At 38.8% G+C, this 137,234-nt stretch overlaps 1 protein-coding gene across 1 annotated transcript; it reads right to left on the bottom strand.

Annotated features, from left to right (window-relative positions):
- Positions 1-63,809: 63,809 nt before the first annotated feature.
- On the bottom strand, positions 63,810-135,355 carry FERMT2 (FERM domain containing kindlin 2). The gene is made up of 15 exons (XM_060004551.1): positions 135,196-135,355; positions 134,626-134,791; positions 113,878-114,111; positions 94,441-94,575; positions 84,623-84,848; positions 84,021-84,123; positions 82,552-82,659; positions 78,814-78,948; positions 78,054-78,103; positions 76,742-76,866; positions 70,243-70,349; positions 69,884-70,105; positions 66,541-66,665; positions 66,070-66,211; positions 63,810-65,095 (listed from the first exon to the last, which is right to left on the bottom strand). Exons 2-15 carry the CDS (start codon positions 134,780-134,782, stop codon positions 64,922-64,924), a joined length of 2,043 nt encoding a protein of 680 aa, XP_059860534.1. The 5' UTR covers positions 134,783-134,791; positions 135,196-135,355; the 3' UTR covers positions 63,810-64,921.
- Between the last annotated feature and the right edge of the window lie 1,879 nt (positions 135,356-137,234).

Below are 137,234 nucleotides of genomic sequence, written 5' to 3'. Positions count from 1 at the left end.
GTTGTGTATCAAGTTGATTGACTTGTAGATTTTGAACCATCCTTGCATCCTGAAATAAATCCCACTGGATCATGGTGTATGATCCTTTTAATGTATTGTTGAATTCAGTTTATTAATATTTTGTTGAGGATTTTTGTGTCTATATTTATCAAGGATATTGGCCTATAATTTTCTTTTTTTGTGGTGTCCTTTGTCTGGTTTTGGTATCATGGTAATGCTGGCCTTGTAAAATTTGTTTGGAAGCATTCCATCTTCTTCAATTTTTTGGAAGCATTTGAGAAGTATAGGTATTAAATTGTTGAATTTGGAAAAATTCACCAGTGAAGCCATCTTGGTCCTGGACTTTCGTTGTTGGGAGGTTTTTGATTACTGATTCAATCTCCTTACTAGTAATTGGTCTAGTCAGGTTTTCTGTTTCTTCATGATTCAATCTTGATAGATTGTATGTTTCTAGGAATTTGTCCATTTCTTCTAGGTTGTCCAATTTGTTGGCATATAATTGTTCATCATATTCTCCTATAGACCTTTGTATTTCTGTGGTATCAGTTGTAATTTCTCCTCTTTCATTTCTGACCTTATTTGAGCCCTCTCCCCTTTTTTTCTTGGTTAGTCTAGCTAAAGCTGTTGATTTAGTTTATCCTCTCAAAGAACCAGCTTAGTTTCATCAATCTTTTCTGTTGTCTTTTTAGTCTCTATTTCATTCATTTCCACTCTGATCTTTATTATTTCCTTCCTTCTACTAACTAAGGGCTTAGTTTGTTCTTCTTTATGTAGTTCCTTAAGATGTAAATTTAGGTTGTTTATTTGAGATCATTCTTTTTTCTTGACGTAGGCATTTATCACTAAGAACTTCCCTCTTAGAACTGCTTTTGCTATAGCCCATAAATTTTTGTATGTTGTATATCCATTTTCATTTGTCTCAAGATATTTTTTGAGTTCTCTTTTTATTTCTTCTTTGGCACATTGATTGTTTGGTAGCATGTTGTTTAATCTGCATGTATTTGTGGATTTTCCAGTTTTCTTCTTGTAATTGACTTCTAGTTTCATACCATGGTTGAGAAAAATGCTCGGTATGATTTCAGTCTTCTTAGATCTATTGAAACTTGTTTTGTGACCCAACATATGATCTATCCTGGAGAATGTTTTAGGTGTGCTTGAGAAAAATGTGTATTCTGCTACTTTTGGATGGAATGTTCTATAAATGTGTGTTAAGTTCATCTGGTCTAATGTGTTGTTGAAATCCAATGTTTCCGTATTGATTTTCTGTCTAGTTGATCTATCCATTGATGAAAGTGAGTATTGAAGTGCCCTACTATTATTGTATTACTATCTGTTTCTCCCTTTAAGTCTATTAATATTTGCTTTATATATTTAGGTGTTCTTATGTTGGGTGCATGTAAATCTACAAATGCTATATCCTCTTGCTGGATTGACCCCTTTATCATTATATAAAGAACTTCTTCATCTCCTATTACAGGTTTGTATTTAAGTCTGTTTTGTCTGATGTAAGTATAGCTACCACAGCTTTCTCTTGGTTTCTGTTTGCATAGACTATTTTTTTCCCATATCTTCACATTCTGTCTGTGTGTGTCCTTAAAGCTGATGGGAGTCTCTTGTAGGCAGCATATATTTGGGTCTTATTTTTCATTGTTGTTGTTTTTAATCCATCAGCCATTCTATATCTTTCAATTGGAGAATTTTCTGAAGTCCATTTACATATAAAGTAATTATCAATAGGTATGAACTTATTACCATTTTGTTGATTGTTTTCTGGATGTTCTGTAATTCCTTTGTTCCTTTCTTCTTCTCTTGCTCTCTTCTGTGTGAGTGGATGATTTTCTATAGTGGTAACCTTAAATGTCTTTATCTTTTGTGTATCTACTATAGGTTTTTGTTTTGTGATTATCATGAGGCTTACATGAAATATCTTTTAAGTCTATTTTAAGTTGATAATAACTTAAGTTTGAACACATTGTAAAGCTCTACATTTTTACCCCCCACCCACATTTTATATTTTTGATTTCACAATTTACATCTTTTTATCTTGTGTACACATTAACAAATTATAGTAGCTGTAGTTATTCTCTAGGTTTATAAGTGATTAACCTACCACCATTACAACATTAGATTATTCTGAATTTAACTGCATTTCATTAAGGTCTTTTTCTGGGAGTTTATCTTGTTCCTTCGTTTGGAACGTATTTCTCTGTGTCTTCCATTTTCTTTGACTCTCTATGTTGGCTCTAATGCCACCTCTCTCAGTCTTGAAGGAGTGGTCTCATTTAGGAGATGCACCTTAGCATTCAGCCCTGCCCTAGCTCATGCTTTTCTCTTAAACCTTTGTGGTTATCCAGGCAGCCTTCCGTGTTCTTATAGGCTCCCGGTAGCTGAGCGTGTGCCAAGCTCTGTCAGTGTCCCAAAGGGGAGGATCTCAGTCAGCACCTGGATGCAGACTGAATGGAAGCCAGACCCTGAGGCAGCACCTTTTAAAGGTGTAAATATACCTCTTCGGGGAAAGTCTAGGAGATGTATCTGTCTGCGCCCTCTGCGCTGAGCCCTGGGAGGGATATCCCGTTTAAAACTGTTTCTTTATTTGCTATCATCCCATTGAACCCATGAACACAAGGCCCGCTGGTCACCAGTGCCAGGCTAGCAGGAGGTGTGTCCTCTCCGCGGCAGTCCCAGAACCCCGGGTGGCAGACGTGTGCATAAGCTCCTTTCTCACAGGCACCAGCAGTCTGGAGCGGGGCAGAGAGAGAGCATGAAGGTGGCCCCCATGGGCCTCCCTGGTCTCTGGAGAGGAGTGCAGCCAGCCCCTCAGTCCGCACCTATTAACAAGCTGATATTCCTCTCTCCTGGAGAGACTGGGCGTTTCAGCCTGCTGCCTCTGCACTGGGCCCAAGGAGGGCTAACTGGTGAAGACCTGTTGCTCTATTTGTTACAGTCCTATGGTACCCTTGAACAGAAGCCTCAGTGGCCACCAGAGCCAGGAGATCAAGTGGCATCTTCTGGGTAGCAGCCACTAAAATTGGGGCATCAGCAATGTACATGAGCTCCTTTCTGGGAGATACTGGTGACCTGGAGCGAGGCAGAGGGAGAGCGGAAAGAGGCACCCACCAGCCTCTGTGGTTTCTGGAGAGCGTTACAGTCGCCCCCTAGAAGTGTTTTAAATTAGAAGGCTGTCCCTCAGGCTTTTAAGGTAAGCGACTAGCCTCTTTCATGGAAAGACTGGGTGCATTTCAGTCTGCTGCCTCTGCACTGGGCCCTGGAGGATTAGCCACCGAGAATCCACGCACTCTAAGAACTGTCTATTCGATTAGTTCACTATAGCCTTGTGGGTCTCATGAATGCAAGCTCTGTTGGCTTTCAGAGCTAGATGTTTTGGGGTCCATTTCTGAGGTGGAAGTCTTAAAAGTTGTAGCACCAGTTGTGGGGTCCAAACCCTTCGCTCCTCAGGGAGAAGCTGAGAGTTTTGAGTTCTCTCCCGGTTTTATGTCACTGCATGGGGGTGAGGTTTATGGTGAGATGGCGTCTCACCTACCCATCTTGATGTGGGTTTTTTGGTTCCTCTAATGTGTAAGAGCTGTTCAGCTAGTTTCTGGATATCTTTCAAAGGAAATTGTTCTGTGTGTAAGTGTAGATTCAGTGTGTCTGTGAGAGGTGAGTTCAGGATTCTCCTGTGTTGCCATTTTGAACCAGAAAAACATTGTACAGATTCTTACAAGAAATGCTGCATCGCCAGCATTCTTGATGGAATAGGTATTGATATTATGTGGGAACACATGAATATCAGTGATTGAATTGAGAAATGATTCAGGAATGTTGGACTCAATGAGAAGTTTTAAGACTACCTTAACCAATTTATTTCATTCATATTTTTCGCTCAGTGTGTGCGCAAGAACTAAATATCACAACCTGTGTCTAGTTAAGTATAAAGGGCTCTTTTACTAAGTGGTAATGTTCAAGTGATAAGGAAGTATGTGTTACAGTTTTTAATTGGCCATATTTTTCTTTCTTAGTGGTATATAATAAACTAACAGTGTATCTTACAATAGGTGTATCTTAAGATTTAATGAAATGTGGTTCATATCTTAAAATAATAATTCTCTAAAAATGATCATAAATTGTTTCATTTGATCCTCCTATGAATACTGTGAGATAAGACAAATGAAACTCAGGTAATTTTCATTTTCTTATAGGTGAGGTGGTGTCTTATTTTATACTTTTGAACCTAACCTAAAAAAACAGTTCAGTGATTTGTTTTCTGTAACATTCAACCACAAATTTAAAGCATTTTTACTGTTGAGTAGATCATGATCCATAATGACATCTTTTTGAAACTGGGATATTATAAATGGAAGACGGAAGATGGGAGTTAAGTATCAGGGTTTTATGTGTGGAGCCAGGGAATACTCAGATACGATAGAAATTCCTGGACAGGAAGCAAAAGATTAAGCCTGGGAGAAATGTGGTGATACGAAAGTATCTCAAATCTGGTCAAAGTGCTTTTATGGCGTTTATTATCATATTATAGATTTCTGTCTTGTTCTTGAATCCTTCAAAGGTGGCTCATTTTCTCCTAATACTGTGCCTTCAGATTTTATAGCTGTCAGTAGCTACTGCCTGGTTGGTAGTCAGGTTCTTGCTTCCATGCAAAAGAAACCAATTCTGGAAGAGTTGTTAGTTTACGGATTCGGTGCGAAGGCTGGCGTAAACCAGGCTCAGACAATGATAGAGGCCAAGAGAGTCCAGGTACCCAAGAACCCGGTTAGCTGCCCAGAGTCTGGGAGGACCAGTATTTTGGCCTTTCAGTTTCCTCCTGTCAAAAGTCATATGTTGTTCAATTCTCCAAATGGAGATTCAGAGCCTGGGCAGCCAGCAAAACTACATGTATACTGGATTATTTTATATTATGCCATATATATTTTGTTTAAATACGGCTGAATAGAACATTTAAAATACACACTTCATAAAGCCATGTTTAACTATAAGGAATTATTTTTTTATTATTGCTCTTCTTTTAAAGAGCCCTCTTAAGTACAGTTAGCCCTCCGTATCTACAGGTTCTGCATCCATGGATTCAACCAACTGTGGATCAAAAACTTAAAAAAAAAAATCCAGAAAGTTCCAAGAAAGCCAAACTTGAATTTGCCATACATTGGCAACGGTTTACATAGCATTTGCATTTTATTACTTATTATAAGTAATCTAGAGATCATTTAAAGTATATGGGGAGGATGTGCATAGGTTATATGCAAATAATATACCATTTTATATAAGGGACTTGGGCATCTGCAGATTTTGGTGTCCATAAGGGATGCTCGAACCAATCCCCTGCAGGTACTGAGGGACAGACAGCAATACGGGAAAAACCACACAACGTCCCCAAAACTACAACATTCATCCTGCTATGGGCGTGGCCATTTTATTAATTCCTTCCTTCCCAAAAGTTAAAATATATAGGGGTATTTCTCTCCTGCAAAATGAATCCAATTTTATTGTGAAGTATTATATGATTCACTTTATTTGCTGAAATTCACCTATAAAACCAGGTATGCCTGTAGATGGTAGAGGGCCATTTTTAGACATTTCTTAATTATGCCAAGCTCCAGTGGTCACTTGACTTCCATCTCTGAATTCATAATCTTGAAGTATCTAAACATAATTTATCTATTTGTTTATTGCCTACTGCAAAGGTAATGAATGATTAAAAATTTGCAACATTGCAGAAATGAAGAACAAAGAGTGATAAGTCCCCATAACCCTGCCGTCAGAGATAACTACTGGGTTTTTTTTGTTTGTTTATTTGTTTTTTATTGACGTTAGTTGATTTACAGTGTTGTGCTAATCCCTGCTGTACAGCAGAGTGACTCAGTTATGCACATACACACATTCTTTTTTTCATATTCTTTTCCATTATGGTTTATCCCAGGATCTTGAATGTACTTCCCTGTGCTATAGAGTAGGACCTTGTTGTTTATCTATCTTGGATATAATAGTTTACATCAGCTAATCTCAAACTCCTAGTCCATCCCACCCCCTGCCCCCTCCCTCTTGGCAACCACAAGTCTGTTCTGTATGTCTGTGAGTCTGTTTCTGTTTTGTAAGGGATAGCTACTGTTAACAGCTTGGTAGCTCTTACTCCAAACTGCCTGGGTTCCATTTCCAGCTTTTTCATTTAGCTGGCAGCCTTGGACCAGTTAGTTGTCCTCATGCTGCCTCAATTTCCTCATTGTAATAGTACTGGCTTACAGGGCTTTGTGAGGGGGTTGTGAGGGTTTAATAAGATGATATGTAAGATAATGGTTCCTGCTTAACTATTCATTAAGTGCTCAATGAATACAATTTTTTGTACATGTGTTCATCTCGATAGGCTAGATTATGTTGCAATAACAAACAACCCCCAAAGTCTCAGTGATTTAACACAACAAAAGTTTATTTCCTGCCAATGCTGCATGTCTTACACAGATTGGCAGGGTGGTTTCTCCATGCAGTCACTCAGGGACCCAGGGTAGGGAGATTCCGCCATGTTGTGGTCACACGCTGGAATACAAGGCCCCTTGAGTCACCATAGCAGTAAAAATAGACTGTAAAATCTCACATGGACTTTTTACTGCCTCAGCCCATAATTCTCCACATCCAGTTACAATTTATTGGTCACAGCTGTAAGTAAACTGGGAAATGTGGAGTGTGGAGTGAAGAATATCTGGTGAATGCTACTACCTCTGTCACAATCTACTTCTTTCCCTTCAGCATGGTATAATATTATTCAAACTGTGTTGCAATTTTTCAGTTTCTTTAAACTTATCATGGACATCTCTCCATATCAATACATATTCATTCATTCATTCATTCATTCATTCATTATTAAGCCCTTCCACGTGTCAGACATTGTTCTAGGTACGGGATATACCAATGAAGAAAACATTTGATAATCCCTACTTTCATATAGTTTACTGCATTGCAAACAGATAGGAAATATAATATTTTTAAAGTAAAATATGTTAGAAAGTAATAAATATTATGGTGTGAAATAGGGGAAATGCAGAGGGTGTTCTGAGGATACACTTTTAAATAGAATGATCATGGAAGGCCTCTTTGAGGTGATTTGACTTAAATTCTGAAAGGTATGAAGAAGTCAGCCTTGTGATTATTTCTAGAGGATGAGTGTTTCAAGAATATAAAATGATTAGTGTGGTTTGGTGATGTGTACGTGAAAATGCATTTTTCTATTTTCGTATGTGTTTAAAATTTTCCATGAATAAAAGTTAAAAATGAAAAAGTAGCCCTGGTTGTAAAACCCACATCCAAATTTTATACCTGCATTTTGGAAAAACAAAATCATGACAGAAAATTTAATAGACCTTCTCAATTAAAAAAGAAAGATTTTATCAATTTACTTCCTCAGAAACAATGTTTTAACTTGTTTATTTCTCTGCGTCCTCACTAAATCTGGGTACTAAACAATCTAGCATTTGATTACATATTGCTGTTTACCCCTGCATACTTGTGTATGTTAGACTTATTTTTCTTATTATTTGTTAAACTCTTAATCATTACCTTTTTATCTCCCTTTCTATCATTCCTTTAATGTGATTAGACATATTATACATTCTCTATGAAAATTATAGATTGAGAAATAGAACTTAGTGATGACCTTGTTAAATACAACATCAGTCCCTAATCATTCTTACAGCATGTTGCTGTGTTGAGAATGTAAAAGAAAGAAAAAAGTAAGCTACACAAAATAGTACATCCACAAGCAATTTAAAAGTTTTGAGGATTAGAGAGCTGGCTCAAAAATACTTTAGGTACTTTTTTCAAGTAATTGGCCGATGTGAGGTATAGTTTGAAGAGAGACTTTTCTTAGTCACATCCTTATCATGATTCTTCCACTAAAAATTTTGTTCTTCCAGTGACTTACTTTCCGTTGCCATGGAACTAGGCTACATTGCACAAACATTTTGAGTAAATTCTGTCAGTTTTTCCTTAAAATGACCAAGTGTCTCAACAATTAGATGATGATGATTGACGCAAAAAAAATGAAATCAGCCCAAAGAGTTTACTGGACTCTCTCAAACTTACTTGGCTAGATTGTGAGGCCACACCCAGACCCCAAGGAGGAGTGTCTGAGAGATCACTGAACACCCCTGCATTTAAGGGAACTGATGACAGGCTTGGTCAAGCAGTGAGGAAGACTCTCGTCAGGGCAAATTTGGTCAGTGTTAGTCATCCAACCAGAACATCATGTTTAAAGGAAAATGCATGACGCTGCTAGGAAGCTATTTTGGAAGAGCTGGGCCAAAGAAAAGAGAATTACAAATTTAGAGAGAATTGCACTTCGGTGGCACAGATAACTTGGAAGTCTGATGCATAAAAAGTTTTGTTTTCATTATTCAGTTCACCCTAGTCATGATGTATTTTGTGAGGCAAGATCTCTGTTTTGAGAACAATGTTGTTACCTCAGGAAGGAAGGATTACTGCATTATACTGACATTCAGTTGGAAACATTTTTAGGATTTGGAATGATTAATTTTTCAGTATCAGACTGTCTACTCACAGGCCTTATTTAATAATAAAAACAGTTTTAGAATAATGGCCATACCTCAATGTCAAACGCAGAAAACATATAGCATCATCTTAGTTCAAAGGTCACAAAATTTCTTTGAGACCATGAACAGTAATTTTGATCTCTGAACTTAATTGCCTCATCTGAAAACTAGGGATACAGATTACCTTCCTTCTGCATTTTACTGGTATGGTTTGAGTATACCAAAATCCTGAGCCTGGTTCTTCCAGGCAGAAACCCGAACAAAGGGAAAAATAAAGAATCATAAAAGAACCATTCCTGTGGCCCTTCAAACGATTGTTCCCTATGTTAATTACTAATCCTTCTCTGAAGGGAGAATTTCCTTAGATTTCTACCTGAGGAGTAGAGCTTTGCTTTATACTCCTTCACCATATCACAAATTCTCTATTCAATGATCATTCTTTCTTTCTTTCTTTTCGTGTTTTGATCATTTGCTAAATATTAAGATCCTACCATGTGCCAAGTAATGTTAAGGACTGGTGATCCAAAGAGGAATGAGATAGACAAGGTCCAGCCCTCATGGAACTGTTAAGAGAGCAAGGGACACCAACATTATACAAGTATCTATAAGTGCACTGAGATTGTGCAGTAGCAGAAAGCTCCCTGTGGGAGCTTTCAACAGGGGATTATGTAACCTATTTGGGAGGTCAGAATGGATTTTAGAGATATCAAAGCTAAAACAAGAAAAAATGAGGAGTGGGCTGGGCGAAGAATAGAGGGGAAAGTGGTTTAGGCAGAGGAAACAGCACTGAACTGATTTTGAAGTACTGAAAGGAAAGCCAGCAGGGCTGCAGTGAGAGAGACAGAAACCAGATCTCTGAGGCCTTATTGTAGGTTTGGTCTCTATTCTGAGAGTAATAGGAGGGAAGCCATTGAAGTTTTCTGTTTGTTTATTTTTTTGTTTTATATGTTTAAGCAGGGAAGTGACATAGTCACTTGCATTTTTAAAAGATCATTCTAGGCACTATGTACAGAATGGAGGAGAGGATGCTGTACAAATATATGTGGAGAAACCAGTTAGGAGGCAGTTAGAGGAAATGAGTTAGGAAGTTGGAAGAGAAGAGGAGGAAAAAGTGGACTGATTCAAGAGATACTTAAGAGACAGAATCAATAGGCTTTGATTGCTAGGAAAAGATGAATCAAGGCTACTTCCAGACTTCTGGGTTAACCAAACAGGGGGATGTCATTTATTTAAATAAGGAATACTGGAAGAAGAGAAGGTTTGGGAAGGAGAGTCGTGAATCATAGTTGACCAGCACATAGCATATACAATAAGCCATTTAGAATACAAAAATCTCAGGTGCAGATTACATATAGGTATGCAAATACAGATTCTCATCAAAATTATGCTTATTACTTGATCTCCAAGTCTTGCTTTATAAGTTTTGGATATTTATATCCTTTTAGTGGTCTTTTACAGTCCTGTTCATGGGCATTTCACATCCTTTTAGTCCAGGCATTGGGTGTTGTACTGGCTTTAGCTTGAAATTGCACTATGTAAAGCCTGCCCTTTCTTACGGATTCTAAAACCACAATTGCTTGTTTTCTCTTATCCTTAATTCTCTCGTGTAATGTCTGATTTCATCTGAAGATCACTCCCACAGTTTGAATTTTCTTCATTTATTATACTTTCTTTTCTCCGTGGCATTCTAATATACCCAGTCACTTTCTACCCTCCAGCTGCTCATCTTCCCTATGTTTTACCAATTTCCAAAACTGAACAAAAAATGAGAAAACTATTATGAAGGAAGAAGCATATCTTTATGACAAACTATTATTGCCAAATGTTGCTGGGGGACACCTGTTTCACAGCAATGAAACAGGATTGAACTGAATGTCTACAAATCTTCACAAAAGCTATAGCTAAAAGTAAGAATATGGAAAGGTTGAAAACAAAAGCATGGAAAAGATCTATCAGGCAAATAGAAAAGCTAGTATAAATCTATTAATATCAGAAAAAAGTAAGAATTTAAAGCAAAGAGCATTACTAAAAATAAAGAGGTTGCTAGATATGATAAAAGAATCACCAGGGGCTTCCCTGGTGGCGCAGTGGTTGAGAGTCCGCCTGCTGATGCAGGGGACACGGGTTCGTGCCCCGGTCCGGGAGGAAACCACATGCCGCGGAGCGGCTGGGCCCGTGAGCCATGGCCGCTGAGCCTGCGCGTCCGGAGCCAGTGTTCCGCAACGGGAGAGGCCACGACAGTGGGAGGCCAGCGTAACGCAAAAAAAAAAAAAAAAAAAGAATCACCAGGAACAGTAAGGAATTGGAGACAAATCCCACAATCATAATGAAGGATTTTAACACCCATTTCTTAATGAAAGATCAAGCAGACAAAAAAAAAAATCAACAAGAATATAGAAAATTTGAACAAAACAATGAATATACTTGATTCAATGGACACATATAGAACATTCCACCCCAAAATTGCAGAATACACGTTTTTCAAGCGGAATATTTGTGACCATATATTGGAAGTCTGCACAAATTTCCAGAGAATGGTATCATATATATTGCTTTCTTTGAGCACATCGGGATTAAAAAAGAAATATGCACTGAAAAAATATAAAAAGTTCATGTTTGGAGACTAAGAAACATACTTATGAACCACTAAGAAAATAATGGTAATTTGGAAATCTTTAAACTGAATGATAAAAATATTGCATATTAAAAAATGGGGATTGCTGCTTCTAGACCTGCTAGAGTAACTAATATTGGGCTTAGCTTTGTGCCACAAACAACTATGAAAGTAGCAAAATATACAAAGCAAGTGTTCTCAGGCAGTGGACAGCAGCACAGGGCAATGATCCTTAACATAAGGGAAACATGTGAGGTGACCTGCATGTTTGCCTTGCCTTTCTGAATGGGAGCGCTTTTTTTTTTTTTTTTTTTTTTGCTGTACGCTGGCCTCTCACTGTTGCGGCCTCTCCCGCTGCAGAGCACAGGCTCCGGACGCGCAGGCTCAGCGGCCATGGCTCACGGGCCCAGCCGCTCTGTGGCATGTGGGATCTTCCCGGACCGGGACACGAACCTGTGTCCCCTGCATTGGCAGGTGGACTCTCAACCACTGCGCCACCAGGGAAGCCCTGGGAGTGCTTTTTGATGTGTGGTACAGGGAGGTGGGCCCAAGTGCAGAGCAGCAGCCTTGCTGAGTAGAAGAGGCAGAGGTCAGATTTGGGCTGCTGAGGTGGCTGTAATTTGTGGGTCAGTATACCCAAAATGACAGAGCTGTGAAGAGGGTAATCTCACAGGAGGTCATCTTCAGGACTATGGCTACGTGGTGGGCTGCCCATATGCAAGTCAAGACCATGAGAGGCCTGCCAGTAGTGACTGTTAGGGGACTAAGAACGTTAACAGAAATACCACTGCTGAAAGAGTGTGGAATCCAATCCATTCAGACTGGAGGGATCTTACTGAATACCTTGAACATTCAACTGAAACTCCAGTAAGGTCCATGCCCTATATTAAGGACAAAACCGGCGTAGGATCAAGGTGAATCAGTGTAATCAACAACCTGCCAGAAAAAAAACTCAACACACTTTAAAGAAAGACAGTATCATACTGTTCCTCACAGTGTGGCAGCCAAAATTGTTCCACATACAGGAAGAAGCTCTTAGAAAAGTAACTCAAGAAGCAGGGGAATGTGACCCTTAATCAAGAGACAAGATAGTCAATAGAAACATAAGTGACTCTGGATGATGAAATAAGTAGACATGGATTTTAAAGTGGCTGTTATAAATATGTTCAAGGGTTAAAAGCAAAAGATGAAGTTTTCCTTGAAAAGTGTGAGTGAACAGATGGGGAATCTCAGTAGAGAAATGGAAACTAGAAAAACAGAACTAAGTGGAAATTCTATAAGTGAAAAATGACAGCTAAACAGAGCTTCAGGGGAAATTTATTGTCTTAACTCCTTCTGTTCGAATTGAAGAAAGGCTGGAAATTAACGCTCAAAGCATAAAACTTAGGAAATTAGAAAAGAAACAGCAGAAGAAACAAAATGTATGGAAGGAGACAGTAATATAATAAGAGAGGAAAGTAATAACATAGTAAACAAATTTATACAAGGCCAATGTAAGAGTCATAACAGCAGACTTCTAGCAAGATTCATCAAGAAAAAAAGAGAATGCATAAGTAAACAATAATAGGAATGAAAAAGGAGGCTTAGAAATGCTTCCAACATTAAAAAGATAAGATATTAACAAGTTTATGCTAGCAACTTCGAAAATTAGATGACAATTGATAGTCTTAGAAAATATAACTTCCTCCAGCTATCTCAAGAAGAAAGTGAATCTCTGAAAAGTAGTTCTATAGCCATGAAATACATTGTCAGTCAATTAAAATCTTCCTGCAGAGCAAACTTCAGACCCAGAGTTCTACCAGTCAAGTAACAAACAGTTCCAATATTATATAAACTATATCGGAGAATAGAAAAAGAGATGAACTCCCCAATTCTGTTTATAAAATTGGTATAACTTTGATATCAATATGTCAGTGTAACCTAAGACAGTAAAGGACCTGTTCTGACCAGAGTGAAAACCTTAATAGTGGAAGTCTTAAATAAGTTCAGTTAGGAAATGGAATCTGACGTATGTAAAAGTGATAACACATCATTACCAGGACGGGTATATTTCACAAATCCAGGACTAGTTTAATATTAGAAGCAAAGCATGTATGATAAAATTCAACACACGATTTTTTAAAAATGCTTCTTAACAAACAAGGAATAAAAAGGACCTTTCTAACCAGATAAAAGTTACCTACCAAATACTGCAGCTAACATTATTCTTAATTGGTCATGTTGAAAGCATTCTCTTTAAGCTCAGGAGCAAGGCCGGTAGCATAAAGGAGAGAAGATCTAAATGGATCTCAGGATGAGAGATACCCCTGGAACTTTGCCACACTGTGGCCCAATGTAAGGAAGTAAGGAGATGTATCATGTTTATTGAGTGTAAGACTCAATATTATTTTTAAAATAATTTCTTCCCAAATTGATCTATAGATTCAATGCAATTTCAGTCAAAATCCAAATGAAGTTTGTGTGTGTGTTTTTATGTGTGTAACTTGTCAAGCTGTATCCATAATTGATATGTAAGAGCCAAAAATACACTTGTGAAGAAGAACAAGATGGGGAGAATTGCCCTACAGGTTACCTTATTAAAATATGTAGTAATTAAGGAAAGGTGATGCTGGTTCAGGGGTAGAAAAAATGACCAACGGAACAGAATAGAACACCCAGCCAGAACCCTGCCTAAATGGAAAATTGATTTGTAACAGGCTTGCTTTGCAGATCAGTTGAAGAAAGAATGGACTTTAAAAACAAAGTGTTAATACAATTTAAATTCATGACGCTAGACCCCTACCTCCCACCATGTGCTAAAATAAATTCCGAATAGATAGAAGGTCTAACTGAAAAGGGCAAATAATAAAACTTTTAGAAAAACACATAGAAAAATATTTTATGGCTTTGGAGTCCAAAAGGATTTCTTAAAGAAGAGCCAAAAAGTATAAATCAAAAGGTAAAGATGACAGCCAAGACAATCTTGAAAAAGAAGACCAAAATTGGAGAACTTATACTTCCCAACCTCAAACTTTACTACAAAACTACAGTAATCAAGGCAGTGTGGTATTGGCATAGGATAGACATATAGATTAATGGAAGAAAATGGAGAATCCAGAAATAAACCCTTACATTTGTGGTCAGCTGATTTTCTGCAAGGCTGCCCAGACAATTCAGTGGGGAAAAAATAGTCTTTTCAACAAATGGGGCTGGGACAATTGGATATCCACATGAGAGAATAAAACTGGACCCCCTACCTCAACTATACACAAAATTAACTAAAAATGATCTAGATCTAAGCATAAAGAAACTACAAAACTACTAGAAGAAACACTGAGTAAATTTTAGTGACCTTGAGTTAGGCAATGATTTCTGAGATACCCAAAACACCAAAAGGACAAGTGATAAAAAAATAAATTTGAGGGACTTCCCTGGCTGTCCAGTGGTTAAGACTCCATGCTTCCAGTGGAAGGAGCGCAGGTTTGATAGCTGGGTGGGGAACTAAGATCCCCCATGCCGTGCCGTGCAGCCAAAAAAAAAAAAAAAAAAAAAGATACATTGGACTTCATCAAAAATCTAAACCTTTATAGGGCAAACTATACCATCAAGAAATTTAAAGACACCTCACAGAATGGCAGAAAATATTTGTTGAGGGTGGCAAAGAAAGCCCTCTAGCAGTGCAGGAGATGCAAATACTGGCAGTCAGGAAAGCAAGCCCTATTAATGTTGAGGCCTGAAGGCATATGGGCAAGGCACCAACAGTACCTGCTGCACAGTCCCAGACTCTCTTCAGTAGTATTAGGCAGGCTCCAGTCTTAGCTTGGGTTTCCCCAGCAAGTATACCTAGCCTGAGGCAAAAGGCTTATGTGCTATCACTTTATTAGGGCAAGCCGGTCCAAGAAAAAGAGTGAAGCAAGGAAGGAGGGAGAACCAATGTGAAATTGCCTTATGGAGTTGGCCATTATTCAATGCCACTGCTTGCTTGATCTCTTGGAATAGTCCTTAAGAAGCCTTAAAAAGCCCTTGGACTTTATATCCAAAGACCCAAAAAGCACCTGAATACAATTTTTAAAAGAACGATCAGTTTTCTCCCAAAGGTAGTTAATTGAGATCTGTAAACTAAGACTCTCTTAGACCTCCTTCATACCTCAGGTTCCCTTTAATCCACATCCAACACATAATTGGTAGAAATGAATAGCAGGGATAATTGAAATCCACAGAATAATAGCTACCATTTAGTAAGCACAAGGCAGTTTTATATAATGTCTGATCCTCACAAAGTAACTTTTGTTATACTGATTTTATTAATGCACAAACTGAGATTCAGCTAACTTAAGGAACTTGGCCAAGGTCACAAAACTAGTAAGTAGCAGACCAGGTTTGGGAACCAGATCTGTTTGTTTTTTTTTTTAAACTCCCAAAACAACGCTCTTTCTATTATGCCATGAAACCTCTTAGAAGAAAGGATTGAGATTCCTAAATCTCCTCTTTGCCAATTTTCTTAAAAAAGGTTATTTGTGTTTTAAAAATAGGTCATACAAACACATGGTTCAAAATTCAAGAAATAACAAAAGGGTATCCAGTGAAGACTCTCCTTTTAACCCTGTCCACCCGTCACTCAATTCCGCTTTTCAGGAGCAACTGATGTTACCAGTTTCTTGTGTATCTTTACCAAAGCATTTATACATAAATATAAATAGTCTTTTTCACCCTTTTAACAGAAATGACATAAATACACACTATTCTCACCTTGGGTTTTGTTTTTTGGTTTTTACTTAACAGTATGTCTTGGAATTCATATCTATATCCGTACGCAAAGCTTAGCTAACACTTTGAAATGTTCTCGTCACTATACCTTTTATTATTAAAGAGTACAAGATACAGTATAGTAAGGTTTATTTCCTATTTCCCCTGTCCTACTTATCCACCACTGAAAAAATAAACAAGAAGCAAAATGCTTAAGGATCGGGCAACAAGAAAGGAAAGGAGAAACATGAAATACACATAAGCTCAACGGCTCTTAAAAGACTTTCTTGTCTTCTCTCAGGTTGCTTTGGCCCTAATGCATCTGTAATTTTCAGGTGCGTTTCATAAAGTACTCTTCCCTTCTGTTGTTTATATGTATGAGTGGAATGTGGCTCTATGTTTGTCCTTTTGGCAGCTCAGACCATCTGGCCCCCAGTGTTCCAAGATGAGAAGATAACGTTGTGAAAGTGAACGGGTAGCCTAGCTCTTGTTCTCCAAATTTCATAGTCCTGAAGTCTCCATCACACAATATAGCACTTGATTGCATTTAGTCTCATGCTTTTCACTGGTTGTTTCTTTTACCTAGACTATCACAGCCTTCAGGGCTGAGACCATACCTCACAGCATGGTGGAAGCTGTAGTTGGTGCATATTAGTAAGTACAGGAAGGTAGAAGACAGATTTGGTGGTCCTGATACTTCCTCCTGCATTGAGAAGAGGCTAAGAGAGCTGGTGGGGGTTGTGGAGAGAGTCGAGGATGGAAGTAGATTGGAATCACAAGGAAGATTCCTCAGGATATATGTGTTAGTCCAACCACACTCCTACATCAGCATCTCAGTTGGGGAAGGGAGAGGGAAGGGGGATACATATTTTGAGAAGGCTTCTTAGATGATTCTCATATTCCTCCTTCCTCATACCCCTAATTCATAATTGTGGCTAAAAGAAAGGAGAGGCACGAAGAGCAAATACCAAATACCTGCTTAAGCTGAAAATTATTAAACAATTTATTTTAAAGGGAAGAAGACAGGGCTTTCTTTTTCTCTCCTAATCTTCTTCTTGTCGTCATGGTAACACACAGAAAGGGCAAACGATAATAGTGAAAGCTGCCCATACACATAATCTAAGAGGCTCGGATGGCCTGTTTTTGTTTTTTCCAGGTTATCTAATTTGTTTGGTTAAAGTTGTTCTTTCTTCTTTGTCTTATCTTTCCGAAAGATTCACTCAGAAACATCCTGAATCCATGATGTTAATGTCCACTAACATATACACTAATGTTTTCTAATTTTCTAATTCAGTGGTTCTTAAACTTGAATTAGCATCAGAATCACCTGGAGGGTTTGTTAAAGCACAGACTTCTGGAATCCATTCTCAGATTTTCTGATTCAGTACGTGTAAGGTGGAGTCCAAAAATCTTCATTGCCACCAAATTCCTATGTGATGCTGCTGCTGTTTGGGGATCACACTGTGAGAACTAGTGTTCTGGGTATTATTAATTTCATTCTTTCTGCTGTAGAGGGGTAGGGAATCCTAGGAAGTAGGAAGAGTGATTGGGAATGGCAATCCCAATAAATGTGAATAGGAGAAGATGTTATAATGCACGTTTATGAAGAAGAAATGCTCTTTTGGCATAGTAAAATCCAGAAGTTTCTCTAGCATTTGGATGAGTCTTCTACATAGTCCTAGTGAGAGCTTTTGACCTAAAGTCCATCCTCCCAATGTGAGAATTCTCATTTTAAAAGAAAAGGTGGAAGGAGAAGGTTACAACCCATCTTGATGTTTCTTTTTTTCAATCCAGAAACGTCACCTACTTTTGTTTTGGGAACACCTACTTTTCTCCATTTTTATTGCCGTGATCCAGTCCCTAATCACTGTCATCTCTCACCTGGATACTGCAGGGTCTCCCAGTTACTTAACTTACTACTTAAAGTGTGGCTCATAGACCAACAGCAACAGCCTCGGAGCTAGGAGCTTTATGGAAATGCAGGATCTCAGATGCCCTCCCCCTCCCCCCATGCCAGAAATAGCACTTTAACAAGATCTCCAGGTGATTTGTATGCACATTAATGTTAAAAGGCAATAAATGTGCCTAGCTGTTCTATCAGATATCATTTTTGCCCCCTTCAAATCTGTTCTCCACAGCTGCAAGAGTGATCCTCTCAAAACAAATTAGATCCGGCAGTTCCCCTCCAACAAAACCCCTCTGATGGGGTCCCATGGCTCTTGAAAGTCAGACTCGGTATCTTGGCCTATAAGGCCTGAGGTGAGCTGGTCCCTTCCTCTCTAATTCACCCTCGTCCTGCGTGTTGTTCCTTTCTCTCACTGTGCTCCAGCCAAACCTTACTTCTCAGTTTGTCTCACAGGTGAAGATTTTTCTTGCCTTCAAACGAGTCGTTCCTTCTGCCCGGAACATTCTCCTCCAGCATCCATTGCAAAATCTAGCTCCTTCTCATCTTTCAGCTCCCAGCCCCCTCAGAGAAATTTACCTTGGCCATCCAATTGGTACCCCACTTCCCATTATTATTTATTTCCTTCATGGTACTAATTTATAATTGTTTAATTTGTCTGTCGACCCTGTGGGTCAAACACCACCCTTATAAAGGGAGTAAGCCTCTCTTGGTCACAGTGTCGGGTACCCAGTATGCACTCAGGAAATATCTACTGAAGGAATGACCCCTTGTGTCTTTACTGAGCAAGGGAAAATTGGATTGGAGGAGGGGAATAATCTAGGATTTTAAAGGTCACAGAGGAGATAGGGCCTGTATATTTTGAGGTAAAGGAAGGAAGCGGGGAGTTCGAGAAAAAAATAACAAAAAACAAGGTGGAGGGAGGCAAAGGGAAAATTTTTGTTGGTTGAGGCATTATCCGCATGGGGACACTCCAAAGGGACAGCTGCGCCCACTTCTCCTGTGTGGTAGCGGGGCCGGGTTGGTGAGTGAGTTAGCTAGCTCCTTCGTTTGGTGCAACACCTGGCTTGTGCTGCACTCACCACCTACTCCCAGCCCCTTGTCAGCTGAATGGTTTGATTTCAGTGGTTTGAATTTGAAATCGTTGGCTACCAAGGATAGAGAAGGAGGGAAATATGCTTCCGCTTCAACAGTGGCCACCTAAGAAGCCCTCAGTGCAGGTAACAGGGGTGCTAAGACTCCCACCCTGTGTGGAGCTTGCACTCAAATGGTTAAAAGTATATTTGTAACTAATGCTTCGCTCTCTCTCCAAAGGATATCTCCAGTCTTTCCCCACTCGCCCAGATTTTCTTTTAATACAGTGATATATAATTCTCATTTGCACTACTGCATCCTATTTTGTGGTTGATAGGGTTAATTTAGATTAGAATGCTGATAATCAGATTTCTTAAACATATCTACTTCCTTCTGTTCCTAAACATCTCGAATTTCTAAATTAAGTATTAACCTATAAGACATACGTCATTCACGTGTCAACTTCGAATGTACTCCAAAGGTGGTTGTGAGTAGTACACCGTAAATAAGGTAGTGACGATGAGGTTAGTGTGGGTTTTATTCTGCACTGATCACTTAGATTTTTGTAGAGAAAAACAGACGTGGTTATGAATACCTCAGCCAATTATTCAGAACAGTGTTTTTCAAACTTGAGAAAAGAACAGCCCTCCCATAAATACTCCTTGTAAATCTCTAAGAATATGTCAGCAGAGAAATATTGACTTAATAAGCTAAAAAGGCTTTTTGTATAAAAATACCTTTGAATTGTGAATTCTGATGAAATATAATTTATAAGTGGTAAACGACTGTTTTAAAAACAATCGGGAATTTGGGGACCCCAGTTTAAGAAATCTTGAACTATGTACCAGTTGAGAGAGTGAAGCTGGCATAGTTACTCCTCATCACGGATGAAAGAACAGTTCCATAGGCTTGTCTCCTCGACTAAAATAAATAATCATTAGAACAATGTGGAAAGTTCACTAGAAGAGGTGGGAATAGGAGACACTTAACTCTGAAGATGACAGAAATCTTCCTGGAGGATGTGACATTTGAACTGAGTTTGGAGTTTATGCAAGACTTTGAAAAGCAGATGGAAGAATGAAAAAAATCCATCCCAGGCAGCAAAAAAAACAAACAAAAAAACCCATTAGATGCAAAGATGGGGGTGAAAAAGACCATGACTCATTTCGTAACTGCAAATTGTGCAGGATATTTGAAGGGCAAGACACATGTGGGGGAGTGGTGGGCAATGAAGCTGTAAAGATTGTTAGAAGTTAGATATTTCATCCAGAGGAGCTTAGACTCGATGCCGTAAGTGTTGCGGAACCACTGGAGGAGCTTAAGCAGAGGCACCATGATCAGATTTGCACTGTTAGAAAGTGTACATTGCCAGCAATGTGGAGAATGAATTGGAGGGGGTCAAAACAAGAAGCCTGGAGACAAATTAAGAAGTTATTGTTATAGCTCTATATGAAGGTAAGGAGTATCTGAACTAAATAATTCAAAGAGGAATGAACAAGACATATTGAACAATATTTAGACATATTAATGGAATAGAATTGCTAGGACTTAGTAAAAGTTGGATATGGGTATGAACATGAGCAAAGAGTCATAGGTGAATCCCAGGAGTCTGGCTTGGATAACTGAGTGGTTTACGGTGTGATTAAACAATACGAGGAAATAATGAGGAACTGGTTTGGGAAATGAGCTAATAGTTTAGTGTTGGGCATGTTGTCTTAGTTGCTGCGAGATGTCTGTAGATAGATAGGTGGAACAAGGGTTCAGAGAGGAGGTCAGGACTAGAGAAAAAAGACTGAAAATTCTTGGTGATCCCTACCAGTGTAAGGTTGCTGTCCATGCGCTTTTAACCTTATCACTGGGCCTGGTAGTTCAAGTCCAGATGACGGGTATAGATGAGGTTGTCCAGTGAGAGTTACAAAAGGTGAGAAGAGAGCCAAAAACGAGACCCTAGGAAACACTAATGTTTAAGAGATGGATGAAGGAAAAGAACTTGCAGAAGAAACTGGGAAGTAGAGAGGAAGAACAGGTGAAATCAGCTGCCTTGGGGATGGGAGAGGGTGGTGCAGAGACAAGAAATATAAATGAGTGAACTGGAAGGTTTTAGGTGTCAGAAATTAATAGGGAGTGATGGGCACTTTGGAAATTATGTCTCCTCCAAAGTGAGTAGCTGCGCCTTGTCACAGGAAAGTAGCCCTGACGTTTTCAGATATTTTGATTTTTCAAAAGACAGTGGGAGTTTCGATTTTTATGCCAAGTCTCTTCTTATACAAATGTTGATTCAAATTATAAAGACAACAAAAACTGTGTATGACCGTGCTTGGTAGGATCTTTGAGATAAGAAAACCAGAGAATGGCACCATCGTTGGATATACATTATTAGAGAATATTACGTATCTGTACAAAGCTGCTTAGGTAAACCAAAAATGAAAGAGTTATATTTGATGATGGTATTTCCTGGGATTAGTCTACCAAATGTATACTGCTGTTAGACATCTGAGACTATTAAAAAGAATGGCTATAGATTTTAGGTATTTTGTATATCAGAATGTGTAAAAAGAACTTTTCCAAGATGGCAGGGTTTTTTTGGGTTTTTTTGTTTGTTTGTTTGTTTTTGCGGTACGCGGGCCTCTCACTGTTGTGGCCTCTCCCGTTGCGGAGCACAGGCTCCGGACGCGCAGGCTCAGCGGCCATGGCTCACGGGCCCAGCCGCTCCACGGCATGTGGGATCTTCCCGGACCGGGGCACGAACCCGTGTCCCCTGCATCAGCAGGCGGACTCTCAACCACTGCGCCACTCAGGGAAGCCCCAAGATGGCAGCTTTTGATGAATTCTGTTCAAACTATAATTTATTATTATTTGCCATATCCGACTATTACCTCTGCTCCTTATAGCTTTTGTTTACCCTCTCTTTTCTGGTAAAGAGCCAGATAGTAAGTATTTTAGGCTTTGTGGTCTCTGTCGTGACTACTCAACTCCGCTGTTGTAGCACAAAAGTAGCCATTGACAGTATGTAAGCAAATGGATATGGCTGGGTTCCAATAAAACTTTATTTACAAAAACAGGCCATTGGCCAGATTTGACCTGGAGGCCATAGTTTGCTCACTCTCTAGGGGATACAGTACTTTTTTTTTGGCAGCGCCGCACGGCTTGCGGCCACAGCAGTGAAAGTCTGGAATCCAACCACTATGCCACCATGGAACTCCCTAGGGGATACTTCTTAAACTGAAAAACACACAGTAGTGTACCAGCAGATCAGCATGATGAAATAAAGCCCTGATTTGTACGGTTTGTCAATTTGGGGAGTTTAACGCTGCCAATGAAATAGCTGATTTCAAGCTTCCAACAGTTTAGCAATTGGATTGCGAAATTCCTGAATATTTAACAGTTGGCTCTCAGGAGCTGGTGAGAGCCAGTTCCAGCACACCACTAGTTGCATACCCCTGGGATAAGGACAATGTACTGGGAATAGGTAAAGCCAAAGAAAACATAGGGAGAAAAAAGTTGTGTGTTTTTTTTTTAACTAGTCTTAAAGGGCTTACTTAACACACATAAATAAGCAAAATTAGTTGATTGTCCTTTTCCATACTCACTACTATTTATGTTGTTTTTGTTTGATTGTAAACATGGAGGGAACTAAATTTTATGTACATGAAATGATCACTTTCGCATTATCAGGAAATCTGATGGTATTAGCACTGAAGTTAAGTCAAAGTGAAAAGGGCTGGAACAAAAAAATGTGTTTGTGTGTGTATACAATACATGCATGTATATATTATGTGTATATGAAAATTACATATATAATATTTTATATATATTATTTTCAGGTCTTTTTCTGGTTCAGAACTTGTTGCTTTTTGCTATGTCTAGTGACTTTCTGTTTGATGTCATAGATTATAAATGTAATGCTGTTGAATGTTTGCCTTTTGTTGTCTTTTTTCAAAGAGTTTTGAAGTTTGTTCTGGCGCACAGGCTAATCTTTATGTTAGTTGTGGATCAACCTGATCAACCTGATAATATTTTAAGCTTTGTTGGAGTGTGCCTAGAATAGCCTTTATTCAAGGGCTAGTTTAGCTTTAATACTAAGCCGTGACCCCCTCCAGGGTTTCTGTTGATTGCCCTATGGCTCAGTGAGGTCTCTCTACTCTGGTTGGCTAGAATGTGAACATCATCTAATCTTCTGTGTGCTGAGAAATGTTCAGTTTACAGCCTCTGGTAGTAGTTCTTTGCCCAGCCTTGTGGAGTTTCATTCTGTGCTTGTGCAGATTGGTATTCAGCCAAAGACTCAAGAAGACCCCTGTGCAGATTTTGGAAGCTCTTTCTCTGTATAGCTCCCTCCTCTCTGATACTTTGTCCCACAGATTCCAGCTCCCTCCCCTCCCAAAAATCCAGTCTCTATCTTCACAGTTTAGTGAGACCACTGTGCTTTGTTTGAGTTTTTCTTTGCTGTGCTGTAGGTAGGAAGCTGGAGCATTTTATTTTCCTTCTGTCAGATATCAGTCTTTCCCTGTCATTTGCAAACAGTTGTCTCATATCTTTTGTCCAGGTTTCTGGTTGTTTACTGTGGAAGAGCAAGTTCTGTGCCACTTACTTTGTGATCAGTAGTGGAGCTTAGCATCTTTATGATGCTAAATCTTCCGATTCCTGTATATTTATTCAGGTCTTCTTGAGATTTTAAATAAACTTTAAAAATTTTCTCCATAAATTCTCTGCATAGAATCTAATATTTAGAGTTTGATTTATTCTCTAGCCTTCATACTTTTATGCTATTGCAAATGGTATTTTTTTTTTAACCTATGAGTTGGAAGTATAAAGGAAAAAAATAAATTTTGCATATTGGTTTTTCTACCCAGTAACTTTGTATATTGATTTTCCTATACAATAATTAATTGAAGTATTATTTTGAATTACTTAGATATCATTTTCAAATAATGAATAATGATAGTTTTGGTTTTTTAATTCTAATCCTTATATATATTTTTTTCTTGCTCTACTTCACTGTTTAAGAGCTACAATGCAGTGTCAAATAGTTGTTCCTTTCGATTTCTACTTAGCTAAGATTTTTTTTTTAATTTATTTATTTTTATTTTAGGCTGTGTTGGGTCTTTGCTGCGGTATGCGGGCTTCTCTTGTTGCCGAGCACAGGCTCTAGGCACGTGGGCCTCAGTAGCTGTGGCACTCGGGCTCAGTAGTTGTGGCTCGTGGGCTCTAGAGCGCAGGCTCAGTAGTTGCGGCGCATGGGCTCAGTTGCTCCGCGGCATGTGGGATCCTCCCGGACCAGGGCTCGAACCCACGTCCCCTGCATTGGCAGGCGGACTCTCAACCACTGCGCCACCAGGGAAGCCCTTAGCTAAGATTTTTAAAAGTCACAAATGTTGAATTTATTAAATGCTTTTTTCTTCATCTATTGAGATATTTGTATGATTTTTCACTTTAATCTGTTAACGTAGTAAATTACATTGTTTGTTTGTTTCATTGTTTGGTTTTTATTCTAATGTGAAACCAACTTTGTACTTCTGAAATAAAACCAACTTGGTCATGTTAGATTTTCCTTTTTATACTTTGCTTGATTTGCTTTGCTATTATTTTGCTAAAGATTTTTACATTTGTGTTTATGAATGAGATTGTCCTATAATTGTCCTGTCTCTTACTGTTTCTATAGGTTCTCACTTATATGTTACACTAGCCCTGAAACATTTTGTAGTTACTTATTTCTTTAATATTTAATAGTAAGTCATCTCAGACTGGAGTTTTGTGAAAATTTTAACCTCTTTATCTCTATTAAGGCTTCTTGCCTTAAAGTTTATTTTGTCTCATATTAATATGCCATACTAGCTATCTTTTGGTTGGTATTTGCACAAGGTATATATTTTAACATCTTTTTACTTTAAACTTTTCTATCTGCCTTATGTTTTGGATGACTTACAGAGTGTATCATTGGGTTTTTTATTTTACTTAGTCTGATGATCTAACCTTTTCACTGGAGCATTTAGTCCATTATCATTAAGTATCATTTCTCATATATTTAGGTTTAAATCTGTCATTTCATTTTGTGATTTCTATTTGTACAATTTATTTATTTTTCTCTTCTTTATTGAATTCTTTTGGGTTGATTGAATCCCTCCATGTTTTTCCCTTTATTTGGAAGGTATACTATACTGTTTCTTTTCTTCAGTGGTGACTAGAAATTTCAACATGCATTATTAACTTACCAAAGTCCTAAAAAGCAATACTTCTGCCTTTGGTATAACATAAGAACTTTAGAACACTTTTAACTTCATTTATTGTCCTCCTTATTTATGTTATTGTGATTGGGTATTTTAATTCTCTCTTTTCTTTACTCCATAAGCCATTATTATTATTTTATATCTGTACAGTATTTACCAAGAAATTTGCCACTTCCTTTTGCATCCCAGACCATATAGACAACTCCTTTGGTTAATAACAATCTTCATGAGTTCTCTTCTGCTATCTGTTGTTTCTTACTCATGAGTCTTCGTTTCTTGTGTGCTTGGTTATTTTTCTTACTGTAAGCTGCTCATTTCCCTGAGAATTATTTGTGGTGATTCTGTGAGGCCTTGGATGAGGGTGAATTCCCTCAAAGAGTGTTGTACCCACTTCTACCAGGTTCTTAGAGTTCTCCCAATCCAGGACCACTTTAAAACTGTAGCTTGAGGTGTCAGGAATCATCAGGTGGTGTTTTAAAGAGTATTTTAAATGTTTATTAAGCATTTTTATTTATCTGTGGGAGGGACTGTCTGTATAAATGAGTATGCCATATTGAAATGGAAGACATTGTCTACATTTTCTTCTGAGTTTTTAAAATTGTGGTAAAATATACATAACATAAATTTTACCATTTTCACCATTTTTACATGCATGGTTCAGTGGCTTTACGTACCTTCACATTGGTGTGCAACCATCACCACCATCTATCTCCAGAATTTTTATCATCTTGCAGAATTGCAGCTCTGTACCCATTGAAGTAACTGCCCTTTCCTCTCCACCAGCCCCTGACTATTACGTCTACTTCCTGTCTCTGTGAATTTGACTACTCTAGGTACCTCATATGAGTGGAATAATATGGCATTTTTCCTTTGGGATTGGCTTATTTCAGATATTTTCAAATTTCATCTGTGTTGTAGCAGTTATCTTTCTAAGAGTCTTAAAATGATTTCTTTCATAGTTAGGTCCTTAATTAACCTAGGATTAATTTTTGTTGAGCTGTGAGGTGCAGATCTAAATTTATTCCAATATTGATATCCTGTTGTCTCAATACCATTCGTTGATGATTGCATCCTTTTCACATTGATTTGTAATGTCACTTCTGTCATATATCAAATATTCATATAAATATGAGCCTATTTCTGAGATATATGTTTTGCTCAGTTGGTCTATTTATTCTTATACCAGAAGACAGTATAAGTTACTAAGGCTTGAAAATAATTCTTAATATATGGTAAGGCACATCCCTCCATCTAGTAGGTCTGGGGTTACCAAGCCTCAGCTCAGCTCATAGGGAGCTGCCCACAGGCCTATAGTTGAGGGTTGAGAGAAGAGCAGGAAAGTGGTTCTGTGTGTGGGCCGAGTGTAAACCACTGCATTGTCACTCTGCTTGTGCATTAAGGTCCTGTTGGGTTCAGTTCCGATATATTGCTTCGACCTGACTTCTAGAAATGGCTCAGGTTATAGCTAAGTGGAGCAGAAAACACCCACCTCGTGGCACTGCTTAGACTCAGTGGTCTGCCAGGGCCCACTGTCTTTTCAGAGCCTAATAGCTGCCTGAAGGGTTAAAACATTCAACATATCCATTGAGTAAATATTTATTGAATGCCTACCATATGCTAGCACTGTGGGTGTAGTAACAATCCAAGCAAATGAAGTCTCTGTTCTCATGACATTTATGTAAACTATTCTAGTTTATTAAAAGGGAAGTAGTTATTTTTTTGTTGGGTTCAGTGCTTTACTAAAAGTTGCTAAGGGTCTTCTACATGATTATTAATGAAATTTGGGCCTACTGGTCTTTGTTCTCTATATTTCACATATTTCTGAGGATATGAAGACATGTTGATTTGAAAACTGCTTGATTGCTGGTGACGAAATCTTCAACAAAGAGCAGTGTTTTAAAGAGCATAGCATTCACTGGGCAAAAACTTACATACATTTGCATAATTGAGGCGAAATTTATGACAGCAAAAAAAAAAAACAAACCCTGCAGGAGTGGGCAAGGCTGCCACCAAAACCTCTGCACACTCTGAGCACACCTACCCGCCTGCATCCTTCCTGAAGATACCTCACCCCAGAGAATGTGCCTTTTTACTTTCTCAGTCTGTGAAGTGGGGTGGTTTAAAAACAAAAGTAAATTTCGCATACACTTTTACTAATACTAGCCTTTTAATGCAAACTAGTCAGTCACACAAAGAAATAACTGAAAAATTGCTCTTTTGGATAGATATATGCTGGCTCAGGGGAAAGTACTGGCAGGAATTTCTTTGAACAGGTTTAAGTTATTTCCCTTTATAGAGAACCAAAAAGATATCACATCAAACTGTTAAAATCTAAATAAGATGAATGGGGACTTCCCTGGTGGCTCAGTAGTTAAGAATCTGCCTGCCAGTGCAGGACACATGGGTTCGAGCCCTGATCCAGGAAGATCCGACATGGCACAGAGCAGCTAAGCCTGTGAGCCACAACTCCTGGTCCCACATGCCACAACTACTAAAGCCTGTGCGCCTAGAGCCCGTGCTCCACAAGAGAAGCCACCGCAATGGGAAGCCCGCGCACCTCAATGAAGAGTAGCCCCCATTCGCCGCAACCAGAGGAAGCCCGTGTGCAGCAACGAAGACCCAATGCAGCCAAAAATAAATAAATAAATAAATTTAAAGTAAACAAATAAGATGAATGACTCCATTGTTCATCTTACAAAGTTGGCTTTATTTAGTAGATTCAGCTAACAACTGGAAGGCAGAATTATACATTTCTGTACAAGATTGCTGTAATTAACATTTATCATGGAAACTATGAGTTATTTCAGATTCTTCACTCATGTCATAGAAATTATAGTATTCATGGTAAAAATCATCATCTTTAGTCATCTTTCTTTTCTAAACAGTTCTCTGACAGATACGTCTCTTAGATTCTAAAAGAGGCTGACAAAGTATCAGAGAATATTTTAGCCCAATAAATGACATAAATGTCTTACCTTCTTGCCAGGTAATACTTACCAAAATGTTACCAAAATTAGGCTGCAGTGTTGCATTCTATCACCTCTTTTGCGATGGTCTGTGTATATCTTGTCAGGGATTAGCCTGCCATAACTCACAAAGATTAAAAATTGTTTGCTATTTATATCTCTATGTTTATGTGAATCTAGGTTCTCAAAATCCTGTGACTCAAAAAAAAAGAAATTGCCTGAATGCTAAACTTATATTTGCTATTGGCTTCCTTTTAATTAGTGTCCAAATTTGATATACCCTATAGCCTGACAAAACAAATGGGAAACTCTTCTCCTCCTTGATGCTAAATTAAAAACCATTTTTAATATTAAAACAGAAGATACGGATCTATTGAATAGATGCAAGATTGGCATGAACTGTAATTGTTATCCTGTAGCAGGTCGCTTGAGGCAGCTAATGGTGGACTGCTCAAATATTTCCACCAAAGTGCCTGGAAACGCAGGGGAGTGTGGATGAAGGGCTGCCTCTACCTAGGTGTATTGTCACAACAGATTAGGTACTTTACCATCACGTTTTCTTTATAGTTTTTCCATCAGAATGGACAAGTACACCATGTTTCATTTATTCCACAGCTGTATATTAGTACCTGGTATGTTCGAGGCTCTGTGCGAAATTCTCTGAATATAATGGTGAATAACTAAAATACATCAGAATATTCAGAGGTAAGGACTTTACCGCCATTTGACATAACAAAAAACTATCTCAAATTTTCTTGTGAGGGCTTGCCTGGTGGCGCAGTGGTTGAGAGTCCGCCTGACGATGCAGGGGACACGGGTTCGTGCCCCGGTCTGGGAAGATCCCACGTGCTGCGGAGCGGCTGGGCCCGTGAGCCATGGCCACTGAGCCTGCGCGTCCGGAGCCTGTGCTCCGCAACGGGAGAGGCCACAACAGTAAGAGGCCCGCGGACCGCAGGAAAAAAAAAAAAATTTCTTGTGAAAATTAAATAGGAAGATCTGTGTAACCTGGGACAGAGTAAGCACCCGATAAATGAATGCTTCAAAAACAACATAAACTACATGTAATTTGTAGTCCTTGATTGTTTTTTTAAACAGCTATAAAGGACGTCCTTGGAACAATTAACGGACATTTGGATTTCAACTGGATATTAGATATTAGGGCACTCTTGTCGATTTTCTTGAGTGTGACAGTGACACTGGGGTTATGAAGGAGAATATCCTTGTTGTTAAATGATGCTTGAAGTATTTGGGGGTGAAGTGTCATGATATCCGTAACTCAGTTTCAAAGTTTCAGAAATAAATATAGTTGCATAAAGAAGAACGTTAACAATGGTTAAAGGTAGGAGGTAGGTGTATGGGTGCTTATCATACTATTCTTGCAACTTTTCTGGATGTGTGAAAACTTTCAGAATAAAAAGTTGGGAAAAGCGTTGAGTCCCTTTTTCTCTTCCCTGTTAAGAACAATGCATGATTATGCATTTCCCCAAAGGGAATCTATTCCCCGAAATATGAGTTAGAAATTGGAGATCATACAAGTTTAAGGCAATTTCAGAAAGGATTTTGTTGTTTTTCTTTTAAGTCTAAGTTACATCAGCCAAGGGTAAACTCAGGTCTTAGGCAACACTCTTTCTGAACGTTGTCACAACAGTTACTTAACCTTTATTTGCCCAAGCTCCCTTTTTACCTTGTACATTCACGTTTGCCAGAGGAATTGTGTCTGCATAGCCACTAGCAATGTACTTGTCACTTATTCCACAGAAACGTTCCCATTATGATAGGCCTGGGAGGTGGGGGGCTTGGCCCCAAGGCCATCAGAAGACGCAACTTCACATGGCGAGCTTACAGCTTAGTTGGAAGGTTAAGCATGATGAAGCTGAAGAACACGCTCAGAACAATTTAGAAAGTATAAATGAAAACAGTGCAGTTCCAGAGGGGGTTACAGAAGCTGCTCTTAATATCCGCGTGGAAGCAAAGTGTTGTAATATTCTAGATGTTAACAGCGATTGGACATCCATAGACTTATCTTTCCATAGATTAAAATTTTCCTCAAGTCCAAGTAGATTCAGGGCACCACCACTGGAATTTTTTGATGCTACCTGCGTTTTCAACCCAGGCATTATTTTCTCTGAAGTTGAAGCCAGGGAGTGACATTGTGTTTTAATCATGGAGAAATTGTGTTTTTATTCATTCATTCATTCATTCATTTGGCTGCATCAGGTCTTAGTTGTGGCATGCAGGATCTTTGTTGCAGCATGTGGGATCTTTTGTTGCGGCACACGGGCTCTTTGTTGTGGTATGCGGGCTTCTCTGTAGTTGTGGTGTGCAGGCTCCAGAGTATGTAGGCTCAGTAGTTGCGGCACGCAGGCTCTCTAGTTGTGGCACGTGGGCTCAGTAGTTGTGGCGCACGGGCTTAGTTGGCCCATGGCACGTGGGATCTTAGTTCCCCTACCAGGGATGGAACCTGCGTCGCCTGCATTGGAAGGCAGATTCTTAACCACTGGACCACCAAGGAAGTCCTGAGAAATTGTTTTTTGACCATGGTTTTCATCAAGTCCACAAAGCTTCAAAGGGTAAAGAATACCTTCAGTATACCAAATATCTATTGTACACTACAATACATCGCATTAAGTTATCGTGACATCTATGGTCCTTAGAGTCAGACTTCAGATAGCGTCATGGATTTTCTCAAGCAATGCCAATTTTCTCAAGGTTGATCCCCTTAAAAAGTGATGGTAGGAGGGCTTCCCTGGTGGTGCAGTGGTTAAGCATCCGCCTGCCAATGCAGGGGACACAGGTTCGAGCTCTGGTGGGAAGATCCTACATGCCACGAAGCAGCTAAGCCCGTGCACCACAACTACTGAACCTGTGCTCTAGAGCCCACGAGCCACAACTACTGAGCTCGCCTGCCACAACTACTGAAGCCTGCGTGCCTGCCCGTGCTCCTCAACAAGAGAAGCCACCACAATGAGAAGCCGACGCACCACAATGAGACGCCGACGCACCGCAACGAAGAGTAGCCCCCACTCGCCACAACTAGAGAAGGCCCGCGCGCAGCCACAAAGACCGAACACGGCCAAAAATAAAATAAAATAAAATAAAATAAGTGATGGTAGGGAAAAATGAGCTAGGTTTACACAGGAGCTAAGAACTCTTGCAGATTCTGTGACAGATTCATTTTAAAAGTTTGATCCTGTATTATAGAGACTATTAAAATTCTAATACATTTACTCAGGCAACTTTTGCTAATATAAAATTTATCAACTTGATATTTTGCTGAAGACTAGAGATTGCTTGTTAACCTAGGGAAAATGTATAAAAATATTTATTTTTACCTCTAGGTGGTGCTGTGTATTGTTTTATGTTAGGCACAAGACTGCCTACTTTTGAAATGGAAAGATTCTCAAAGATTATGCATCTTGTTTTACAGATGAACACATGAGACTCATTGAAATTTGGCCTGTTGAAGATAAAAATTCTGGTTTGAGGCAGAGCCAGGACTAAAGCCTCTTTTTTTGCAAAATGTTTAACATATGATTTATTTGAGGAAAAATTAGTCATTCCATAATTATTTCATACAGTATTATGTATACTGTTGTGACAGGTTTAAGAGTTTATTTCACTTTAGTGATTCATGAAGTTTTCTTTAGGAAGTTCTAAAAGAAAATAAGTTGCCCAATTAATGTGAAAATAGATTGTAAGGAAAGATAATGAGATATCATTTTATATATATATATGTCTAAATTACTTTACCAAAGAAGAACTCTCAATGGTTGAAGGACCCAAAGAGGAATATAGATTGCTAGTAATTATGTGAAAATATATTACAACCCACTAACCATCAAATCAAAACTGAAGAGCAGTGTAGTGCCTCAAAAGTTTGTAACGCTCATCCTCAGAGATACGAAGGCAGTGGTAAGACAGGCACCTCATCGCTGGCAGAGGGAGTGTAAATCGGTACAACTTTTCTGGAAGTTAATTTGACAAATGTTAAAAAGAAACTTAAATTGTTCAAACTGACCTAGTAGTTCAGATTCTAGGCTCCTCTCTGTAGGAATAATCAGGAATGTGGACAAGGATTTACATACAAAGATATTGATAACAGCATTATTTGTAGTATATATAAATAAGAAAATCATTATGTAAGTTAGGGTTGGCTTATGATATAAGGCAGCCATTTACAAACTACTTGCAAAATAATTTTAAATGACAAAAGAAAATGTTCATAGTACTTTACTGAATTGAAGAGGCTAAAAATCTATCAACATGGGTTATCTCATATAAAATATTACTGCATTTGGAGAAAAATAATGAAAAACATAGGCAAGCATTAATAGAGGTTACCTGGATGTGCCTGGAGAAGAATGAGTGCTTTGCTTCTTTTTCTTTTCTCTCTGTTTTTCAAGTTTTCTACAAAGTATACTTTCTACAGAAGTATAAGAAGTATGCTTATAGACAGAAAAAATGTTATTTTTTCAAAGAAAGAAGTAGCATTTAAAATGATTTTGAAACCGGTCACTCTGTGGATCGTCTGAGGCCGGCAGCTTTTCTGCCTTCCTATTTTGTCCCCTTGTACTTATTGTCAGAGGGAGGAAACCCTACTGCATTATTTCCCAGAGCCAGAATTACTGCGTCTGACTCGCTTTCCCTTTTATCTCTTTGATTAAGAGTGACAGAATTCTAAACCCCAAAGTCTGAAGTTCATTTTGGACAGTGGTAAACAATCACCACGTCTAAACAAACCTCCCTCAATATATGGTGTCCACGTTTCTTCTTCAAGATTTGCCTTCTCCCTTCTTCATTTTATTCTGTGGTTTTTACTGACTCAATTTTGGGGATCTATTTTTGTGCCTTAAAATGCATGTTAAGTTTTCTAACTAATATAAAGTTCACACGTTTAGATATTTTGCTAGCTGTTCCTTAGTTCATACTTGAACCGATTACTGAAAGGTTCTCAGTTTAATTGAAACTTAAGCTTGGTAAATTCCCAATCCCCAACTTAAAACCCTTCATTCTTGTCATAGGAGGAAAGGTTGGCTCATCTGAACTTTCCTTTTTAAATTCAGATTGTCTCGTAATGATGCAACTCATAAAAAACATATTCAGTGTTATATAGTGAAGAAAGGCTAGAACTAAATTGCAAGAGGCCTTGAGTCTCGTCCTGGGGATTGCTTAGAAGGACAGTGAGGAATGAACAGTCGAGCATTTCCATCTGGCACTAATTACTTGTGTGCTCTTTGGCAAATTATTTATCCTCAGTTTCTTTGCCTATAAAATTAAGGTGGTGGCCCAGATGACCTATGACTCATGATCTGACAGAGGAGCAGAAGATTTGAAATTGTGCTTGCAGTGAAAAATCTGGGTCACAAGTCTCCCATAGGTTTAAGATTCCTTCTGATTCTGAAATGCTTTTCTGGTCACAGTGTCCCTTTGAAACCACCCACACAGCTCAGATTGGGACTTGAACCCACTGGTTGGGACTCAAACCCAGCCAAAACTCAGACAGACTTGAACCCACTGTCTTTTCATTGATTGCACACCTGGCCTCAGGACTTGCTGAAGTCTCAGCGCAGAAGGCATTCAGCGAGAGGCATGGTGATAGGTAAGAAGTAAGTTTTTTGAGGGAGAGACACACTCCATAGACAAAGTGTGGGCCATCTCAGAAGGCAAAAGGCCCTGAAATACGGGGTGGTTAGTTTTTATGGGCTGGGTAATTTCATAGGCTAATGAGTGGGAAGATTATTCCAGCTATTTCGGGGGAAGGGAGGGGGATTTCCAGGAATTGGGCCACTGCCCACTTTTTGGCCTTTTATGGTCAGCCTCTTGGAACTATCCTGGCACCTGTGGATGTGTCATTTAGCATATGCTAATGTATTACAATGTGCGTATAATGAGACTCAGGGTCTACTGCAAGTCGAATCTTCCGCTGTCTTGGACCTAATTGGTTCTAACCAGTTTATGTTGTATTCTCAACAGCTATTCATTCTTTTAAAGGTTGTGCCCTGCCCTCTCCCCTTCTGTTTCACCTTCATAACAGTATCTACAGCAGGAGCCTCCTGGGTCCTTGTCTTTCAAGTTTGCTTCCAGATCCCATAGTTTAGAGGCCACTGCTTCTGTTTTCTTAGTTATCCAGAGAAGGAAGTACTTCAGCATTGGAGCTGGTGGCGTAGGAGCTGCTACTGAACTCCTAAAATCATGTAAAAGCTGCAGCCATGAATACATCTGGAAGGGTACAGCAGCATATGCACGAATGTTCCTTTATTTTTACAGGGATGTGTTAGCAGAAACTCTTCACGTGTAACGATTCCCTAATTCTCTCTATCCAGGGCCTGCCTTAAAGTGGACAGAATACATAGCTGGCATGATTTGAGGGGACACCAGACAGGGTGCTTCATTCAGAAATACTCTACTGCCTGTTAGTCCAACATTATTAAATAGCTTAACTTTGGCTCTTGAAAGCTACCACAAATGCTTTAAAAACACAGCTTTCAAAAAATGGAAAGAAATCTAATCTCAGAAGAACAGGAACATTCATAGAATACAGTAGGTCAAGTTCAGACTAAAACTTTGGTGAGGCTTCCGTGAGACGTTAAGAAAGATATTTCAGTGTATATATCCTTTGACAGGAGGCCAAGGGCATCTACTTCTAACCCCACAAACAAGTACCTCAGCATCTTCACATTTCACATTTCTCGCTCTTCGTCCCTCGGTTATCAAGTGTACCATGCTTTAATGCTAAGTCACAAAGTCTTCTCTCAGGTTGCCTGTTTGTGTGTGAGTTGCTGTTGAAAAACAGATTTCAGGTTAAGACTTACTTTGTGCCTGTTTTTAGAAGTATTTATTTGATCTGAGTCATATTCCGTTTTTGGCCATCAATGTGTTTATAGGCAAACTTCTTACACTTACTTCTGGATGCTTTGTTTTAACTACCTTTAAAGGCATTGATAATGAAATAAAACGTTTAAACAAGAGATTGCGAAAATGTATTGAACATAGGGGAAATTTTTATGCCTTGGCGTTGTAAATTGTAAACAATGAACAGCTTTATTTTCTGTCAGAGTTCTTAGAGTTATTTATAGTTTATAAACATAGTGATGTTATATAAGCTTATAACATAAATTTGTACTTTTAAACTTAGCTTATGTTAATTAGTGATGAAGACAAAAGTAGATTCTGAGAAAACAGAATTGTGAGCATCCCAGGTGAACAGTATAGTGTGACCTTGTTTGGCCAGAGCTTGCCTGTGAGATTTACGATGCGCTTGACCCATTTTGTTGATTTTTCTGTGATTCTTCTTCCTCCTGTACATTAAAAATATTCTCTGAAGCTTTAGACACCTATCCATTGGTTCAACAAATTATCTCTTATTCACCCACTGTGTTCTGGGCACTATGCTTGTGCCTGAAGCTACAAAGATAAGACAGTGTCCCTGTCAGTGTGAGTGGGTGACAAAGACAATGACAACGTGACGATACACAAACAGAAATAGGTTTGAAGTTCCAAGAGGTCTCCTGGGAAGGAGCTCCTGATCCCGCTGGGAATGTCAGGGAACACCTACTGAGGGAACAGCTACCTGAGGAACACACACCCGCCATCACGAGCTAGAGCAGGAGGAGGCAGGTGTATGGGGTGTGCGCTTGGCCGAGGGAGCCCTGGGGGGCTTGCCGCGTGCACCTTGCCCTGCCTGCGAGGTTCTGGGGAGGTGCTTGGAGAAGGACCCACTAAGGGTTGGAGGAAAAATATGGAATAGGGGAGTCTTCCAGTAAGGCAGAGCGGAGGGCCAGGGCATAAAGGTGTTTGCTAACTTATTCAAACAGCTCAGAAAGGCTGGGAGACAGGATTTGTGAGGGGAGTTGATGAGGGAGTGGGTGGTGGCATATAGACCTGGGAAAGATAGCGGTAGTTAGTACTTACTGAGTTCTTACCGTGTGCTGTGCACCATTCTAAACCCTGACATGTCTTAGCTCATTTAATCCTCATGTAACTCGATGAAGTTACTGTTATTATCTCCATTTTGCAGAAGAGGACATTGTGATGGTATTAAAACATGTCCACAAATTCTTTGATCGGCTTCCCTGTAAGTATACCCTAATTCCTTTCCCCTTGGGTATGGGCTGGCTAATGACCTGCTTCCAACTAATAAAATATAGCAGAAGTGATGATTGGTGGCTTCTGAAACTAGGTCATAAAAGGCATTATGGCCTCCTTCTTGCTTTCTCATTCACTCTGGAGGAAGCCAGCTGCCATATGATGAGGCCACTTAAGCAGCCTTACAGAGAGACCCACATGGCAAGAAACAGAGCCCTCCGGCCAAGAGCCTCCTGCCGTCTGCCATGTGAGGGAGCTGTTTTGAAAAGAAGATCTAGCCTCAGTCAAGTCTTCAAATGACTGCAGCCCCAGCCTTGACCACAACCTTATGAGAAAGCCTGAGCCAGAACTGCCTAGCTCAGCTGCTCCCAAACTCCTGACCCCGCCCCCTTCCCCCCGCCCCCCCCCCCCCCCCCGCTGCCGCAAAGCCTCTGGGATAATAAGTGTTTGTTGTTTTAAGCTACTAAGTCTTGAGGTCATTTGTTATGCAGCACTAGCTAACTAATACAGACACTGAGGCATCACATATTAAGTAACTTTTCCAAGGTCACATAACTCATAAATTATGAATTTGAAATTTGAACTCAGGCATTCAAACTCCAGACTCTATTCACCTCAGCTGTACTATTCTGCCTTGAAAAGTAGGTGGGGTCTGTCTCTGGAGAGCCAGTGCTTATATTACACTTACACACACACAGACATACACATACGCTCTCCCTCTCTATTTTTTTAGGACTTAATCTTGATAGTTAAGGGAACCACTGAAAGCAGTTGCATGTTGGAAAGATCCTTTGGCTTAGAGGCTTGATTGTAAGGGGCTCGAACCAGAATTAGGAAGAACTGTGTCAGGTAATGGAAGTAATCCAGACAGGGAATGTGAGGTCCTGAACTAAGGCATGGGATAGAAAGGATTAGACAGGTTCAAGAAGTATTTAGTGGGTAGACTTGAAGGACCCTTACATGGCTGACTAGGTATTTGGAGTGCTGGGCTGTGAGAGGGCGAGAAGAGTCACTGGGTAGATCTGGTGCCATGGTAGGTGGGTGGGTGGGTGGGAAGGGGATGTTGGCAGCTGGTAGAAGAGTAGGGGAGGGTCGTGATGAGCTCTGCCTTGGCCATGGTGCATTTGAGACACTTAAGAGATACCTGAGGGACTTCCCTGGTGGTCCAGTGTTTAAGACTCTGCACTCCCAGTGCAGGGGGCACAGGTACAATCCCTGGTTGGGGAGCTAAAATCTCCGCCTGCTGCACGGTGTGGCCCAAAACTAAATAAATTTAAAAAACCGTGGCTATGTAAATCAACCATACTTCAATAAAATAAAAAGAAAGAGAGAGAGAGAGATACCTGAGTGGGGGTATCTCTGCAGTGGGGTCCCAGCACCACTGGACTGGAGTTGCTGAGGAGAGGTCTGAGCTGAGATGGGGACCTGGAAGTCATCAGCCCGCCTCGAGAGGATGCTGCAGTGATGGCAGGGTGACTGCACCATGGGAGAATGTGTGGAATGAGGGGAGGAGAGTCTCTACAGGGAGGCCTGGCCTAACCTCGACAGGGAGTGGGCAGAGACAGGAGCCAGAGAAAAGAGAACCAGGGAAAATGGCATCAGAAAACGTAAGGAGAGAGAATTTTGGAAAAGAGAGTATTTTACAGTGGCAAATGCAGCCTCAGTATCTGACAGGTGCCACTTTCTGCGTCTGTGACACCTGGCCACTGTGACTTCTAGGCCGACCCCGTGGAAGAGCACCCCGTTGTGGGGATCTTCCCACCCCACCCTCTGAGGCATCCCTGAAGGTTCCCGCGGAGTTTCGTATGCTCACCTGGTCTCAGCGGATCTGCTTACCTCATTTCAGTTCAACAAAGGTTTATGTAAACTTTAGCACCTAGTAGGCACGTAATAGATGATTATTGGATGACTAAATACTTATTAATAATATGTGCAAGGCACTGGGTAGGGCAAGGCTTGACTTTCTTTGCACATGCAAAAGTAATATAAGAAGACTCCTCCATGAGTCCATTGACTTATTAAGTAGCTGCAGATTTTAATGCGGGTGTTTTTTTTTTTTACATCTTTATTGGGGTATAATTGCTTTACAATGGTGTCTTAGTTTCTGCTTTATAACAAAGTGAATCAGTTATACATATACATATGTTCCCATATCTCTTCCCTCTTGCGTCTCCCCCCCTCCCACCCTCCCTATCCTACCCCTCTAGGTGGTCACAAAGCACCAGAGCTGATCTCCCTGTGCTATGCGGCTGCTTCCCACTAGCTAGCTATTTTACGCTTGGTAGTGTATATATGTCCATGCCACTCTCTCGCTTTGTCACAGCTTACCCTTCCCCCGCCCCATATCCTCAAGTCCATTGTCTAGTAGGTCTGTGCTTTATTCCTGTCTTACCCCTAGGTTCTTCATGACATTTTTTTCCCTTAAATTCCATATATGTGTTAGCATACGGTATTTGTCTTTCTCTTTCTGACTTACTTCACTCTGTATGACAGACTCTAGGTCCATCCACCTCACTACAAATAGCTCAATTTCGTTTCTTTTTATGGCTGAGTAAAATATTCAATATTCCATGGTATATATGTGCCACATCTTCTTTATCCATTCATCCAATGATGGGCACTTAGGGTGTTTCCATCTCCGGGCTATTGTAAATAGAGCTGCAATGAACATTTTGGTACATGAGTCTTTTTGAATTATGGTTTTCTCAGGGTATATGCCCAGTAGTGGGATTGCTGGGTCATATGGTAGTTCTATTTGTAGTTTTTTAAGGAACCTCCATACTGTTCTCCACAATGGCTGTATCAATTCACATTCCCACCAGCAGTGCAAGAGTGTTCCCTTTTCTCCACACCCTCTCCAGCATTTATTGTTTCTAGATTTTTTGATGTTGGCCATTTTGACTGGTGTGAGATGATATCTCATTGTAGTTTTGATTTGCATTTCTCTACTGATTAATGATGTTGAGCATTCTTTCATGTGTTTGTTGGCAGTCTGTATATCTTCTTTGGAGAAATGTCTATTTAGGTCTTCTGCCCATTTTTGGATTGGGTTGTTTGTTTTTTTTGTTATTGAGCTGCATGAGCTGCTTATAAATTTTGGAGATGAATCCTCTGTCAGTTGCTTCATTTGCAACTATTTTCTCCCATTCTGAGGGTTGTCTTTTGGTCTTGTTTATGGTTTCCTTTGCTGTGCAAAAGATTTGAAGTTTCATTAGGTCCCATTTGTTTATTTTTGTTTTTATTTCCATTTCTCTAGGAGGTGGGTCAAAAAGGATCTTGCTGTGATTTATGTCATAGAGTGTTCTGCCTATGTTTTCCTCTAAGAGTTTCATAGTTTCTGGCCTTACATTTAGGTCTTTAATCCATTTTGAGCTTATTTTTGTGTATGGTGCCAGGAAGTGTTCTAATTTTATTCTTTTACATGGAGCTGTCCAGTTTTTCCAGCACCACTTATTGAAGAGGCTGTCCTTTCTCCACTGTACATTCCTGCCTCCTTTATCAAAGATAAGGTGATCATATGTGCGTGGGTTTATCTCTGGGCTTTCTATCCTTTTCCATTGATCTATCTTTCTGGTTTTGTGCCAGTACCATACTGTCTTGATTACTGTAGCTTTGTAGTATAATCTGAAGTCAGGGAGCCTGATTCCTCCAGCTCCGTTTTTCATTCTCAAGATTGCTTTGGCTATTCGGAGTCTTTTGTGTTTCCATACAAATTGTGAAATTTTTTGCTCTAGTTCTGTGAAAAATGCCAGTGGTAGTTTGATAGGGATTGCATTGAATCTGTAGATTGCTTTGGGTAGTAGAGCCATTTTCACAATGTTGATTCTTCCAATCCAAGAACATGGTATATCTCTCCATCTATTTGTATCATCTTTAATTTCTTTCATCAGTGTCTTATAATTTTCTGCATACAGGTCTTCTGTCTCCTTAGGTAGGTTTATTCCTAGATATTTTATTCTTTTTGTTGCAATGGTAAATGGGAGTGTTTTCTTGATTTCACTTTCAGATTTTTCATCATTAGTGTATAGGAATGCCAGATATTTCTGTGCATTAATTTTGTATCCTGCTACTTTACCAAATTCATTGATTAGCTCTAGTAGTTTTCTGGTAGCATCTTTAGGATTCTCTATGTATAGTATCATGTCATCTGCAAAGAGTGACAGCTTTACTTCTTCTTTTCCGATTTGGATTCCTTTTATTTCCTTTTCTTCTCTGATTGCTGTGGCTAAAACTTCCAAAACTATGTTGAATAAGAGTGGTGAGAGTGGGCAACCTTGTCTTGTTCCTGATCTTAGTGGAAATGCTTTCAGTTTTTCACCATTGAGGACGACGTTGGCTGTGGGTTTGTCATATATGGCCTTTATTATGTTGAGGAAAGTTCCCTCTATGCCTACGTTCTGCAGGGTTTTTATCATAAATGGATGTTGAATTTTGTCGAAAGCTTTTTCTGCATCTATTGAGATGATCATATGGTTTTTCTCCTTCAATTTGTTAATATGGTGTATCACGTTGATTGATTTGAGTATATTGAAGAATCCTTGCATTCCTGGAATAAACCCCACTTGATCATGGTGTATGATCCTTTTTTTTTTTTGATCCTTTTAATGTGCTGTTGGATTCTGTTTGCTAGTATTTTGTTGAGGATTTTTGCATCTATGTTCATCAGTGATATTGGCCTGTAGTTTTCTTTCTTTGTGACATCCTTGTCTGGTTTTGGTATCAGGGTGATGGTGGCCTCGTGGAAGGAATTTGGGAGTGTTCCTCCGTCTGCTATATTTTGGAAGAGTTTGAGAAGGCTAGGTGTTAGCTCTTCTCTAAATGTTTGATATAATTCGCCTGTGAAGCCATCTGGTCCTGGGCTTTTGTTTGTTGGAAGATTTTTAATCACAATTTCAAATTCAGTGCTTGTGATTGGTCTGTTCATATTTTCTATTTTTTCCTGATTCAGTGTTGGCAGGTTCTCCATTTCTAAGAATTTTAATGAGGGTTTGATGTCTCCTATACAGTCAAAAAATTTTGTTTCTGTTGTGGAAGAGCTATTTGTGTTAATAACAACAGAAAAAGGAGTCAAAGGCCACTCTGAAATTTTTCCTGATATTTAACGACTGCGTTTACGAAGGTATTCTGGAAAGTTAACATGGCTTATTAAGCTGAAATTTTAAAAAGGGTTTCTTTAATGACATAAGCTTCTTTCAACTCCAGCTGTTCTAAATGGCAGCTTCCTGTCCAAGAGTCATTATTTTTAAAAGTCATATTTAAGGTAACTGAAATAAAACTCTTTTAGTAATTAGATATAGTGATTAGATTCTCTTTTAAAATTATGCTTGGATTTTCTATTAGGAAAACCATGGCAAAGTCATAAAATCATAGATCCATAATAAAGTTTCAAAGGTCTGAAAACTTTTATGGGCTAAAAAACACTGAATTTTCAAAATTGAATTCTGTGGCTTTCATATTAAAGGCAAGCAGAAGTTTCCCACATCTTTAGATAATTAAGACAATTAGAAAACTGTAAACCAAACTTTGAATTCTATAGCCCTTCAGAGTATGAAAGCTCAGTTGTAAATCTGCTGGATTTATTAACTGGGGATGCTCATTGAGTAGGGCATAAGCCATATCACAGAATGCTACCTACTGAAGGCTTGTTTTGTTCCTTTGTTGAAACACTTCCCCAAAGTAAAAAGACTGGGAAGAGAAAAGAGTTAATTGAGTTCATCCGAAAGAACCTCCCTTCCCATCCCCAATCAAAAACTTCTCACCCTTAAATCCAGCCTCCTTTGACTCTGAGCCCTGCCCCTTTCCAGGCCCTTCTCACCTGCTTTGAATCCCTGTGCTCTGTACCTTGGCATGGAGCCTTTCATTCTATCATTTTTTAATTATTCTACAGTGATTTCTGGGGTACTTAGTACAGATTTGTTCCTACAGTTTACTCTTCTTGAAGACAGGGTCCACTCTATGCTTTGTCTCCATTTTCCCACAGGAGTTTAACCTATGCTGATCACTGAACTCTCTGTTTCCAGAACTGTGATGGTTAATTTCATGTCAACTTGGCTAGGCTGTGGTGGCCAGTTGTTTGGTCAAACACTGGTCAAGATGTTTCTGTGAAGAAATTTTTTTTAGACGTGATTAACTCTTACATCAGTGGACATTGAGTAAAGCAGATTGCTCTCCACAGTGTGAATGGGCCTCATCTAATTAGTTGAAGGCCTTAAGGGCAAAGACTGAAGCTCCCTGAAATAGAGCGCATTCTCCTCAAGACTGCAGCGTAGAAACCCTGCCTGAATTTCCAGCCCACTGCCCTATGGATCACACTCCAGATGCAATATCCACTCTCCCCTGAATTTCGACTTCAGACTTGCCAGCCCCTGCAGTCACATGAGCCAATTCCTTAAAATCTCATTCTCTCCTAGTGGTTCCGCTTCTCTGGAGAGCCCTGACTGACAGAAGAATTAAAAACCTACATTAAACAATAGATACAATTATAAGAGATTTCACTGGGCTGTATCATTTTTATAGCAATTCTCTGAAGAAAGTACCTTCTGGCTCTCAGTTTACAAAAGTGATACGTCTTGAAGGAGCCTTAAAAACGTAGCCACTCAACATTGTCCCTGTCCCCAAATCACGCTACCCTCATGCCTCATTGATGTTTTTTAACTTTTTATTTGGAAATAATTTCAGATTTACAGAAGTGTTGCAGGAGTAGGAATAGTGCAAAGAAAACTCACATACACTCTCCCTGACTTCATCTAGTTGACCCATTTACTTTATCACTGTGCATACACTGTCTTTCCCCGTATGCGCGTGCATGCACACACATTTGAGTGTAAGTTATATATAACATAACTCTTTACTTCTAAATGCTTCAGTGTGTGTTTCCTAAGAAGAGGGCCACTCTTACTAACTCAGTACAGTTATCAACTAAGAGAAATTTATTACTGATATAATACTTATATCTATTCCATTATCTGTATTCCCGTTGTATCCATTGGTCTGACATTGTCCTTTAAAGCATTTTAAAATTCTTTCCCATTATAGAGTAATTCAAGATATTGAATATAATTCCCTGTGCTATACGGTAGGATCTTGTTGTTTATCTATTTTATATAGAGTAGCTTGCATCTGCCAATCCCAAACTCCTCATTTATCCCTCCTCTCCCCCAACGTTCTGCTTTGGTATCCATAAGTTTGCTTTCTATGTCCATGAGTCTGTTTTCCTGTTGTTAAATAGGTTCATTTGTATCATATTTTAGACTCCACATGTAAGTAATATCGTATGATAGTTGTCTTCCTCTATCTGACTTAACTTCATGTAGTATGATAATCTCTAGGTCCGTCCATGTTGCTGCAAATGGCATTATTTCATTCTTTTTTATGGCTGAGTAATATTCCATTACACACACACACACACACACACACACACACACACACACACACACACACAGCATCTTCTTTATCCATTCATCTGTCGAAGGACACTTAGGTTGCTTCCATGTCTTGGCTATTGTAAATAGCACTGCTGTGAACATTGAGGTGCATGTATCTTTTCAAATAAGAGTTTCGTCCAGATATATGCCCAGGGGTGGGATTGCTAGATCATATCGTAACTCTAGTTTTTTAAGGAACCTCCATACTGTTTTCCATAGTGGCTGCACCAATTTACATTCCCACTAACAGTGTAGGAGGGTTCCCTTTTCTCCACACCCTCTGCAGCATTTATTATTTGTAGACTTTTTAATGATGGCCATTCTGACTGGTGTGAGGTGGTACCTCATTGTAGTTTTGACTTGCATTTCTCTAATAATTAGCAAAGTTGAGCATCTTTTCATGTGCCTGTTGGCCATCTGTATGTCTTCTTTGGAGAATGTCTATTTAGTTCTTCTGCCCATTTTTGATTGGGTTGTTTTTTTGTTTGTTTGATATTGAGTTGTATGAGCTGTTTGTATGTTTTGGAAATTAAGCCCTTGCCAGTTGCATTGTTTGCAAATATTTTCTCCCATTCTGTGGGTTGTCTTTTTGTTTTGTTTATGGTTTCCTTTGCTGTGCAAAAGCTTAAAGCATTTTTTTCCTTTACTATAGGATCAAGTCTCTAATCTGGAACATTTCCACAGCCTTTCTTTGTCTCGTATGACATAGGAGCCATCAATTTTGATGCAAAATTTCCAGGGAAATTGATTGTTTAGCTAATGCTAGTTTTAGCAAAACTCAGAGTCAGAGATAAATGAATTTAAGATGTAATTTTCCTCTTAGGAGTTCATAAGGATCACACAGAATTCTGGATATGAAACACATACCCTAGTAATGCCTGACTAAATCACTTGATGTCCCATTGCTCTCTATTACGCTTTCCTAACCTAGGTTTTCCTCTGCCCTGGGCGCAGTCAGTGGGTAAGGCAGACTTTGTGCCTGAAGTCCTATGACTAAAAGCTTATTCTCAATTAGATCTGGGTTTGGAAATTAGAACCAGATCTGGTTTTCAGTTAATTAATTCATAAGAGAAAACTAAGGGCTTGAGATTAAAAAAAAAAATTAATGAGAAAACATTGAAGTCACCGGGAATAGGCTTTTCCAAAATATGCTCCCTTCAGCTTTATTTAATATATTTTATAAACAAACTAATATAATTAAGCTAGATTTAGCCCATAACAAGCTCTGGCTTCTTTCTTTCTTTCTTTTTAAACAGAGGGGAACATTTGATTAAATTACTATTCATCTGAAAATATTATTCGATGGGAAAAACCCATTAGATGTATAAAGACAGATAACATTAAACAGTTAATTGTGAGATGACTGAGAAAAAAGAGTTCTTGGTTTTGAAATACATTTTTATGCAATGTCCTATAGTTAAAATCACTGTCATGCTACCTTCTGCTCCAAAACTGGAAGCCATACAGTACATCATGTAACATCCTCATTCTGGCTGACTCGCTGTCTTGGCATGGTTTTTGCTGCAGATGAGTATAGAGACGGTCCTTGTCATACTTTAGAGAAATGTCATTGTTTAGTAGAGTAGAAGCACAAGTGAGTAAACTTCTGAATTGTTAGATATTTTAAAATAGAGAATTTAAAGATATATTATGACAAGTGAAAACTATTGTTTTTAAACAGGAAAACTATTAAATTAGAATTTGATGGGGGGGAGTGGGGCAGAGTGGAGAGGGTCGTGCATGTTTTAGGTGGTTAACAGCTAGCTGACTATCAGTCAGAAATCCCCTCCCAGAGTAGATATTACTTTTGTGAAGAAAGCTTTTTTGTTTGTTTTATTTATAGAACTTGATAAATAAGATGATGACCATTAAAAAAAACCAAATACCATTCTCATTTAGAGACCAACTAATTGTGGGACCTATAACCAAGGTCAGGAAGTTAGTAATAAAGTTTAAGACAGATGGCTCAGTTACCTAATTTAGTCAACACCCCTTGCTCTGGAAACCAGAACGGCCTTGGGCCTAAGGAAGATCTTCCCATACTAAGTATAAAGCATCTCTGATGAAGCAAAGGTTTCCAGACGCATTTCTACATTTTCCATTATTTACCACACAGGAGGTTAGGTGTGATGCAAATGAAAGGTAGTTATTTTCTGTTTGTGAGAGCCACCCACACTTCCCTGGGACACCTTGACAAAGGACAAAGACACTGCTTTCTCATCATGTAAAGGGAATAAATTGTTTTGCTCTGAATGGGTCTGTACCCATTTGGCTCAATGCAGAAGCAGTCCTGTGCCCAGGGATGAGTTCTGGCCTTTGCCTTCCAGCTTCTTCAAGTGGTTTTCCACCCCTTAATGTACCTAAATGGAATACAGGGAGGCTGCTCCCTACTCCCTCCCAGAGAGACAGCCCCTCCAGTGAGTCATGCAGACAGACACGCTCCAGCGTCCTGGGCGTTTTCTCTCTAAGCAGACTGGCTTGCGTCGCACCAGCATCCCGTGTTGCCTACAGCGTCAGCTGTTTCCCAGACGACACTGCCGACTCTGCCTAATGCCACCGCCCTGAGAAACCAAGGCCTGGGTCTAAGGATCCTACGGAGTGGGAGGGAAAGGGGGTAACTGATGCCCATTTCACAGGAGCAGCAAGGGCTGAGGTGGACTGGTGGACATAGTAAATGGGTCCAGACTTTGGAGTGCCTGCAACAGTATTTCAAGCCCTAGGCACTGCTTTTTAAATCACCATAATTTTTTTCCATTCTCCCAAGAGAGCTCAGATGTGAGCATTAAATTTTCCTCGCTTTTAGAAGATTATGAACCTCTGGGCTCAACCACTGTTGTGTTTTATTTACCAGAACACAATTAGATGATTGAATAAATTATTGGTTACTTTGCCAGTAACTGTGACCCCCATGGGATTATTGCTTTTGAAATGCTAAAATGTTTTTAAACTTCCAAGATTCCTGCTGATATGTGTTAAAGAAAAAATTATTCTGATACTTGTTAAATCAGTAAGGAAAACTTTTCCAGGACTCTTGTAAGTCAGAGCATTGCAGTAGGGGAGAGAGAAGAGGCTCAACTCCAAACACAATAGACAGCCGGGGATTACAGCCAAACAGCAGAGGGAGCGGGGTCAGTGGATGGAAAACTACTAAGAGGATCAAGGGTAGGGAGATTTGCTAAACCTACTTAACAGGATTCTTGCTGAAGGCAGGTCAAGGACGCCTACGTCAAATGTGAGGGATGAGGAACTTGATCCCAGCAAGGATGAAGGCTGAGGTCGAGGCCTGGTAGACCGGGGTCTGACCCAAGTTTGGTCAAGGAGAGTATGTTTGTGATGTGTACTGAATCAGGGTTTCTACTGCAGAGAGGGGAGGAGGGGCTCTGGTGCAGTTGACCTGAGAGGGGAAAGGCCCTTCTCAGACTTGTGCTTGGCAGGTAATACACACAGGGTTGCTCTGCCCAGGACTTCCCTTCTGGGCCAGCAGGGTCACCAGTTGGGCCGATGGTTCTCCGGGCCAGACAGAGCTTCCAGGCCGCTGCCCCGTATGCCCCATCCCCACCCAGTCCAGCCAAGCAATCTACTGTTAAACTGGGTCCAGGGAGACTTGGAAGTTTTTATTGTGCTATGTTCCAGAGTCAAAATGGAAGAATCAGATCACCTTTTATTAGTTTTATGTATTAAAAATATTGGAAACACACTTTTATTTATTTATTTATTTATTTATTTTTATTTATTTATTTTTGGCTGTGTTGGGTCTTCGTTGCTGCGCACAGGCTTTCTCTAGTTGTGGCGAGCGGGGCTACTCTTTGTGGAGGTGCATGGGCTTCTCATTGCAGTGGCTTCTCTTGTTGCAGAGCATGGGCTCTAGGCACGTGGGCTTCAGTAATTGTGATACACGGTCTCAGTAGTTGTGGCTTGTGGGCTCTAGAGCTCAGGCTCAGTAGTTGTGGCTCGCGGGCTTAGCTGCTCCACAGCATGTGGGATCTTCCCAGACCAGGGCTCGAACCCATGTCCCCTGCATTGGCAGGCGGATTCTTAGCTACTGCGCCACAAGGGAAGCCCTGGAAACACAATTTTAGATTATAAACTTGACCTTGTCAAGTACAGTTTATTCAGTTTTTTAAAGTTGGGGTAAAATAGACATAGAATAAAATTTACCATTTTAACCCTTTTTGAGTGTACAAGTCAGTGGCATTAAAGTATGTTCACATTCATCGCTATCCATTTCCAGAAGTTTTCCATTATCCCAAACTGAAACTCTATCCCCATTAAACACTAATTCCCCGTCCCCTCCCTCCCCTTAGTCCTGGGCAAACATTGTTCTACTTTTTGTGTCTGTGAGTTTCTGTCCTCTGTGAGTGCCTCTAGGTACCTCATGTAAGTGAAATCATACAATATTTGTCCTTTTGTGACTAGCTTATTTCTTATTTCACTTAGCATAATGTCTTCAAGTTTCCTCCATGTTGTAGCATACGTCAGAATTTCCTTCCCTTTTAAGGCTGAATAATATTCCATTGTATGTATATACCACATTTTGTTTATCCATTTATCTGTCAATGGACACTTGGGTTGCTTCCAACTTTTGGCTACTGTGAATAATGCTGTTATGAGCATGGGTGTACAAATATCTGTTTGAGTCCCTGCTTTCAATTCTTTGGGGTGTATACTAGATCATTTGGTAATTCCATTTTTAATTTTTTGAGGAACCATCATACTGTTTTCCACAGCGGCTATACCATTTACATTCCCACCAGCAATGCACAAGAATTCCAAATTCTCCATATCCTCGCCAACATTTATCTTCTGTTTTCTTTTATAGTAGCCTTCCTAACGGGTATGAAGTGGTATTTCATTGTGGTTTTGATTTGCATTTCCCTCATAATTGATGATATAAAGCATCTTTTCATGTGACTGTGGCCATTTGTGTATCTTCTTTGGAGAAATGTGTATTCAAATCCTTTGCCTATTTTTAAATTGGGTCATTTGTTTTTTTGTTGTTGAATTGTTAAGAGTTCCTTATATTTTCTGGATATTAATGGCTTATCAGATATATGATTTGTAAATATTTTCTCCCATTCTGTAGACTACCTTTTCACTCTGTTAATAGCGTCCTTTGATACAGACAAGTTTTGAATTTTGACAAGGTCCAATTTATTTATTTGTCTTTTGTGGTCTGTGTTTTGGTGTCATACCTAAGAATTCATTGCCAAATCCAGTGTCATGAAGCTTTTCTCCTATGTTTTCTTCTAAGAGTTTTATAGTTTTTAGCTCTCACATTTAGGTCTTTGACCCATTTAGAATTAATTTTTATGTATGGTGTGAGGCGTGGGTCCAGTTTCATTCTTTTGCATGTGGTTATTCAGTTTGCAAGCACCATTTATTGAAAAGACTGTCCTTTCCCCATTGAATGGTCTTGGCACCCTCGTTGATCATTCACTTTTATTTTACATTGAGAAGAGGAAACTGTTAGAATTACATTTCATCTTTTAGATTTACATTTCACTTTTTGATAGGTTTTCAAAATCTATCCATCTGCCACATTTTTTTTACCAGCCCTTTGCTCGAGAGTTAATGCGGGTAGTGACTTTACCTCAATTAGGGATGACAAAACTCTGCCAGTCTGATGGTACTTGGATGGTTTGGGGAATCCGGACTGCTCCACATTTTCTCTGTTGGGTATCCTACAGATTGAGCTCTCCTCCTAAGGAACGTATTAACAAACTTCTGGAATGCCAGTGCACATGGGAGGAATAAAGAGTCTTAGTCACTCACATGCAAGTGTGAATTCATTTACATTACTTGCCTCCCAGTTGATTACTGAGAAGAAGGCAATTTTCACTTTAACTTGATTAGAGGGTTGGGGAGAAGTAGGAGAGGGAGAAACACTATTTTAAGGACGAGGCAACATTTCAAGAAGGGCAGGCCCAGGTGTGGTGCTACCCCAGACAAATGAGGCATCGAGCACTGTGGATGGACCCGCAGAGAGGACCATGGCCCAGACAGGCAAGTGGGAGAATCTAAAGATAAATTCTGCATACTCCACAGCTGTGCCAGGGAGGGGCTGTGGGAGTGAGCATGAGTAACCCAGAGATGTGCAGAGCCAAGGCCCGGCTCCTTCATCGTTATTTTAAGGCAGCAGCCCATATTTCTCTAGGCCTGGAGACATTTCTTTTAGGTATTGTCTGTCTAATCCTACTTTTAAGGGAAAAATGAAAAGAGCACAGTGCTGAAGAACATCTTACTGGGGTAGTGGGAGCTCTCAGACAGCTAATGTGTCTGTGACCCTCGCCTCCACCTCCAAAACACACACACACACACACACACACACACACACACACACACACACACACACCCCTCTCTCGGGAATCTGTCCTCATTTTGTAATGATTCTAATTTGAGTTGATTGCACATATTTACATAACAGATATTTAAAATGTAGACAATATTGTTGATGCTGGTGTACCTCTGGTGAGTACTGGGTATTTTATTTAATGAATTAATTTATTTATTTTTAAAAATAAATTTATTTATTTATTTATTTTTGGCTGTGTTGGGTCTTCGTTTCTGTGCGAGAGCTTTTCCAGTTGCAGCGAGCGGGGGGCCACTCTTCATCGCAGTGCGCAGGCCTCTCACTGTTGCGGCCTCTCTTGTTGCAGAGCACAGGCTTCAGACGCGCAGACTCAGTAGTTGTGGCTCACGGGCCTAGTTGCTCCGCAGCGTGTGGGATCTTCCCAGACCAGGGCTCGAACCCGTGTCCCCTGCATTGGCAGGCAGATTCTCAACCACTGCGCCACCAGGGAAGCCCACTGGGTATTTTAAAAGTTCCATTCGTACGTTTCGAGAATTAGGATGATTTGTAAATTATTAAAGGTCCACAGTTTGTCCTGTAAGCTCCTGTTTCTAGCCAAAATCATCCCTGCTACACAGTAGAGAAAAGTAGTTTTACACTTTGGTTCTGTTATCTTTAAAGCATCTTTTGTTCACAAAGGGAAAGATGTATCTAGATCACATTCAAAATTTCACTAATGCCTCATGGACCTAATTAATTTGGCCACATAAGACTTGACCATTGCTGGGAGTTAGTCCCATAGAAAGGTATCACAAAGGTCACAACCTTAGCAGGGAGCTAAGGGTTTTCCCTTTTCTGTTACAGAACTACTTATCTCTCACTTCTTGATCTTTGTACTGTTACAAGAGAGTTGACTTGTGACACTAGAGTGCAGGATATCACAAAGCACTCCAGCCAATGCTTTTTCTCTTTAACAAATCACACTTGACCGTTAAGTTAACAAGAGAGGCTATCTTATGCTATCATTAGGAAGCTGGGGCTTCCACTTTCCATTATCTTTCCATCAGCATCTACTTTCTTTTTTTTTTTTCCACTTATGTTGTCCAACAGTTCAGGCCCTCAAATTGTGTGACTAATTTCCCCTACTTTCAGGTAGACTATGTGACCATCCCCTTAGCTGCAAATATATATATATATGCCAAACAAACAAAAATACATTTTAACACAGTAGTAGATATCTTGCTTGATTAGCTCTTATATATTTCCTTTATTTACATTTTGGGGAACACATTTTTTTCCTATTTGGAATTATTACTATTATTTGAGGTAATCTCTGACTAAAATAGCTAGAAAGTTGTTTTGTTTTGTTTTGTTTTGTTTGCAGTACGCGAGCCTCTCACTGTTGTGGCCTCTCCCGTTGCGGAGCACAGGCTCCAGACGTGCAGGCTCAGTGGCCATGGCTCACGGGCCCAGCTGCTCCGCGGCATGTGGGATCTTCCAGGACCGGGGCACAAACCTGTGTCCCCTGCATCGGCAGGCGGACTCTTAACCACTGCGCCACCAGGGAAGCCCCTAGAAAGCTTTTGAATAGGGTAGAATAGAATAGAAAGCACCTTTAACCTTGGAATAAGATTTTTCTGATAACAATTTTTTCTTTTAACGATTCCAGTGTGGGGACTTCCCTGGTGGCACAGTGGTTAAGAACCCGCCTGCCAATGCAGAGGACACGGGTTCGAGCCCTGGTCTGGGAAGATCCCACATGCCGCGGAGCAACTAAGCCCGTGTGCCACAACTACTGAGCCTGTGCTCTAGAGCCCACGAGCCACAACTACTGAGCCCATGTGCCACAACTACTGAAGCCCGCGTGCCTGGAGCCCGTGCTCCGCAACAAGAGAAGCCGCTGCAATGAGAAGCCCACGCACTGCATTGAAGAGTAGCCCTCGCTTGTTACAACTAGACAAAGCCCACACACAACAACAAAGACCCAGTGCAGCCAAAAATAAATAAATAGATAGATAGATAGATAAATAAATATTTTTAAAAATAAAAAAATAAAGATTCCAGTGTGGTATCATGGGTGTATGCATATGTCCAAACTCATCAAATTGCAACATTAAATATGTACAGGGTTTTTTGTGTATCATTTATGTCTCAATTAAGCTGCTTTAAAAAAAAATAGCTTTGTTTCTGTCAGGTAAATAGAGACTCAGTCTTGCCAAAAAAAAAAAAAAAAAAGATTCCAATAAATGGAAAGAGATACTATATTAATTGATTGGAAGACTCAATATTGTTAAAATGTCAGTTCTCTCCAAAGTAGTGTAAAGATTCAATGTAATCTCAGTAGGCTTTTTAATGTGTTAGAAATTAACAAGATAATTGTAAAACCTATATGGAAATGCAAAGGACCTAGACTTGTCAAAACAGTCTTTAAGAAGAATAAAGCTAGGAAATAAAGAGGAAAGTATGGAGTAAGGACATAACAGAAAGCCCAGAAATAGATCCTCACTTATGTGGTCAGCTGATTTTTGTCAAAGGGTCAAGGTAATTCAATCCAGGAAACAATAGTGTTTTCAACAAATGGTGCAGGAATAACTGGACAACCGCATGTATAAAAATGAACCTCAACCAGTACCTCACAGCATATACAAAACTTAAGATGGATCCTAGACATAAATATAAAAGCTAAAACTATAAAGCGCTAGAAAGAGAACATAAGAGAAAGCATTCATGAAGTGGGGGTAGGCAACTATTCAGACAGGACTCAGAAAGCAATAACCATGAAAGAAAAAATTTATAAATCAGATTTCTTCCAAATTAAGTATTTGTTTATTAGAAACACTATTAAGAAAATAAGCAATCCATGGCCTGGAAGAAGACAGTGGCAAATGTATATCTAATAAAGGAGTTGTATCCAGAAGATATAAGGAACTCCACAATTCAATAATAAAGACAACCCACTTCTTCTTTTAACCTCATCAACATTTATTGAATTGTGAACCGTTGCAAATACTGCTGAAATCTCAGACTCACTCACTCCAATCCCTCTCTCAGTTTCCGCTTGAAAAGGAAGCCTAGAGGAGGCACCCCAAACACCAGAGGGTAGAAGGGAGACATGGGGGAATGCAGGGAGATGGGACATTGGGGGAAGAGGAAGGAAGGAGCAGGACCAGCCTGCATGGTTAGCCTCCTGGGACACACACACACACACACACACACACACACACGCAAAGACCAGGGTTGTCCATCTACGCCCCACCCGGTGGCCGTGAGGACATCAGGGAAGGATCAGGCATCTATGAGACATTTCAGTCCTTCCTGTCATGAAGCGAAAGCCCACCTTTTAAAAGATGGACAGAAATCTTAAACCCACACTTCACAAAGGAAGATACATGAATGGTCAGCAAACACATGGAAAGATGCTCAACATAATTAGTCATCAGAGAAATGCAAATTCAAACCACAATGAACTAGGACTACACACCCATTAAAATGGCTAAAACTAAGAAGACTGACAACATCAAATGTTGGTGAGGCTGTAAGCAACTCCTGTGCAATGCTAGTAGAAATATAAAAGAGTATATCCACTTTGGGAAAAGGTTTAGCAGTTTCAGATAAAAATCAAACATACACTACGCTTTGACTTGGAAATTCCACTCCCAGAGAGAAATGAAACACATGTTCACAAAAAGGCTTGTACAAGAATGTTCATAGGAGCTTTATTCATAATAGCTCGAGAATGGAAACATCCCACATGTGCCTCAGTAGGAGAACGGATAGACAGATTGTGGTGTATTCATACAAAGAATGAAGTACTGATGCATCCAACAACATTGGATAAATCTCAGAAACACACGGAGCAAAGGAAGCCAGACACAAGAGGACGTGCTGTGTGATTCCATTTATGGAAATTCTAGAAGAGGCAAACTAAGGTGGGAAAAACAACAGCAACAAAGCAGTGGTTGCCTCTGAGGGTGGGGAGGAACTGGGAAGACACAGAGGCACTTTCTGGGGAGACGGAATGTTCTGAATCGAATGAGGAGTGTGGATTACAGGTGTGTATCCATTTGTCAAGTTGTACAGCTGAGATTTGTGCATGTCAGTGGATGTAATTTTTACCTCAAAAAAGCTGCAAAAACATAATAACTGAGGGAGGAGTAGGAAGACATAAAGGTGATGCAAGAATGTCAGGATAGGGTTTCCCTGGTGGTGCAGTGGTTGAGAGTCCGCCTGCCGATGCAGGGGACACGGGTTCGTGCCCCGGTCTGGGAAGATCCCACATGCCGCGGAGCGACTGGGCCCGTGAGCCATGGCCACTGAGCCTGCGCGTCCGGAGCCTGTGCTCCGCAACGGGAGAGGCCACAACAGTGAGAGGCCCGCGTACCGCAAAAAAAAAAAAAAGAATGTCAGGATATTGGTAATTGTTAAATGTGTGTGATGGATACGTGGAGGTTCATTATACGGTTCTCTTTATATGTGTTTGAAATTTTCCATAATAAAAAGTTCTGAAAGTGTGTATGAAATTAAAAAGTGAATTGATGGATGGATCTTGGGTTGCTCTGGTTGCCATACTTTTCTGGGCAATGTTCAATTATCCATATTAATGGGGGAGGACAGTGGTTGAAGATTACAAGCTTTGGAACCATTTACTAGCTCCATGGCTTTGAGAAAACTTGATTTCTCCATAGTTCAGGTCTGTCATAGGGCTTTGTGAGGTTTAAATGAGACGAAATATGTGTAAAGTGCTTTGCTAAGTCCTTGCTCAATAAATGTTAGCTATTACGATTAGCGGAGGGAAGATGTGGCAGAGATCACTTTAAAAATTTATTTTTACCTGGCTTTGAAAAAATCCTTTTCTGTGTAATTTGAGTGTGACTGTTTCTGATATTTGAGGAATCGATATGATGGGATCCCACTGGGGAAGGTTTGGCTGAGAAGAAATTAGAAAAGCGCTCCTGCCCTTGCAGTGAACTTGGAAATTAACACCTAAACTTTATCTCCATGAGGTTGTCTTCAAATTCCTAACATGAAACGATGACGTAGACAATCCCAAAATCTTTTTTTCTTATTTGTTCGAATTTGAACTTTTTTTTTCTTTTCTTTTGGTAGCACCTGTCTCTGGGATGGTTTGCTTGGGCCAGTATTTAAATTGGCCGTTTTGTAACTTCAGAACAGCTAGTGGTAGGGAGAGAAGGCTAAGATGTTGGGACCTAAAAATAGCAAAATAAATAATCCCCAGCTGGCTGATAAAAAACCAAGTATATAACCGTATTCACTCTCAGACCTGGAGAGCACTTGATTCAGCGTCTTTTGTTAGCAGCTTCTAACTCCAAGCCTTCACATTGTTATAGGAAATCTTTTCCTTTATAGCTGGAATTCGTAACCTCATTCATTCAGGGAAAACATTTTGAGCACCTTGTTCATCCCGGCCGTCAGGCGCTGGGGAGGCGAGGCCGAGCACGGCCCTTGGCTCTAAGGCTGGGACACACTCAGTAAATAAGGATGATCTCACAGGGACACAGGAAGGGTTGTCAGGGAAGGTGTCTCCGAGACTCATGGGTGCGCGTCCTGTCGGATGAGAAGGGCTCTGTTGGTCTCTTTTTCTTGCTTTACATACTGTTGGGTTTTGGTGTCATTTTTCTTTAAAGGACCTAAATGGAATTTGCCAGACAGAGCTGGCTTTGAAGACTGATTTGTGGTGACACTCTTTCCACGTCACATTAGTTTCTCTGAGTACCTTACATATTTCGTTGTAGAAAAGCAGATTTCAGCCCATCTGCTCAGGGTCAAAGTTCTCCACACACCCTCACGTGTAGCAGAGAGGTTCCCACGCTTGGGCTCTGGGCGCTGGCCTGTGATTCCCTCCTTCCCTCGGCCCCTGAGGATGCTCACACGCTCTGATCTGTTTCCGCCATCTCCCTCCTTATCCTGAAATGGAAGGAGCGTCTTTTCAAATGGAATTTGGCCTTCCCAGGAGTCTTCTCCAGGACATCTTGTTTTGGAAGCTTCAGTGTGCTATCCCCCTTTATCTTGCATTTTTATAAAACCTCTTTTGTTGTTGCTTTTTCATCTTTTTTCCTCCGCTTTTTAAAAATAGAGGCATTTATACTAATTAAGGTTATAGCTGTGGCTTTACGTGTGTGTATTATTTGCCACGTTTCTTCAGGATGATTTTGAAGGGCTTGTCTCCCTCACATTCTGGTTTCCCCAGCTGTACTTCTGAAATAATTGGCTAAATTTAGCTTCGTTTGAATAACTCAAACACATATCACATTACTCCACACGATTTCTCTGAGTATTTTAATCAGTTATTGTTTTTTTTAATCCCTCTTTTAGGTTTTCACAAATATTTATTGAGCACCTACCATTTCCTCATGTCAGGATCGGGATTTTCTCAGTAACCTGGACCCTTGCTTCTCACTCTCCTGCCTTCAGACACCCCCCAACACTCTCACACACACACACACACACACACACACACACACATCTCTCCGTGTCCTTCCGGGCCTCGCCGCTCCGGTGTTCCCGCGGTCAGGCAGTGCTCCTGGGCTGCTCTGGCCCGCGGCCTTCTCTGCCTCGTGAGCGCTTATCACCTCCATCACTGGCTTAGCAGTTAGTCATAAACAGCCATGTGACATGTACCAAACTTCTCCTGTACTGTCTTCCACGATTACTAGAGTCTTTTCATCTCTGGGTCCTACATCACTTAATATAGTCCTCTCTTCCTCCTGAGTGTTCAAAATTTTCGATTTTTTTAAAAAGATGAACAGCTCCTTGCCTTCTCCTCCAACTTTAGCTTCCGGCACCTACTTTGGTTTTCAGATGACCAAGAAAAGTTTCTCCCTTTCTCCAAAGAATAGTCAACCAGGCAGCTTTACCTGCGTCACCGAGGAACTCATCTGAATTTATAGATGTGTTGGAACAAAATGAGCTGACTGGCCTCCAGTGATTTGTGACCTCTTACTTAGAGACAGAACTCAATTAGGTATTACACCACCAGCAACCCCCCTTTAAATAGTTGCCTAACAGATTGCAAAAGACTGTGCCCCGGGCTTTTATGGAGCACAGCTTCTTAGTGCAGTTTCTCAGAATATAAATCAAGGGCAAGGTTTATAATCAAATCTCATAGGTTTAAGAATCATTTTTGCTTAGAAATCAACATAATTTGATCTCAAACAGTTCTTGGGACTAGAGGAAATATTTTAAATTCATTTTGTCTGCCTAAAAAACAAAAATCAAAAGACAGAAACCCTCTAGAATTTCTACATTCCACAGATTTGTCTTAACCAGTGAAGATGAAAGGAAACATCTGTTCAGTTCCCCTCTTTAAAGATCTTCATAGGAGGAATTCTGGGCATGTGAGAGGAGTCAAGGTCACAGTATAGGCTTCCATCTACAGTACAGCCAGGTCTGGCTAGGGCGTTGCAAGGAACTTAGTTCTGGCTTCCTGCTAAGGATAAGTAGAAGGCATTTACTCTTCATTATGTGGCTGCTTTCAACAAAATTTATGAGAAAAGCAAAAGGAAGTTTCTAAACTACTGCCATATGGCAAGTACTTGGAGCACTGAAATGAGACTAAAACCCAATCAGAAAGAAGTATAACCTATTTAGGACAAGACATCCAGGCCTCTTATGAAACTGAAGCATTTCCAGACCTTCTGTAAAGACATATAGGCTGATTATACAAAGTTATTTCTTGAGTATAACATTTAGAAATAAAAGTCAAACCTGAGTGACAAAGATGACCTCAAAACAGTCTATTTGCTGTCTGTTCTTTGCTCTTGTTAAGTAAGTTTCTTCCCTGTTAAAGCTACTTTTGAAGCTTCTTTTTGCCCATCTTCTGTACAGAACAACTGGTATCATCACCCCCTGGTACAAATGATGGCTTTTCAAAATATACCCTTGTAAGAACACTTGATGTGTATCTTGTTTAGTCCATGATTCTATGTGTCTTTTTCCATTCTCACTGAAGCCATGCTGAGCTAGTCTTACTAATCCATTATTTTTAACCTTCTGACAGTTTTACTTACTTGCATCACTCCTTATTCTGGTACTTTCTGTATGAACGGGGACATTTTTAAAACAAACAAATCAAAATAGATTCCAGCTATTTTCAAGATTGCCCTGCCCTGTAAGCAGTGGCTTTTATCTATCGTTCCTATCCTGTTGACTTTCTGTTCATATATTTATAAAGCACTTTCAAATCATGAAAGCCTAATTTCTTGAGAGTCAACATTTTGTTCAGAATTCCTCTCTTATAAAGTCAGCGTCTGTAGAAGACTGGATCTGAAGGACATACTTTAATACTAAGGTGGGCAGCAAGGGAAGGTGTCAAATAAGTTCCCTGACTCCTCTGCTATGACCTGGATGGTTTAATAAGATCTGAGTTGACATCCTCACGAAGGCTTATAAGTAACAATGCTGTGATTTGTATATTGACCAGAGCCTTGAGCTTTTTTTTAAAAATTTTATTTATTTAATTAATTTATTTTTGTCTGCGTTGGGTCTTCGTTGCTGCACGCGGACTTTCTCTAGTTGTGCTGAGCAGGGGCTACTCTTTGTTGCGGTGGTTTCTCTTGTTGCGGAGCACAGACTCTAGGTGTGCGGGCTCAGTAGTTGTGGCGCACAGGCTTAGTTGTCCCGCGGCATGTGGGATCTTCCCGGACCAGGGCTCAAACCCATGTCCTGTGCACTGGCAGGCGGATTCTTACCAACTGTGCCACCAGGGAAGCCCTGAGCCTTGAGCTTTAAGTTGATTTTCTGATTGAGCTGATAGATCTTTTCTTATCCAGTCCTTCATGTGACTAAGCCTGCCTGTTCACAGAATAGTGGTGCCGCCCGTGAGCATGAAACAGAGCAAAACCAACTGGACCGCAAGGGGAATGAACCCCTGACCCTGGGCTCATTAGCTCCATTCGTAAACCAGGGCAGCCCAACAGTCAGCCAATTAGTGATTCACTTGGCAGGATGGGCCAGACCCATGTGCTGATCCAGTCCAGATCCAGGAAAGTCTATCAGAAGAATAGAGTGGCAGCTGTCAAAAGCAAGACTCGCTTACTTCCGTTTTTAATGTTAAAAAAAATCTTGTACATTTTAAAACTTGAATCATACTATGTGTTCTGCAAGCTAGATTGTTGATTCATCATTAGGTTGAGATTCATCTATGTTGTTTTGTATTGGAATTTATTCACTATTTTGATTGCATTTTATGACTGTATTATATTTGGTCCGTTCTACCGTGATGGACATTTGATTTCCGTTTTTTTGCTATTATAAGTAGTTCTGCTGTGCATATTCACGTTTGTGTCTTCTGGATTGCACGTGCAAGAGTTTCTCCAGGTTCTATACATACCCAGGAGTGGAACTGCTGGCCTATAGGATACATCTTTAATTTTACCATTTGATATCAAAGTGTTTGTGCAGGGCTCTGTTCCAGTTTATATTCCCACCACCAAGTATTCCAGTGATTACACATCCTGGCCAATACTTGATATTGTCAGACTTTAAACATTTTTCCAATGTGGCATGTGTGAAGCTGTATTTTAGTTGTATTTAAAATTTGTTTCTTCCTCCATTTTCTAGAATCCTGGCAGAGTTGTACAGTTTTTTGTAGATTCACTGGCCATTCAGCCTTCCTCTTTTGTGAAGTACCCGTTCCAGTCTTCTGTCCATTTTTCTTTTGGCTTCATCAGTGAGCATGTGTACCAGATGGTAATGCTCTGTCAATTATGTGTTGCAAATCTCTCCCCCAGTTTGATTTGCCTTTTTACACTTTATAATATCTTTATAGTTCTCATTTGGACAGAACTGGTTTGTACTTTTTGTCTTATTAATACACAGGCTCTTTCCCCACTGTCATAAATGCTCTCTTACGTTATCTTTTAAAAGTTTTCTTCTTTCCCTATTTAAGTATTTAATCCATCTGGAGTTGACTTGGACTACTACATTCACAGATGAGGTTAGTGGTCTAAATTCCTTCCATAAAGATAAACACCAGCACCGTTTGGTGGGCAGTCCTTGTGTTTCATGCTGATCTGCAAGGCTGGCTTTTGGAAATCAAGTTTCCTTACGTGGGCGTGTTTGCTTCTGGGGTGTGTTTGGGATCTTCGATTATCCTATTTATCTCTGTGCCAACACCACACTTTCCGTCTAGTGTTAAACGACTTCTTGCTGTCTGGTAAGGCCTCACCTGTTGTTCTCTAGGAGCATCTTAGCTATTCTTGGCCCCTTGTGCTCCTGGAATAGAAGAAATGCTGTTTTCTAAATCTTCCTTCTAAGAGCTAACTGAATTTGCAGTTAGACAAGGAAGACAGAAACAAGGTTTAGATGTTCTGAACAGTAAATATCAGAGTAAATGTGTTTACTTGAATGTTACTTGGTCATAAAAATGAAGTTCATGAAATTTAGATTTGAGATGAGAATTTATGCTCAGAAGGTGTTTTTTAAAAAATTGTCCAATATCTACAAACCATATTAATACAGATATGTTAAACCTGTCTGGTTGGTCGTGCTGTTTTTATCACAAATTTAATTAACATTGAACTTGGACTACTTCCCTGAGCAGTAATATAGATAGTGCTTGGCCAATGAAGCCACATGAGACTATAACTAGAGCTCAGGAAATAGTGGTCTCAAATTATTTTAAGTGCTTATAATTTTTAGTAATATGCAGGCCCAGGCCCAGATATCAAAAGGGAAACTCAACTAGGGGTGTGTGTGTGTGTGTGTGTGTGAGCGTGTGAGCGTGCACGCGTGTGTGTGCACACTCTGGTAACTGTTCAGTAAGGGAATAAATAGAGAATTTTAATGTACACATTCAGCCTGGGAAACTTTGTATTGTTTATTAAATAAAGCAGAGAAAGCAAGAGAGGAGTCAGCACAGCGGGAAATAAGGTCACCAGATAAAGGCTTCTTTGCTACCCTGTTTCCTGTTCTGGATGGCTCCGCCGTCCACTCGGAGTTTCATTCCTCTTACCCAGATTGACAATTTCCCATTTCCTGTCACTCTCTCTGTCACCTCCCCCATTCTTGAGCTGCCAAACCAAAGCAGTTCACACAGATGAAGACACAGTTAATTTGTTGAAGAGCTTTCAGTAAACACCTTCTTCCTGCATAGTACTGTGTAGAGATGACAGGAGCTTTATCAGCAGAATGAGAACTGGATCAACTTCGTACTGTAGATGTCTATTAGGTCTACACCCAGATAGCAAGTCAGCTCACCTCTGCCTTTCTTTGCAACTGTATAGCTGCAAAAAGAGGGAATGGCTACAGTAGCCACAAAAATGTTTTGGGAGGGGGTGGCAGGATTTTTTGGAATCAGTGTCTGCATTTTTAGAGTAAAGCAGAGCATAGACGGCAGCTGTGCAGGGTCATGTGTGGAGGAGAGGCATTCAGGAAGTATCAGTGATGATACTCTGTCACAAAGGGATGGATTTCAGAAAGCCCTGTTCTTATTTTCTGAATTATCAAAGTGGTGAAGACATTACCATGTTTTGATTGATGGTCTAAGAACAGCAGCAGCCCTTGTCAAACTTAATTATAGGGGGTAGAAAGAATTATGAAAGGTATAGGATAAGGACGCATTCCAGAGAATCAAAAAAGTTTTGAGTTTAAAACAACCTAACATTTTACTAAGAAACTAGTACATTCAGTGTAGGTACAGTTAACTCTGTGTGGTTTTTCCTACATAAATTAAGGGTCAGGAATCTAGGTTGGTCTGATCCCACTACATCACTGATAACTAAAGCACCTTAATAAGACTTTTAACATTAAAAAACAACTATGGAATACAAAATGAAATACGCACTATCTGCTACAGTGTTGCCTTTTGTCCTGTGTAAGAGCAAGTCAAGAACTGCCAAGTGGCTTTCCTTCTACAAAGTTCACCTCTCTGGGGTTATAGATGTGTTAATTAGCTAGGTGGTGGGAATCCTTTCATAGTGTGTACCTACAGCAAATCACAATGTACACTTTAAATATCTTACAGTTTTGTCAATTATATCTCAGTAATACCGGGGAAAAATAAGTTCACGTCTCTAGGTACCTGACTTGAAGTTCAAGGTTTTGTAAAAAATAATTTGTACAAAGTGAAGATTACTGACTTAACTACATCAGGGGCTTCCAGCTGGTCTCTAACCTCCTGACTGAAGAGTCAGAAGGGAGCTTAGTCTCCCATCCCCGGAGCCTTCACGTCCACTTAAAGCTGAGTCACTGAGCAGAAACCAGAAACTATGTTGCTACAGGCCCTGCCAGTGTTCTTTTCATGGACTGGTATCATCTCTGTAGAGAGATCACCACCAATAGGGTTCCCCAGGATTCATGAAGGCTTTGTTTTTAATACCACTGGACAGGGAGATGGAAACCAGGGTTCCACTTCTAGCTCTGCCTTGGCACTTGTCAGTTATAGCTGTGTGACTTCAAACAGGTCACTTGGCCTCTCTGAGCTTCACCTATAAAATGAGGTTGAATTGCACGAATCTTTAGATAACGCATGTGAAAGCACTTAGCATGCCTCTTAGTGCACAGTTGGTGTGCCAAAAATGTTTGTTTCCTCCGTACTAAACTATGCTGAGGCTGAAAAATTCTAAGATGTAATAATTCCTTGATTTCCAAGATGGCCATCACTATATTCAATAAACGAATGTATGTTAACTGATCCTAGGTAGAAACCATGAGGCTCAGATCCAGTCCTCAAGGAAGTAATCATTTATTAGGGGCAATAGGATATACTCAATAAAGATGATTGCTCTTAAGTTCCAAAAAGGACCAAATTCAACGGCAGTTCAGAGTTAACAGAAAATTTTTGGCTACAAGGAAACTTGGAAGTATTCATGGAAGAAAGAACACTTGAGCTCTTTCTAAAATGCTACAGAATGCTGAGATTTGGACAGGTGGAGACTAGAAGGTTTGGGGATGAAGACATCCCAGGTTTGGGGAATGACATGGAGATGGGCAAGTGCAAAGTGTGTCTGCAGCCGCCCAGTTTGAGTGAAGTATGCAGAAGACTGTTGGGAGATAAGGGTGAAAAAATGTGACCTGGGAAACAGGCCACAGAAGACCTCTGAGCACTTAACTGGGGACTTTTAGCTTTTATGCTGTAAGCAACCAAGAGTTATTAGATCATAACCTGTTGCTGTGCTGGGGCTAAATTAATCTTGATATCACTGGGAGGGCAGTGGGGCAACCAGAGGCAGGGAAGTCAGCACAGAGGCTCCTCGCTCCCTTGTGGGGAGGCCGTGGGACCATCAACGACTCGGGCACGCCATAGACTAAATGTATTTTAGGGCTTTTAGCAAGAGACTGTACAAGTTGGTGATCTGTACTTAAGGGAACATATTATTACTTTTTTTTTTTTTTAATGGGAAGGAGCTCTTAAATTTATGTTATGACCTGGCCTTAGAGTACAAAGAAAAGCCATGGAGAATGTGACACAGACCAAAGACCTGAATTCAGGGGATGGTGAGAGCAATGACAAATGAAAGACACTGGGCCGCATGAGGGAAATATCAACAGGGCTTGGCCTGATTAACTGCACGGGGTAAAGGAGAAAAGTCCAGAACTGAAGTTCTGAGTCTGAATGATGATGCGATAGCAGTAACAATACGGAGTAAATTCATAAAAATTGTAGTTTTTGAAACTGAGTCATTTTGTTGTTTAAAACCAGTTCTGCCCAAGTCAACAGTGCAGTTCATCTGTCATATTTCTGTTTATAGCTACATGTCTAACATATAAATATTTTATAGTTCATTCCTAAGTAGTAGGAAAAATGAGGGGTTTCTATTTAAGTGGAAGACTCCATCTTAGAGATTAAGTATGTCTGTCTGGTGACACTACAGAATACTAAGCAAGCTGTTCTCACAAGATGCAGGTAGAGCACTTCCAAAAGGCAAAAGATCACTTCTACAAAGTTAATGCCATGTAAACAGTAAAAACAAGAAGTACAAAAGAAACATTAAATAAAAGATTTTGCTTTTATTTAAAATAAAATGCATTTATACAGTCTTTAAACCATGGATTATTGAACAATACTGGTAATCTACCCCCTCCCTGGCACCCTTTTGGGCTACGTGAGCTAGGAATTTTCTGACTAGCACCAATGCGGATTGTAACAGCGCAACAGACTAGAACACAGCCAGTCCAGGCATTCGAGTTAAGGACACTGTGGCAAATCATGACTATAATGAAGTCATCCTTAATTTAGCAGATATTAAAACTGCACATTAATTATATTTTAAAGAGCATTTAATTAATTGCAAAGATGCAACATCCAAGCCATTTGCTAGTTGTGAGTAGTTTTTTAAAAAACTGTACAATCTTATAAAATTTGTGTTTGTACATTAGTTACACAAAATGCATACTTCATAGACCTTTACTTCATATTGTAATGCAAAGGTTGCATATTTTAGGCAGACAGTGAATATGCTGGTGAATACTAAAAGTGTTGTAATACAATATGGTGTAAAAATAAAAACACAAGACAATATACATACATGCTTATTCAAGGACAAAAACAAACCAGGCATGACGACTAACAGCTATTTCCTTCAAGATCAAACAACGACAGTATTAAATATCAGGCACCTTCTGCAGGCCTGATTTATTTGGGGGGGGGGGTTGGGAGCAGACAGACGACAAATGGCGACCAGAAGTATAGGCTGTTTGAAAAATACGAGGTCAAATTAAACATACATTAAAACACATGCATTAAACATGATAAATAGACTTCATATAGTTTAAGCCCTGGATAGCTTTAAAGTAGATGGCTTGAGTTTCTTACATACAGTTTGGCTAGCTTGAATCAGTGATGTTTTGTTTCTGACTTGCCCACTACTTGTTGTCAATTCATGGCCCTAAGGAACGTGTGCCATATTCAAGTCCATACATTGTATCATGACAGCGATTAATAGTCGTGCTTGTTAGTGCACAGATTAACTGGTCTGGTAAGGCAAAGATGTTTTCATGATAAAATAATAAATTTCAAGCTTACTTTATTAAGCAGCATATAACAAACAGCTTTTAAACTTAAATAACTGTTATGGCCATGGAGCTTCATTACACAGCGTTTCTGTTCACACCCAACCACTGGTAAGTTTGTAGAACATCTCTTCATCTAAACTCTCATTTTGGTCTTTTGCACGTGTTGAGAGAAATATGTAGCCACCAATGAATTCATGAACCACTTTGCAATCTACTTCAGTACAAATGAAGGACAATCGTACTTCATCTGCAAACTCTACAGTGACCTAGAACAAAGACAGAGAACGATCAGTCCCTGCAAAACTCCAGATGGTTGGGTCCAAGTGAAGCTACTGCGCTTAAGGTCTGTCCTTATCACAAAATACTTGCTGGTCCTCAAATATTTTTTTAATCCTAAACTAATAATGCCTTTAAGTCCAAAAGCATAACTAAAGTTTACTAGCCTCTCCCCTCCTCCTTTTTAGTTTTCTTGTTCTGAAAAGGAAGACTGAATGCAAGGGGGCTTAGGTCATTAGGTTCCCAAATGGTCTCTGGTGATTCAATTAATGAGAATGTCTCTCTTGAAGTCCTGGGAGAAAACCTACTTCCTGTGTTTAATATCTGCTTTAGATATTTAACCTTTAGGTTTCATGTTTGAATATTTCAGAAATACAAGGTTCTATGAAGTAACTGAAATCGATACAACAAACCCAGCGACCCTAAAACAGATGACTTACTAGTAAAAACATCCTGTTTATTTTAAATGATAATCATGTACTCCAAGGCTAGGGGCAGCATGATGTGCCAGGCTTTAGAGCCCTAAGTATCCCAGTTTGAATCCTGATTCTGTTACTAAGTGTGTGGTCATGGACAGTGACGGCCCTCAGTCCTCTAAATTCTAGCGTCCTCATTTGTCAAGTGGGGATAATCCATCAACCTTACAGGGCTGAGGTGAGGTTTAGAATATGGTACAAATATAAAACATCTAGTATCATGCCTGGCACAGGCATTCAATAAAGAGTAGCTGCTACTTATCTAAAGAGAAATATTTACCTATTTATCCGTTATAGAAAGATAACCTTAAAGATGAGGCAATAGTGTAACGTATAATTATGTTCTTAGAATTTAATATCTAGGCTAGTTATGAAATAGGCAAGTTTAAGTAGGAAATGAATAGAATTTATCGGCCTTTTTCTTCTTAATTCATTCATTTTTAGCAGACGGACTACATATGCATTCAAGTAGCATAGTTACAGCTTACCATTTTTATTTCCCAGTTTACATTCCACTGTTTCATGTTGCTGAAACGCCAGGTTTTAATTGCATCTCCTGTGCTGGCGTCCATCCTAATCAGTCTGTTGTATGCAATTCCAATAAGTTCTTCTTTTTTGCCCCCTTGGAATCTACAGCATTAAAAACATAAATAAATGTTTTAAAACATGTTGGGGGTGGGAGGGGGACATGTTGGTCTGTTTTTCTTCAAGACACGTGTGTTTTAATTCTAAAAAAAGTGCTATTCTTGCACAAAACAGAAATGCAATCATTTTGAATTTTTGATGAAACAATTATAAGTATAGAAAATACATTCCAACATTCTTTAAATTTTACTGTGTAACAGGTTAATGGGTCTCAGGAGGTAGCTTTAAATGTTCAATTTCTAATTATATGAAGTAGATTAAGTAAAAAGGCACAGATTATGGTTTACACATAGGTGCTTAGTAGAACCACTGACCTTGCAATAAAGTGTGTGATGCCGAATTCTGGTAATGACTGCCAAGCTTGAATAAATCTCATCTTGGCTTCAATTAGACTCATCTGAGCTACATTCTGATGGGCCTCCAAGATTCTTGCTGTTATCTAAACATGATTAAACATCATCTTTACCATTAGATATTATTCTTTCATGGTAGAATCAAGGCAAAAAAGATTAAAACATTGAATTATGTGCCCCACCCAAAATTATGTATTGCAAGAGTTGGAATTAGAAAATATCTGAAGCTACATTTGGGAATTTTAGTAAAATAATGACTTTCCAAAATAAACCTCAATATATATTTTTTCTTAATTTTAGTTTCCATATGTCAAGAAACAGTGAACTATTAGGACTGCATAACTGCCATTCTTGAGACATATTCAAGTACACATACATATGATACTGCATTATAAAACTATATTTTCTAATCCTCATATACATGAGGGGTTTTAAATTCAGCACCAAGATAATATGATCAGAATGAGTACCTGGCATACAAGTTTCTAGCAGGAATAATATATATTTTTAGCAGCTTTAAAGTACTTGAAATCACTGTAATAACTTTAAAATTTTTCTAAAGGACTCATTAGAAAGGTTAATTTTTTAATTTAAATTATACTCACTTTGGGATGACTATTCCCTCAAAGAGTAGAAGGAAATTAATCCATGAGGGGAGATTGTAGCTAGGGCTTTAAATATTTTTAGTTATTTCTTTTCTTTTTCTTTCTTTCTTTTTTTTGTAAATATGGAGAACTTACCAAATCTCTTATATAGCCTGGCTGTAGATGGCAATGCGAGGAAAAGAAAAAGGAAGCAGAAAGAAAAAAAGGCAATCAGAAAAAATGGCAATGAAGCAAAGAAAAAGTTGCGGTAACCTGCAAACCAAAATTCCAGCCAAAAACCATGCAAAAAATTACTTTAGATGGAAACCAAGCAAAGTAAATGCAAGCATGAAAATGAAAATGAGAAAGCAGCGATTACTTTCCATTTAGAATACTGAGAAACACTTCCCATTATTTTAGATTGTTAAGTGTTACTAAAATTAAGGGTAGAAATTTGTAGGGAGAAAATTAAGAGCAAATAACCTTTCCCCCTTCATGTACCAGTTCTTACTGGTTAGGGTAAAAGCTAATGATTTTAGTAGCAAAATAAAAATTAATATTCAAAAGCCTTTAATGTTGTCTCATATTGAGTCAGATAATATGTCCATGCACCGCTTTTCAGAAATAAGTTGAAGGCATAAAATAAGTGCAGTGACCATACTGTTTTCTTATTTACACAAGAAAAGCAAATCCCTCAATTACCATCTGTTTTTTGCATCCTTTTTCCTGGAAGGGAAAATAAAAATATGCCATACACTACAGTAGGAGTGGTGGCTATAAACATATTGGTCCATTTCAATTTGGATTAACATGGATAAGACGTAGAACAATTCTTTCCTTTAAAATGTTAAAATCCAGTTTGGGAGACATCTATGTAAAAAATATCCATAGCAAATTTAATTAATATATAGTTTTTAGGAATTAAAGTAGATTAACTATAACAAAGGCTATATTGATGGACCCAAAGACTTTATGCCCTGGTAGGGCTGAATGACCCCATGGCCTGCACGTCTTAGACCTACCTGAGCCCGGAGTGCCACTGGATCATACAGTTTAACAAACAATTACTGAGCAATATGTCCAACGACTAGTACACACCTGACACAACTAAACTAAACTCAGCACTTACTAGGTGTCAGGGCAATAATATGACTCAACCTCCAAGGAGAACTCAAAAAGAATGTGCATTTGATAAGATGCCAATGTGGAAGACAGGGCTAGAAAGATCCTTAATCTCAGACCACACACATACTGCCATCCTGCCAGTTAAAGACAGTCACACATTCTCTGTTCGCAAGAGAATTTTCAGCTGACATCTATTCAAGAACTCACCAACAGAAAAGTACCTTTTTAAAGCAAAAACTATCATTTTAAAGGCTTCTGAGAAAACAATACCTGTCTGACAACTAAACCAACATTTGGCAGTCTTCACAATTATACTTTAAGATCTTTTTTTCCTAATACCTGATAGTGAAATGAGATTGCTAAAGATCTGAAACTATTCATTGACTTTGAAGGCAAATGAATCCACTTTTAGAAACAAGTCTCTTTATAAATAATTTTTAAATGAATTAACTAAGAATAAAAAATGAAATTAGAACTCGATTCACTTTCCCTTTTTAACTTACAATCTACATTCCACAAAGCTCCCCAGGGCTGCATTTCCTCCATTCCTCACTACTCCCACTCCATATGACCGTGGGACAGACCATTTCCATGCAGTTTACACAACCTCTGCAACTTAAAGATGAATACTTGGTGATTAAAACTTCTGAACATTTCTAGCTAAGTGATTTCATATCCATATGATAAAGACTGTATTTAAAGTTAAGAATTAGTAAGTGTTCTGGATACATCACTGGGCCTTTCCAGTAATGTTTTAAAATTACTCCTTAACAAAAATAAAAATGAAACTAGATAAAAATGAAGTATTTATTTCAAAGTTCTTCTTCACTCCCCTCCTAAACTGGAACCTTTTCCTTTTATGGCATGATGCTGGGTGTAGAGAATACTGGGGGCTATCCCAAGTGAAACTCCCCTGGCAAAGAACCTTTTACGTTGTACCAAAGAACCTTTTTCCTAAATAGCAATCCTCTTATGGTATTGATTTCCAGTAAAGGAATTCTAGACAGACGGAACAAAAGCAGTAAGTTTCAATGAAAATTTACCAAACTTTGTCACATTACGCAAATGTTGCCTAGGTTTTGCCTGTTAATGTTAAGAAAAGACGATGTTCAACGTGGACTCTATCTACCCTCGTAAAGTTTATTTCCAAAGCTGAAAAAGTCAATTTTGACAGCAAGAAGAGTCATCACAGATTTGGTTGGGAAATGCTGGCTGTGCTTTATATCAGACTTACTTTATATAAGGAATAAAGCTGCATGAATTAAGGAACACAATGCAGTAAGACCATATTCAATTTCCTGAAAGAACATCCTGTTAGCAGAGTGATTTCCTCAGGCTGTTTAGAATAAATATGCTCCCAATATTCCACCTCATTATCTTTCATATTAAAATAATAAGGCTTTTCTTAAACGACCAATTTAAACTGACTGAAAGCTATTTATTTCTTATTTTATGTTTTAACCACCTGATACGAAATTAAGACTACCAATTAAAATGAAAAAGTTGGGTTTAAGAGGGGGAAGCTAAAGTATATGTAGAAAGTTAATAAAACAAATCAGCAGAAAATAGCAGATGAAGTAAAATGAATCAAGTACCTGCTTGTTCTTGTACTTTTTTAGATAGCGAGGGGACACCAAACATTCAGGATTTATATCGGTTGTGATCTGCTCTGGTATTAACTGAGGATCTGGATTTAAATGCTGCATCTTCAGAAAGGAAAGAATATTTTGAACTTCTAAGTTATAGGAACTGTCCGCCATGGTCTTGCCTTTGGAGGCCAACCTGCAGGCTGCCATCCAGTGTGCATACTGTTTTTCCTGTTGAAAAGAAATACTGAGGTTTGAAATCTATCCCATGATGGGGTCCTTTGAGTATAAAATATAAGAATGAATGGTCAACTCACTACGTAAGGAAGCAAAGAACACTGAGTTTTACTTTTAATCAGAAAACTTACATTGTCACAACGAAGCCAGATTTCATTCATGCCCTCTGCAACTGGAATGAGGAGTTTAATGTTAAATTTTTGGCCTGAAATGTTCACATCTGGGGTAACTTCACACCCTGTAGTAAAAAAATTATTAAAATGATCAAATTTACTCTTAAGAAATCCCAAGCCAATATAGGTAGCCCTCATTTTATGCCATCTTAACATGTTGAATTTGCTGTCGTGGAATCTATAAATCAGGGAATAAATTCTTTATGCTCAGTAATTTTGTCCGGGGGTGGAGCAAAGAATCAGATCTATATAATATACAAGAGATTTAACTGCACAGAGTTTGTGGCCCTTGATTGAGAAGAGAAGCAAAGAGTCCTATTAAAAGGATATTTTACCAAAAACACTTGCACTCCATCCCACAAGTTTTATATGTATTGTTTTAGTATCATTCAGTTCTTTGAATCTTAAGTTATTTGGGATTTTTTCCCTAGGTTTCTAAATGTACAGGGATTTTTAAATATCTTTCTATAATTAAATCCTAACTTAATTGTGTTTGGGTCAGAATAAATGACTTTTATGATGCTTTTAAAAAAAGGCATGTTTCGGGTGGATTACCCAGTTTGAGCTAGAGTCCTATCATAAGGGCCTCCTTAGGACCCCACTGCTCCCTAACTCAACTGCTCTCCTCTCCTATTCCTGTGTGGAAGCAAGAAGCTTAATGGCACAGGGGAGGGGAGGCACAGGATCTCCTGATTCAACTGAATGCTCCTGGGCACAGGCCTCCTTCCAAAACTTCAGGGTGTTGGAATACTTAACAAGTAGTTCGATTCAGAGGGTGATCATTTGAACAAAAATAGTTTCTTAAGCATTTCTTTGTACATATGAGAAATTAACTGTAAGCACAATATATTAGAAGTCCATCTGGTATAGAAGGTAACATAAACTTATATACATGGGAAGTCAGTATGAAAATAAGTGGCATGCAGAATTTCACTCTACTGGCAAGTTTTCAGGAATACATACATTTATGGATTATAAAAATCCATGTAATCAACTCTGTTAACCATGAGCTGGTGGCTTTACAGAAGAGAACACAGATTTATTGAATGTATATACCCAGTTAGATAACGGGACAATGGTCAGCATAAATTAGTAACCAGTATAATATAGTGAAGAAGAGCTCTGCAAGCAGACAGATTTGGGTTCCAGACGCTTCTCAACCACTTCATAATCATGTCCAATTTATTTATGCCAAATATCCTGACCTTAAACTCGACCTCACAGGGATGCTGTAGGATCAATAAGATAATGAAGATGTCAAAGCTCCCTAAAGAGTATTCCAAGTGTTAGTACTTAGGTCATGTCACCCTCAAAACGTGTTAAGACCATCCAGTAGGCTCTATGAGGAAGAATGTAAACTGTTAGCAGGGCCTGCTGTTGCCTTTCTCCTTGTACTGGAGCAACTTCTCCCGGCACAGAGAGTACAAGGAACAAGATAATAAACCTCTATGTATCTATCACACAAAAAGAACATATGTTTAAATTGTCATTTTTTTTCCCCATCACATAAATGTTTTAAGTATCATATAAAAGAAACACAACATGTCAGATAAAGGAGAGATCCTCTCCTCTCCAGAATTAACTTCAATCATTAATTTGATGGACTTCTCCCCTCTTTGCTTTCTTTTTAGAATATTTACTCCACATAAACAGCTACCACATTAACTCCTATACAGTCATTAGAAACAATTAGGAAGTTGTGTGGCAATATGTTTAACCTGCAAAGTTAAAACAAAGAGATGTCTGAAGATACACAATCTTTGCCACAAATTTCATTAATCATGCAAGTAGATTTAAAGTACGCAAGCCCATAATAATTAGACCTCTTTTTAAAGTAAAATGCCAAAAAAAACTAAAAAAGGAGAGACCAAGCGAGTGGTAACTCAGGCACTAGTGTAAGCACAGAGGCACTCAGTAGCCACATTTCAGACAGTATTCACCCCATGCCTCCTCCAAGCACAGGCTACCTGCTTCCACGGTAACATGCTGGACCTCACTGTAACCCAATTACTAGTTCTCTGAAGCAGTAAATGCAAACAGCCCACTCTGATCACAATCTTCCATTGAGAGACCCAATCCTGTGACCCCATCACTTTCTCCCCATCATGTTTCCACCTCTTCCTTCTCTGCAGTCCAGCCTGGACCCCGCTGCACCAGCTGTCACCTCCAACTCCCCAGACTCACTGTCTTTCCATTACACACACTCAGCAAACCCTTAACCCTAGCTCAACCCAGCCATCTACCACTTACTTGCCTCTGCTCTGGCTGCTGAGCACTCTATGAGGGAAAAGGGGGAGAAGAAAAAAAATCACAAAACTGAGCAGATCAGTTTCACCAGAAATTCGTAAATTCCCAACCTTAGCCTGCCCCTTGACACTGGCAAGCCTTCTGTGTTAGCAGACATTCTCAACAATGTTTATTTCACATCTTCTCAGGCCTCCTATGCCACTCACTCTCAGGGGACAACCTCACATGTTACTTTCCCAAGAAGACGAAAGCCATCAAAAGTGAGGTGCCCCAACTTCCTGCCACCAAAGCAGATAAACCTGGCTGCCCTTGCTTCCACACAGTGGAAGAGGTGTCTCTCCTCCCAAGGCTCTTACATCCGAGTGGGCTGAATTTTCTACCACCCGTCAGGAGCCTTGCTCCATCACAGAGATCTTCTCCTCCCACCTCCCTTCCTTTCCTTCTACTGTGACATTTCCATCAGCATTTAACTTCCTTGAGTCTCTCATCTTAAACCATAAAACGCCTCTCTCCTCTACCTTATACCTCTCTCTTCTATTACTGCCCTCTTTCCTCCTTCTCTGTCACAGATAAGGTTCATCCAAAAGCTATCTTTGTTTCCTATTTACCTCTCAATGACTGTACTTTGGCTCCCATACTTAAAAGCCCATTGAAATCTGCTGAATCTGTTCTTAATCAAGGTTACTAACCACCTCCATGTAGCTAAATCCTATGGAGGCTTAATCTTACTTTTCTGTAGCATCTGACACTATTCACTACACTGTCCTTTTCGAAACACCTTTTACCTTAACTTCCATCATGCCTCATTTCCATGGTCTTCCTATATATTATTTTTTGTGGTTTATATCCCTTGCAAGTTCCTCCTCCTCTAATCTGCCCTGTCCCTTAAACATGGGTGTCCTGCAAGGTTCTGCTCTTAGCCTTTTCATATTGTAGACAACTATTCCAATGGCTACATCTACCATTAATACTAACTGCTACCACATTGCTATCTGCAGCATGGATCTCGCCCGTGCTCCAAACAGATATCCCACCGGCACCTCAAATTTAAAATAACCCAATTAAATTAAGCTCATCTTCCTCCCCAAACTCATCTCTTCTATATTCTCAATCTCAATACCACCCTATCCACCCAGCTACACAAGCCAGAATCAAGTCCCTCCCCGAGCCTCTCCCAGGTCAATCACCCAGTCTGTTGATCGAACTTCCTCAGAATCTGATGAAGTTGCGCCCTTTTCTCCACCCATATTGATAAACGTAATTTGGATCACTATCACTGCTCTAAAATTACTCCTCTACACTGTAGCCAACATAAGTATGATAGATCCCATCATTTTCATAATAATCTTTCAGTGTCACTTCATTGCTGCCAGTTTAAAAAACTTAACAATTTTATCCTCCAATTCCTGCCAATTTCTTCTGCTATTACCTCTCATAGTTAGCAGGAATGGACTCGACAGCTAATAAGGAAGGGTTCATCCTCCCCGCTTAAACTCCATATTCCGGAAGCACAACCCGCCCTGTGACAGCGGATGCTTCTCTCCCCGCATCTGCACACCAGTCTCTTTTACCAACTCTCCTCCTTCCTTCCACAGATCACAATTTTCTCTTTTGGATCGTAACTGTGACATTATTTCCCCCATGAAGTCTCTCCTAATTCTCTCCAATGTCACTGAAGACTAACTGGTACAGCACCCTTACCTCTTTGCTCCTCTAATCTCTTACTTTTTAAAGTACTATTTACTGCCCGAATTGTAGCTGTTTATCTCCTGACATGCTCTAAAACATCTTGAAGGATGCGACTGTAATCTGTTCTTGCTCCTGTCTCTAGTACCTGGCACAGTTCATGGCAGGAGATCAATCAGCATCTGCTGAACTGCACTTTTTTTTTTTTTTTTTTTTAATTTGCTGTACACGGGCCTCTCACTGCTGTGGCCTCTCCCGTTGCGGAGCACAGGCTCCGGACGCGCAGGCTCAGCGGCCATGGCTCACGGGCCCAGCCGCTCCGCGGCACGTGGGATCCTCCCGGACCGGGGCACGAACCCGCGTCCCCTGCATCGCCAGGCGGACTCTCAACCACTGCGCCACCAGGGAAGCCCTGAACTGCACTTTTTAGAACTGTGCATTTTAGATATCTTAGGGGCCTTAGAGAGCATCCAGTTCAACACTCTTATTACTCAGAGGAAGATACTAAGGTCCAGATAGGCTACTTTTCCAAAATCGCAGAGCAGAACAGAATCTAGGCCATTTGATTTAGTTTACTGGCAGAGCAGAATCTAGGCCATTTGATTCTTAGTCTAGTGTTACCTTCACCAGTGTGATGTGCTAGAAAAGTGCTCCTTGGGAGGACTTGGGAGAAGTGGGATTAGGACACCCTGTAGGCTGTTCTCCATACCGGGACTTAACTTCTCAGTTATAGAAGGAGAAGACTAAGGATGTAATAGGGACAGAGAAGACAGGGGCCAGAAAACAGATTAAGTCTCTAAATCAAGAGTGGACAATTGCAGCTGGTCCTGAGCAGCTACAAAGGGAAGCAAGAGGACAGCTGCAATAGATTTTGAGAGTAAAAAATAATGGTAAAGACTCAAAAGTTAAACTCGTGACTTAGAGAAAAAGACAGTGAGTCTAACTAAAAGTTTTAGGAAAATTACAGAATTTCAACACATGGGCACAGCGATCATCTACCCAGGGCAGAGGTCCTTCTATTTATTAAAATGTGTGTAACTACACAGCAATAGTTCGGATGACTACTGGGCAGAATAGAGATAGGGGAGAGATTTGGACATCATGTTGAAATATACTAAAAATATACTAATGCACAATTTACTAAGAAAAATTAAGAATACAGATCTACAGATGTAACTCCAGAGCCCGGAAGCACCTAACGCCTTTCTTAACTGCCTCTCCAACCCCTTAACTCAGGAATTCAAGTCTCACAAGAATGCATCTGGCTGGAATCTAAATCCCACTGGAAATGAGTCTGGAAGATGTATTTTAGTCTTGCAGCTTTGCTGTAAGGGAAGGCACAGTAGAAGGAGTGTGGAGCAGCGAGGAGCCAACCTGCCGCGTCCCCCACCAAGCATGCTGGGTGCCCGGGGCAGCGAGTGCTGGGGAGCCTGTGGAGAGCAGGCTTCCTGGAGGAAGTGGTATCTACACTGGAAGTGAGCTGGCAGTTTTAAGTAACGTCACCGCGAGTGAGAGGCTCATGAACAATCTGCAAGACCAGATGAAGGCTGCAGAGAATCACAGAAAGAGGCAGCAGGATGTCCTCCAGCCACAGAAGAACGAGACCAACCTGGAGAGGGAACTCTCCTACCACCTGAACCACTGCATCCAACAGATGAGAGTGGTGAAGGAGCAGTGTGAAGGACCAACAGAACTCACTAAAACCAAATGAAGCTGTAACTCCACAGACCTGAACAGAAAAAAAAAAAGACCAAAACCAGCAGCTCTGACCCTTGGCCAGGCTCAGTCTGGGCCACAGGAAGCAAGCCCACCACAGCTGCCACAGGACCGCAGAAACAGGTCCAGCAATGTGTGCCTCAAGTACCAGCCCCTGTTCTGAGACAGCTTTGGATCTGAAGAAATAAGAGGAAACCAATGAGATTCAGGTTGTCAGCTAGGAGGAGCCTCAGAGGGGTATCCTGGGGCTGCCCCAGGGGCCAGGACGAGAGCAGTGTTGATGACGACGAAAATGTGCAGGGAAGAGGTGTTGGGAAAGGGGAAGAACTCAGCTAAACCCTGCAGGTGGCTAACCCACTGGTGAGCCAGAAAACCAAGAGACTGGGGGCCTGAGCTGGACCAGCTTGTTAGCAGTGAAGGTCAGGAGGATGCTGATGAGGAAGGGAGACCCCAGCAAAAACTGGGAGGAGATGTGACTACAGCACAGATGAGAATGAGGCAGACCCTGAAAATTAAGTGGGCAGCTCCTGCAGAATGAGGAAAACCTAAACGTCCTAATACTGAAGAACAGAAAAGAGACATCATACATTTACTTGGGATAAAAGTACAATCACACACTTCAAGTGAGGACTGCACAGAGATTACAACAAAACATTCATGTGAAATTGAATACTAAACAAAAAAGTACCTAAAGCAGCTAAGAAACTAAAAAACTAAACAACTTTATCCCCCAGCAAAACAAAGTTTATTGAATATTAGCTAACAGATATTCCACCATCAATATTGGTCATTCCAAGGCTTTCCTTACCTCTTAGGTTCATCTGATGAGCTGGTGTGCCACTGGATTCTTCTTTGCTCTTATAGCAAGAAATAGATGTGTCTTTAAAGGTGCACCAGTACTGCTTGTAACCTTTTAGAGTCAGCTTTTTTGGCCTATGTGTCAAACAGAATTAGAAGGAAAAAAAAACACTTTTGAAATAACTTTATCAATGCTATGTTTTAGCAGCAAAGTTTCACAATGTTAAAAGTCTGAGACCAAGTTTTACATATGCTGAATTCAGTTCCCTTTTGGCCAGTGTGTTATATTCAATGTTGCTCTTACTGGATTTGCCCCTCCTTTCTCAATCTACTCAGGAAGATCTTACAGTGAGTGGGCAGAGGAAGACAGTAAGGCAAACATTCCAGTATTTCTGTCAGTTGTAGCTGTCCCTATCACTAGCAGGTCACATGGGAAGCATAGGAAAATAAAGGTGAAGTAAATGTCAATGATTGGAAGGTTCCTAGGTCCTGTAATTACCTGCAAGTTCATGATGTCCATAGGGCTGCCTTTGGAGCCTCTCTAAACAAGCAAGTTTACCTGGCAAGACTAAAGTGAGGGAAGTGCTTATCTCTCAGGCATGTATTCAGTGGTGACTTATCTCTCAGGCATGTATTCAGTGGTGACTTTAACTTGTCACTCCAATGTCAAACAGGAAGCATGAGGAAAAGTGCAGGTAGGTAAAAAAGGTGTGTAAAGGGAGAACAAAGTAGGGTAGGGAGCAGCATTTGAAATTGTGCCATTAGCTCAGAAATGTTACATATGTGGAGCTGCTATATGTTCACCTACAGTAAATGGTTTATTCCAAAATGGCTTTATATCTTATATTCCACATCACCTCCTTTCCTCTTTCTGCCTTAATGCCTAGCGCTCTTGATTCTGTGGAGTATGACTAGATCGACAGTTTAAAAGTCTAGATAAGATACACTGGAACCTTGTTATAAAATGTCCCATCACCAAATGAATAGAATTCAATAGATTCTGGGGCTCTAAACAAAGAAACAGCCACTGACAACAGCAGTTCATCATGTACTGCTTTCACCCAGACGGGACGCTTTATACTGATATGCCACTGTATGTTTCAGAATCTGTATGATGCAATCCATCTAGGTTTACACAATCTCCTCCCCCACCTTAAGGAAAATGTTTATCAGATAAAACAACTTAATAAGTACTGCAATTTTAATTTGGTAAAGATGGTTATTTTCCCTCATTTGCCAGAGTAAATTTCAAAAATGTGAACGTGGCTATAAAACTGACATTTATTCATTAATATTTGGAATTCCTCCCCTTTTGTACTTACTTGAAAACTTTAATATAGTCAGCAAGTTCAGGAATGGAAGTGATGTCCCCCTAGGAAAAGAATTAAATCATTTTTTTCTCATGAAAACAAAATCTGAAACTCTACTGTTTAGTATCTGATATCAAGAACCAGCTTATTCAGTAAACAAGGAAAGTTACATAAAATACAGATTATAAAGATTTTAAAGGTACAATCACATTATATGGTCACATAGTACAATACAATGGTATTTTCAAATGGCATAAAAAGCTATTAAAAATTTGATCAAAATAGAAATTTATACAACCCACAAGAATATACTGTTGATTTTAATATAGCTAAAACTGCTTATAGCTGCATAAGCAGTAACTGTAACAGTCCATAAAATAGTGTTTCTTCTGTAATAACTAACACCTAAGCATTTAAAAATTTTCCTGAGATCTATTTTTCTCTTCTTTTTGTCATATTGCAAATTTGGAGATCACTAAATGGATTTTACCATGACTTGAGATTAATTTTTCCTCTGAAGAAATATTCTCCCACTACTTGTAAGAGAATGTGCAGACTGTCAAGATCTATCTTTACTGTGTTGGAAGCACTAGACACTAGAACAATATTAATGTTAAAAATTTCCCTGAAAGTTTCTGGAAAATTGATGTCTGTATTTTCTAAAGCACTAAATATTTCTCTGTATCCCCCAAACACTTCATGAAAACCTAATTCCACAGAAAGGTATAAACATCAGTTCAAACTAAATCAGTAGGTAAAAGATTCACCCTACCAAAATTGTTGATGTTTTACCCCCTTCCAAAGTAATCTCCAGGTCTGAAAGGGCAGCATCAACTTCATCCACTTCTTTGTCACTGTTGTTCAAATGATTCTCTGATGTCATGATCGACAGCTTATTGATATGATACTGAAACCAGAAGTGATATTTTATTTAAATGATTGTTCTAACTATAAATTTTAAAATGAGATATTATCTGTATCTATACTGAATGTCTTTCATCACCTAATCTGAAAAGCTAAACGTCTCTAAGAATTAGAAGGATAGGAAAATAATGGGCATGGCACCTGAAATCAGTGTCCTAAACCTGCTAATAAATGTTTACTCAAAAAAGTAGGGTCCCTGGACAAATACAAATGAATTCAGTTTGGGTGTCCCTAGGATTTAGAGGGTTAACACCTCTCCCACTGAACTCTACATGAGCAGAGACTTTTTTTAAAAAAGAATAAATTTATTAAAAAAAAAAATTTATTTATTTTTGGCCGCACTGGGTCTTCGTTGCTGTGCACGGGCTTTCTCTAGTTGTGGCAAGCGGGGGCTACTCTTCGTTGTGGTGCACAGGCTGCTCATTGCAGTGGCTTTTCTTGTTGCAGAGCACGGGCTCTAGGCACGCGGGCTTAAGTAGTCGTGGCTCGCGGGCTCTAGAGCGCAGGCTCAGTAGTTGTGGCGCACAGGCTTCGTTGCTCTGTGGCATGTGGGATCTTCCCGGACTAGGGCTCAAACCTGTGTCCCCTGCACCGGCAGGTGGATTCATAACCACTGCGCCACCAGGGAAGTCCACGAGCAGAGACTTTTAAGTGTCTTTTTTCCCCCACTGCAGTATTCCACGTCTAAAACGCAGGCTAGAACCAACAAGTATTGGATGAATGAACAGAATATGCATAAAGTCTTCTGTAGAAATGGATTAACATTGGTTACCTTATATTACTACTATTATCCAGCAGAGGAAATTTAGTTATCACTATTATGTTGAAAACTAAAGTTCCACTTTCCCCCATCCTCAATTCAATGCTGAAAACCTGATCAGAGAGAGATGACATTTACCTTCTCATTCATACATTAGAATAAGGTAGACTATGTTTATATGGGAATACATATACCACCGACACACGTGAATACTCCCATATATATATATATATTTGTGTATATATAATGAGTAGTGATAACTCCTCCTATATGTAGATAGAAAGATCTTTGGGTATAGAAGTAGTCATGATTTTAAATACACTTAGGTAAGTGGTTTAGAACAAATATTAATGATTAGATTTTGATGCTAAACTTTAGGAGAGGTTTTATACAAAGTTAAGCAGAACTTTTAAATCACTTAATCAGTTACCTTTCAAAGCACTAAGTAGCAATCCATATTTCTGAAGGACTCATTCACTGAATACAATCTATTCATGGGAACATTTAGTGAACTAATCCTGAGGCCAAATATCAACATTCCTCTGTATTTTAAGATGTAGTGAATTAGTAATGACTACTCTCTGGCTATATCTTCAGTTGTGCTGAAATGAGATCCTTACAGTGGCAGAAATTTTCATATTCACAAATCATGAAGAAAAAGGCAGGGTGAGGCCCCCAGGCAGTGGCCGCAAATATCAGAGCATATTAAGAAGCATATGGAGAGCTGGTTAAAAATATAGATGCTCAGGTTTGTTCACCCCCAGAGATTCTGATTCAGCAAATATGGGGTCCAGCCTGGAATCTGCATTTTTTACTAAGTACCTTAGATGATTCTGATGCAAAAGGTCCTTCTGAGTTATACTGGAGAAATCCTGGATGTGAATGGGACTGGTCGTAAAATCCAGTTTTGATTTCAAAGGGGCATGGAGTATCTGTTAAATGTTACAATACATGATTGGACCTAGATACTTGAAAAACAGTGTTACTAACTTACCTAATTTAATTTTTTTTATCCACAGCTTCTTACTTTGCATTATTTTGTTTCTTTTTACTATTGTAGACTTATTTTACACAAGGAACCAGAAGCTCTAAGGAGAGAATAGTTCAGATTGTAACCTATGTCTAAAATAAAAAACCCTAGGCATCTCCTTGCCATACTTTCAGAGTTTCCCCCTTCTTGTACTGGATGGTTTCCAAGAGGCTTTGGGTCAGTCTCTTGGAAGGCTTCCAACAACTCAGGGGATTTGTAGTCCAAAACTGTCTCAATGAATCTATATTCTAAAATGGTCCAGGAAAGCTATGCTTTGGGGCATTCAGTCTCCATGAATTAAAATCCATGGTTCTGAGGTGTTTTTCACTGAATCGAAATGGAATATCTAATGTTTATTGGGTTGGGGTGGGAGTTGGGCAAAGCTGAAGAATAATCCCATTTCTATGACAGTATGACTGTGTGTATACTCATTCAACAAATAGTTTTGAACACCTATGTGCTGGGATATATCTGTTGGCTTTTTAAAAAAATGCATTATTTTTATAATAAAAAGATAAGAAATACTATATAAGAAAACCTGTGGTTTTCCCCACATACATTTTACATGTATTATTATTCTGTCATTAGCAAAACTTTCACTAGAAAATTATGAGCCCATACTCTAAGTGAGAAAGATGTAGAGAGAACACTATATAAAACCAAGTGAGATAACTCTGAACAAAATTGCTCCAGAATTTAATTAAAGGAATTCTTCAGGTAGTCTGAATCACCCACAAACACAATATGAGAGTCTTAACTGATTAAGCATGTCTCTAGAAAATAACTAAACTAATTCATCTGTCATTACCAATTTTCCCTGTCCGGGCTTCATTTTGATTCCCTTCTTTCAGTGTGTAAAACTAAGGAGAAATGAGCTGCTCTTCCTCTCTAAAGGACAACTTTTTTGAGTCTTAACTGAGAAACTCTTCTGGGTACATAAAAACATTTGGAAGATTGAGGGCATTTTTATTTGTGTTCTAAGGAAAAAATTAAATCATTGTGATAGTGAAAGATATTCATAACTGAATGTCAACCTTGCTTCCAGTACTTAAATAGAATTCCACCATAATCTGAGAACACTCGCCAAAGCCTCACGCAGATATCTGAAACTATTAATCTAGAAAAATTCATCTAGTGGTCAATCAGACCTCAGTGTCTCCAAGAATGATTTGTGGATGCCACCTTAATATTACTTTACCAGTGGGAACAGCAGTAATGAAGTGGGCAATTAATTTTTTAATAAGCCCTACTGTAATTCTGAAACAGGTGGTAAGCAAGAACCACATTTGGAAAAATACTAGTTTAACATTAGCTACCTACTTCTTAAGGATTACCATTCTAAAAACTTATCTATGTTTAGTTTCACTAGTCTCTTAAAATTTTATCATCTTAAAAGGTATTAATTTCTGCCATAGCCCATTTTACAAGTATAATCCCCAGTTATTTATCAAGTTATGCAAAGCTTCATTTCAGAAATCTGATTCTTAATATAAATTTTATTTCCAGGGGAAAATTGGACAGTTTTAAGCTTATATACATCTAGGGGTGGAAGGATATTTTTCTCCTACAGGATACAGAAAAGTAACTATTAAGTATACCACTAATCTCTTACATAAGACAAAAATTAAATTAAATTCACACATATTTTGCCTTCTAAGTGTCTGTTCACTTTCTACATAGCAAAAAGTAAAACACTACCTATCAGAATGCTACTGGAATTACTATGCCTCTTTACCATTTAAATAATCCCCTACCCTTTCCCCCGAAAAGTCCCATTTACCAATACTCGCCACTACCTGCAAGGCTGCAAACATCATCATTTCTTCTTCGGTGCATTCAATTTCTTCCAAGAGAATAGCCCATTTGGCCTGCTCATAAAGCTGATTAATTCTGATTGCATCATACTGCAGCAAAAGAGATACAATTCTTTTGTAATATATTACCTTTTACATTAACAATAAGGGAAAAAACTACCTATAGGGTTACGTATCCCTAAATATATCCACATCTAATTTTTCATTAAAAATGGCATTAAAATGTGCCATAAGATTTTTACATATTCAGTATGAGAAGCAGATTCTGTATGTTATTTTCCAGGGAATAAAACATTAGGTATTACAGACCTTAATAAAAGGAATTTAACTTGAAGACATTAAAGTAAGGTAGAACTGACTGTTTTTCAGTATTGTTGTTGCAATTTACCACACTAACATGTCATAATCAGACAGTAAGTTAATTATTTCGCGGAACATCTTGCTCACTGTGGAAAAGCATACCCAGACAAAGTGGCAGGTCCTTGGAAACAGTAATTATTTTAAGAATCCAAAATAGAGGGCATACACAAACACACATAAGCACACACACACATTTGTAGAAAAGATTTACTTAAATGTTACTGAATTATCCATTTAGTTACGTTAATAAAAATCAACAGTAATACTGTAACAATACTATCTTAGAATGGTAACAAAATACATAGCCCCCTCCCACCCCATGCAAATATAACTATGTTCCCAGAACAGCTTTGGCTTTACCACAATTAGGTACGATATAGCCTAAAAAGGGATTAAAATGATTTTTTGTAATTCTACTATATACATTTTACTGTTGTATGAAGAATTAGTTAAGCACATAATTTAAAATGATAAATACATACATTAAAATCTAGGCTATAATCTAGACATGAAAAGGATGAGAAGCAGACAAGAGAGGTCCCCTCACCCGCAAGGATGACATGAAAGCAAAACACTCAAATCTCTGTGCCATGTGTTTTCTGGGGGAAAACATTCCAGATCTCTACAGCAAATTTAAATCTTATCAGAAAGGCAAAGTACTTCAGTAGCACAGATGATGCCAACCATCTGATAGTAAAAACATATTACAATGTTTGGCTATTAAATTGAGAGAAATATAGACTTAAAAAGAATTTTTTTTTGAAGCAACATCTTCTGGGATATATAATTATGTACAGTTGAAGAGAGATGTTAAAACACATTAACTTTACCAATTCCGTAGTACCTAACTAGTTCCTTTAAAATACAAATCAACCAAAAGCTCAATTCTTTAACAAAAAGAAAAGGGTTTAGTTATGCTTCCAACTTACTAAAACAACAGACTACTTTAAAATACAGGTGTCTTTGTCCAAAGCTTTGAGTTTTTAATATTATTCAGGACTTGCTATATATATCCAAACAATTCCTTACCCCACCAACTTCCAAAAAGCAAACAAAAAGGAAGAAAAGATATCCCTCTAAACCCTCGGTACCTTTGGATTCAAATCAAAAAAGCTGTAATACTTGAATCGGAGCAGCAAGGCCTCATTTTCCTTCACATCCTGTTCCATGAGAGATCTTGAGGAATCAAGCCACCTGGACAAATTAACAATAGTGGAACAGAGCAAGACAAAATTAATTCTACCTCTATGTGGATAAAGAAATTCTTAAATTGTATCTATACTTTAAAACTTACTCTTGGTTGGGTGGGATAAATTAGGAGGCTGGGATCAACATATACACACTACTATTTATAAAATAGATAACCAGCAAGGACCTACTATATAGCACAGGGAACTATATTCAATATTTTGTAATAACCTATAAGGGAAGAGAAACTGAAGAAGACTATATATACATATATACGTACACACACACATATTTATACACACACACATGCTGTATGTATATATAGCTGAACCACTGTATATGTGTGTGTGTGTATATATATATACACACACACATATATATAAGTGAACCGCTGTGCCGTACAATTGAAACTAACACAATAGTGTAAATTATAACTTCAGTAAAACAAAACAAAAACAACTTGTAAAGTAATTGGTAAACAGCAAAAAAAACAAAACAAACTTACCCTTGGTTGATTTTTGCTTTGTCAAGAAGGGCTTGAGGCTTGAACATTTTGGCCAAGATTTCCGGTGATGTTATTGGCTGACTGACAGCAAGTATACCAGGGTTGCCTTCTGACAAAGCACTGTCACCGAACCAAGCAGAAGTTGGTGACAAGGGGCTTCCATCATGAGCATCGTAAGTGGGGGTCATTGTTTTACTATAAAGTCCTGGGCTTGAATATATACTTCCTAATAAATAACATGAAAAACAGGTAGTAACTATGAAGTATAGTTATCTTAGTTTTCAGTAATACATGCTATAATGATATAAAGCATACTGAGAAACACAAGCTTCATTCTGGAAGGAAAAGCTTTAGTACATTATTTTACCTCTCTTAAAAACAAGTGAAATTAACTTTACTTGTATAACATTAAGAACATGTATAACAATAAGGTCAAAAAATATAACTAAGTTGGAAACTCTAGGGAAAAAATCAGTTCAAGAGAGTTAGAATATAAGTTAAGGATATTGCTGAAGCAGATAGACCAACACTTTTGTTTTTTAATTGTGCCAAGGCTCACCTTTCAGAGGGCCAATGTAAAGAACATCAGTGCCTATAGAAAAGGAAAGAAAGGAATTCAGAAGGTAAAGAAAGGCAATAATAGAAGACAGAAACAAAGAATGAAAATGAAAAGAAAATGGGAAGAAGAAAATACAGATTTTTTCCTAATTGTGAATCATAAACTGAAGTAAATATTCCAAGTGTATTTAAGAGTAAAGAACCTTAGAAGCTATAATCTAAGTAAAACAAGTTTTGTCCAATTCATAACAATGAGGTTGGGCTTCCCTGGTGGCACAGTGGTTAAGAGTCCACCTGCCAATGCAGGGGACACGGGTTTGAGTCCTGGTTTGGGAAGATCCCACATGCCGCAGAACAACTGGGCTCGTGTGCCACAGCTACTGAGCCTGCGCTCTGGAGCCCGCATGCTGCAACTACTGAAGCCCACGCACCTGGAGCCTGTGCTCCACAACAAGAGGCCACCGCAATGAGAAGCCCGTGCACCACAATGAGGAGTGGCCCCCGCTCACCGCAGCTAGAGAGCCCTTGCAGCAATGCAGCCCAATAAATAAATAAATAAATATAATTTTTTTAAAAAGTCATTAAAAAAAAAAGGTTGTGCTCTAGTCATGTGTTAGTGACAAACATGTATACATCTATCACCCTTTGAAATCACTGTACCCTGTTTTAAGATGGCTCAATGTAACTGAATAAATTCACATAAATTAAGGGAATAATTTTCTCAGTGAATAGCTAAACTGGCTCCAACAGATTTACAAATAAAGTATTCGAGCAAAGGGATATATAAATATTGCCCCAGAAAGAGGCTAACAAGGTGCATTTTACAATTAAACCCCTGAAGCTGTAGAGATACTGTCTTTTTAATCTGCTTTCTCAGTGTTAAAGGGCTAGGTATGTAGTAGAGGCAACATTAAAAAAAATTGTTGAATTAGTCCACTGATGATCTATCCTCTGTCATCTAGACTACAAAAGTTAAGGAGATTAAATTAAGACTTTAAAAAAATTCAGAGTGACATTAAGTAAAAGCACCCCTTCAAAGTTCTAACTCTGTTAATATATTTTATCCCGTAGTCATAATTTTAAAAAGAAAATGTGTAAATGGGTGTCACACTGTTAATGGATGATGTTAATGGAATGGCTGTTTCCCTTGACTAATTTAGGAATATGCTTAGGAATTTCTCTCCTTTCATCTCTAATGACATACCACCCCCAAACACACAATGATAGAAACAATTACCTATGAAAAAGTGCTGGTAATGCTAGAGATTTTTGAAGTTGTCAAGATAGAGTCTAGGAAGAGAACACAAAGTGGAAAAAAAAAAAAAAAATCTCTTACTAGCCTCTGAGTATCTGATTTGATACCCCTAAATGTATTCTCCCAATGGATGCTTAAAACAACTTGTAGAATGTGAACATTGTTAAATAAGCAACAAAGAAAGCTGTGAATGCTCCTTTTCAGCCTTCAAGGAAGAACACTGGGATATTTAGTTGTACCTTTAAAAGCATGAACCTTAAACTACAAGGGCATTTTCTGAAAGAGTTACTTATTAAAAGGGCTGAAAACATTACTCCAGCTCATCTGGGCAAAGAATAATTCTGCTATAGGGAGCATACATGTAAATACGGTGTGGAAAAATAACATTACCTTCTAGGCAGAATCTTCTCATTGTTTATTTCAAAGATCTAGCAAACAAATCTTTTACTAAACATGTCAGAATACTGACTGAAAATTCATTCCTGGTATGAACTATAATTACTATTCAGAATTGAGTAAAGTTAGAATTGATTTATAAACTTCTTTATGAAGTTTCTAAAACAGAAAATATATTCCCCTACATTACACATCATTTAATAGAATCAGCCACCCAATCAATTCCCTTCCCTCTTATTTACCTATACTTTGTGTAATCTACACGTCGTATCTGATCACTTCATTTTTCCCGTTTGTTCTTTTTTGTTAGGCAATCTACAGTAATAACTCATTTAATGTTCCCAACAAACCTATTATTGTCATTTCAGAGGAGCAAACTGAGGCAAGGAGAAGTTAATATACATGTCCAATGTCAAGAGCTATTAAGGTGCAGAGCCAAACTGTAAATCAGCAGTCTGACTGCAGCTAAATACACTGCCTCCCAGGTACCGTAACTTATTTAAGCCATTCCCAGTTGGTGTGCATTTATTCATTTTAGAGTTTTATTATTGATGTCACCACTGCTATTGCAAACAGTGCCTTCCAATAAACAGTTCTGTACCTATTCCCCAGTTCTAGCGGCATTGCTGGGTCAGAGGGTATGTGTGTTTAAGTCCCAGTTCAGTGATAATCCCAACCAGCCTGTATTCGTGATTGCCCAATTTAAGCCGTATTTGAAGCAGAAAACTAATACAGGGTAAGATGAACTAGCAATAAAATATGAGTTTGCTGAACAACATGCAATGATAACTTAAAAACTATAAGGATGAGAAACAAAGACTTCAATAAGCACTACAGTCTTGGGACGCCTACTATAAATATTAAAAACCCAATGTAACCTAATAGCTCCTGAGAGTATCCCTATATTTTAATAGAGTAGAATCTGCGTCATAACTTAGTGATTATATACACATATATCCTTTTCTAAAAAATACTAAAGTATTTAATACACTTAAGAAATTTTTCCATCAAGGTATCTAGCTCATACCATACTTAGAAAACACATTACAGGTGAATTAAAAATATGAATATTGATATTACAGATAAAATACATAAATATGAAATAATTATAAAGGTATTAAAAGGAAATATAGAAAATTTTCTGTAATATTTGTGAAGATTTTATTAACAGTGAAAACAGAGAACTACAAAATAAATGCCAGATTTGACTACATAAAAATGTAAGACTTTAGTATAGTAAAAAAGAGCACAGACAAACTTAAATACAGAATGCCAGTATAGGGAAAATACTTATCACATCAAAAGATTAGTATCACTAAAACAAAAACACACATAAAAGAAAATGGACAAAGTCCATAACTGAAAATTAAGAAACAGGAATGGCTAATAAATATATGAAATATTATTCAACTATTGTTCACACTCAGTGTTTACCAGGGAAATAAAAAAGTAATTCTGAGATACCTGTCACACTGGCAAACATTTTGTAAAGATTTACAACATTCAGTATTGGGCAGAATGTCGGAAAAGGGGCACTTTCATATACTGTTGATGGGAGTGCAAAGCCGTCGCCTTCATAACTCTTTCTCGGAGTACAGTCAACCCTTGAAGAATGTGCAACCACATTTGAACTGTGTGCGTCCACTTACATGTGGATTTTTTTCAATCCTAAATACTACAGTACTACACGATCTGTGGTTGGTTGAGTCTGTGGATGTGGAACTTCGGGTATGGAGGGGTAACTACAGGTTATACACATATTTTCGATTTCGAAGAAGGTTGACCTCCCAACCCCACATTGTTCAAGGGTCAACTGTACGTCTGAATCTTGGAGAAACTTTCTGGAGTATATTTGACAGAAAAATTAGATACTAGTTAGCTAGAGAAACAGTTAAATGTAGTTCTTCTACATGGAAAAATTTGACACTATATACAAAGAAGTAGGGAGACCTCTACTCTGACACACAAAAAGATCACCAAAACATACTGGTCAATGAAAAAACTCATACTGAAGAACAAATATATAATATATATGTCTCTCATTAATGTTATAAAAACAAAACTAGACATGCAAGTAGATATAAAACATATAGAAAAGGTACTGGCAACTTGTACTCCAACTGTTTACAATATAGTTATACACAGTGATTAAGAAATGGCTACTTTTTGATAGGGAGTACCAAGGGAATAAACTGAAGTCAAATTTTCAGCTTTGGTTTAGTACATGTCCTATACTATGGTACTTTCATTTTTTATAATGAGGCTGTACTAATGTATAACTTTTGTAATTAAAAAATGATATAGGGGCTTCCCTGGTGGTGCAGGGGTTGAGGGTCCACCTGCCAATGCGGGGGACATGGGTTCGGCCCCTGGTCCGGGAAGATCCCACATGCCATGGAGCGGCTGGGCCCGTGTGCCACAACAACTGAGCCTGCACTCTGGAGCCCGTGAGCCGCAACTGCTGAGCCCGTGAGCCACAGCTACTGAGCCCGCATGCCACAACTACTGAAGCCCACGTGCCTAGAGCACGTGCTGCACAACGAGAGAAGCCACCGCGGTGAGAAGCTGGTGCACCACAACGAGGAGTAGCCCCCGTTTGCCGCAACTAGAGAGAGCCCCCGCGCGCAACAACAAAGACCCAACACAGCCAAAAATAATAAATAAATAATACAATAAATAAATTTATTTAAAAAAATGATATAAAGTCCATTAGTATGTATCACTGAGTAAAAAAAACACAAATTATAAATGCATGTATAACACAGTCCCACTTTCATCATTAAAAACAAAAACATAATTCTGTAATATTTGAATTTTTACTATGAGCACGCATTACTTTTATAATTTTTTTTTTGGCCACGTCGCACAGCTTGCAAGATCTCAATTCTCCAACCAGGGATTGAACCCAAGCCACAGCAGTTAAAGCCCAGAATCCTAACCACTAGGCCACCAGGGAACTCCCATTGCTTTTACAATTAAAGAATTGTTTTTAAAAAAATTTTTTTATGTTTAAAATGGCAAATTCCAGTTAGGAAAAATGGCATCCTGCATGGTGATTTTCTTGACAGTGCCAAGCAAGTTAAGTACTGAGTACTGATTACTTTCTCTATTACTTTAGGACCCAGACTTTTCCTTTGTCTAGCTGCTTTTAAGATTTCTTAGGAAAGTTTCTAATGAAGTAACTTCCTATTTCTATTTACATAATAAATCCTGAAATTGGTAGTCTGTAAGTCAGTACTATACAGTAAAGTTAATTCTTACTTGGAAAAATTGTTTCCCCCAGACATGGGATCAGGCTACTTAAATGGTTCCCTCCTCACAGTTATTTGGAGATTAGATATTTACCTAGTTATAGCTATGAAGTGGCAAAGGACTCAAGAGTGTATCACTTGAGTACAGTCTGTAAGCGAGGTATTTAAAAACTGAGAATTTTATCATAATTCTGTATAAGAGTTTGACTAAAGTCTGAGAATCATTAATTCACTCATGATGCTTTACCTCTTGAAACATTACTTTTAAAAAAAGCTTTGTTGAGGTATAATTTACACACCAATATTTTATCAAATGTTTGTACTAGAATTCATAAAATATTTACTTTAAATGTTATAATTGGAGAGACGATGTTACATAATGGTTAGAAACATGAGTGCTAGGGCCAGAGCAACCTGGATTTGAATCCTAGCTATGTCCCTAATTAGCTTTGTGACCTTGGGCAAATTACTTAACCCTTGTAATGTTCTTTCCTTGTAAGTAAAATGGGGATAATGCCACCAGAATCATAGGTGTTCTGTGAGGATAAAATGAAAGATAATGTATGTAATAAATAATAGTCATCACTTATTGAATATATACACACATATATATAATTGTTAACCATGCTCACACTGAGATGGCTCACAATTCAAGAAGCACATGGGCACTAAGGGAAACTGAGCCTGTTTCCTCCTCAATAAAATGAAAATTACACCTACTCCTTACCACACCCTGCAGTACAGGAACATCTGTGAAGCACTGAGCACAGTATCTGACACCCCGAAGATATCATAAACTGAGACATATGGACCTGTTGCTAGTTATTATGGGCACAACATGCAAGTGATCATATTTCTCAGTATTTGCTCCAATACTTGACTAACATGACTGATAAATCATAAAGTCATGCAAACTAGATATTTAATATTTGTTTTAAAAATTAATCACATGTTGGGGCTTCCCTGGTGGCACAGTGGTTAAGAATCCACCTGCCAATGCAGGGGACATGGGTTCAAGCCCTGGTCCGGGAAGATCCCACATGTCGCAGAGCAACTAAGCCCGTGGGCCACAACTACTTAGCCTGTGCTCTAGAGCCCGAGAGCCACAACTACTGAGCCCGCGTGCCACAATTACTGAAGCCCGTGCGCCTAGAGCCCGTGCCCTGCAACAAAGGAAGCCACCGCAATGAGAAGCCTACGCACAGCAACGAAGAGTAGCCCGCACTTGCCACAACTAGAGAAAGCTCACACGCAGCAACAAAGACCCAACGCAGTCAAAAATAAAATAAAATAAATAAATAAATTTTAAAAAAAATTAATCACGTTACTTTTCATGTGTATATGGGACTTCTTCTCTACAGATAATCAGTCCTCTACATGTCACTATCTTTGTGTACTTTCTTAGGATTTCACATCAACTCAAATTTTTTTTTAATTTATTTAACTTTTTTTTTTTTTGGCTGCATTGGGTCTTCACTGCAGCACGCAGGCTTTCTCTAGTTGCAGCAAGTGGGGGCTACTCTTAGTTAACGTGCGCGGGCTTCTCATTGCAGTGGCTTCTCTTGTTGCGGAGCACGGGCTCTAGGCACGTGAGCTTCAGTAGTTGTGGCACACAGGCTCAGTAGTTGTGGCTTGCAGGCTCTAGAGCACAGGCTCAGTAGTTGTGGCGTACAAGCTTAGTTGCTCCGCGGCATGCGGGATCTTCCTGGACCAGGGCTTGAACCCGGGTCTCCTGCATTGGCAGGCGGATTCTTAACCACTGCGCTACCAGGGAAGCCCAAATGTTAATTAAACTGCTTGAGTGTAGAAATGTTTTTAATTAAACTGCTTGGGTGTAGACAAATAAAACCTATTTTTTTTTTTAATTCTTTCACTGAAAACACAGTCACTTCACAGACACAAGAGAGTACACATAGTGTATGATTCCATTCACATGAGGTTCAAGAACTGGTAACACTATTCTGTGATGAGAGAGGCAAACAGTGGCTATTTGGGAAAAGGCATGCGAGAGGCCTTTTGGGGTGTCGGTATCATGCTATACGCTACATCAAGTTCTGGGTGGTTACAAGGTATATACATCTTCAAATATTCATCTGTAATTTAAAATCTGTTCATTTTACTGTATGTAACACCTCAATTTAAAACAAGAAAGAAAAGAAACCCATAGTTACTTACTCTTAAAAGATTTGGAGCTTTCCCTTGTCTTAATTCATTATCTTTTGTCTTCAAATTGTACTTTCTTAAAGCACTATATAAAAGCTCTCACTTGCAATTCTAAGACCAATCCTGACTGATTTCAACCCCTCCAAAATCATCCCATAAATATACTTTTCTATGTAGTTCTTTGTTTTAAGAATTAAATGAGTTTCCATTTAAACTAAAAAATAACTTAAAGCAGGGATTGTGTCTACTGTCAGATACCTTCATCTATATAGTCAAGTCTAAATCAGATTTTTTACCTTATTCTAATGACAGACACATTCTCTTATTCTCTTTCACCTCCTAATCTGTAGGCTTCTACCACTACTCTTTCCCCTCATTCCCTCCTCCACATTTTACTGGAATTAAATCTGATATTCTTTCTAAAATAACGATTTGTTCATTTTGTAACATATTCAGAAACCAATGACTCTACAATGCACTAGCCTATATACTCCTCAGCCTGACATTAAATACCCTCCAGTGTGATCCAGAAGTTCCTTGGAGGTCTCTCTCGCATGAATTGGCTCAAATGGTTTATTTACGCGTCTTGTACTTTTCTTTTGCCAGGATGTTCTTTGTTAATATCATTCTTTCTACCAGGATTGCCTTTTCTTCCCATCAAAATCCTAGCCACTGGAATCCTAGCTAATTCACAAACTTACCTCCCCAATCCCAAAACTGAATATACCCTATTTGGAATTGCTTTGTCTTCTGAATTCTTATAACATTATTTTCTGCAACACTCATTTAACATTGATGTATTACCTCCTTAAATACAGTACCTGTAACTGTGCTTTTCAACGAGCCTATAAACTACTTAAGAGTAAGAATTGTCTTATTTCTTGGTATCTCCCAAATGTAATCAGTACATGAGTAGTGACATAAAAGTTACAAGGTATGTAACCTTAGACATTCCTAAACTTACTGTGCCATAATATCTTCATCCTTATATTTGAGTAATAACATAATCCACCTCAATGGGTTGTAGTGAGAATTAAATGAGTTTCCACGAGTAAAGTGTATGAAATAGGTCTGGGCATACATAACCTCTATGTTCACTGTGTACTTTCATTACCATCATCATCACCCCAGAACTTAAAAAACCAGGAATGAACTGAATAGTAAAATTAGTTTACTTATTTGCTGCTGGGATCTATCCTAAGAAATGGATTTGTAAATGTGTGGCCAATGGAAACATGGGAAACTAATTTCCTGGGACTAAAGAACCATGTAATCTAATTAATTAGTCATCTAGCTTCTCAAAAGTCACTGCCTACGTTCCTATTGCGTGCCATATGCTGAGTTGGGTCCTGGTAACAAAAAGGTAAGAAACAGTCTCTTCATGCAGGGGCTCACGATTATTAGGGGAGAACATGTAGTATAATACCAAACACAGAAAAGTCTGGTGACTTATGACAGAAGGATAACCTAATTCAGGTCGGGGAGGTAATAGAAGGAAATCTGAGAAAGCTTCTTAAAGGAGCAACACCTTAAAGGGAAAAGAGAGGCACTAAGAGACCAGCATATGCAAAGCATAGAGACAGTTTTAAGTAACCTGATAAAAACAATAATGTCTTAACTAAATACTGGTGGTTTTCACAAAATACCCAAAAAATGGAACTAAATGCTAAAAAAAAAAAACTGTCCAATTTCCACAAAGCAAAGAACTGAGGCCAGTTAAGGTACTGTCTCCTTTTGACTCTTCCTGAGCAGAGAACCAGCTTTTCTTTTTATTGACGCAACTGCTACCACCTGACATGACGATCTGCACATAACAGACTCTGGTGATGATTTCAATATCGAGGGAAAAGATGCTGAGGGAGAGTGTTCTTTAACTTGACCACTCTCCTGACCTACACAGTCCATTTATCCCGATATCAAAAACACAGAGGGAAACCTACTGTATAGCACAGTATATACTATACACAGTATATACTCAATATTTTTTAATAACCTATAAGGGAAAAGAATATGCATGTTCTTTTTCTGATTTACACAGACACACACGTGTATGTGCATATAAATGAATCACTGTGCTGTACACCTGAAACTAACACTATATTGTAAATCAACTATACTTCAATTAAACACATACACACACAGAGGCATACAGTCCATGGTTCTCACACTGAGCCCATGCTTAGTCAAAGCCTTACCAGATCCGGGAGTGATAAGAGGCCCCTCTAATTCAAGTGCCTCATCTTCAGACTGGTCATCTAGCTTTTTCTTTTTTTTCTTTGTTGGATCTCTGGGTTTTTTCAATAGAGAAAGCTCTTCAGGGTGTCTGATATCTGTTAAAATAAAAAAACATTATTTTACTAGCATAACAGAAAATTAAAACACATTACACTTCATAAATCTGTTAATCCATTCAAGAAAAGAATTTGTAATTTCCTTCTGTGTATGTGTGTGTTTGTGTTTTGCCAGATACTAATGCTATGCAAAAGATTGGAGTATGACACTTTTAAAGACAATATACCAAAGCACTCTTAATTCATAACTATCCAATAAATGTAGTTACCTCAAAGTGGAAAGATAATAATCTACTAGGGTACAGAAAGAAAATACTGGAACTCTTATTTACATATTTTTAAATACAAAACTGTAAGAAATTAAGGTTTATATTATATGGTAGCCCTCATTCATTCTGTATGCCATAAGTTAACACAAGATATGTGAAGTAAAGAAAATATTTTCCCATCATTACCAAATCTCAAAATTTTAGTCGACTCAAACTTTTCTACCTTGATATCAAATGGCTACAAATTTTTGTGTTTATTCTATTCATTTTCATGTGAAGAACCTGATAAGAAGCAAAATGGTTACAGGAAAGTAATAAAAAGAATTAAAATGACCCAAATAAGTATAACCATCACATTACATATTATATATTATATACCATGTTCATAAATTGCAAGAATGGTTAAGAAGTCAGTTCCCCCAAAACTTAGCTAAAGATTCAATGGAATTCTAATCAAAATTCCAGCTTACTCTTTTGAACAAGTTGATTGTAGAATCGTTCTCATTTCCTTATAAATTTTATGAGTCAAAGCAATTTAAAATAAAGCTGGAAGACTTATACCACCTGATTTTAAGACATCATAAAACTACAGCAATTAAAACAGTGCAATTACTGGCTAAATGATAAGACGTATAAATGAACGGAATAGAAGAGAGGACCCAGAAACAAACCCAGATACAGGCGGTCAATTATTTTGGACAAAGGCGTCACAGCAATTCAAGGGAAAAGGGAAATCTCTTCAATAAACAGTGCTAAACAAGAGATTCATGTATTTTTCTAAAAGAACGTTAGCCCTCACCTAACACAATGTGCAAAAATTAATTCTAAATGTATCATAGACCTAAAAGAAAATTTAAGTAGACAAAGATTTCTTAGATAGGACACCCACACCCCCCCATAAAAAAACTGCCCTTTACTACAAGAAAACACCACCACCACCCCCCCCCCCACCACCCTGCTCCTTGAAAGACTGTTAAGAAAACAAAAGGCTAGCTGTATATTGGGACAAAATATTCACAAAATATGCATATCTGACAAAGGAGTTGTATCCAAAATACATAAAGAACCCATACAACTCAATAATAAGCAGACCAATGGGCTAAAGATTTGGACAAGCACTTCACCAAAGAATACATAAGAATAAACAAGAAGCATATGCGAAGATGCTCAACATTACTGGTCAGGGAAGTGCAAATTAAAACCACAACACACATATACACCCATCAGAGTGGCCAACATTAATAAAACTGATAATACCCAGTGTTGGTGAGGATGTGGAAGAACTGGAACTCTCATAACCAGCTGTTGGGAATGTGAAATGAGAATTTTTGAAAACACTTAGGCAGTTCCTTAATAAAGTTAAACATATACAACTCAGACACTCCACTCCTAGTTGTTTACTTAAGACAATGAAAAGCATATTTGTAAGCTTTACTCACAAAAGCCAAAACTGGAAATAACCCAGCTGGATAAACAAAATGTAATCCTTTCATATCAGTGGAATACTACTCTTACAATGTAACACAACTCATCAGTAAAAAGAAACAAACTATTAATACATGCAATAACCTGAATGCATCTCAAAATCATTATCTAAGTGGAACCAGCCAATTAGAAAAGGGTATATACTGCATGATTCCATTCACAATATTCCAGAAAATGATAACAAATCTATAGTGACAGAGCAGAGCAATGACTGTTAGGCTAGAGTTTGAGAGCTAACGGAAATGTTCTATATCCTGATTGTGGTAGTTTCAGAGATGTAAGCATCTGTCAACTCATCCAACTGTACACTTTAAATGGGTGCAGTTTATCGTACATCAATTATACCAAAATAAAGTTAATTAAAAAATAAAGAGGGTAAGGAGAGGGAGAGCAAAGAAAAACAATAAAAGAAAAAAGCAGCAAAAAAAAGAAGCACTAGGTCGTATCTCACAGTGTTTGGTGGCACTACCCCATATGTCACAGACAACAAAATCCAAGTCGCTGCATAACTTGTAATGATGCAGACTGCTAAGTCACTGGATCAGAATTTGACAGGGGGTTAGTTTGTACCTTCAGGAACCCACACTACTCACTAGATTCAATCCAGCGTTACAAATTCAGGAAACTTTTTATCAGTAGGGGAACTCAAACTAGGGTGGACCACACCTGCTGCAGCGCTGATGAGGCACAATTTGAGGCAGAAGCACACGGCCAAACTACCTGGATCTCAGCTCCACTATTTATGAGCTGTATGACTTGGGCAAGCTACTTATTAGCCTGCCAGCATCCAAGTTTCCTCAGCTGTAAAATGAGACTAATACTACCGCAGGAGGTTTTTTGTGAAAATTCAATGATTAATGTGGGTAAAGTTTCTTGCACAGGGCCTGACAAGTACTTTGTAAGTATTAAGTATTAATGGTTTTTTCCTAATTTTAAAAAGTATACAATTATGGTATAAATTTGGAAATTATGAAAAAGTATAAGACATGTAAAATCTGTTCTTGAAAAATGGAATATGACTATGTGAATCAGTGATCATTTTAATAGATGTATAAAATTGTATTAATATAACATAATTTAACCATTCTTCTAATACTGTGCCCATTATAAATAATGGTTCTACAAACATCTATCTATATACATATTTTTCCACATTTTATTTCTTTAGAAGTTCATTGGAATAGAATTACTGGATCAAAGGTTATAATAATTTTAAGGCAAAGATGGAGGAAGATGGGCACTTGTGTTATTTTTTAAAGCTTTATTTTTAAAACAGTATGTTTATCTCCTTGTTTTAATTTACATTTCTTTGATTAATACTGATGTTGTACACTTCCTCATGGGTTTTTAGCCATTTATATTATTTCCTTCCTTCACTCATTTTTCTATTAGATTTCTTCAAATCAAAGTTAAATTGCATATAAAGATTAACATGGTAGCAATCACTGCAAACCACACTGAACTTTCTTTTTAATTTTATTTTATATATATCTTGTACCATGTTTAAAAAAGAAATTCAAATAAGTCTTTTAATAACTATATGGATTTTTTGTTTCTCTGTTGGTTATTTGATTTTTACTATTAGGAACACTCTGGTACACATTAGGTTTTTGTTTTGTTCTCTATATTTTTTTTTTATAAGTTGAGTCTTATTTTTTTAATATTAGTTTATTTATTTAGGCTGCACCGGGTCTTAGTTGTGGCACACGGGATCTTCGTTTCAGCATGAGGGATCTTTAGTTGCAGCATGCATGTGGGATCTAGTTCCCCGACCAGGGACCGAACCCGGGCCCCGTGCATTGGGACCACAGAGTCTTACTCACTGGACCACCAGGCAAGTCCCTTGTTCTGTATTTTACATGCAATTTTGGAGGGAATATTATTCTGAAACATGAAAATGGAATCAGCAGTAAAATTGTCCTCAACAAATACTTTAGCAGAGAATAGGTAAACGTAACTGCTCCTTGCTTATTAATAAATTAATAAATTTGGGCTAAGTACGTCTTAGGTACTAAACAGCAGAAATCACGATAAAAATTAATTCTTAAATTCTGTCACTTTCTTAAAAGCTTCCCTGGCATGTCTTTTCCAAGTTAAAAATAGGACAGCATATTCTTTAGCTAAAGTTACAAAATTATGGGACTTCCCTGGTGGTCCAGTGGCTAAGACTCCCCGCTCCCAATGCAGGGGGCCCAGGTTTGATCCCTGATCCGGGAACTAGATCCTGCATGCATGCCACAACTAAGAGTCTGCATGTCGCAACTAAAGATCCCTCATGCCGCAACTAAGACTAGCGCTGCATGCATGCCTGCATGAATAAATAAATAAATAAAGTTACAAAATTAAAAATCACAGATTTTCTTCAGTCTTGTAATATTCAAGTTGAGATAGGCTGGGACCTGGTACCCTTTACCAGAGTGCTTGCACCTGGACAAATGTCTGCTGAAGCAACAGAATACACAGAAACTATAAGGGACTAAAAATAGCTGCATGCATGTGCAGTTAGGGCAATTATGAACAATAAGATACAAAAAGGCCACAAACGAACTGCCATTCTGGAGGTGTTGGGAAGCAAAACTAGGGTACTGAGCATGATCCCTACACACAGCACCAAGGGGTGGGCAGACCATCTAAGCCACTGCTCCAGCACAGCCCACCAACCTGCCCCCACCCTCACCCCATTTAAGGGACCAGCCCGCCCTCCTCAGAGAGCCAGCAAGGGAAACTGTTGCTTGTTTCTGCTCTCTTGTGCTGCAGCACAAGTCCCAGTAAAGCCTTGCTGAATTCCTTGTCTGGCCTTTTATTGATTTCTATTGATTAAAGAGTCCGAGGGCACAAGTCGGTAACAAAGTTAACCCATTTACCCTCAAAAGTAACTTTTGGGGTTTGAATCAGTAGCGCTAATTTCTATCATTATGTAGATTCAGAAACTCAGAAGATATTTCAAGCATGTCTTTTGAGCCATATTTATCTAATTAGCAGAAGTGAATCATCATTTCCTAGACTACTTTTAAAAGAAACAAGATTTAACATGCTAAGAGACCTAATGATTTACGGGTTGTACTTTCAATTCTCAGTGTACCCTCAGCTCTGCTATCACTGCCATGTTGGGAGAAAATAAAGGCTTTAGAAAATTCCTAGCTTCTGAATAATCATTTGTCCCCTCTGCTTCGGTATTAAGTGTGGGCAGGGTGGTAATCTCTCTCTCCACCCATTCATTTCCCCAAAGTAAATCATAAACTGGTACAGGGTGAAAAATCTAAAAAGTATGTAGGGACATAAAACTAATCACGCCTGAGAGATACGACACGCTTCTATCACAATTTGCCATTAACAAGTTTAGCGGGCGAGGGGAAAGCAAGCATGTATAATTGGAAAAAGCCTCCTAAATGTTTCTGGTATGTCCTTTCTGCTTGAGAAACACTGCACTACATGATTCATCCTTTGAGATTTTTGTTCCTAGGTCATTTCCTGTCAGCTCACAAGCCAACTATTATTAGAAAAATCAGTATTGTTAACTAGCTTTTTGGTCAGTCATAGGCAGATGAAGCAGCTCCTAACTTGTATGTGCCCATGAGAATTGCCTGTGACGTAAAAATAATTATATTAAAAATATATGCTTATGCCACACCCCCAGATAATACTCTTAGTGACTCAGGGGTTCCAACAGCTTGTTTTATGAAAGTTCTAGTGATGGATGTTAACGAAACTTACTGTGGTGATCATGTCACAATATATACAAATACTGAATCATTATTTTGTACACCTGAAACTAATATAATGTTATATGTCAATTACATCTCTATTTTAAAGAAAGCGCTATCGGTAATTTTCATTCCAACTTTTCCTTCAGAACTAGTAGCTTAGGGAAAGGGGAGGAGGGAGAAGGACTACATCTTATTTCTCTAATTGAAGCAACGTAGCCATTGGCTACACACGAAGTCTGTGAATAAGTGGTTTTCACTTCATTACAACAATAACAGAAAAAGTGAAGTAAATCCATATAAAATACTATTTCATTGATACAGGAATTTAGGACTTATTATTTACTGTGTCTTATATCAAGGAGAAACTAAACTAGTGAATTTAGGAATCTGAATCACATGTGTAAGACTGGACTTGGGGAGGAGCATAAGTAATTAAACAAGGTTTATACTAAAATAAAACACACCTAGAGGACTATGAGTTATAAAAACTTTAAAATAGGCACACCAAAATACAGTGCTATCTTTCCTTTGTGCTAAATTATAGTTCAATAATAAAGATATACTAGCATTATGAGTCACTACACAAAGCAATGATCCAGGATCTATTTATAACAAAAGGATAAACTACATAACAATAAAATTTAACGTTCAAAATCAACATAATGTTATCAAGTAGAATACAAATCTAGTGGAAGACAGACTAAATAAATTATATAATTATGTAATTATATATAGTACATATATATATCTCCAAAACTATGGGGCTGAGGAAGTGGGAAACTAAGGAGCAGAGAAGTGTTCTCAGGTAAAATAATAATCATTTTAGTTTAAAAATAAAATTTTCTGGAGCGTTTCCAGTTAAACACGTATGTTGAGTTTGTGCATTTACTTTCACTCCTTTCCAAAAATCATACCAAAATGTAAAGAAATAAAACATGAACCTACAAGGACAAAAATAATAGGAGAAAAACATCAGATAAGCAACATCAGAAGAATGCTGAGACAAAAGCCAGATGGGAAAGAAGCAAATGACTTAGCAAAGTGCACAAATAGAAAATCAAGGTGTTTGCAGGAAGTGCCAATGGGAAACACACTGACTCACTTGTGCCAAACATCAAGCATGTTCATGTACTGAAAACAGAGAGACAAGAAAAATGAATCCTGCCCCACATCGGATTACACCTACCCCTTAGATACGCACCCTTTAGGATTCCTTACAGGAAAATCTGAAAAGCCCTAGGGAAGAGATCTTTTAGATACTGACATTTGAAAAAGTGTGCTCAATGTCTAAATACCACGCAAAAGGGTGACAAGCTAAACCCCGTTCAACTAGAGTTTCCTATTAGGTATATGTATGAATGGACAATTAGAATGGACAATCAATGACTGACAGACATTATAGAAAGGACTCTGTGGTAGGCAGAATTCTAGAGATATCTCCTTAAAATTCCTGTCCCTGGTTATACAATCATACGCTAATCTAGGGACTGCTGTGAAGAGACTTTGCAAATGGAATTTAGGTTACTGATCAACTGATTTTAGGGAGATTATCCTGAATTCTCTCAGTGGGTCCAGTGCAATCACAGGAAGCCTGCCTAACAGAAGAGAAAGGCGGAAGAGGGAAGCAGAGGAGAGGTCATATAGATTTGAGGAGTAAGAAGAGCTGGACTTGCTGCTGCTGGCTTTGACAAACGAAGAGACCACAAGTCAAAGAATTCAGAAGGCCTGTGGAAGCTAGCAGACAAGCCAACGGGAGCGTCAGTCCTAGAGCCACAGGGAACCCAATTCTACCATGCAGAATTCTTTCTCAGGGCCTTCAGGAAGGAACAGAACCCTGCTGACACCTTAATTTTGGCCTTATAAAATTCTAAGCAGAGGATCCAGCTGAGCCATGCTGTGCCCAGACTTTTCACACAGAAACTGTGAGATAATAAATGTGTGTTTTAGGCTGCTAAGTGTATGGCAGCAATGGAAAACTCACAGACCTTCCAATGTGAAAGAGAGCAAATGAAATGGAAAAGAACAACTTAGGGAAACAGAAATAATGCAAAGAACAGAATAGAATAAAACATAAACCTCCTAATTACAAATCTCAAAGATAAGACAATGGCATCCGTGAAAGATGGATAGGATGTTAAAAAATAACCAGAGGGACTTCCCTGGTGGTGCAGTGATTAAGAATCCACCTGCCAAATCAGGGGACACGGGTTCGAGCCCTGGTCTGGGAGGATTCCACATGCCGCGAAGCAACTAGCCTGTGCACCACAACTACTGAGCTTGCACCCTACAGCCCGTGCTCCGCAACGAGAGAAGCCACCACAGTGAGAAGCCCACGTACTGCAATGAAGAGTAGCCCCTGCTCGCCGCAACTAAAGCTCGCACACACAGCAACAAAGACCCAACGTGGCCAAAAATTAAAAAAATTATTATTTTTAATTAAAAAAAAAAGAGATAAGAAGGGGCTCTTGGATATTAACAAGGGGGAGGAAGGGTCCTTTCCATTTTTAAAAAGTTTTTTTTTTTTTTTTTTTTTTTTTGTGGTATGCGGGCCTCTCACTGTTGTGGCCTCTCCCGTTGCAGAGCACAGGCTCCGGACGCACAGGCTCAGCAGCCATGGCTCACAGGCCCAGACGCTCCGCGGCATGTGGGATCTTCCCGGACCGGGGCACGAACCCGTGTCCCCTGCATCGGCAGGCGGACTCTCAACCACTGCGCCACCACTTAACTATTTTGTTAAGGTTTAACTTATATAAAGTCTACAACTCTTAAATGTATTCATGAATATCTGGGTAATAAAGATCCAGATAGAAATATAAAACACTGAAAAATAAAATTTGAGAGCCACAATAAAAAAGCAACAGACAAAATATAAAGTCAGGTAAGAGGATCAATCCAAGAACTAATATCAGACTAATTACTAGCAACAAAAAGAAGAAAAAAAACACAGGGGAGGAATTAGGGCACATTACTATGAAATTTCAAAATGGCAGGGAAAAAATCCTAAAACATGCCAGAGAGAAAAAGCAGTCTACAAAGAAAGGATAAAAATTAAGAACACTATCAGGACTATAAATAGCAATACTGGAAGCTAAAACAACTGAACAATGAATTCCCAATTCTGAGGGAAATTAATTTTCAACCCAACAATTCCTATCAAAGGACAAAATAAAGACATTTCAAATATGACATCTCAAAAATTTACATCCCATCTACCTTTGATGATGGAGGATATAGTCCATCAAAATAAAAGAGCAAATCAACATTGAGGAAAATGCAAGGATCAAGTATGAGAGAGAAGACACTTTCCCTGGACAATGGTGGAGGGAAGTTCTGGGGCTGTAACTGTACAACTTGACCTAGAAGTCACCTACTCCAGATTGGAGCAGGAGGATGGAGGGACTTCACAGTGTGTTTAGGAAGAAAAAAAAGGAGGGAGGGAGGAGATTATTATCAGATAATGTATTTGATCATGAAAATTATAGAGAATCTAGAATGTAGAAGAATCAACAACAGAGAAGTTTCAAAACTAAGTAAATGATAAACAAAAAGGCATATAAGATAGAAAAGGTGAAAGTATACACTTTGGTTCAGCAAGTAAAAATACTCACCTTGTTAAAATAATGCAAACAATGATACTGATTTAATAAAAAATTATAATAGTTATAATAAAGTGAGAAAGAAAAAGTTGAGAAAAAAGAAGTGAGCAGGTATCTAAAATGGATAAATCAAGAAATAACAGAGCTTCCCTGGGCACAGTGGTTGAGAGTCCGCCTGCTGATGCAGGGGACGCGGGTTCGTGCCCCAGTCCGGGAAGATCCCACATGCCACGGAGCGGCTGGGCCTGTGAGCCATGGCCGCTGAGCCTGCGCGTCCAGAGCCTGTGCTCCACAACGGGAGAGGCCACAACAGTGACAGGCCCCCGTACCGCAAAAAAAAAAAAAGAACAGCATAAGCACTTTATTTAAATTACAGAACTAAAAGAAAGAGTAAAAAAGTAGGAAGTGGTAGGGAATGTGCTTGGGGTTGGGGAGAAATAGGACAGAAAAGTCATTTTATGTTATATGCTTTTTTAGCTTTAACTCTGTTATCTATGGCTTTGATTAAAAAAATAATTTCAAAATCTTTCTGCTTATTGTGTAAAGAATGAATTGGAAGGAACAAGGATGGATAAAGCAGACCACTTAGGAGGCTGCTGGAACATTCCAGAAGAGAGATGGTGGTGGTGTGGCCTATGAGAGCAGTAAGGATGGTAGAGATGGAAAGATGTGGAAAGATTCAAGATATATCTTGGAGGCAAAATTAACACTTCTGGGTGATGGATGAAATGTGTATAAGGAAGAGAGTGGTGCTAAGGACCACTCCCCAGTTTCTGACATGTATCTGGCTGGGATGGTGCTTTCACTGCTATGGAGACTTCTGAGGGGCAGAGTGGGAAGGGCAGAACACAGAGATTTGGAAAGGAATACCATGAGCTCAGTTTTGAACATGTTCAATTTGAAATTTCTGTGAAAGAAATGGTTTTGTTATTATAAATAATGCTTCAATGAGCAAATGATGGCTTTCTAAAAAAGGTACATGGCTAGAAGAAAATCAAGGATGAGTTAAGAATGGTCTCAACTAAGACGGAGTAACAAGAATTTGATTTACCCTCCTGCTTTATTTAAACAATAAGAAAGGAAAAGAAACTTTTTCAGGTATTAGACAAGGAGCACAGGAGAGAAGAGAAAAAAACCAGAATGAGCTCTTTGACTGTACCAGCTTACTGCCTAGAAGTAGTTCGGGGTGGGGAGGGGACAAACAGAGTCAGGTCTCGCTGAGTTGAGAGATCTGAGGTGGAATCCAGGAAGGCCAAGATGGCTAAAATTTGTGGGTCAGAGTACCAGAGAGAAGAGAGCTCCACAGAGAGATCTGGAGATCTGTAGTTATCCACTGGGATCTGGGTGAATACTGATCTGTGCATCTGTGAGGGGAAAGTCTTCCTAATACACAGGATATTGAGAAGAATCCCCAGAAGGAAATTAGCCCTGGACTAATGGTGGCTCTGGACCTGCCCTAACAGAGCTTAAAAGCAAGTGTCAAAAGGATCCAACTGATTCCAAGTAATATGACTGAAAAATTTGACAGAAAAAAAGCCAATGCTACTTTTTAAATTTATTTATTTATTTTTGGCTGTGTTGGGTCTTCGTTGCTGTGCACGGGCTTTCTCTATTTGTGGCGAGCGGGAGCTACTCTTCGCTGCGATGCGCGGGCTTCTCACTGTGGTGGCTTCTCTTGTTGTGAAGCACAGGCTCTAGGCACGCAGCCTTCAGTAGTTGTGACAAGTGGGCTCAGTAGTTGTGGCGCGCAGGCTCTAGAGCACAGGCTCAGTAGTTGTGGAGCACAGGCTTAGCTGCTCCGCAGCATGTGGGTCCTTCCCGGACCAGGGCTCAAACCCGTCTCCCCTGCACTGGCAGGTGGATTCTTAACCACTGTGCCACCAGGCAAGTCCCATCCAACGCTACTTTAAGGAATACAAAAAGAAATCCAGCCACCAACAATGAAAAATTAACAGACTCTAGCATTCAATCAGAAATTACCAGACATAAAAGAAGCAACCCATTACCAGGAGTAAAAGGGGGGGAAAAGTAGCAGAAGCAGAAATAACTACAATGATAGAATCAGTAATCAAAGATATTAAAATATCTATTATAAATACACTCCATATGTTTAAGAAAGGAGAGAAAAAGATAAAAATAAGGAAGAAAAAGTTGAAGATTTATGTATTTTTTAAAAGTCCAAAATCAAACTTCTAGTGATGAAAAATACATCTGAAATGAACATTGGATGGGATTAACAGCAGATCAGCAGAAGACCAATGAACTTCAAGACAACAATGGACACTATCCAAGATGAAACACAGAGAATAAAGACCGAAAAAAGGAAGAGAGCATCAGTGATCTATGGAAGAATAACTGTTGCTCTAACATATATGAAACAAGCCCAACAAAGGATAGCTGTGGGAAGGGACACCAAAAATTATTTGAAGAACTAGTGGTTGAAAATTACACAAATCTGACGAAAACCGTAAACCCACAAATCTAAGAAACACCATGACCCTAGAACAGAACAGACCTAAAGAAAACTATGCCAGGACACACCAGAATTAAATGCTGAAAACCAGGATAAAGATAAATTCTTAAAAGGTTAACAGAGAAAACATTCAGAGGGGAAAAAATAGAAGAGCCATAACGGACTTTTCTGAAATTATGCAAACCAGAAGACAAGAGAAAGACATCTGAAAATTACTGAAAAGAGAAAAAAATCTAGAATTCTTCACATAGCTGCAATATCTTTCAAAAATGAAGGCAAGATTTTTGTAGACAAAAGGTAAAAAAAAAAAAAAAAAAAAAATTATCACTAGCAGACCTGCACTACAAAAAGGTCATATGAAGTTCCTCAGATAGAAGAAAAAGGGTATCACATGGAAAGTCTTCTTACAAATAGCAGTGAAAAATGATAAATGCGTGGGCAATTATAAAAGACCATTTTTCTTATTTTTTAATATTTAAAAAGACAATTATTGGGCTTCCCTGGTGGTGCAGTGGTTGAGAGTCTGCCTGCTGATGCAGGGGACACGGGTTCATGCCCCGGTCCGGGAAGATCCCACGTGCCGCGGAGCGGCTGGGCCCATGAGCCATGGCTGCTGAGCCTGCGCGTCCGGAGCCTGTGCTCTGCAACGGGAGAGGCCACAACAGTGAGAGGCCCGCGTACCGCAAAAAAAAAAAAAAAAAGACAATTATTGTTTTAGGGGAAAATAACGTTGAGTTTTAGCATATTTGAAAGTAACACATATGACAATAGCACAAAGAACAGGAAAGGGGAAATGGAACTATACTGTTTTAAGATTATTATACTATGTGTGAAATGGTATACTATTTGAACACAGAACGTGAATAAAGTTAACGTCATACACTGTAACCCCAGAACAACCACTAAAAAGACAAAAGTGGTAATAGCTAGTAAGTCACAGGTAACAATAAACGTAACTGTAACAAACAAACCCCCCTCAATTTAAAAGAAAAGAGGGGAAAGAAAAAAAACAGAGCACATAGAAACCTTAAAATAAATACCATATAAAAAGCAAATACCAAGGTGACAGATTTAAACTCAACGACACTGATAATCACATTAAAAGTAAATGGTCTGGGCTTCCCTGGTGGCGCAGTGGTTGAGAGTCCACCTGTCAACGCAGGGGACACGGGTTCGTGCCCCAGTCCGGGAAGATCCCACATGCCACGGAGCGGCTGGGCCCGTGAGCCATGGCCACTAAGCCTGCGCATCCGGAGCCTGTGCTCCGCAACGGGAGTGGCCACAACAGTGAGAGGCCCGAGTACCGCAAAAAAAAAAAAAAAAGTAAATGGTCTATCAACTGTGTTGCATGCCAATTTGATATTATCACTGTAAAGCAATATTACACTTAGAAACCTAATTGTTTTCCCATAATCACTGAATTCTCTGATATCGTTTTTCCAACTTCCTAGCATTTCCTCTCTGAAGTATCTAAATTAACTGTCCTGGATGAAGTTTCCTTTAAAAGGCAATGTCTATAAAGTCCTATGGCTTCAACATATTCAATTTTGTTTTGAAAGGTAATAAAAATAGTGAATTTCTATTCCTACATCTAAACCACTGGAAAAAAATAAAATAAATAATCTAATGGAAGCAACCTAAATGTCCATTGACAGATGAATGGATAAAGAAGATGTGGGGTGTGTGAGTGTACGTGTGTGTATGTAATGGAATATTACTCAGCCATAAAAAAAGAATGAAATAATGCCATTAGCAGTAACAGATGGACCTAGAGATTATCATAGGAAATGAAGTCAGACAGAGAAAGATAAATATCATATGATACCATTTATATGCAGAATCTAAAAAAATGATACAAATGAACTTTCCATTTACTCTTAAAAAGGCTCGTCATTTGTAAAGCCTGCATGTCAGAACCCACCTTACATAAAAGAACTTAGCATGCTTTGCCAGCAGTGTTTCTTTCAAAAAGGAAAGGAAAATGTAACTAAAAACCTCATTTAATCATTACACAGAAGCATCTTCTTAAGCGTTATGTTATTAAAAAAATCAAGATACTTTTTACCAAATAAAAAACTTAGCAGTCTGCCAAAACTCACACAAGAAATAGACAATCTGAATAAGTCTATACCTATTAAAGAAATTGAATCAATAATTAATAATCTTCCAAAACAGAAAGCACTAGGGCCAGACAGGTTCACTGGTGAATTCTACCAAACATTTTTTCTAGTTTTACTGAGGTATAACTGACATACAACACTGTGTAAGTTTAAGGTGCACAGCATAATGACTTGACTTACATAATATTACCACAGTAAATTTAGTTAACATCCATTATCTCATACAGATACCCAAAAAAAGTTTATTTTCCTTATGGTAAGAACTCTTATGATCTACTCTCTTAACAACTTCCAAATAAACCATACAGTAGTGTTAACTCTAGTCATCGTGCTATATACCACATCCCCAGTACTTACTTATCTTGTAACTGGAAGTTTGTACCTTTTGACTACCTTAATCCAATTCCTCCCCTTAGGCTGTTTCCATGTCTTGGCTATTATAAATAATGCTGCTATAAACATGGAGGTGCAGCTATCTCTCCGACACAGTGCTTTCATTTCCTTTGGATATATTCCCAGAAGTAGAACTGCTGGATCATATGGTAGTCCTACTTTTAGTTTTTTGAGGAACCTCCATACAGTTTTCCATAGTGGCTACATCAATTTACAATCCCACCAACAGTGCACAGGGGTTCCCTTTTCTCTACATCCTTGCCAGCATTTATCACTTGTCTTTTTGATAACCATTCTAACAAGTGTGAGATATATCTCATTGTGGTTTCAATTTGTATTTCCCTAATGATTAGTGATGCTAAGCACATTTCCATGTACCTTTTGAACACGTGTATAACTTGTTTGGAAGAATGTCCGTTCAGGTCCTTTGCCCATTTTTAAAAGTGGATTATTTGGGGATTTTTTGCTATTAAGCTATATGAGCTCTTTATATATTTTGAGTATTAACTCATCAGATATATGGATTGCAGATAATTTTTCCCATTCCACAGGTTGTTTTTCATTTTGTTGGTCATTTCTTTGGCCATGCAGAAAATTTTTTTGTTTGATGTAATTCTACTTGTTTATTTTTGCTTGTGCTTTAGGTGTTCTATCCAGAAAGACATTGCCAAAACCCATGTCAAGGAGCTTTTTTCTTGACATCTGAGGAAGAAATTATACTAATTCTCTATAATCTCTTTCAGAAGATAGAAGCAGAGGAAATATTTCCTAATTCATTCTATGAAGCCAGCATTACTCTAATACTAAAATCAAACAAAGCCATAGCAAGAAAAGAAAACTACAGACCAATATCTCTAATGAACATAAATGCAAAAATCTTTAATAAACTATTAGCAAATCGAATCCAACAATGTATAAATAGAATTATACACCATGACCAAGTGGGATTTATGTCAAGTATGCAAGGCTGGTTCAACATCCAAAAATCAATATAACCCATCACATCAAAAGGCTGAAGAGGAAAAATCACATGACCATATCAGTAGGCGTTAAAAAAAAAAAAAGCATGACAAAATCCAACACTTATTCATGATAAAACACAGTAAACTAAAATAGAGGGGAACACTTCCTCAACTTTTTTTTTTTTTGGCTGTGCTGTGTGGCTTGTTATGATCTCCCTGGTGGTCTAGTGGTTAGGATTCAGCGCTTTCACTGCTGCGGTCCAAGTTCAATCCGTGGCTGGGGAACACTTCCTCAACTTGATAAAGAGTATCTACAAAAAACCTTCAGCTAACAACATACGTAATGATGAGAAACTAGAAGCTTTCCCACTAAAACAGGAACAAGGCAAGGATGTCCTCTCATATCACTGCTTTTCAATATTGTACTGGAAGCCCTAGCTTATGCAATAAGACAAGAAAAGGAAATAAAAAGTGTACAGATTGGGAAGAAAGAAATCTGTCTTTGTTCACAGATAACATGATCATCTCTACAGAAAATCTAAAAGAAGTGACAAAAACTCCAGAAACAAATAAACAATTATAGCAAGGTAAAGGACACAAGGTTAATATACAAAAGTAAATTGCAGGCTTCCCTGGTGGCACAGTGGTTGAGAGTCCTCCTGTCAATGCAGGGGACACGGGTTCATGCCCCAGTCCGGGAAGATCCCACATGCCGCGGGGCGGCTGGGCCCGTGAGCCATGGCCGCTGAGCCTGCGCGTCCGGAGCCTGTGCTCCGCAATGGGAGAGGCCACAACAGTGAGAGGCCCGTGTACCGCAAAAAAAAAAGTAAATTGCTTTCCAGCAGTGAGCATGTGGAATTTGAAATGTAAAACACAATACTGTTTACATTAGCACCAAAAAATAAAATACTTACATATAAATATGACAAAATATGCACAGGATCTATATAAGGAGAACTACAAAACTGTGATGAAAGAAATTAAAGAAAGAAATAAGGGGAGAGACATTCCATGTTCATGGTCAGGAAGACTTGATCTGTCAAGATGTCAGTTCTTCTCAGCTTGATCTATAGATTCAATGCAATCCCAAACAAAATCTCAGCAAGTTATTTTATGGATACTGACAAACTAATTCTAAAGTTTATATGGAAAGGCAAGAGACCCAGGATACCCAACACAATATTGAAGGAGAAGAGCAAATTTGGAGGACTGATGCTACCTGACTTCAATCCTTACTGTAAAAAGCTCCAGTAATCAAGACAAGGTGGTATTGGCAAAAGAACAGCAAACAGATCAATGGAAAAGAATATAGAGCCCAGCAAGTGACCTATATAAATATAGTCAACTGGTCTTTGACAAAGCAGCAAAGGCAACACAATGGAGAAAAGATAACTTTTCAATAAACAGTGCTATAACAACTGGACATCCACATGCAAAAAAATGAATCTAGACCCAGACCACACCCTTCACAAAAATGAACTCAAAATGGATCACAGACCTAAATGTAAACTGTAAAAGCCTTAAAAGATAACATAGAAAAAACTCTAGATGACCTTGGGTTTGGTGATGACTTTTTAGATATGATAACAAAGGCATGATCCATGAAAGAAATAACTGATAAGCCAGACTTTATAAAAATTAAAAATTTCTGGGCTTCCCTGGTGGCACAGTGGTTGAGAGTCCGCCTGCCGATGCAGGGGACGCGGGTTCGTGCCCCGGTCCGGGAGGATCCCACATGCCGCGGAGCCGCTGGGCCCGTGAGCCATGGCCGCTGAGCCTGCGCGTCTGGAGCCTGTGCTCCGCAACGGGAGAGGCCACAACAGTGAGAGGCCCATGTACCGCAAAAAAAAAAAAAAAAAAAATTAAAAATTTCTGCTCTGTGAAAGAAGCTGCCAAAGATAATGAAAAGATAAGCCACTGACTGGGATAAAATATTTGCAAGACATATCTGATAAAGGACTGTTACCCAAAATATACAAAGAACTATTAAAACTCAACAGTAAAAAAACAAAAACTTGACTGAAAAATAGGCCACAGACCTTAACAGATACCTCACCAAAGAGGATGTACAGATGGCAAATGAGCGTATGAAAAGATGTTCCACATCACGGAAATGCAAAATTAAAACAATGATATACCACTATACATCTATAAAAATGGCCACAATCCAGAACACTGACAACACCAAATGCTGGTGAGAATTCAAGAGCAACAGGAATTCTCATTCACTGCTGAATGTGAATGCAAAATGGTATAGCTACTTTGGAAGACAATTTAGCGGTTTCCTACAAAACTAAGCATATTCTTACCATATGATCCAACAATCATACTCCTTAGTATTTACCCAAAGGAGTAAAAAACACATGTTCACCAAAAAAAACCTGTAGGTGAATGTTTACAGCAGCTTTATTTATAATTGCAAAACTTGGAAATAACTAAGATATCTGTCATTAGGTGTGGAAAATAAACTGTGGCACATCCAGACAATGGGATATTATTCAGCGCTTAAAAAAATGAGTCACCAAGCTACGAAAAGACATGAAGGAAACTTAAATGTACATTACTAAGCAAAAGACACCAATCTGAAAAGCTACATATTGTATGATTCCAATTGTATGACATTCTGTAAAAGGCAAAACTATGGAGACAGTAAACAGACTAACAATTGCCAGGGGTTGGTAGGGAAGGGATGAAAAGGCAGAGTACAGATTTTCAGGGCAGTGAAACTATTCTGTATGATATTACAATGATGGATATGTCATTATACATTTGTCCAAAGCTGTAGACTGTACGACACCAAGAGTAAACGCTAATGTAAACCATGGAGTCTGGATGATAATGATGTATCAATGAAGGTTTATCATTACAACAAATGTCCCAGTCTGGTGTGGGTCTTGATAGTGGGGAGGTTGTATGTGTGGGAATGAGGGTAAATGGGAACACTCTGTACTTTCTGCTTAATTTTGCTGTGAACCTAAAACTGCTGTAAAAAAAAAGTTTATTAAAAAAACTGATAAATGATATAAACAGGCAATTCAAAAAAGAAACTGAAATGGCCAGTAAAGACATAAAAACATAGTTATCTTTATAAACTAAAATGAAATACTGTATTTTTTCACTAAGAGAAGCAAACACTAAAAACTGACAACGTTCAAGTGTTAGTGACAACTTGAGGCAATGGGTTTTCACACACTGACGGTTGGAATGTAAACTGGTATAACCACTTGGGAAAGCAATCTGACGGTACCTGAAATGAATTATGTGTACACTTAAAACACAGCAATTCTACTTTCTACTTCTACACAAACACAAAAGAGAAATTCCTCCACACTCGTGCAAAACGGCATTAAGAAGATACCTGCACAGCAACTGCAGGAACATTTTGTTTTGGGATATACACACTCACAGATGTGGATACATGTATGTATGTTTACATATTTTCAAAAGTACTGGAAAGATACATATTAACCTTATGCAGTAGTTGCTTTGTGAAGGGAGATTAGAGGAGAATATGAATCAAGAACTTTACCTATATTATTTTGACTTAAAAAATAGTTTAGCAAAATGATAAAATATCAGCTATTAATTCTAGATAATAGGATTTAGGTAAATGTTACATAATTCTTTATATTTTTCTGTATTTTAATTTTTGTCTTAGGAATTCCATTAAACATAAAAAAAGAAACCTTGTAATTTGAGTCATTAGAACAATACAGTAACGTCCTGTATCTCCCCCAAATCTATGGTACAATGGAGTTATGTACTAATGGTAATGACAATGGTTCACATTTTCTCTGATGGTTGAGTATTTCCTGTCATATGACAGAATTGGGTCAGCCAAAAGTAATCTACATCTCATTTCAGAAAACATAAACAGAACTGCTACAAGAGTTTTCAAATTGTAGACTGGTTAAGGACGACAACACTCATGGTCATTTCCTTAGGAGCTGTGTCAGGCCTTCAATGAAGGAACACAATCTGCCTGAATCACTAAAATTGAATATTGACTTACGTTGAAGGAAATACTACAAAAGCTACATCACTCTGCAAATAATTGCCTGTTCTCTTTTCCTTCCCATAAAAATAAAGTCATCAGAATGAGGTATTAAATAATAATATATATTTCTAATAAGGAAATACTAGACACCTCCTGTTCTACCTTAACTCAACATTTCTTTACCTTAAAGTAATATAAAAACTTTGAAGAATAAAGTAATATTTTCACAAACACAGATAGCTCACCTTAATCCCTACTCCTTGAGATAAACTCAATGTCAGTCATCAGTCATATACATATCATGCAACTCATAATTTCATGAATTTATCTGATACTTACTAAAAGTCTTACAGATGTCAGAAACAGCTTTGAAGACTCTGTCAGAGAAATTCACTTTCACCTTCACATACTTCATGTTGGGAAGTTGCAGGCGGAGCAGCTTGTGCTGGGGGGTGAACTGAAGCTTAGCATCTGCCTGAACGCCATACTTGTCCAAGGTCCAATGTGTCTTGAGGAGCCAAGTTCTCTTCTTTTCCCACCACAGAGCGTGGTCAGACCAATCTTTTTTTACATCTATTAAACAAACAAACAAAACACTTCTAAAAATCATCAAGATCACCTTGAGAGAAATCATAAGCAGAAAACTAAATAACTGGGTATTTAATATGATCAACTAATTAAATACTAAGTGACTGTTTTGTGATAGGTACAAAAGAAATACTAAATAGCTGAGAAAACATTCTGCCCTTGAAAACTAGTATAGAAGGGAGCTGAGGCAGAATACACAGGGTAACCTAGTAATGCTTAAGGGGGACACACAATGAGGAAGAGAGTAAGTACTCTCTGTAGGCATTCCGAGAACAAAGAGAACCCTGGGGACTAGAATCAGAAGGATTAATGATGACGCGGAGTTGGTGGATTCTGAGCCCAGCCTCGAGGAATGGACAATATTCTGATGATAAAATAGGTGAGAAGGCTGAGATATATGAGGCTGCAGAGGCATGCTGAGGTTAATGAGTGGTGAAAAGTAAGATGAACCAAAGTGAACAAAACCCAATATCCTAGGTAAAAAAGAGACTGGAAAAGAAAACATCCACGAGCAACACTTAATAACTTATTAAGAGAAAACAAAAACAAAAAAACTACACTCCCAACCACACACCCAAATACATTCCGAGAAAAGTAACTTATAAGTCTCACTGTCCAACTTTTTTCCCCCAATATATTTCGGTACAAGAAAACATTAATATCTGTTATACTCTTTAACATCCTTATGCAATTAAATTAAATGAAAATAAATTTATACCAAATAAAGAGTATAATTTACACAAGATTTGGCTACCCCCAGATATAGCCGATCATAACAATAAACTTGCAAATAAAAGCCAACTTTAGCGAGTTCTTAAAGTAGCAATAAAAGTAAAGACTTTCTGTATCAATTATATGATAAACTAAGAACCAAAAAAGGGGGACAGGATATTTTTTTTAAAAAACAGTATTAGCCAAACAAAGCTTTCCAGGGGAAGAAAATAAAAATGAAAAACATTATCATGATTCTGATATAAAGTTCATCTTAATACAGTTTTAAAACGAATTGTTCAATTTTAAGAAGATAAATTTAAAAGTATACACTAACCTGAAATTTCTTTTTTAGCACCTGTCTACCAGAAAGCTTCAGAGTAAAAAATCAAACCACCACACTGATTATGAGCCTAGAAACACTTTCTATAACGGTGAAATTTACTTGATATAATTAACTTCTCCTCATTATGGAAGAAACACATCACAGGTGGGAAAAAGACTTTCAATTCCCCCAGCCATTTAAAAAAAATATTTTAATTAGTAAGTACTTTAATGGGAGAACTGTAATTACTTGTGATTATATTGCCATTTTGAAATTTCAGTATTTGTTTTAGGAAAGCCCAATTATGTTATTTGAAGTTTGGCTGCAGAAATACATATTTTACAACTACTTACTTAGTTGTGACACAATGTATATAGTACCCTGCATCTTAAACTATTTTCCAGCACAGAATTTATCAACTAACTTTTAGAAACAACAAATCTGATCTAGCTCATAAGAACACAACCAAGGTTGGGACCTTTTCATATACTATGAGGTAAATGTCACACACATTACAGATGGTTTACTTTTTTCTTCAGGAATAAAGAACCCAAGGCAGAAAAAGATAATTTGTAAAGAATGATAGTAACCAAGCAGAGCAAGGCTGAGCTGAACTGAATTAATTGTAGGTAGGTATCTCAATCCATTCACTTCTGCTCCCAATATCAACCATTAAGGAAGCTACAACATATATTCCCAGTGCGGGGAGAAGAGAGGAAAAAGCTGTACACCGCTAATAATAATAATAGTTTTGTAAATACTGACTTAAGTCATTTGGGTTCCCTTTGACTTACATCAAAAGACAATCCTGAAATAAGAACTTTGGCACAAATAGCTTATTTGGGGTGGGGGTGGGGGGACCCCAGGAAGCATATCTGAGGGGATTAGGAAAAGCAAAACAGAGGGAGAAAGGTCTATTAAGGATTCATTAACTTCTGTGGCTAACTGGAGTTCAGTCCTGTGAGATATCCTCCGAGGAATTACATAGAACATGACTTAGAATTATCCCCCTAAGGAAAGAGAAAGCTGGGGCATCTATCCAATTCCTTGGTTGAGGGCTGCTCCTAGGGCCATTCAATTCCCAGCATTTCCCCAGCTGCCACGCATGGGCTGGCCACCCTACACTCAAGCAGTTAACTCACCAAGGCTGAAATATTTACTACATGGACTTTTTACAGAAAGACTTTGTAGGCCCGGATGCAATAAAATCTCAACTTTGCATCACTTAGGCTTCAAACGCTAACCTCAGAAACAGGTACTTCCCGTGATCTTCCTCTTTAAAAATTTAACCCTCCCCATCAATTCCACCTTGGTTTTTTACACCAAAGGAATGGCACCCCTGCATCCAATAAGAATAAACATTGACAAGAAGGACATATAATCCAAAGACTGTGTACTAGAAACCTATGAATAGTTTGTTTACCCACAGAAAGAGAGAAAATCTTCTACTGACTGGCAACACTGGTAAAATCAGTCTTTTTTACCCACAGAAAATAGTAGGTAAGTAACAATATCGGAAAGAAAAATTACCCCAAATAAAAGCAGAAACAGGACACCAGAAAAGATCTGAAGTGTTGATAGGGCACATGCCAAGAGACAAAAACAGAGAAAAGCAGGCATTCTGACAGCAAAAGAAGTAGTCAGTGTTAGAAGATGGAATGGCTGGACTATGGGAGCCTGTAACATATGTTCAAATAGTATAATTTTTGGTAGCATTCTTGAAGACTCAAAATACCAGCAACCTAATCAGCATTAATTATAAGATAATCACTACTACAGAACAAGAACAAACAGCATCTATAAAATATTCATTAATTCCACAAATATCTACTGAACATTTACTGTGTGCCAGAAGGCACTATTCTAGTGCTAGAGATACAGTGATGAGAAGAACAAAGTGCCAGCATCTTTGAAGAAGGCCAATTTGACTAGAATTGAGGAGGTGAAGCATCAGAGAGCTCGGCAGAAGCCTTGCATATTATAAAGTCGTTTAGCTTTTATTATGTGTGTGAGAGAAGCCACTAGAGCAGTGTTTTCCAGCTTGTTTGGCATTAGAATTATCTGAGCAACTTTTCAAATAGAGTAATGCCTGGACTCAGCCCAAACCACTCTGGGTGTGGGTCTAGAAATCGATTTTAAGCAGGGGAGTGATTTTTTTCCTCTTCTCTCTCACATCTTCTTTTGCTCAAGACAATCCCTCCTATATGAAATGATTATGTTCCAAAGTTCCTTTAAGTCTTAGAATTTAGATTTGCCACAAAGAAACATTATAAATAGGTTCCAAATCAGACTGTTACTCAAATCTAAAATAGCCCAAAGTATACTACTAGCAATATTACACTAAACTGATATCATAAGGCTTTTGCAGAATATATGGCTGATGTTCAACTAGAGATGTAAGGAAAACTGCTAAGTTGCACCTGAAGACTGTGGATTGGATGGAGAGGAAGAAAGACAATGTTGCTGTTAAGTTGTGAGGGAGACAAGGGCTTCCTGCTAAAGTAGGGCACTTGGCTACTCCCTCGTCATCCTTCCATAAACTCCAGGAATTAACTGGCCTCCTTCCTCTTTCCCAGCTACAATTTGTTGTCTTAAGCCAAGGTTTCTTTCCTCTACTAAAGCTCCTAAAAACAGAAGAGCTTTACCTTCTGCTTTCCTCTCTAATTCCTGAAACATAGGAACTATTCTGATGTTTCTAATGAAATGTTATTGCCAATAATGTGTAAAGACAAGGTCTACAAGTAAAATTAATGCTTAAATAAGTTTAAAAAATTATCTCTATAATGTTATCCCTAATGTTTATTGAAATGTAAAGGACATTAAATATTAATTTCGCTTTTCGATCACATCATCTTTTGTTCTTAAGAATGCCTCACTCTCACTCTTTTAGGTCTCTCTCCTCCCAAACTCCTTTTAATTTCAGAGGTGAGGCAGCTGAGGATACTGCGCCCTTGTTTTTAGGATGTGCCCTCGTGTTCTTGTTTTTAATCACTCAGACCTTCAAAAAAGGAAATAGGCAAAATGGACGAAGTGTTGCTCTTCAGGTACACAACTAATAAATGAATCAATAAACATTTTCCAAGGACCTACCATATGCCAGACACTAAACTAGGCCATGGGAATACATAACTAGTTTCGTAAGAATTCCCATCAAAGAGTCACTTACAGTCCAAGTGAGGGACGCGGACAGTGGCAGAAAGATCAGAATCCAGTTCTAATAGGTATCTAACTGATATCTCAACTGAAGAGTCAGCATGAGAAAATGGGCTCACAGACTAAATTTATGTTCACTCAGCTCTGCCCAAGGTTAACAAACTCTGTCTCCCAGGCACACAGAGACCTGGTATTTCCACTTTATTTAATAATTTCTTTACCTCCCTACAGATGTCCAATCTGTCCTCTTCCTCACTCCTAAATACCTATTTCCTATAAGACTGCTAGTTCATTAGGGTCTCAAAGAGCTACAGGGAAATAGTCACTCAAACCACTCCATTTCTCTGTTCCAATACTATCCATACTTTGGAATGTCAATTTATTTATATATAATGGACCCCAGTCCCCTCCATACACCAAGAAGCTAGTCAATTCAAGATATATCCTAAGAAAGATATGGATTACACCAGATAATTAAGGACTAGACCATGGAAACTGTGATTCAAGTGAGGGTTGGTTTCAAGAGGTCCATCCTAGAACCGGCCAACGCTACAAAGTGACTCATCGGTTCACTCTCAAAACACCAAGTGTGAAGGAATATTTATATTATGCATGTCTTTAACTGATTTAACAATGGCAGCTACAGACAATAAAACTCAAAAAGTTATGGTTAGTAGCTATTTTACTATTTGAAGAATGAGTATAGTACTATGCAAAATTAAACTGAGTTCAAAATAAGTGAAGAACACAAACAGGTATTAACTGTAAAGACACAATTTAGAAAAATAATGTAATTAACCACTTTTGATTTTACATTAGAAACTAGAATTATATTATAAAATGAATACTCTATCATCTAAAAATAATTGTAATAACTTCCAAGTCATTCCTCTCTTCTTTAAGACTGTTCTACAGAGACCAGAAGTAAATTCCTCAATTATTTTTAATCTTATTGTAGAAGAGTAACCCTCCCTTCCAGACTACGCTTCATTCTAGAGGAATAATCCCCAACAGATTCTCAGCAGTGTATTCTATACTACATTACTACAAGGCTATCTATGACTGAATCAAAGTTACTATAATAGGATTATTAGTATACTAGAAAGAAGTATATTCCTGATTTTCCACAGCTATGGAAAGCAGAAACAGACTGCTTTAAAAAAAGTCCCAGAGCTAACTCAGCTGACATATACTTTTGTTAATCAATAAAATGAAAAAAGGAAACACTAGCAATGAAGCATGTAAATATTCCATAATTCAGTAACTGTCCCCCACTCACCCCGTCCATTCAACAAATTAAGGGAGACTACACCAAGATCATATAAATAGTAATTATATTAACCTAATCTTTAAAATTGAATATCTTTAAAATTGAATATCTCTCTCCAAGGTCTAGTTTCTTCCTCGGTTTTTCTTTCTATCCAAGTACTATGGAATTTACCTCTCAAACAGCTGTTAAATTTGTCCCTTCCTTTCTTTTTATTACACTGCTTTAGCTTAAGTCCTCAGCATCTCTTGTCTGAACTACTATGATCCCATTTTTTACAAAACTATCTGAGTTATCTTTTAAAATGCAAATTTGATCATTTTACTTCTCTACGTAACTTTACAGGTCCTTCTGTTGCTGAAGTGTTTTATCACCTCTTAGCAGGTTACACAAACCTTAACCATCTGTGCCCCACACTGCTTGGCTATCCCCAGGTACAGCTCAGGCTCTGGCCCAGTTTGTGAAACAACTTGATGTTTTGTGCGTCCTTGATTGGATACCTTTCTCTTCCTCCCCTCATCAAGCTGACAAAATCCTACACAAAAACCAAATATTACCATCTCCAAGCCTTCACTGACCCTCCTGTTAAAGCCGTTACGTACATCTTAGCACTCTGAATATATACCACACTTCATTATAATTGATTTTATGTAACCACCTTCTTCCACTAGATTATGGGTCTTTGATCTTATTTATCTTGTACCTCAAAGGCAGAGCCCAGGGACTTTCCCGGTGGTGCAGTGGTTAAGAATCCACCTGCCAATGCAGGAGACACGGGTTTGATCCCTGGTCCAGGAAGATCCCACATGCCGCAGAGCAACTAAGCCCGTGCGCCACAACTACTGAGCCTGCACTCTAGAGCTCGCAAGCCACAACTACTGAGCCCTCATGCCACAACTACTGAAGCCCATGTGTGCCTAGAGCCCATGCTCCACAACAAGAGAAGCCACCGCAATGAGAAACACGTGCACCGCAAGGAAGAGTAGGCCCCGTTCGCCGCAACTAGAGAAAGCCCGCGTGCAGCAATGAAGACCCAACATAGCCGAAAATAAATAAGTAAAATAAATAAATTTTTTAAAAGGCAGAGCCCAGGGCCTGGCACATGGAATTAAACCAATAAATATTTGTAATATGCAGGCAACGTGTAAACTCTTAAGTGTATACAGGCAAATGAAAAAATAATAAAACTGGTATTTACTGTACTGTAATTTAAAACATTAGAAATATTGAGAAGTGTTACACTTCTTTGTAAAAACTTACCAAGAGTAGTTTTATTCATTTATTTATTTTCGCTGCACCAGGTCTTGCTGCATGAGGGATCTTTAGTTGCAGCATGCAGACTTCTTAGTTGCGGCATGTGGACTCTTAGTTGAGGCATGCATGTAGGATCTAGTTCCCCGACCAGGGATCGAACCCGGGCCCCCTGCATCGGGAGTGTGGAGTCTTACCCACTGGACCACCAGGGAAGTCCCCAAGAATAGTTTAAATACTACTTGTCTATGCCCTGGAAAATTATCATACTCCTTTCTAGGTCTGGATCAATTTCCAACATTTTATCCTGCGTACTTTCAATGCCATGCTATATCTCCGAGAGTTCTTTTAATATGCAGTTTTTTGCTGGTGTCGCTTCCTCTGAGACATCTTTGTCTTTTTTGTCATACCACTTAATCTCATTTATGTCAATAAGTCTGCCTTCACTAAATTCCTCTGGCTGTGTATCTAGAGTCTCTCAGATGGCAACAGCACCCGCATTCCCACGGTGAGCTGTTTCTTCTATAACTCCGTTTAGTCTTGATTCAAATTTCAGTTCTGGCATCACCACTTTTTGGATTTTTCTGCTGCACATTTATCTTTGTTGGCCAATTCCCTCTTTCAGTTATCCATTTAAAAAAAATCTCATGAGTTTATCAGTGGGAGAAAAAGAAGCAACACAACTACATATGCTGGCTTATGCATGAACACAAATATACAGTAACCAATCATGGACAGACTGAAATATGTGATATGACTGGTCACCGATCATGATTCACATGTTACTGACACAGTGAATTGTAGACTGAAGAGCTAGAAGCAAAGTTGGTACTTCATGCAGTTACTCAAAGTATGGTGGTAACTAAAATGTGAACCATGTTGTTGGATAACTGGTGTTAACTAAACCATGATAACTGAAACATGTGCATACTGAAACTGTGCAAAATACTGATGGTTTCCAAAAATATGATATGTCCTTTTCTTAAAAAAAAATGTTTTTCATCTGTTAGCATAAGCAGTAAACTGCTTCAAACTTTACATATCATTCAAGTTGCCAAATTATTTCAATTAAAGCACCCCATTCAATTTTAGCTTAAGAAAACTATTGGTTTACATTAAGACTTCAATGACTGGCTAAAGCAGATGCATCACCCAGTTTTCAAAAACATTTAGAAACTAAACTCCTGATTAAAAAGTGACTCACTGATGTTTCTTTGACATAGCTAACTTGATTGAAAATTAGGAATTCACTCATCAAAACAAAACAAAATCAACTAAGTTTACAAATGGCCTTCTGAAGTTACTCACAAACCCAAAATAATGTTTATCAATTTCAATATCAATTATTTCCTATTATAAAATATACTAACTCAAAGTAGTTGAGGAGCTTTACCAGATGACATACATGCATGCAATTACAGAGTGCGCACAAACAGAAGTCATGTCAATTATTCATTTCCAGAGGGTGGGTAACTTTCTATCCAATCCAACGGCTTACTACTAATTTGGTTCAACTTGACTTAGTTCCTAGAAGACTGGACTCAGAGTCCATGCAATGTCAACATGTAACAAATTCTAAGAGAGTTAACATCAAGGCTGAATGTATCAGTTAGTATTTGACTCACAGAGGTAATATAACTGGATTTGTCTTTTAAAGTTGGTCAAAGGCACTAGCTATTCTATAGTTCAAAAAAGAAGTAACTTAAGAATATTTTATTGGCTTTGACATTTAAAATTTATCTCAGAAACAAATTCTAATACAGGACTGGAGTGCAGACTACTGAAAAGATATTTCTTGGAATCCAAGAGGCTTACTACTGCTTGTATCTTATGTTACTGACACATATGTACATGATGAACTCCAAATTTGTAAAGATCTAATGTCTCTTCCAATTTAAAATCTATTATTGGTACCTCACAGCTCTTAGTACAAGTGTTTTAAACCTGGTTTACAACGCACTTCAAGCACTTGCTTATTTCTTAAGCCTGTCAAGTCACGGGTTCCCCAGGACCATTCCTCCATCATCATTAGACTTCTTTCAGTTCCTCAAATGGCAGCCTTCCCTTGTTCCCATGCTCTCATGCTGGGACTTCTCATCTTCTCCCAACCTGTTGTTCTTTTATCCCATGCCCCCATGCTAAGATCCTTTGTCACTCTTCTGGCTAATTCCTACTCCACCGTCAGCCCTCGTTTTAAAAGTAATTTCCTCCAGAAACCCTTCCCCATTGACTAGGTCAGATTCCCCAGTACATACTCTCAGAACTATTTCAATTATCCTAACACTCATCACATTATAGAAATTACTTATTTAAAGACTGTCTTGCCCCTAAGACTACAAGTTGAATGAGTGTAAGGAATAAGCTAATTTTGTTCACTTCTTGTCTCTCTCATTCATAGTATGGCATCTAGCATTCAGCAGGTTCTCATTTAAAACATTAAGTGGGTGCGTGAAGGAATAATAGAACAGAATATCATTTCCTCACTTACTTAACTATATCTTTCCTCTCTATAATTATTATCTACTTCTCTAAGCTAGTCTCCAGAACACCATAAACACCGCAATCCTCAATCCAGAATGCCTTTCTTCCTAACTTTTCACCCTGGCCCTCTTTAAATAAAGCCAGTCTCTGTTCATGCTTCTAAATCTCCACCACCTTCCTGTACCACTTATTTGGCACTTCACAACCAGACTGTCAACTCAAAGCAATCTTCCGTTTCCATTTTGGTACTAGAAAGCTGCTCACGTTTTGAGTGGGGACTATGTCCCATTACCTAATATAATGGTTGGCCCTCCATAAATGTTTTGCTTGCTGCTACTACTGATGAGGTCAAGTTCATGTACCTCTTTAATCCCCACAAAAGTCTCATGTTATAAACCTCTCTAACCTATTGAAAACAGAATATGAGTGTACAGACTTTAGGTAGGAATATTTATATGCGAATGTCTCCTCTTGCTCTAAAGCCCCTCCTTCCTAGTCTAAGTTCTTTAAGGCATTTATTCCCCAAACTCATAAGGTGAGATATTTAATAGTGAGATATCCCAGAGGTCCATTAGGACCCTCAATAAAATAACACCAGTTACTCTAACAGAACTTACTATGTGCCACTGTGTGCTTTACACATAGGTATTCATTTAATCCTCACAACAACCCTATGAGGTAAGTATACCATTATCTCCATTTTACTTGTAAGGAAACTAAGTCACAGCAATGCTAAATAACTTGACACAAGGTCACAAAGCTTACAGGGAGTGAAGCCAGTATTTAAACCCAAGGCAGTGTGGCTTCGGGGAATATATTCAGAGTTCAGAACCATTAAACAAAACTTCCAACAGCAAGAAAATAAGAAGAGGTTTCTGGTTAAGTACTACATAAATACAATGAAAATGAATTAGCCTACTTCAATCCACAGTTCAAATTTATGTTTTAGGTTTACATAGTATTTGAAGGACAACTGAGGATAACATTTTTTTGAGCTCTTAATATAGGCAGTCTACTTATTACCAGGGATTCTGTTAATACTTTTAACACCATACTCAGTTGGTTAACTGAGTAACTCCAAGAAACAGGGAAGTAAACTAAGGTTAAGGTTAAATGAGACTAATAATCAGGAGAGGTTAAAATAACATGCCAAGGTCATATATAACTCGAAGTGGCATGTCTTAGACTTAAGTTCTTAAACACTAACGAAGTTCACCTTTTAAAGAAGGCACTTGCCTAAACAAGAACATTAAATTTATTGGAAATACCCTCCATTTAAGCATAGTTTATCTATAATTTTGTACATATTGAAGCATAAAATCTACTGCTTCTAAAACATGTTATACTTTTTAAAAATATTACCCATAGTGATGCAAGTTAGCATAATAAAGTTAAAATGCATTCCTAATATGGTAGAGGATAAATCAGTACTATTTGGCTTACCTTTATAAATGATACTTTCTCAATCTTTTATAAAATATTATTTCTCTAGCTCAGTAAAAGGGAACATTTTACACAGCTACATTTCATCATCAACATAGCTACACTGACAAAGGCTATTCTAAAACACTTCATATATATTAACTAACTGAATCCTTATACTAATCCTAGGATAAAGATACTATTATTATTCCCATTTTACAGATGAGCAAGCAGAGGCACAGACAGGTAGGTCACAGAGCTGCACAGCTAGAATATGGTAAAGTCAGGACTGTGACACAGTCAGGAGGCCCTCCCACAGTCTGTGGTCCACAACAAGGGCATTCTATCACAGCAACAGATTTCATCAACACCTTGCATAAAACCTTAAAATGATACAGCAGTTGTTTGCTTTCTTCAAGTTATTTTTAATTTCAAAGGTTATGAAATTCAGGAGCTGCATTAAGGAACAATAAGCCTGGAGGCACTTATCCAACAGACATCTTCATCTACAATAAATAATGCTGGCACTTGATTGGTGTTTTATTCATAACCTTGAGCGTTCCATTAAGAAAAGATATCAAAACCATCAACACACTGATGCTTTAACATCACAATTGTTCTTTAAAATACTTAATGTAGTTTTTAGTTACAGCATAATATAAGATAGGTAAATATCTCAGAAAAGATTCACTACCGATTCCAAAGCAAATGTCACCTCCTCTGGGCCAAAGGTTATCGGCTCCATAACCTTGAAAACTGTATAAGGGTTGCCCAAGGATACACTGAAAATGGATGGTCCTTATACAACTAAATAGTAGATAATCGAGTCTGAAAACTGAATCGTGAAAGGAAAGGAAACTGAAATGTAAACTCCACATTTCAATGATTTATTGCTTATCTTCTTCTCTTAACACTGATTCACTTAGAAGCAAAATTATTGAAACTGAGAGAAAATATCAGAAAATAAATTTTCAAGACATTTTACCACGTAACTCTGAGTCACTATGAATAAATAGTGTAGTATTCTCAATGAAGGAAGGTAGACCAGGATTCGAATAATGACCCTTTATACACAACAGTACTGTTTTAGCTTATCTTCTAGTTTAGAAAGAGATCATATTTGAAAAATTTTCAAAGAATTCTAATAACATTACAAAGGTAAGGGAACAAACATAAATGAAGGCGTATTCTGTGTTTATCTATATTGTACAAATAAGGAAACTGAGATCCTTAACGTGAAAACCCTGACTTAAAAAATTTTTTAAATCACACAGCTATTAAGTGGGATGGTCAGGATTGGAATCCAGACTTAATTCTTTCTATAACATTAAACCCTGAAACGTTTATTATTCAATGATGCTTTACTATAGATCTATTTTTATGACTAAAGTTCTAAAAAATCTAACTTTTCTAGTAGATCGATGGTAAATCAGTTTTCATTGGACTATTATTTTACACCTCAGATTCTACCAAATTAAAGTTGTAATTACATTATTTTAAATTGATATGATGCAATTATTTCCTTTCTAATACATTATCACTACTTTACCTCACATATTCCTCCTTATTAACATACAAATAGACAGAAGCTATACAACTTCCAGGACAAAATCTTTGAGACCTTGCCTAGGCCAATTTCCTTGCATGAGACAATTTTTTAAAAGTTCAATCCAGAGAAGAAAAATCTTGATAAAATGGACTTCCTCTAAATTTTGCTCTTTGAAAGATACGGTTAAGAAAATAAAAAGACAAGCCATAGACTGGGAGGAAATACTGCAAAACACATATCTGATAAAGTACTTGTATCTAGAATAAAGAACTCTTAAAACTCAGTAAGAAAACAAACACCACAATTTAAAAAAATAGGCAAAAGATATGAAGACTGTTCACTAAGATATACAGATGACATATAAGCATGTGAAAAGCTTCCCATCGTTAGTCATTAGGGAAATGTGAATTAAAATCATAATGAGATACCACTACATACTTTATTAGACTGACTAAACAAAAATAAAAACAAAAACACCTGACAATACCAAGTGCTAAGGGAGGACTGAGAGCAACTGGAACTCTCAAAAAAATTTTTTTCAATTCTTATACCATGCTGATAGGCATGCAAAATGATGTGGTCACTTTGGAAAAACTGGGCAGTTTCCTAAAAAATTTAAGCATGGGGGATGGTGGGGGTGGGGGTGGTGGGATGAACTGGGAGATTGGGATTGACATGTATACGCTAACATGCATAAAATAGATAACTAATGAGAACCTGCTGCATAAAAAATAAAATAAAATAAAATTCAAAAAATAAATTTAAGCATATACTTAGGATACTACCCACCAATCCCTCTCCTTGGTAGTTATCCAAGAGAAATGAAAATACACATTCATGGAAATGTTTACAACAGCCCAATTCATAATCTCCCCAAACTGGAAACAACACTGGTAGACTGGAAACACTGGAAACAAGTGGTAGATGGATAAACTGTGGCACACATCCATACAATGAACTACAACTCAACAACAACAACAAAAAACTACTGATACACACAAATTTAAAATGTATTATGCTAAAAATATTTTTTAAATAAAATAAAATGTATTATACTAAGCAAAAGAAACCACCCTCAAAGCTACGTGGTTCCATTCATATGACATTCTAGAAAAGGCATTCAGTGGTTTTTAGAAGCTGGGGTTGAGGGGATGGGCTGATTATAAAGGAACACAAAGACATTTTTTGTAGTGTTGGGAAAGTTCTATATCTTGATTGTGATTGTTTTACATGACTGCATGGGTTTGTCAAAACTCAGCACATTATACTAAAAAGTATGAATTTTACTATACATAAATTATACCTCGTAAGCTTGACATTAAGAAAAAATTAACAAGCAAAAAACGCAATAATTATGCAAAAATTTGTTACAAATGAATTATACTGGATATGAATTTGTAACCACAAACCCAAGTGTAGAATGTCACATCTCATTTAAAAAATTATTTTATAATATTCTTTTAGAATATTTGTTTACCTCACACTGGGCATATACCATTTTGTAATGTACAGTGGCATCAGCATTATTAATTTTTATTTCAGTAATATAATTATTTAAATAAAAATACTGAATATGGGGCTTCCCTGGTGGCGCAGTGGTTGAGAGTCTGCCTGCTGATGCAGGGGACATGGGTTTGTGCCCCGGTCCAGGAAGATACCACATGCCGCGGAGCAGCTGGGCCCATGAGCCATGGCCACTGAGCCTGCGCGTCCACAGCCTGTGCTCCGCAACGGGAGAAGCCACAACAGTGAGAGGCCCGCGTACCGCAAAAAAAAAAAAAAACTGACTATGTTAGCTTTTTTCTTAAACCACTTTCATTAGTTTCTAAATGGGCTTAATGTTTTCATATGCCAAGACACAATTTTGTATCATTCCTTTGTTATAAGTGAATAAAAAACATACTACTGAGGCCTTCGTGGTTATAAATTTTTCAAATCTCTGGAATACCATCGTCCACTTGTTGGTCCATTCCATTTCAGAAATATCATGCAAACAGTAGTTAAATAGCTCTTTGCTACATTACAGGGGCAGGTGTGTTTGGAAGTGAGCGAAAGAGCGGAATGATAGCTATTTTCCTTGTTGTTTAGGGGGTGAGAGCACAAAGCAGTCCCAAACTAGGCTCCTTCTGAGGAGTACAGTTCTCCACGATTAAAGCTAGAACCTATTAAACAGTCTAGATTATATCTTAACTCCTTTCAAAAGGAGTCCCTCCCTGATCCCCATCCCCAGTTCAGGGTATTCAGGGACTTTCAATGCCACTCTCATTTGTATAGCACAAAGAGTCCATGTAATGCATTTTCACATGTAGTATCTCTTTTCCCACCAAGACCTGTAAGAAAGTTTTCTTAAATTTGCATTTTACAGATGTCAAAACCCACTCAGCAGACTGGATTAGCTGTCCAGTGATCACACAAACCAATACGTGGCAGAGCCAGAATATTGTTTATTATTCTATGGATGCATTAACATTTACTACAGTCTAAAGACAACCAACACTATGGGAAATCTATACCCAATGATGTCTAAAACTATTATCTATACCTTATCCGATAGAAAGCTAAGAAGAAAACTGAACTTTAAAGATTAAAGTGTATGAAAAAGAACCTATAAACATATCATTCTAGGGCTTCCCTGGTGGCGTAGTGGTTGAGAGTCCGCCTGGCTTTGCAGGGGATGCGGGTTCGTGCCCCGGTCCGGGAAGATCCCACATGCCGCGGAGCGGCTGGGCCCGTGAGCCATGGCCGCTGAGCCTGCACGTCTGGAGCCTGTGCGCCACAACAGGAGAGGTCACAACAGTGAAAGGCCCGCGTACCGGAAAAAAAAAAAAAGCTAAGGAACTGTTCCATAGGGTGGCTATGAAGTCTGAAAACAGGTACAATTGCTTTACACGTATCTTAATGTAATATTAATAGGCCACATATTACATATTCTCCTATGGTTCCAAACTTGGTAGCCATTGTGTATATTAAAAGAAACTAAGTAAAGAGGTCAATTTAGTGATAGTTAAATGTAGAATGAAATCCTGGATGGAAAAGACAAAGGCCAATACTGGAACAACTGGCAAATCTGAAATACGGATACATGTCAGACAATTAGTATTGAACATGTTAGACATGTTAGTACTGAATCAATGTTACATTTCCTGAATTTGATAACTGTAATGTAATACCTAAGAGAAGTCCTTGTTCTTAGGTGATACATATTTTAAGTACTTAGGGATGAAGGGTTATGATGTGTGCAAATACCTCAAATGGTTCCCAAAAAATGTGTATGTGTTTACGTGTACAGAGAAATCAAATGACAAAATGTTAACTGATGGTCTAGATGAAGATTATAGTGTTCACAGTTATTATTCTTGAACTTATAAGTTTGAAATTTCAAAAAATAATTAGTTGAAGGTAAAAAGCAAAACTTTAAATTTTCTTTCAATTTTCTTCAATAGCTAACAGACGTTTCCGACAAGATCTTTTCTAAGAAACTGAATAAAAAAGATATATCCTTCCTAGTGCCTCTATAAATAAGTTAACTCTAGTTGGAATCAAACAGTATTTGTTGATCTTTTAAAAACTGTGTATAAAACACGGGAGCAAACCACACATAATGTATCCAAGGAATAGCTTATACTTTATTAGGTGCTATGAGAATTTCAGTAAAATTTACAAACTGCCCTTTATTTTAAGGAGCTTAAGATGTGCTGAGAAACATAAAATTCAATGTCCAGCTCCTGTGGATCATTAACAGTACTCTAAACACTTATAAGACAGTACATATTTAACTAAAATTTTCCTCACTCTAATATATATGATTTCACCATTAGGTGTTTCTCCCACCCCACTCCAAAAGATTTTCAAATTTATTTTTATCTTAATATATTTCACTACAAATGCAGTGAGGCTGCATCATGTAGACATTTTACTTCCATGAACTCAACCATAAGCTCTCAGGGGGAAAAACTGAGGATTTCAACAGCACAGCACCATTCCACGAAATAAGCATACCTTCCCCAAGGAGCACTAAGCAGGAGTATAAGGGAGCTGTCCAGTAACATATGTGTCTCTCCCTGTGTGCATCTTGCCAAGCTCTGATCCTAGTATTCAAAGCATTTTTGTGTAACAAAGCCCCTAATGCAAGCCAATTGCTTCATCTGGGGCTCAACTAAAGAAATTTATCTTTGGAGTTTCTGAAGGAAAAACTAGCTATTTTGCACTCCTGTGAAATGAATGTATGGAAACCATACTTCATGATGACTTTAAGGGATTTTTAAGGTCATCTGAACCAAAATCTTTTTTTTTGGGGGGGGGCGGTCATCACGTGTGCTAAATTCACAGTTTAACTCAATCCTAACATGCAACTCCAACGCAAATGTACTCTATTTCATTATTATAGCAAGAACATGACACACTTTAAAGCAAGGATGACTTCTTTCCAAAGGCTACATCCAGAAACATATTCCTCAAATTTTCTAAGTCAACTCCATATATTTTTTTAGGTGCTCCTGAGTTTGCCAATTTACATTTTTTCCTCTGGATTATCATTTAATCTGATTTAACCCAACTTCTACATTCTTCCTACCCATAGAATCAGAGTTAGAAGAAACTTAGAAATCACACAGCCTATTCCTCCCTCCAACCTCATAGAGCTGTTGGCTGGAGATTTCCATTCACTAAGTTCCATGTTATAATAAATTCCTTACTCTCTAACTACCATAAATTTTTCTAGAAAATTAAAGATCTAATTGTACACAATTCTAAAAAGACAATTTTTATAAAGTGATACTAAAATGCAGTGAAACAAAGCATCTCTCTGGCATCTTGAATCCTCAACACGTACTAACCTCTGAATCCTATGGAGTAGAACAGTTTTAATAATTCTCAATGATCTCCAGAGGAACGTCAGGGAATCCCATAAACCTGGGCCTCTTCCTTATAACATTTGTTTTTGAATACAATTATTTTATAATTTTATCCTCTGATGTCTTATTTTTATAATCCTTAACCCTGATGTCTTATATTTTAACTCTTTTCTTAAAAAAGAAAAAAACTAGGGACTTCCCTGGAGATCCAGTGGTTAAGATGCCGTGCTTCCACTGTAGGGGGCTCAGGTTCCATCCCTGGTCAGGGAACTAGATCCCACATCCCGCCTGGTGCGGCCCCCCCCCAAAAAAAACAACTATAAGCTTTCAAAACTTTTTAACAAAAAGTACAATAAATTTTAAAAATTCTATTTAAAGCTTCTAATCTGGATTTTAAAAAAAATAAAGTGAAGTAACTTTTCGTTTTCAGAATGAGGTCGAAATTATTTGTCTAGTAGCAACCTAAAGTCATAGATGCAAAAAGTTTCTGTGACATCAGGATATAATTCCCTAAAGCCCACCTTTTCATGGTACACACTCTTTATTTTCTTGTAAAAGGTTAGTGCAGAATGACAAATGTGTTGTGTACTAAAATTTAAAAGGGATCGTTCAGATCTTTGAATGAAAGTCATAAATCTAAGAATCATGGTTGAATGACCTTAGCTGAAGAAGCACACAAGTTCTTTATAAAATTCTAACTAAATACAAAGATGTTGTCGACATTCTAAGGAACCATTACTTACTTTTACAGCTTGCTTAATTAAAGTGCCTAAGTCTGGGATGAACACTGTACCTTCAAAATAAGGCTGACCTTCAAGGGCCAAACCTTAGTGTTGTATCATAACCCTTTTCTTGATCACAGACCTCTTTGTGAATCTAATGAAAGCTAAAAAGCCTCTTCCCAGAAAATTTCACATGTGCACATACACACAAAATTTTAACACAATGTTGAGGGAAGGAGTCATCATGGACTCTATCCATCCCAGAGAAATAATTGCTATCGCTGATTATATGGAAGACAGCCTTAAAACATAATGCTTTGGTATTCATACACACTGTGATGAGAATAAGAAGGGTATCAAACACGCATCCGGAGTTTGAAAACGTAGGTGAAGGCTGTTCTGCGGCACCGTAAGTGTTCTGAGACCAGAGCACCCTGGTCTGCTAACTGTCCATCCCTGCTCTGCAATCCCCTCCAACATGACACCCTGTCTCATCCCTACCATGACCTCCACCTCTTATCTACACTCGGCAAGCTGCTCTGATCTACTTCGTTGACAAGTAACCATCCAGTCTGCCCTTTAATACCTTCAGTAACACAACTTAGGGCTTCAGAAGGCAGGCCATTCCAGTTTTAGGCAACTCTGAAGCATTATAAAGTTCTTTTCTAACCTGATTAGACTGGTTTGTAAATTTTAAATGCTGTCCTGAATTTCTCCTCTATTTATTTGCCAATAGGTAACAAAATAGCTTGCCATCCAAAGTATCTAATCCTAAAACCAGGGGCAAAAAATCATTTAGCCTTACTTTTTCCCAAACAGGAGAGTCAGAATTAAGCTGAAAAACACTTTCTATTTGAAAGTCAAAACCTAAGAGGATCAGTATTGGCTCAGTTCAAGAAAGATGTAAGGCTTTCACGTACACAACATCTCCTACCTTGTTGGGCTTCTTTTCACTGCATAAAATATTTAAAATGCATCAACATTAAAAGATTAAATTATAATCACTGCAAATTAACATCAGTTCTGTCTAAAAATAGTTTCTTCTCTGTATTTCTATTTATGCCTGTGATTCTGTAATAAACAGCTCTAATCAATGCAATATAAATATAGAAGTCATTATTTATTCATTAGATAAAGCCTGGCTTTCAAGAACTACAAGTTATCTCAGTCACCTTCAACAGGTCCTTTTTCACAATAAGGAATATCTCTTATTGAAACCGGAGTATTAATAAGGTCCATTTATCATATATAAAGCAATATCTGAAGAAAATGCTTGCTTCCTTTGAAAACAAAGGAAATACAAACAATTATATTTGAAATTTTCTTCCTAAAACGTAACCCCTCACTAGTGCTGAACAAAAAAGGTTCAGAAATATTCTGCACAGTGATTGATTAATCAGATAAGAACAATGCTAACGAACAGTTAAGTGGATAAACACACAGCAAAATCTCATTTTCAAAGGGCCACGGGGGGGGGGGGGGGGGGGGGGGCCTCTGTCCTGGGTTTTGTCTCAGAGAACCAAACAATGCACAGTCCTAAGGAGGAGGCTACCCTGCAAGGAGCTTCTTTATGGTCCTTCAATAATTAAACTTCCTGCAGGAACCCAAAGAAGACCCATCTAAATGAATGCTGTCTTACACTGCAAATTACACTGGAGCACTATTTTGGTAAGTTTATGTGGTAGGTATACACTAATCCCTTGGTAAGAAATACATTTCCTGATAAATAACCACTTCTCTACTTTTCCAGAATGGCCAGAAGAAGGAATGCTGTGTTTTAAAGACACACACACACAAAGCCTAAAAAGATAATGCCATGCATTTCCACTTTTCAGAACCTGTATTACAAACAAATGGCACATTAAAGCTCAGGAACAGTCCTTCAAGCATTTCTCTTGTAATAAAAGCATCTATTGAATCATTTTAGTTGATTCTTCCAGCTGAAAATGGTTTCATCCATCACAAATGTGTACTGAAAAATTTTCTTACACTTCACATTGTTGGATACTCTATTATTTAAGACTGAGTCAGTTTTAAATCAATCAACATTTTAAAATCAATATATTTGTACCTAAGCAAATATGTCAATCTCAAGTTCAATAATGTCTGCTTTTTAATACAAAATTCTTTCACCAGCTTGTTATTCGTATAAAATCGAACGCGGGAAATAACTTAAAGCACGGACTACTATAGGTAGTCAAACACTGCCCTACCCCTTATAAGAGTGGATGACTGCAACATTTTGACATACTCCATCACGTAGTAGTACAGCTACAAGACCTTCACATCAGCGCCAGAAGTTGAACAATTTCCAGTAGAATTTATTCTTAAATAGATTTTGCATCATCCTCAATACCAAACGTCACCAACGACCAGGTACACTGAAGATAAGTAATTGATAACCACAAACCCTGTAATATAACCCTCTCAACATTCACTTGCGCACTCTTTCATTTCTTTTAATGTGAAATCGCTAAGTGTAAAAAATTAAGGAATCTTCTCCGTTTACTACGCAGTTGAGCGTATTAATCGGGAGGCTGGAATCACCAAATTATGAAAATTTCAGAGTAACAATACAAAACAAGATTCAAAGGGAAAAAGGTCTATTTGCTTAAATACTGAGAGAGCTTACATTTTTTAAAAGTATTTGCGGGATGCCAAGCAAGATTTCCAAAATCCACCCGTCCTCCCGCCTTAAGTCACCCCCCCAACCCCGCGCCCAGCCTGGGTAGTCGTTACTTTGACGCGGCCGGGATGCTACTCACCGAGTTTTTCCACCAACTTGAGCATCACCCCTCCAATGTGCACCTCCCCGGTCACTCTTAGGGTGACATCGCGGTTCAGGTCCGTCACATGAACGCTCAATTCCCACGTCCCATCCGCATAGCAGCCATCTGGCATCCTTATCCCGTCTAGAGCCATGGCTCCTTCCTGCAAGCACGGAGGAAATGGCTCTCGTCAGCGTCACTCCCCCAAAGGCAGGCAAATCCCACTGAACTCGCAGAGTCGGCCGCGAGGTGAGAGAAGGTGGAGAACGCGAGGGTTTCCGCATGAACCCAAGTTCGGGAGAGACGCGGCGAGACCAGCTGCAGGCAGGATCCTGCGCCCCTTCCCAGCGGCTGCCCCGCGCTCCCGCCCCGCGGCGGCCCTCGGCGGACACGGCGCCGCCCGCCCCGCGCGGCCCCAGCCTAGCGGCCCTCGCCTAGCGGACCGCGGCGGGCTTCACCTGCCCGCCTGCTGGCCGCACCCAGGCTCGGGAGACGCCGCCTGCGGGCTCCACAGTCCTCCTCCCCGCCCACGCTACCCCTCGGTCCCCTCCGGGCCCGGCCCCTCACCGCGCGCTTCTCGCGCTCCCGGCCCGGGGCTCCCGCGGCAACAGGCGCGGGGCGAAGGCTCGCCCGGCGGCGGCGGCGGCGGCTGTGGCTGCGGGTACCCTCCTCTGCGGGCGAAACGCTGCGTCCCGGCCGGAGCGACTAATGGAGTCCGGTCGTCGCGGCCCCTCGCCTCTCCCTCCGCGCTCCACCCCTCTCTCCCCGCCCCCTCAGTCCGAGTCCGGCTCCCTCCCCCTCGCCCCGCTAAGGCGCACGCAGCGGGTCTAGCCGCCTCGCCCCTCCCCCCGCGTCCCCTGCGGCCGCACTCGGGGCCGAGGCCGCGCCGACTCCCGGGCTGGGGGCGGGGCGGCGCGCGGCGGGGGAGCGAGCAGTGCGGGGGAGGCGGGGGCGCCCTCGGCGGCAGTAATCTCTGCCCCGCCGTGCCGCTGCCCTTTTATGGAAATGAAGGACCCGGCGTAGGGATTGAATCCAACATCCGGGCTCTCGGCGGCGGGACCTGAGGAGGGGGAGCCACGGGAGCGCAGCTGCCTCGCACCGGGGCGCTGCTGGGCGCCGGGCGCTGCGTTCCGCGATCGCTTCTCTGGCTCAGCGAGGGCCCGCGACGGTGGGTGTCGGCGCCTCCAGCCGGCGGAGGGGGCTCGTCCGTGAGAAACGGCCACAGGAAATTCCCAGGGCAATGTCGTTTGCAGGGAACAAAGTCCCCCGCCCCCTTCCCGTGCCTGGAGTGAGCCCAAAAGTCTCAGGGCGGTGAGAGGGGCCGCACTCTGGGAGCTGGAGACAGAAGGTTGGGGACGTAAAAACTTTAAAAAGTAAATGCCCAGGCCAGCTCCGTGAACCTCCAACAAAAGAATGAGAAAACCCGGAGGGAGGTGAACCACAAAAATTGCTTTGCAAGCAATGTCCGGCACAATCAGCAACTCCTACTGGACTCCCAAGAGTTTGCTTGCGCTCTTAACCCATTCGGAAGCTCCAACCAGAAGTGAGTCATTTAGGTCTTACGATGCGCTTGTTAGAGGGAAAAAAAATCAGGGCAGTGAGTTTTACTCGGAAACTGTTTTTTCCAGCCTTTTCAACTCTTTGTACGTATTTGTGTATTTTTATGTGCAATTTAGCACTAACAGCCTACTAAGGCATTTAGATGGATATACATCCTCAACCGCACCCTGAGCCACACCTTGAAGGAATTTTAATAGCTCTGGACCGGTGCCAGCAGGTACGGGAAGAACTAAAGAATGTTACCTGTGGAGACTGACCAGTGATGGAGAACGGTCCTCCAGCTTCCCACTTTACTTCCACTTCCCCCTTTTACTGGCGTACTCTGTGGAGAGGGCTCCGGTCAGAAACAGCTAGCCGGGGAAATTGCCTCGCTGGCAAATGCATGGCTCGACGAATTTAGGTCAGGAAGATGCAGATAAGATATCCCAGATCCCACAAAAGACCCCAGTTTTAAAAGTCTCAAAGTCTTCTTGAACTGTGTCAAAAAGACGGACCTCACCACCACCCCCCCCCCACCCCGCAAATAACCCTGTGTTCAGCAACACAATTGGGAAACGAGGTTAGAGGCCTCAAGTAAGGGGTGGGACCCATAAAGGAGTGAAAGAAAAGCAGCGAAATTTAGTCAGATGCCAGAGGTTTGGCACCAAAAATAGGGAAAACCACTACAGTATTTTCAGCTAGTCATCATGGAGAAATTGATGCCTCGAGTCTGCAGTCTCTCCACTCTCCAATCATTTCTACTCATGAAGGGTCTAAATAGTGCACTTGGAAGCAGTATGAACTTCCTGAGAGGAGGGAATGTTTTTGTAAATTATGGTGTTGGAAATATATAGGAAAATGTTTTTAATAAAATAGAGAATAGCTTGTTATGGTAAAAAAAAAACTGTACAGAACTGTACATGCAGCTGTAAAATAACAAGCGTATCTAGTCCTAAATATTTAGAGAAAAAATACTGAAAGGAAATACACCAAAATGTTAAGAAGCTCTCTGGGTGTTGAGATCAGGAGATTTTTTTTTTTTTTTCCCCTCTATTCTTTATTTTCCG

The sequence above is a fragment of the Delphinus delphis genome, chromosome 2, assembly GCF_949987515.2.
Source record: "Delphinus delphis chromosome 2, mDelDel1.2, whole genome shotgun sequence".
Taxonomy (NCBI): Eukaryota; Metazoa; Chordata; class Mammalia; order Artiodactyla; family Delphinidae; genus Delphinus; species Delphinus delphis.
The sequence above is the reverse complement of the archived record's forward strand: the minus strand, read 5'-3'. Positions and strand labels throughout refer to the sequence as shown.

Bases quoted from the DNA above. Each gene is read 5' to 3' on its own strand.
- FERMT2 (XM_060004551.1), bottom strand. From the start codon at position 134,782: ATGGCTCTAGACGGGATAAGGATGCCAGATGGCTGCTATGCGGATGGG. The intron at 114,112-134,625 runs GTGAGTAGCATC...TTTGTTTAATAG, and splicing joins CAAGTTGGTGGAAAAACTCG to ATGTAAAAAAAGATTGGTCT. The intron at 78,104-78,813 runs GTAGGGTGAATC...TTCTTTTCCTAG, and splicing joins GTAAAACATCAACAATTTTG to GGGGACATCACTTCCATTCC.